Below are 128870 nucleotides of genomic sequence, written 5' to 3' on the forward strand. Positions count from 1 at the left end.
ACAGAAAAGCCCGCCCGCTGGCTCTGCCCAAGTGATTTCCCAGGCAGGGATGAAACGGGGTCCCTGAGGCCCCCTCCACCCCCAGAGTGAAAGATGAGAGGAGAGATGGAATGGGGCGCCTTTGGCTTGAGCCCTGGATTCAGCCCAAACCCCTGCTTTTTCATTCCTGCGCCCCCACTTTCCACAGTCAGACAGGGGCGGGAGGGCCTGGAAGCAGCACATTCATCTCACCAAGCGTTCACCAGTGTTTCGGTGCCAGGCCTCCACAGGGCACAGAGCACCCCCTGCTCCCCAAGCTCCAGTCTTCCGGCGTAGGGGATCTATAATGTTATGCGGAGTGGCACTGAGCTGTCAGTCAAGACCCAACACTGCCCCTGGGCCCTGCATCTCCAGGGTGTGGACCCGGATGATGGACAGCAGTCCCCCCTTATTCTCGGGAGATCCGTTCCAAGACCCCTACTGGGTGCTGGAAACCGAAGATAGCACCCAACCCTGTATGTAAATATGTTTAATCCTAAACATACACACCTATGATAAAGTTTAACCTGAAAATTACTCACAGTAACAGATTAACAACAAGAACTAACGATAAAATAGAACAATTATGACAATACACTGCACTAAAAGTTATGTTCTTGCGGTCTCTCTCTGATAACGGGGATTGCTACTACCAGGAAGTGGCTAAGGATTGCTACTACTAGCCAGTAGCATATACAGCGTGGAGAGGCTGCACGGAGGGCTGGTTCACGTTCCCGGTGGGACAGAGCCGCATGGCTTGAGGTTTCATCACACAACTCACTTTGGTGCACAATTTAAGACTTATGAATTGTTTATTTCTGGAATTTTCCATTTAATATTTTCAGACTGCGTTTGACCACAGGTAACTGAAACCACAGAAAGTGAAACTGTGGGTAAGAGGGACTGATGTACCACTTCTCCAAGTTAGGGGGCTGGCTCAGTCACCCAGGGCACCCCTGCTCCAGACCCTGGACTATTTAAACCCACATGGTATACACACAGTGGGGCCAGAAAGGTGCCCACCTAAGGCTCAGGAAATGCCCTTCCTGGCACACAGGCGCCCATGAGGCAGCAATCAGCATCCCATATCTGGGCTGAAAAAAGACTTCACAGGGAGTCTGATGCCATGGCAACCGAGGTGTTTACGGGGCACCTACTGTGTGCACACTGAGAGAGGGAGAAATACCCTCAGAGAAACCTGAGAGGCTTACACTTTTGCCCCCAGAGGGAGATAAGCCAATCCAACAATACACAAACTCTATGGCACACATGTTCAGGACACAGGATAGCCCCATATGCAGCCTTTTCCCTTAATTCTCTTTTAAACTAGGGTATAATATATATGAGAAAGTGTACAGATTTGAGGTGCACCGTGGGGTGAGCAGTAACACATGCGTTCACCTATGTAACTACCACCCCAGTTAAGATAGTTAACATTCCCATCACCCCAGAAAGTCCCCTGGCGTCCCTTTCCAATCACCTCTTCTGACTCCCACCCCGACGGGCTAGTCTAGCCTGCTCCAGAACCCCACACACATGGGATCACAGGCACGGGCACTGGTGTGTCCACAGTTCCTGCTCAACATAACGCTCTCGAGAGCTTTGCTTTGTTTGCCAGCGAGTGCCGTCGAAGTCACCTGTGCGATGCCCGGTGGGGACACAAGTGGCTGACCCATCTGGGGCCGAGTCCTTAATCCAATCACAGAGCCCAGGGCTGGGAGGGACCCACAGTCCAGCTATCTCTGGGCATGATCGGCCCCCGGGAATCCTCCGGGAGTTTTTTCTCTCCTTCCCTCAGACATTTCCTGAAACAGAAGCTCAGCAATTACACAGCTAAGAGGCGCGCAGGCCCCGCAAGCGAGCGGAGGCTTTCCCTGGGTTTCCAATTTTGCTAGCAACTAGCTGCCTCTTTATTTCACCGACAGCCTGTGCTGCGTCTGACCCGGCACCGGTGGGCCCTGGGCTGCCTCCCACGCCGTTCTGGGGGTGGTGGGCAGGCCTCTGTCCCTCGGCCTCCCTGCACCCCCACACCAGCTGGGTGTCCCTTGGGGGGCGGCCCTGGGCCAGCAGGGAATGGACTCAGGGCTGCGACCTTCCTGGGACTAGGCCGAGCGGCAGGCGGCAGCCCTGGGCAGCAGAGGGTGGGCACCCGGGCTCCTAGGGGCTTGTTCGGACCACTTTCCAGCGATGGGCCCGGGTCGGTGAGGCTGGGATTGGATGGCCATGCGGGAGGGATTGACGGAGCTGGGCTGGTCCCTCCCACGGGCTGATTTCCCCCTCATCTTAGATGGTTTTGGGCACCTCCCAGCCTGGCCCGGATGTAGCCCGAGAACTGGTTTGGTGCCTGCAACCACATCACTCCTCCTTGGCCTGCTGTCCCTCTGAAAACCGCCTCTTGAGCCAGGTCCGTCCTTCAAACAGGCCTTCGAGGAATCGATAGCTGCCAGAAAGGCATTTGCTACCCTCCCGATGCCAGGAAGAGTCTTTCGACTGCTCAAAAATCCATTCCCAGAAAGCATGGGGACTGCCTGGGCAAAACCTGGGTGGGGCCAGGCAGACAGGGCCCTGAGCTTAGGGCCACCTGCATCCTTGTGTGACCTTGAGCCTGTGGGGTGGCCAGCACTGGTCCTCAGCTCCCCAGGGCTGTAAGAGGGGATCTGGGACAACAGGGGGATCTCGAAGTGGGTGAGGGACTTTCCTGGGCCCACACGGATGCCATGAGAGCAGCTCAGTCCTTCCTCTGGGTTAATACTCCTGTGGGAACTCAATTTTCCACTGCCTCCCTGGAGATTTAATCAGGAGAAGAAAACGAAGGCAAGAGAGAGAGAGAGAGAGATCGAGCCTCAAAGCAGAAACATTCACTCCCCACAACAGGAGAGCAAACATGATCTGACCCCTTTCACCTTTCCAATTTAAGTGCATTTTCCATGGCCGGACTCCCATCCCACCTCCTCCAGGCAGCCTCCCCTGGCTGCTCTGGGCCACACCACCGCCCACCAGGGAGGATGAGCTCTTGACTCCAGCCTGGCGTTGTCTCTGTCCTGGGCAGATCTCTCTCTGGTGCGTGGGGAGAACCTGAGAGGCCCCGAGGGTCCTCGGTACCCTTTCCTGCCGACCCAGAGTAGTAAACAGAGCGAGGAACGAACAAGAGAGATGGATGAGTGCCCCATTGGACTCTGGGTTCAACAATCACAACTAAGTTTTCTGTTGGGCTTGGGGCATACCAGGTACCCCTCAAGGAAATGAAGTTGGAGGTGGGGAGGCTGTGGGCACCCAGCTCCCCAGCCCAGGGCTGTGACTCTGCAGGGATGAGGGTGGCCAGGCAGGCAGGGAAGGTGACAAAAGTTTCAAAGAGCCCATGAGTCAGATGGCTCCAGTGCGGTGCCAGCTTCTGTCCCTACCCCTGCGAAGCCTGGTCCTAGACTCCCCCCCCATCTGAGGGTCTCAGGCCCCAGAAATTGACATGGGGTCTCTATAAATAGCACCCATTCCATATTGATCATCTTAAAAAGACACGGTATGTTCTAGGCCCACAGAGAGGAGAGTTGTATCTAAATATAGTCTCATCCCCAGGAATCGCTGCCAGTCTGAGTCGAGTGGTGTGAATAACCAAAGGGGCAGCCTGAAGGGGCAGATGACCGAGAGCTGGGGGTGGAAACGCAGGCCATCCCTACCCCATCTCCTCTGCTCCAGCCACAGCAGCCAACCCTCCCTCAGGAGCTGGTCCCTGCCCCAGGGCCTTTGCACTTGCAGTTCTCTCTTTACAAGACATTCTTTCCCCAAGCCCCGACAGGATCGGTTCTTTCTCGTTCTCTGGGTCTCAGTTCATTGTCCTCCTCCAAGAAGGCCTCCTTTGGCCAGCCAGTTCAGAGTGGCCCTCATCTCTCCATCGCACTGGTCACTATCTAAAATCACCCCTGCATCTGTTTGTTCAGTAGCATCCAGTCTGTCTTTCCCCCAACAGTATGTAGGCTTCATGAGAGCAGTTACGGTATCTACAGTGAAAACCTGCTAGAATCTTCCACGGCACAGAGTCGGCGCTGAATGTTCTATCCAGGCTCTTCCCCACCATCCCAGGCTGAACACTGCCCCCGACCTCGGCGTCAGGCCAGTCTGGGCTGGCAGGAGGCAGTGGGCTTCCAGTCCCGGGCTCCCTCTGCAGCCCCGGCTTGTTTGGACCACTTTCCAGCTATGGCCCGGGTCAGTGAGGCTGGGATTGGATGGCCATGCAGGAGGGATTGATCGAGCTGGGCTGGTCCCTCCCACGGGCTGATTTCCCCCTCATCTTAGATGGTTTAGGGCACCTCCCAGGCTGGCCCGGATGTAGCCTGAGAACTGGTGCCCGGCCTCTGTCCACAGGCTGCCGGCTGGCTTCGCCTTCTCTTCTCTCTGATGCTGTGGATTTAGCCACAGGAGCCCAGCACCTCCACTTCTGGACACCTGCTCTAGACGACCGCATCTGGTCCCCAAACACTGCTTTCCGGGGCACTTTTCTCTCCTCAGAGCAGGATCTCCCTCCCCTTGCTGCCACCACCCCTCGCAGGAAACACCCTCTGCCAGAGATTCACAGCAAGAGCCAGGTCCTGACCAACCGACCGACCGACCGACCGACCCCCTGGGCAAACCAGAGCAACCGGGACCCCACGGCACAACTTCCACCTCCAGCCCTCCAGCTCCTCTCGGTGAGGAAGAGGCATTTTCCCGGTCAGCACCTGCACATGGGTGCGCTGCACGGGCACCCACGCCCTCCGGGGCCACTCCAGGCTCTCCCTACAACTCTCCCTGACCCCACCCCCAGCTCCCCCTATCTCTCTCCTCCCTCTTAAAGCATCTAACTCCTTGAAAGAGCTGTCTGCACATGCTGTCTCCACGTCCTCACCTCCCGCTCACTCCTCCACCCTCTCCAAAACTGCCTTCCGTTCTCACCAATTCATTCATTCATTCAACAATCTGTACCGGGCACCCCATTTTGTGGGTGTGAAGAGGAACATTTCTGTTGTCAAAGTCACCAGTACCCTTACCGTTGCTAATGGACATTTTTTTTTTTTTTTTAATAAATGATGCCTTCCCCTTAAAAAAGAAAATCTATCCATGAGCTTCACAGAACGTACTTGGTTCGCTCTCTTGGCAGGAAGAGACCAAGACTCCTTTCCTCTGGGACGTGCTCCCGCCTTGCTTTCTGGGGCACCTCCACTGCTGGCTCTCTTCCCATCTCTGACGGCTCCTGCCCAGCCTCCTGGCCGGACCTCTCCTGCCTCATTGGCTAGAACGCCCGCCCGAGGGCTCCGGACTCCACCCTCTTCTCTCTCACCCCCTTCCCCATATTAGGATCACCTGGCGCTTTCCAAACTGCTGATGCCAAGCCTCACCTGAGTCGAATGAATTCGAATCCCCGGGGTGGAGCCCAGGTGAAGGTGTGTTTTGGTTTCCTTAAGTCTTTCCACGTGATGCTAATGTCACCGGGGTTGAGAACCCCCGACCAGCACTCTGGCTGGACAGTCTCCTTCGTTGCCATGGCCCCAAGGACCAGTCTCTGTGTATGACTGCAAGTTCCCACCTCGGGCCCAAGTCGGCTGGACCCTTCCCTCCACCTGACACTGGATGTGGGCATCGTCCCTGGAGGCACCACAGATTCGAGTCAGAACCCTGAGGCACCCATCACTTTCCCTTTGCTCTTCATCAGGCTTGCCAACCCAAACCTCACGTGGCCATTGCCCCTGCCCCAGGGTGATAGGGCGGCACTGTGCCTCCCTTAGTGAGCCATCTAAGTTAGGGATGGGAGGGTGGCATATCCCTTAACAGAGGAGGCAGCTGGAACACCGCAGGTTCTATCACTGTGGCAATCTGCCTGTCCCTCTCCTTCAATTTAAGACTCTGGTAGCACCGCTGGCCTGCCCTGGAGAGGGAGAATACCGCAGAGCAGATATATTTACACCTGGGCTCACACTCATGTCCTGCCACTTAGGGATGTGTGACAGTGAACAAGTGACTTAAGCTTTCTGGGCCTTCAATCTCATCACCTGCAAAATAGCCAATACTATGGGTCCCTACCTTCAGGGTTGATGCGAAGATTCAGTGAGATGAGCCTTATAAAGTGCTTAGTGCTCCGCCTGACCAGCAGATAGCACTCAGTGAATGTTGGCTATTTTTAGTACCATTACTGAGGATAAATTCCCAATTCCTGAGCAGAGTTCACAAAGGCCCCTGGGATTGTGACCTTGCGTTAGCTCCTACTCTTCTCTCCCTCATACGATGGGACCTAACAGGTCACTGAACTAACAATCGTGCTGTTTCACATCTCCGTGTACTGCTGGCACATGCCAGTCCTGACGGGTGGACTGTACCTTCTTCACCTGGAAAACTCCTATTCATCCTTCAAAACCCAGTTGAAAGGTTATATTTGTTAGATAGATACCCTTGACTCTCATGGCCAAAGGTAATCACTCCTCTTTTGAATGGGCCATGGAGACACGCTTCTATCACTGCACACTTTTCCAATCGCCTTCCTGAGGGCAGCAGGAATTAGCCTCCTGTGAACAGACCAGAACGTGCCATCGACCACAGGCTGCCCCTAGGACTCCCTTCTCCTTGGATTGCCTGGGCACCAGTCCCCTCTGCGCCCTCGCTCCCAGCTGTCTCTGGTGCTTCCTACCACTCCACTGAGCTCAATCTTCATGCGGAGAGAGTCAATCCTGGAATTTTTCCAGAGGCCCTTCGATCACCACACAGAGGCTGGGCCTAGTGCCCCACAGGCACAGCAGCTGCCCACGCCACCACAGGGCTGCAGGCTGGTTCCTGGCACCTTCGGGCCAGTTCCCCTTCTGCTCAGATCCTCCTTGGTCAGTTCCAGGTCAATTTGGCCCCAGAAAGTTGATCTCAAGGAATCTTCACCTCGAGTGGTGTCCCAAATCCACCGATTCTCTAGGCGACCTTGCATATGTCCTTGACCCCACTCTCAGCCTCAATTTCCCGCTGTACCATGCAAAGGGTGGTGACAGAGTTAGATGAAAAGTTCGTTGAAGCTCATTTCAGTACAGGGCTGGACATTCTAACAACAACAACAACAAAAAATCTGTGTTCCGCACTCTGGCTGTCCCCTGACCCTCCCCTCCTCACACTCCTGTGATTACAGCTTGGCTTGAGCTACTGGCCTGTGCCACCCTCATTCCACCTTCCAGTTTCATTACCAACCCCCACTCCTCCCATGTGCTAACGGGGAGGAATTGAGGGCAAGGAGATAGAGTTGAAGGCAGCAGCAAGGGCCTGGGCCACGGTGGCCCCACCCCGGCCACTCAAGGTCCCTCTAGATCAGCGGTTCTCAACCTGTGGGTCGCGACCCCTTTAGGGGTCGAACAACCCTTTCACAGGGGTCGCCTAAAACCATCGGAAAACACATATATAATTACATATTGTTTTTGTGACTAATCACTATGCTTTAATTATGTTCAATTTGTAACAATGAAATTGGGGGTCACCACAACATGAGGAACTGTATTAAAGGGTTGCGGCATTGGGAAGGTTGAGAACCACTGCTCTAGATGGAGAGCTTGGGGATGGGGAGAATTCGGGAGCGGGCTGTGGTGCCTGGCATGGTGGGATCATACGCTGTGCCTGTCTTCATGTGCTGTCTAGGCTCCCTGAGGCTTGGGCGACTCGGCAGGAGGCGAGGAGACAGCTGGGGGAAGGGAATGCCAGCCCAGGACCCCAAGAGGAGAAGATGGATCCCGCCACTCAGGACTGGTCTCAAGGCATTAAGGAGAGAAGACCGGCTCCTACCACAATGTCAGCCATGGCTTCCTGACTGGGCTCGGCGCTGCCCTCCAACAGGTGTTTCCACGCGGCGGGCCCCGGGCCAGGGCCTTGTCCCCAGCACTCCCCCCACCATGACCACTCTCCAAACCTCCAGCCCCCACAAGGCAAGGCACCTCCGCTTCCGCCCAAGGCGCCACCCAAGATGGTCCAATAACGCAGAGGACAAGGGCCGCCTCCGTGGGGCACGCGGGTCTGCCCGGGTCAGAGCCAGGCGGGCAGAGGACGCGCCCCGGTCCCGACGCGCAGAGATCTCCCCGGTGGGAGCACACGCACACCTCTCCGCCTTCAGAGCCACGGAGACCAGCGGCCGCCCCATCAGGGCGTCAGAGGGCACAGAGATCTCTCGTGGAAGCAGCACGCAGAGACAGAACACACACAGATATCTCTCCCCGCTCCGGGCGCACAGAGAACCGTCCCGGGTCAGGACGGGCAGAGATCTCGCCCCAGAGTGGCCTCCCCGGGCGGACCGCTCTGCGCGGCCCAGAGAACCGGGGTGCTTGGCCCCCTCCCCCAGCCCAGCCCGGCTCCGTCCGTCAGCTCCCCCGCGCCCTGGAGCCACACTCACTGCGCGCCCAGTCGCCGCTCTGACCTTGGGGTCTCCGGCCTCGGGAATCCGGGTCCCAATCCCATACCTTCCCCGAGCCTGCGCCGGGGTCGGCAGGGAAGCCGGGGCCGCGGCTCCTCCTCCCCGGCCCTCGACAGCGCACCGGGAAACCCGGAAGGAAAGGGGAGGGGAAGGGGCGCGCGGCGATCAGAGCCGCCCTCCCCCGGGGATCCCCTCGGCCAGGCTGGTCTGCGCCCCTCCCTCTCCCCCTCCCACCCTCGGGGGCAGCCGGGGGAGGCAGCTGCCGGGCGGACAGGGCCGGGAGGGAGCGCGCAGGGCTGGCGCCTCCGACCCTCGGGGAGGAAAGTTGGGTGGCGGCAGGCGAAGGGTGCCCGGGCCGGGCCGGGGCTGCCGGGCGCGGGGGCGCTCGCTCACCTGCGGGTCCCCGGCCGGGGCCCCGGGATGGGGGCTGCCGCTCGGCACGGACGCGGCTCGGTGCGGGGCTCCAGGCACTGGGCGCAGGCTCAGCGGCGCGGGGGTCGCGATCCCCGCATCCCACGGGCGCCGCCGCCGTCTCGGCTCCGCCGCTCGTCTCGGGCTCCCGGACTCCGCTGGCGGCGCGGGCTCGGGCTGGGGGCGGGGTCGGGGGCGGGCCCCGCCTGGCTCGGCCTGGGGCTCGGGGCCCCGGGCTGGCTCCGCCCCAGAGCGACGCGCCCGGGGATCCGCACGTGGCGCTCCGCCCGCTCGGAGGGAGAACACCTCGGCTGCCGGCGGGGCGCGCACCCCCACTGACCCGGGGGCGCCCTGCCACAGACAGCCGCCCACGCGGACACGGGCAGACACAGCAGACACTGGCACACACCGTGGGGGCACATCCACGCCGACCTGGTGACGCTTTGCCACAGACAGCCACCCACGCGGACACCAACAAACACTGGCCAGAGCGCACACGCACATCCTCACCGACTTGGGGACCCTACACCAGACACCCTCCCCCGCAGACACGGACATACACAGACATCGCACCCAGAAGCACACAGACAACCAGGCTGGGGCAAACACACCCGGCACATGCACACCTGCACGCTGACACTGACACACATCGACACAGACACCCACAGGGACGCACAGGCAGACACATCAGCGACACAGTGTCACGGAGGCAGACGCTCTGACGAACTCAGTGACACCCACACGACTCAGAGACACACATCCACTGACACACTGACACAGACACACACACTCACATAGACAGCACACAAGTCTGCACAATGGTACACACCTCTACGGACACATACACATGCGGGCACGCATGCACTGTGGAAACACACCCTGCCCAGAAAGAAGGACACAACCAACACACACAGACACCCACCCTGAAACACACACGCACACACACACACTCACACTCACCCTTGACACACGGAGAGGCAGACAACTCTCTCACACAGGGACACAGGGATCTCTATGCTGGCAGACACCATTGCTCACACACCCAGGCGGAGGGGCAGGGAAACACCCAGGAACACAAGTCCTTCTTCAACCAAAACAGGCCACCGCCATCTTTTGCTGACAGATCAGTGACACCCTTGGAAGGGATGGCATGCATTACTCTGCACCCTGGTCCCAGGACTGTGTGTGTGTGTGTGCATGCACACACACACACACACACACACACACATCTCTTTCCCAGCAGCATTTTGCTCTCTCCTGACACATCTTCAGGGCTCCTGGAAGTAAGTTATTCTTGGAGGGTAAAACGGCATTGAGGTCTCAGAGGGCACCAAGTGCTGTGTTCGGGAGCTCAGGGGCTCTTCCCTGCCCTCCATTCCTGGGATCTTGGAGAGGTCACCAGGGAGCCATCTGCCCTTTGGGACCTTGTGTGGGGCTCCAGGAGCCGCTGGGTGCCTTCCATATACACTGGAGCTTGAATCAGGAAGAAAATGCGTCGACAGGAAAGTTCAGGACACGGAACCTTCTCTGACCCTGCCTCCGATTGGGTAGCTGGAGGCTGGATAGTTGAATCGTTTTCCGGCTGCCTGCTTCTAGCCCCCTGACGGGCCTCGGGTTGGCCAGCATCGCCCACTAGCGGCCAAAGCAGGGAGTGCAGGCAATGTCGAATTTTAACCCTGGCGGTCTGTCTGCCCTGAGCTCCCACCTCCCCAGGTGGGAGGAGAGGGGAGTAGAACTGGGGTCCTCCCTGAGGACTCCCACCACTGGCTTCTGGGCCCCAGGATGAAGATTCAAACTTGCAAACGGGACATTGGGTCAAGCAGGGGACTGAGGTAGAAGGGAGTCAGCTGGGGGTGGGCGTTAGCCCCTGCTTCATCCTCAGCCAGCGGAGGTGGGCTCCCCACATTCGTCGTCAGCGCTGAGCGCTGGGATCTGGCCAGCAGGAGACTTAGATGAGAAGCCCATGAGAAGGAGGAACCAGAGTTCTGACCCCATGGACAGTCAGCCGCGGGGTCAGAGAGGCCGCAGGGAGGCAATGGCTTGAGATGGGGCACCCCTACAAGGAGCTCTTGCCAAGATCTGGGCGACTCCCTTCTCTTCCCCAGACCCCATTTAATTAAAGCCGGAGCATGCATTCGGCAGTCAGAGAACAATCAAAGGCTTTTCAAACCAGTGTTTCCTCTATTCCACCCTTGCCCTACTTCAGGTTCAAAGCTGGGTTAAACACAGTGTCGTTGTGCATCCAGACAACACGCCTCGCTGGTATCGCTTCATTTCTTCCCCTGCTACCATGACCTCACTGCTGTGTCCCTCCCCACACAGGCACCCTCTCTAACAGGCAAAGCAGGTCCTTGACTTTGCACGCGTCGTTGTAAAGTGTGCACCAATGTTGTTTGTGCCTTTGTGTTTTCTGTGTTTACCGCCCCAGGCTTTTCTATTTGCTTCACTTCTATTGCATGATAACCTACATATGGAACAGTGCACAGGCCCTACATGTTCAGCTCAAGGGTTGCCACTGGTTGACCACGGTCCCAGGCAACAGCACACAGGCCAAGAAGCCGAACATCACCAGCACCCCGGAAATCCCCTTCCTCAGCCCTCTTCCTGTCCCCGCCACTGCCCCCAGAGTTAACTACTAAACTCGCATAGAATTCCCCGTGTTAGTTCGGCCTCTTTTTGATATTTACTTAAATGGAATCATATAGTATGAACTCTTGCATCTGGCTTCTTTGGTTCAGGAGATGCATCCATATTGCTTGTAGTTTTAATTCTTTTGTTTGCGTTGCTGTGGAGAATTCCGCTGGGCGAATAGACCATGGTTTACCCATCCATTCTACTGCTGAGGGGTGTTTGGTAGTTTCTAGTATGCGGTGGCTATGATCAGCACCGCTGTGGACATTCTACTACCTGTATTTTGGCGAACGTACATATGCATTTCTGCCAGGTACACACCTGGGAGTGGAATTGCTGGGTCATGGGAGTGAGTGTGTTTGCTTTTAGTGGACACTGCCCAGCAGTTTTCCGAAGTGGTTCTACCAGCACACACTCCATCAGCACTGACCGTAGGAGAATGCTGGTTCGTCTGCATCCTCCAGCACTTGGTATTTTTATCGTGTTCATGGTAGCTGCTTGAGTAGGTGTGCAGAGGGTTCTCACTGTGGCTTTCACTGGCATCTCCCTGAAATGCACCTCCCAGTTTATTGGCCTTTTGCGTGTAGGTGCCTTTCATTTATGGAGCTGGGTATTGTTCTTACTTTCATTCTTTTTCTTCTCTTTCTCCCTCGACACTCTGCCTTGGAGCTCTCCCCATGTGGTGGGGCAGGCAGCTAGCTCTTGGCTTCTGACAGCTGCAGGGTGGCCTGCGTACGCGCCCACCGAAACTTACTTATCCATTCCCCTAGGTCAGGGTAGGGAGGCCTGAAGGTGGCGAGTGGATGGGCCAGTCATAACTGGCTTATGCTTCTTTTCTTCACTCTGCTAATGGCTAAGAGGGGGGCAGGTGAAGAAGCAAGCTGACTCAGGGTTCAGCACCCATAAACACTCGGGACTAGGCATCTGAGAAGGCAGTGCAGGCTGGGACTGAAGACAGGGGGGCTGGTGGCAAAGCTCACACAAGGGCCCGTAGACCTAGAGATGCTCCCTCTGACCCCCAGGCTCTGGGAGAGGGCCACTAGCTGGAGTGAGGAGCCTGCTGAGAGTGAGGGGGTCCAGCGAGGCCCCTGGTCCCCGTCCTCTGCTAGGTGCCAGAACTCTGGCAAAGGATTGGGGCATTCCACATTGAGAAAATGACCAGCCCACAAGGAAAGCGCTCAGATCCTGGGTACCACCCAACCACCCCCCTGCAAGGCTCGCTGCTCAAGGAGCTCCGCTCACTCCACGCTCATTCCCACCCTCTTGCTCCTTGCCTGTCTCTCCTACGGAGGTTCTACAAGCTAAGCAGTTGCCTCTGCAGTTCTCCCTGTGCTCAGGGCTGGTCATGTGACTCAATAACGGCCACAGTCATAAGCCAAGCCTTGCTGGGGAAGGGCGGCTGCTGGGAAAGCATCGTTTTCCTGGTCAGAGAGGACAGGGGCGGTCGGATGGACTCTCTTCCCTCTCCTTCCTGCTGCAAACCTGCCCAAGGACAGGTGCTTGGAGCTGAGAAGCTATGGCACGTCCGTGAGGGCGAGGCCAGATGTGCAGACGTTGGCCCCATGACAGTGAACCCAGCCCACACTCCATCCTTCTCTTCGACTCTCCTGTAAACCAATGAGCCGCGATTGCCTGTGCTCGCAGCCCGATTGTGTTGGGTGGGGCGGGATCTGCAAGCCCGGGTGCTCTTAGGACCAACCGTTGACCAGCCCTTCTGTTGTAGCCGCACCCTCCTCCCCTCTTTCTCAGGAACCTGGAGCCCGAGTCCTGGAAACGTCCCTGGGGTTTTGAGGAGGCACCTCTGCGGGCGCTTTGAATCAGACTTGCCTGCTCTGCTAAGGCAGCTACCGCTCTAACTTCCAGAACGTTCTCATCACATCTGTTGTTGCTTCCTCTTCTATACTTTCCCGTCCCGGTAGGGTTTATGACTTTCAGAATTATTTTTCTGTCTTCAGCTGAAACGTCAAGAGATGTCTTCAAACTCATTATATTTTGAAGGAAGTCCCGCATTTCAGATTCTACCCCAGATCATTTTGAGAAATAATCAGATGTCACCCTCCCGAGTGGTCAGGGTTCTCCTAAGAAGAGACTTGGCTGTATTTTGAATGCTTGAGCAGTCAAGACCCTCTATCTTATGAGAGGCAGAGAAAAAGAGAGATGTATTCATGGTGAAGGGCAAGGGCATGACCTGCTCCCAATGGGGGTGGGGGGTGACTCCCCCTTTATAACTCGGAGATGGTCAGGCTAATGCTCTAACCTGAGGGACTATCGCCAGATGGGCTCTGCTGTCTCCTACATGTGCTCTCCGCGTTAGTCCTGAATACACACCCCCCTCACCTCTGCCAGCTCCCAGGGAGCCCCAATGATGCGGGCCGCAAAGGAGGAAGAGCCGCTGGGTCCTTAAGACACTTGACTGCCATCTGCTGGAGAACTGAGAGAAAATAGACACAAGTCTGATGACGGACTGTGCCGCCTGCCCCAAGCGAAGCATAACTGTATGCGGCAGCCTGCTCCTGCCTCCACCCCTCCCATCTGCTCCTCACCCATCAGCGCGGCCACTGCAGCGGGCTAGGGAGCAGGGCGTGGAGGGTCGGAAGGTGAGACCAGATTCACCACTATTGTTCATGGAGCCTTGGATGAGACACGGAGCCTTTCCGGACCTTACCTAACTCATATGTAAAATGGAATAACTGTAGAGTCACCTCATTGAGCTGTGGAGAGGGTCACAAGAAATAACAGCTGGACAAGCGCTTGCCATGGAATAAATATTCTACAGAACCGGCAGCAGGACTAACCCAAGCCCATCCACGCTCTGCCCTCGTTTGGGTTCCCTGGAAACAGACGCCGAGCTGGAGATTTGCATGCAGGAGGCTTCCAGGGAGTGCCCGCCCGAACAGCATCCCTACGGATGGGAGGGAAGCAGGGTTGGGCGGAGGGGCAGGGCGGTCTTCCACGCCCTTGCAACCAAGGTCCCAGCCACGCCCACAGGAAGCTCGGGAGCTGGATGGCCCCTTGGAGGTGTGCCAAACTGAGGCCAGAGGAGAGGGAGCAGCTTTCCTGCCTCCACTGCAACCAACCATTGGCAGTGGGCTGCTCTTTGGGGTGGGCGCGACCTTGGGCCGGGTGGCTCCTTTGAGGCGAGGGGAAGGCCCGGACAGGGGCACCCTTGAGCCATCAGAAGCCACACTCCCGGCAGCTGGAGGAACAGCAGTGTGCGGCTCCTCAGAGGGGCTCTGGGCAGCTCGCCGCGGTACCCCCTGTACTCTTGGTTGTGTATGTGGGGGGGGGGGGGCGTGCGTTCTTGTTGGATACAATACGGCAGGTGTAAGAAAAGAGTCAAAGGTGGATTCTGCACACGGAGGGGCTTCCTGGGTTTGGGTTTTGCAGAGTCAGGAGCACCAGGCCGCTGTGGCTGGGGTGGGGTCTCCCTGGCATGATCTCTCCCACGGACCCCTTCCCCTGCACGCAGCATATTCCACAGCAGTCCCCCACTCCACACGGGGCACCCTGGTTTTCCACACTCCGTCGCATTCCAGGGAGGACACGTGGTCACCCTGAGTCCTGCACCTCGATGATGGCGACATGGCTGCCCCCTGTCCTGTCGTATTTTATATCCAAGCAGCGGTGGAGCCAGAGGCTGCCAGTTGGCCTCCGGGCACCTGGATGCAGCCCAGAGATGGGTCTTTATTTGGGGGAGGGGTGGCTGGGGGTAGGAACGGCGTATCTAATAGTTTATAATACTGTGAATGCCTTTAGCTGGGCCTTGCACTCTCCAGTTCTCTTGGGTTTCTACCAGTCCTTGTCTTATGCTTATGAATATCACCTGCACAGCCCTGCAGGCATCTAAGTTTTTCTCGCCTGGATTAGGCCCAAGCAGCCCCCTGAGGCCTCCGGAGCACCCAGGGTGGTCATGTGAGCTGGGATCACAAACCGGTCCTTACAATGGGAGGGCTGGGAACGGGGCTCTGGGCAGGCTGGGGCAGGAATGAGACGAAACTGGTGGGGAGGAGGGTGCTGACTGCAGGGGAGCTGGGAGCTGGGAGCTGTGCTCAGAGCTGGAGACCCTGCCAGATGGGCTCTGTGCTTGGGCACTGAGCACCCGCCACAGCTGCCTTGTTATACCTTTAAGAGGCATTTTTATTGATACACACGAGATGGCGGAATCTCAGATGTGCTATGTTAGGCGAAAGAAGCCAACCTCAAAGGTTACATATCAGGGACGGGCGGAGGGAGGGGCGGGTGAGGAGGAAGGGGCAGCGTGAGGGAAGCGACGTTCTGGGGCGATGGAACTCTTCTCTGCACCACGGTGGTGGTTAATGACTCCGCATTTGTCAAAACTCCTAGAAGTGTACAGCAAAAGGGGTGCATTTCCCTGAATATAAATTAAAATATAAATAAATAAAAATTTTGGAAACAAAAAGGAAAGTGTCTTTACCTTTTTGAGCACAAGTGGCACTTCCTTCAGGGATGTGTGGGTGTGTGGGTGTGTGGGTGTGCGGGTGTGCGGGTGTGCAGGTGCACGGCTGTGTGGGTGTGTGGGTGTGTGGGTGTGCGGGTGTGCGGGTGTGCGGGTGTGCGGGTGTGCAGGTGCACGGCTGTGTGGGTGTGCGGGTGTGCGGGTGTGCGGGTGTGCAGGTGCACGGCTGTGTGGGTGTGCGGGTGTGCGGGTGTGCGGGTGTGCGGGTGTGCGGGTGTGCGGGTGTGCAGGTGCACGGCTGTGTGGGTGTGCAGGTGTGTGGGTGTGCGGGTGTGCGGGTGTGCAGGTGCACGGCTGTGTGGGTGTGCGGGTGTGCGGGTGTGCGGGTGTGCGGGTGTGCGGGTGTGCAGGTGCACGGCTGTGTGGGTGTGCGGGTGTGCGGGTGTGCGGGTGTGCGGGTGTGCGGGTGTGCAGGTGCACGGCTGTGTGGGTGTGCGGGTGTGTGGGTGTGCGGGTGTGCGGGTGTGCGGGTGTGCGGGTGTGCAGGTGCACGGCTGTGTGGGTGTGCGGGTGTGCGGGTGTGCGGGTGTGCGGGTGTGCGGGTGTGCAGGTGCACGGCTGTGTGGGTGTGCGGGTGTGCGGGTGTGCGGGTGTGCGGGTGTGCGGGTGTGCGGGTGTGCGGGTGTGCAGGTGCACGGCTGTGTGGGTGTGCGGGTGTGTGGGTGTGCGGGTGTGTGGGTGTGCGGGTGTGCGGGTGTGCAGGTGCACGGCTGTGTGGGTGTGCGGGTGTGCGGGTGTGCGGGTGTGCGGGTGTGCAGGTGCACGGCTGTGTGGGTGTGCGGGTGTGCGGGTGTGCGGGTGTGTGGGTGCGCGGGTGTGCAGGTGTGCGGGTGTGTGGCTGTGTGGGTGTGCAGGTGTGCGGGTGTGTGGCTGTGTGGCTGTGTGGCTGTGTGGGTGTGTGGCTGTGTGGCTGTGTGGGTGTGGGTGTGTGGCTGTGTGCCTGTGTGGGTGTGTGGCTGTGTGGGTGTGCAGCTGTGTGGCTGTGCAGGTGTGCGGGTGTGTGGGTGTGTGGCTGTGCAGCTGTGTGGGTGTGTGCTGTGTGGGTGTGCGGGTGTGTGGTTGTGTGGGTGTGTGGCTGTGCGGCTGTGTGGGTGTGTGGCTGTGTGGCTGTGTGGCTGTGTGGGTGTGCAGGTGTGTGGCTGTGTGGCTGTGTGGCTGTGTGGGTGTGTGGCTGTGCAGCTGTGTGGGTGTGTGGCTGTGTGGGTGTGTGGGTGTGTGGCTGTGCGGCTGTGTGGGTGTGTGGGTGTGTGGCTGTGTGGCTGTGTGGCTGTGCAGGTGTGTGGCTGTGTGGCTGTGTGGCTGTGTGGCTGTGTGGCTGTGTGGCTGTGTGGGTGTGCGGGTGTGCGGGTGCACGGCTATGTGGGTGTGCAGCTGTGTGGCTGTGTGGGTGTGCGGGTGTGTGGGTGTGTGGCTGTGCAGCTGTGTGGGTGTGTGGGTGTGTGGGTGTGTGGGTGTGTGGCTGTGTGGGTGTGTGGCTGTGCGGCTGTGTGGGTGTGGGTGTGTGGCTGTGTGCCTGTGTGGGTGTGTGGCTGTGTGGGTGTGCAGCTGTGTGGCTGTGCAGGTGTGCGGGTGTGTGGGTGTGTGGCTGTGCAGCTGTGTGGGTGTGTGCTGTGTGGGTGTGCGGGTGTGTGGTTGTGTGGGTGTGTGGCTGTGCGGCTGTGTGGGTGTGTGGCTGTGTGGCTGTGTGGCTGTGTGGGTGTGCAGGTGTGTGGCTGTGTGGCTGTGTGGCTGTGTGGGTGTGTGGCTGTGTGGCTGTGTGGGTGTGGGTGTGTGGCTGTGTGGCCGTGTGGCTGTGTGGCTGTGTGGGTGTGTGGGTGTGTGGCTGTGTGGCTGTGTGGCTGTGCAGGTGTGTGGCTGTGTGGCTGTGTGGCTGTGTGGCTGTGTGGCTGTGTGGCTGTGTGGGTGTGCGGGTGTGCGGCTGTGCGGGTGTGTGGGTGTGCGGGTGTGCAGGTGCACGGCTGTGTGGGTGTGCGGGTATGAGGGTGTGCAGGTGTGTGGGTGTGCGGGTGTGCAGGTGTGCGGGTGTGTGGCTGTGCAGCTGTGTGGGTGTGCAGCTGTGCGGCTGTGCGGGTGTGCAGCTGTGCGGCTGTGCGGGTGTGTGGCTGTGCAGCTGTGTGGGTGTGTGGGTGTGTGGCTGTGTGGCTGTGTGGCTGTGTGGGTGTGCGGGTGTGTGGCTGTGCAGCTGTGTGGGTGTGTGGGTGTGCGGGTGTGTGGGTGTGTGGCTGTGCGGGTGTGTGGCTGTGCGGCTGTGCGGGTGTGCGGGTGTGTGGGTGTGTGGCTGTGCGGCTGTGCGGGTGGGCGGCTGTGCGGGTGTGTGGGTGTGTGGCTGTGCGGGTGTGTGGCTGTGCGGGTGTGTGGCTGTGCGGCTGTGCGGGTGGGCGGCTGTGCGGGTGTGTGGGTGTGTGGCTGTGCGGCTGTGTGGGTGTGTGGCTGTGCGGCTGTGCGGGTGTGTGGCTGTGCGGGTATGCGGGTGTGCGGGTGTGTGGGTGTGTGGCTGTGTGGGTGTGCAGCTGCGTGGGTGTGTGGGTAGGAGAGAAACAAGAGGTAGGGGTGGTTCTCAAAGAGCCGGTGGCCAGCCGCTGTCCTGAGCCCCCGAAAGCTGGCGCAGTCCCCGGGCCACAGGCCTCGCCTCTCCTCTGCTCTGTGCGGGAGCTTGAACGAGAGGCTCTGGTTGCCCAGAAACAGGGGTCATGGACCTTGAGACGAAAGACTGTGTGCTCATTGGTTCTGCTCTGTTTTGTTTTTCTGGTGAGACAGCTCTTCCCTCCAGCTGCTGTGGGAGAAAAAAGGGGAGCGGGCCAGGGACTGAACCCCAGGCTCACACATATGAACGCCCTGAGCCTCCCCAGCCCCTGCCCCGCCCTGGCACCCACAGCTTCCTAAAAACGAAAACCTCAGAGGTACAGAAGGGGGACTGGATGTGGGCTCGGCAGCTCCAATAGACTCAAACCCTAGTGTGAACAGACTCCTCGGGCCTCAGTTTCCCCACCTCTAGGAGAAAAGCCTTGGGATTAGGGAATCCTCATCTGACATTCGGAGAATGTGCAGGGATGAAGGAAGGAAGCCCGCAGCTCCGCAGGCCCCCAAGGAGGGCCTCTGCCCAGAGCTGCCTCCCTCCTCCCTGCATCCAAATGTGGACACGGGTCCTGTGGGGCCCAGGTGTGCAATTCGCCTAGCCCACATCACCTGCACGCTCCCGAGAGGAGTGGACGAGCCAAGGTGCCAGCCCTGACAGGAGAATTTAGAAGACTTTGTAGGGAAATTGGTTTCTTTGCCGCGAGCAATGCTTCGGGCCAGAAAATGTTCAGAACTGGCAGCGACTGACAAAAGCTGCCTCTCGTCTGCAAGTGTATCAGCTTCTAAGAGATAAGAGGCAGGGGCTGGAGTGCAGGCTTCTCAAGTGAACAGTGACAGGGGAACAGAAGAGCTGCCTCCCACTCTCCCCGCCTGAGAGCAGCCGGGCTGTGAGGCAGAGCGGCTCCCACTCCGGCCCCTCACGGCTCCCACGTGGGAGACAGGCCCAGGACAAAGAGTGAGCTGCCCAGGGCCTGGAAGTGACAGTGGCTATTGCTGGGGTCCCAGGAGGAGGGGCCTGGGGAGCTGGCCTCCCAAATGTGCTGAATGGTGGAACAACCGGTCATTATCATGTGCACTGATCATGGGGGTGGTGGGGGGGGGGAGAGGGGGGCAGACGCTCAATGCAGGAGCTTCCCCCTGGTGGTCAGTGCCCTCCCACAGGGGGACTGCTGCTCAGCCAGAAGCCCTGAGCTTGGCTTATAGCTGGCGAGCACAGCAGCGGCGCTAAGGAGCTTGGGGAGCGGGCCTAAGCCATCAGTTGGACATCCCCCAAGGGCTCCCAGACTGCAAGAGGGCATAGGCCAGGCTGAGGGACTCTCCCCCCACCCCACCCCCAAGTGCACGAATTTCATGCACCAGGCCTCTAGTTTGTTTCTGATATATTTTAAAATTAGAATACAAATTGGAAGTAAAGAAATTCCATTCAAATCAACCAACCAACCAAACAAACAAACAAGAGTAAATGAATGGAGAGAGTGAGTCTAGATAAATCTTGAGCCAAGTTTTGCTGTAAAAACACACAGGGAGATGGGGCGGGAGACGTGGGGAGGAGGGAGAAGGGAGTGTGTGTGTTTAAGATGGGGACTGTAGAACCTGTTGGAAGGCTGATGGAATGAGGGCGTTGATGATGAAGGAGAAAGGATGAGGATGATGTGATCTGGGGCATAGACTAAGTTTGGATTGGAGCAGAAGGTCCTTTTTCATTTCAAGAGGAGGAAACACAGAAGATACATTCATAGAAGCAAATAGATCCATTTCTTTGCTGGTGGGAGAATGTCTGATAACTTTATTCTTTCAGTGGAGGGTAACAGGATGTTAAATTGTCAGTGTTGATTGAGACACCATAGTATAATAGATCTGACATGCTACAGTGAGGTGCTAGACCAAGAAGCAAATTTTTGAAGGAATAGTTATATGACTCTGAAACTCCACGCACACTGAGGGAGGACAGAGGAAGGCTGTCAGAAAGAAGGTGGAAGGATTTTTGAGACTCACGGCTTGATGGGCGGTGCTAGAGTGTTCTGAGAGAGACCTGTCTCCACTTCCTCTGGGGAAGTGTTGTGGGTGGGTGCCTGTCTTTCATCTGAACCTTGTGAGGAGGATTTGAAGAGGCTAACTTTAGGACTCTGTGGATGAGGGATGTAGTGGCTGGTCTTTGACTCCTGCCTGGGACATTCAACAGCTGAAAATGGGCAGAGGAACTGATACGCATGGTCTCCCAGAATTTGTCAAGGATAAAGATCTGTGAGTGTCATGTATCAGATATAGGTTCTGAGACACAGAGATATGGGGTGTGGTGGAGGGGGGGTTGGGGATGGAGAAGCAGCTATCAGGGCCCCTCAACAGACAGAATCTGGAGGTGGACCACCTCAGGGTTCTCAGGGCTGTGGAAGGAAGTGAGTGGGCAGCTGAGCTGGAGGAGAGCATATGACTCCAAATAAAAGAACTGCGGTGAGAGATCTCCAGGAGTGAGAGCTTTCAGATAAACTCATAATAGCTTTAAATGCTGGTCAGGCTCAGAGAGCAGAATTTTCCAGTTCCCTTTGCTCTTCAACCCCCATAGCCTGCATGAGTAAGAGACAGGCATCTAGGAGAGAAGGAGAAGGCAAGTGAGTGAGAAAGCAATCGCTGCCCCCTTCCCAGGAGCTCGGCTTGAGGGAGGGGAGTACTCGGACCTCTGAATGGAGTTGGAAGCTTTGGCTGCTACTACGTCGGACTGATGTTCTAAGGATCAAATCAACTGTGTCTTGAGACTTAAAGTGACCAAAGGACTTCTTACTACATACGGGTTTGGAAAATCCAAGATTTCATTCAGAAGTGTGACAAGTTCTATCCTGATAAAATTGGAGGAACAGTGAATGACAAAAATGAGGTTGCATCATTGAATAGAAAAGAAAGTAAGAGTTGGGAACATGTATTGGGAACGCAGGAAGGGAAGAAAGCAGGATTGGGAGGCTTAGAAATTTGAGAAGAGAGAAAGAGGCACAAAAATATTATTTTGGTGGGTAAGAAAATGAACTTTCTAGAGAAATGCAATTGTATCATTGAACAGTATTTAGAGCTCACCTAAGGTTTGTGATCATGATTATAAACAAATGTCACCCCAATAAATTTAATAATAAAGAATAGGGTTTGTGAAATTGGAATGAGGCCAGTGACTGTCTGGAGCAGGAGCAGAGGAGATAGAAATTTGGGGCTAACTGGGATAGTTCAAGGTTTTACCAGACATGTGGGATGCAGGGAGCAGGTGGCAAAAGATCTGAAAGTATTTGAAAGCATGTGATTATAAAGATAGACCATGACATCAACGTGGGTGAGGGAAGAATGGGAGTGATGGAAAGTCGAAGGATGGAGGAGGATCTACAGCATTTGGAGAATTATTTAGGTGGAGGTCATACGTTAAGTGTACTGGGTAGTTGGCAAAATTATGAGATTGGTGTTGTTAACAGTATCGACAAGGTTTAGGATATGACCACCTGAGTGGGCAGTGAATGTAGGGTAGAGGGTATGATCATTGGATTGCAGAAACCTGTGTCCTGGATGAATCACGCTGTGACTGAAGACAGGAATAGGGGTGGGGACAGAGCCAGAGGCCATGGCACTAATGCATAGTGGAGAATAACCTCATACTGTTAGTGCTGATGATACCCCAGAGTTCAGTGGGTGGATTAAAAGCAGTAGTTCTCAAGGCCAGAGCTAAGATGAGTCAAGAAATACGCCAGGGTGCAAAGTTTAAGGAGGCACTCACTCTCAGTGTTAGGCAAGTGTAAGATCAGCACCGGAGAATGAATTCTTCCCTGAATTTTGTGCCCAGCTCATGTGCCTCACTCCTGTCTGTGCCCGGAAGACAGAACGAGGGAGAAACACACAATCCCTGTTAGAAGGGAGGAGGTATGCCTTCTCCTCAAGGACTGATTTGAAAAAGGGCTAAATTATTGTGTGGGAGCTTCTTGAACGGGGAGTCTGCTTCAGAAGCACGGCTCCACAGTGTTGAGGGCAGTCCATGATGACTGTGGGCACTCAGGGGGCGGTGTTGCTAAATTCAACTAGAAAACAACGTCTTTGAATAAGAATTCTCAGCCAATATGCTGCTGAGTATCTTCTCTGGTGAGCTCCAGCTGTGGCACCTTGAGGCTCTATGGTTATGTTCATGGTCTTCCTGTGCTGCTCCCACCAGTGACTAGAGATGATGGGGGGAGGGAGGACTAGAGCTGAGCCATTCTTGGCCAATGAAGAGTCCTCCACTGGGCAGTTTTTATTCTGAGACTTTTTTTTACAGCTGCAATGCAGCCTGAGGCTCTTCCTGCCGACTCCTGCTCCCTCCCTTTTATTCCTCATAAATGTTTCCACCAGTATATTTCTTGCACGTCTACGTATGACTTGACATCTGCTCTTAGAAGACCAGGATGAACCCAGCAGTCCTCTCCCCACCGTGGCAGGGCATTGTGGAAGTTTGTATTGGTCTGTAGAGTCCCTGTGGGCAGATCTACAGAGGGATTTGGAGAACTGGTTGCTATAGGGAGTATATGAGATTGGTGTTGTTAACAGTATCGACAAGGTTTAGGATATGACCACCTGAGTGGGTAGTGAATGTAGGGTAGAGGGTATGATCATTGGATTGCAGAAACCTGTGTCCTGGATGAATCACGCTGTGACTGAAGACAGGAATAGGGGTGGGGACAGTGAGCCAGAGGCCATGGCACTAATGCATAGTGGAGAATAACCTCATACTGTTAGTGCTGATGATACCCCAGAGCTCAGTGGGTGGAGACCCCTGTCCAGAGAGATTTAGAACTTTGTAAAATATGGTGCAGGCTCTGTCCAAAGAATACATAGTGGGTGGGTTAGGTGGAAGTCATGGTCCACACGCATGATGCCACTGGAATGAAACCAGTGGTTTGACCCCTTATTTATTGGTGTGCAGGAGAGAGCCTTGGATGCTCATTGACTTCTTTTATGTGGTGGACAACAAGGGGGAGGCCAAGGGGTTTCTCTCATAGTCCTCCACTGCTCAGAGTGGCACAAGCCAAGCTGCTTGTTGGCTGGTGGCCACTTAGCATAATCCTGTGCGCCAGCAAAAGGAACCATGACGGCTTCTGGGTAAAGTCTCAGGTTGGAGCACCTAGTTGCAAACTGTGAAATTCCAAAGTAGCCCAATACCATACACTGTTGAAAAAGGAGGCCAGAGGTGGCTGTAGACTTGTCAGGAATCTTGTCAGTTTACAAGATACAGCGAGAAGCTTGTAATTAACCTTCTACTCATCACAGAATCGTTTTGAAAGGGAGGCAAGGATCCACTCGGTCCCAAGGCAATTGCTAACAAAATCAAATCTTCTATGATCATTTGAGAGGGTGACAGAGGAGCCTTGCCTGCCTCATCAGCCAGCAGCAGGTGGGTGATGGGTAGGGAGCTAGGACGGGGAGATGACAATCACTTCTGGGTGGGACCCTCCACACACCTCACATCAGGGGAAGTGATTCCCTTCTTGCAGACCTTTATATAGCAAGCTTCCGACTGGGATGATGGGCATGTGGACAGCATAAGAAAACAGCTTCTTCATTCTGAGCAGAAAGAGATCTGGGAGTTGATCTTAATTTGTGTTCTAAATCAGAAGCTGAGACGAGGCTTGGGGGGCAGGTAGTCTATTTGAAATGTGATACCAGGAGACAAAAGTGAAGGAAAAAGAAGGGAGAGTTAGCTAAGGAAGGAAGAAACTATCCCCTACCCCGCAAAAAAGCTGCTTAGTGCTGTGGGCAACTGGGCGTAGGGTGAGCTGAGAGAGTCTCCTACGTACAAAAGTTAAGGGGCACTTACTCTCAGGTTTGTGAAAAATTGGCCCTACAACTAGGGCTCAGCCTTTGTAGGGATGCTCTGAGACCTTAACTCAGAATTGTTCCTCCAAGGCATGGGAGCCCGGGGCATTCATTTCTCTCCCAACTCTTGTGCCCATTGGTTGAGAGTTGTCCTCAAGGGTGTCGCCATCTCTCTTTCCCCATGCCCTTCTGGGCTGCCATGCCAGTGTGGAGAAGAGCCCAGTGGCTTTGGAGAAAACCATAAGAGAGAAAGGCTGCGTCCTTGTATTCCAAGTCAGAAGAGACACCAGCAGTGTCTGCCACAGCGGCCCTCTATCCTGACCACCAGTCAAAGTGCCACCATGTCCAGGGTGGTTAGATGTCCCTTTGTACGTGAAGCACAGTGTGAATCACCAGACACGTCTGTGCTCAAGGGGGGGAGGGGCAGCAGCATAGCCCTTTGTGAAGACCACCCTGGGACACAGTGTGGCAGGAGGGGTTCTCGAGTTGTCTCTACTTTTATCTTTCTCCTTCTTTAAGGGGCAGAGAAAGCATTTTTAGCTCCATCAAACCTCCTGATGAGTTCAGCAGGGCTGGAATCTTTATTCTCATTGTATAGTCAAGGAAAGTTGTTCAGAGAAGTGGTGACAGTTGAGTGACAGAAGGCCTGGAATCGAACGGAACCTTCTACCCTCTCATCCAGAGCTCGGTCCAGAGCAGCATATTGTTTAGGCTCTGAATTGAGTGTTTCCATGGGGATCATTTACAGACATTTTCGGCTTCCAAGTGGTTCTGGGCTCCCTGTTCTAACTGCAAGAAGCATCATTCTTCAGCAGGCACATGCACATGTGCCTTTATATTGCTTTATAACACAATTACATCTGGAAGCAGAAGCAGCCACATTTTTAATAATCAGTTAACTCCGTTCTGGTCAGGGGAAAAAACAAAACAAAACAAAAAAAGAGCCCTCTTCATCATGCTCCTTTAGAATTTGTTATCTTTGTGCAACCAATCGTATCGACCCAGTTTTGTTGTTGTTGGTTTTTGTTAGAACCCGTGTTTTAAAGGGTCAACAGTTGACATAAACTTTCTTGCTACAGATTTGATGCCCACGGGCAAATCCTGCCTTTCTCCCCCTGAACTCACTTGGCTGATGAGTCATCTGGGGCTTCTCAGGAGAGCACATTTCAAACGGATTTCCACTTCAGGGAACGTAGGAGTAATTTTCTGGAGACACAGTACATTGCAGGTATTTGAGTCCTAGGGAACTTTTTTCCCTTTTTCTTTTTAAATTTTCCAGAACATTTTATTGATTGATTGAGAGAGAAACATCTATCTGTAGTTCCACCTATCCATGCATTCATTGGTTGATTCTTCTATGTGTCCTGACCCAGGATCAAACCTACCACCCTTCAGTGTGTGGGCCAATGCTCTAACCAGTGAGCCATGCCGGCCAGGGCCCTAAACGATATATTTAATTTTGTCTATCTTTGAACTTCATAAAATCATATAGTATGTATAGTCTCGTGTCTGTATTCTTTCACTTCATGTTATGTTTCTAAGATTTCTGTATAGACTTCCATAGGCTATACTATCCATTCTCATTGCCACATAAAATTACATTAAAAAATGTACCACAAGTTAATTTATCCTACTGCTGTTGGATATTAGGTTCTAATTTGGGTTCAGTAGGAACAATGTTGATTAAGAAACGTTGTACATGTCTCCTAGAGTATGCATGCATGGATTTCTCTAGGTTTCATACCTAAAAGTAGAAAGCCTGAGTCATGGGTAGATGTGTCTTCAACAATCCTAGTAAGGTTGAACTGTTTTCCAAAATGGTTGTGCCAGTTTACTCAGTCCAGCATTGTATCAGAGTTCTTGCTGCTCTACATCCTTGCCAACACTTGATAATTTTTAGACTTTCAGAGTTTTTCAGAGGTAAGGTGGACCATGTTAGGTGGACCAGCCTCTCGTCTTGTAATTGTATAAATGGAAAATCTTACAAAGTGATAAAATATAATATATATCGACAGATTGATTTGATCCTTGTCATTGTTGCAGGGAATGTCCCAAGAATCAATAAAAGATCATGGCTGACATTAAGACCCTTTATGTTCTATGTTGTCATATGAACTCCTTGCTGTCTTCCATCTTAACACCTGCCACATGCCTGTGGCCTGAATATTGTCTCTGATGACCCTTACTCCATTCCAATTAATCTTTTGGGACTTAACTACCATTATCTCTTGTGCTTAGAGCAGTGCCTGTCACATAATAGGTACTTAATAACATTTGTAGGATGAGTTAAAGAAAATATTGACCGTACCGTTTATCTCCCAGATCATCTTTCTCAAAATCTCTCTTTTCTTTTGATTATACTAATTATGAAGTCCTGGCCCAAGGGGAATATGAAAACCTTCCTCCTTAAAGTCTGACTGTGAGATGTGGAACAGGCTCTGGAATATATCCAAAAGCTGCCTCTTTAGCTATATAGCAGAGAGGTCTGGCCATTGTGGCTTCAGAAGAGAGAGCGCTTTCCTCATCTACATTGACAGGACACCACTGCCTTCTACAACATAAAATGCAAGGGCTATAGAGTGTCCAGTGTGTACCTCTCCCACCAGTTTCACAAGTGGGGAAGTTGAAGCTCATGGTGAAAGAGGTTGGCCAGGTCAGCCGGGCAATCAATCAATGGAGGAGTCAGGATTAGAACAAGTTCCCAGGTCAGTGCTCCTTCTCCCCGCTCCCACCTGAGCCTCAAGCTCAAACTGCAGAATATTAGGAACTCTGGAAGTGAAGAAGTGATTTATGACACATCAATATCACATAATTTTTAAAAATGATGCTTTAAGATACAACATTGGTCTTGACCTACCTTTAAAAATATTAATTTTAATGGCTATTTCGAAGGCCTTTCATGACATAGACCACAGGTGTTACCTGGGGCTGGAGCAGCTGTCTGCAGCTCTCAACATGCAGTCATGCAAAATCCTAAGTAACATTGTCAGTCTCTACATGGTGTTTCACAGAGGACTACCTTGGACCTTCAGCAACATCCTTGCCATAGATCTTTGGAAGTTCTGGTCCTGAGAAGTTTGTCTTGATAAATGGAAGCTCTGATCACATTAAAAATAGAAGAATCAGGGACAGTTTCTGGAAAGTAAGGGAACCCATCACCTGATACTGAAATTCATAAGGGAAGTCACAGTGGAGATGCTCCTGGCTTCTGACTCTTATTGGGGGCTTCTCCAAAGATGGGTAGCAACTGCATTCCCTTGCCCAGTTCTGACATTGTGACCAGTGGCATGCATGGTGAGGTGGTAGCTGGGTGCCACCTGTAGTGGGGAAGAGTTATCACAGAGCAGAAGGACACATCAGAACTGGACATGCCCATGCTGGAGTGGCCTCACTTGGGTGCAGGGCTAGTGGCTTCCTTACTGGTGGATTCACCTACATTTTGTATTAAGCTAGATGTGCTCATGTTGACTTGATCACTAAGGCCTCTAGTGACACTGTCATAGGAGGGTGGGAAAGACGTGGCAGATGCAGTTTCAGATTTGTCTGGAAGCACACTATTCTCATTTCCTACGAATGCAACGAAGTCTTCATCTGGGAGTGACACGGCCTCCTCTTCAGCGCTGGCCACACATGGGGGACTGACGATTGTCCTGGAGCGGTGGAACACATAGCTCCGATAGGCCTTTTGAATGACAGTGGCTGAAATGTCTTCTTGCTTCCACCGGAGGGTGGTGGCTATTGGTTCATAAGATGCTTTTGAAAGATTTGTTGCCATAAACTTCTCCTCCATATTTGCCTTCAGAGAATCCAACTCCCCAGACTCTCCCAGAACATTCTTGGTGAAGGCAAAAAGGATGTCCAAACAATGGATCTTATCTCCAGGGACCAAGGGAAGGTCCATTCGGATTAATATATTCCGATTGGGTTTTGGGATTTGCAAGGGGCCAGAGAGGGTGTCTGCAAAGTCTGAGAGGGCAGAAAAAGTTATAAATTGGGTGGCTTCTGGGTCAAACTTTTCCCAGGTCTCATAGAACATGTCAAAGTCGTCCTCGCTCAGGGGCTCGGTGCTCTCCTCTGTGGCCACATTGAAGTTCTCCAGAATCACTGCGATGTACATGTTGACCACGATGAGGAAGGAGATGATGATGTAGGTGGTGAAGAAGATGATGCCCACAGCTGGGCTCCCACAGTTCCCCCGGGAGCCATTGCTGTTGGGCAGGTTGGGGTCGCAGTAGGGGGGCCCCGTGTTGAGGATGGGGTTGAGGAGACCATCCCAGCCAGCCGACGTGGTGATCTGGAAGAGGCACAGCATGCTGTTGGCGAAGGTCTGGAAGTTGAACATGTCGTCGATGCCAGCCTCCCACTTGACATGGGGGAAGGTGGCCATGCCGAAGATGGAGTAGATGAACATGACGAGGAAGAGCAGCAGCCCGATGTTGAAGAGGGCAGGCAGGGACATCATGAGGGCAAAGAGCAGCGTGCGGATCCCCTTGGCTGCTCGGATCAGCCTGAGGATGCGGCCGATTCGGGCCAGGCGGATGACTCGGAGGATGGTTGGGGAGAAGTAATTTTCAAGTGATGAAATAATTGCAAAAACCACCAGGCCTTAAACAGAGAGAGGAAATGATCTAAATTAGTACTCCCAATTGTGATCCCTGACACAGTTAGCTGTGATCGCACTCCTTCATCTTGGCTCCAGATGAACTTACACGTGTGCATCTGTATTCAAAGACTGTGAGCCCTTCTAGCCTGGCACAGCGGTTGGCATTGAGTAGGGGCGTAGTAAATGCTAACTGCAGAAATCCTCTCTCTCTCAAGTAGTCTCACCCTTCCTACCATGTTCTTACCTTTCTATCCATCCAGAATATCTTTTAGTCAACCTCCACGGTCAAAACCCTATCTTCTGCTGCGTAATTCAGCTGGAAGTGACTGCACCCTATTCCATAAGCTCACAGTCTATTGTCTGCTTCTGTCCATGACCCCGAGCCTGCTCTTCCCTGAGAATTCAGCCTTTGGGTCATGCCTTTTCCTCCACCCTGGTCCTGTGCTCTATGAAGGCCACGACCCCCTGTGATTCATCTCCCTATTTCCTACTGTGAAGATTGACTAAGTTCCTGGCACAGGGTCCGGGGGATAATTGTACAGAGACTGGTGTTAATTACAAGGGGACCTGAGGAGTTTGGCAACTTGCTGACAGCTAAAGCAGAATGGCTTTGAATGACCAGCTGTCTGCATAATGGCTTTTATTTGTTTCTTTCACTTTCCAGCTGTGTTTAAACTATTTGTTAGGGTCTGGAGATGGGCATGTTTAAGGTCAGTTACAGCCCCGACCCCACCATGAACAAGGTTGGAAAGATGAAGAATGCATATGTCCCTCCATCTGGTATCTTACTTGAAGAATTGTAAAGCTTGGTCTTGGGGAACTGTGGGACTTATCGGGACTACCAAAGATTAGGCAAGGCGTTTAGGTAAGACATGATTCAAAACTTCTTAGGACAAACGGTGAGGGGTATGGTAGCAAGCTCTCTCCTTGCCAGGATTCCCTTGACCCTCTTCTCCTAGTTGCCTTTTATCATAGGAACATGAGTAGTGACAGTATTGTGTTGGAAGGTGGAAGGAAGTGGGAGGAGACTTGGGAAATAATTATAATTTTTGATTATAAAGTCTTAATGAAAGCCTCTCTCCTAAAGTCCACTTTAACTAGGACATTATATGGACACATAATGGGTACATAATGTGTCCATATAATCTCCTTAGATTCTGCCAGCCAGCTGGTCTATGTCTACTTCAAGGAGAATAAGTGTTCATAGTTGTAACATTTAGATACTCAATGCATGTCTTGCTGGTGGGAAGGAAGAAAGGGAGAGAAGGATGGACAGGTGGAATCTATCTGTCACTTGTTTTCCAGCTGTCTCTCAGAGTGAGTTCTACCCAGGGACACGTTGCTGTGTAGGTCACAGGAACTGGTAGTTAAGGTGTCCACATTATAGAATTGAGTACTTTAGGTATATTTTATTTCTACAAATAAGTTCCCTTCTCTGAAATCATATCAAAATGGACTTTAGAGTCTGTCACTTTGGAAGGCAAACGAACAAAAGAAACTTCCCATAAAAACCAGCAGCAACAAGAAAATAAAACAAAACAACAAAACAAAAGTACATTACCCCACCCCCCCCACCCCTACCCCCCTCCCACCCACCACTGCCACCACCACCAAACGACTAAACACAACCCAAGGCTGTATTTCAGCACCAGGTAGGGAGATTGATGAAGTGTTGGCAAGGCGAGCTTAGATGCTATTAGCTTTTGATTGGAAACCAATGGAAAGTTAAATCTACAGTTCTGCCCTGATATGAAAAGGTAGCAGGTCAGGATGTATTTATAATGCAAAGTAAAGCTGGTGTGCTGGGATTTGGCTTTTATAAGGCCAAACTTTGGCTAAACCACAAGGAGGCCAGGGACAGTTTCTCAGTTGTTGGAGGGAGACTGCTAGTTCATTAGAACATTAGCCTGTCTAATTTCAGCTCCACCCTTTACAAATTGTATAACTTTGCATAACTTTCCTAATCTCTGGGGCTCAATTTTAAATATATAAAATAAGAATAATGACACTGCTTTCACATGGCGGCTGTAAAGTTTCACAGCGACTAGCCTAGGGCTCAGAACTCAGCAAACACTCAATTATGGTGGCTCCCTTCTCCACTTTAGCCTCTGACTCTGCTCATTTTCTCTGAACAACTTTGTCCCCCAAATACTGGGCCCATCATTCAACAACACCCAGACTAGACCATAATAGCATTGATCTCTTGGCATTGATCCCTTGACTTTTCTATCACTCATATTCCTTAAGAGGAGAGTTATACAGAGATTTAATTCCAGACTCTTGACTTAAGAATCTCCTTTTCAACAATCTCCTCCCAGACTTTCTTCATTCAGTTGGCAATCCACCTCCTTTTTCAGAAGGTGTATTTTATGACTCACTTCACATCACACCACCCACTCTCTGATTTGAAGATCATAAAAATAAGGCCCACTGGAAACTCCATCATCTGAGGTTCTCTGGAGGAGCTATTGTTCCCCATCAGCCTCCAAAATTCTGGTGATGGTTGTGTACACAGCAGGTGCCTGAAGACACCAGGACAGCATGGAGAAGGTCAATGCAATCTCTGCATTTGACTGAGAGGCCCAGGGGCATTTTAAATCTGCTGTGCTCGGAAGGAAGCAAACACTGGGCTCCTCCAATGTATAACGTGTTTCAAAAGTCTGTTTGTTGTCCCCCTGGTTTTGAAAGAACAGCCAAGCCAACCCCAAGCAGAGGCTGGGCTTCCCCACCATGTGTGATGCCCACTTACTCCCGATGGAAAGGACCACGACGATGAAGTCAAACACATTCCAGCCGTTCATGAAGAAGTATTGCCTCAGAGCGAACATCTTCAGGACACACTCTCCGGTGAAGACAGCCACAAAGAACTGGTTGATTTTGTTAAGGATTTTCGTCTTTTCCTCGCTCTGATCATCTGTCTCCACCATCATGGTGAGCATGTTGAGGCAGATGAGGACCATGATGCTGATGTCAAAAGTCTGTCTGGTCACGATGTCAAAGACAAAGCCCTGGTACTTGTTCTGCAGAAACAAGACATGGCACGTCAGGGCCTTTTGGCCAACATCAATCAGGCATCTGGAGGCCTGTGTTCTCCATAGACAGGCTGTCAAAGTCTGTCTCTTTTGTCTCCCTCACACTCCACATCCAATCAGAAGCCAAGTTCTGTCCAATACACCACTCTTAGTTGATCCTACTTCATTGCCTCAATTCAAGTCCTCATCACCTCTGCTGGCCCCATGAAGTCACCAGGTACTTTGTCCTTGTCCATGCTCTTCCCTCCATTTGCAATGCCCTTCCACCCTGTCTCTTGGTATCTAAATCCCAATCGTCTTGAGTGATCTATGTCTCTTAAGCCTCACTTCTTCCAGGGAGTTTTCCTTAATCAAATCACACTACATTGCCCCTTCTTTAGGTTCCCACTGATCCTTTACGGTCAGTCTTGAGTTCTAGCATTTCATGTATGCTGCTCGTCTCTACTAGACAATGAGCTTTTAAATACAGGAGCCATGTCTTATTTAACTTCGTGCTCCTGTAGTGCCCTGCATATAGCGAGACTTCAAGAACTGCTTGCAAAATTATTGATTCAAGGGTGAAGTTATTGTGATGGTGCAACTTCTTCCTGCAAATGCTCTCTATTCCTGGGGCTGTGCTGATGTCTAAACCAATGCATGGACAAAGCATGGGGTTAAGTCTTGATTGTTTGCACTCTTGGAAAGAGGTAGAATGTCCTGGATAGCAAAGAGATCATTTCTATTTGGCTGTTTTTATGGCGTTTTAAGAAAGTTCCTAGCATGGCACTCTAGTCTTTCCTGTGCTGTTAACTTCGTAGTTTTCTGGGACTCCTTGATCTGAACTCCATTCTCCACTCCTGACCTTCTCCTGAGTTCACCTGCCTTGATCTGCAAACACCTCCTCTTACTTAGGGCTGATACTTGCTCCCCACCCCATGAACTCCAGGGCTAGGAGGCAGGCCCAAGATCCTTCTTGTTCCCCTCTGTCAATTCCAGACCTTTATTCTTGTGTCTTATAAAGTCCTTCCTTCTTGAAACTTGTGTCACTGATGACTGAGGCTCTTAGCCACACTTGGCCACTCTTGGCTATTATGTCTTAGTTCCGTAGCTAACTATCTAATGACCTAGTTTTTCATAATTTATAGAAAAATCTTCCCGAACCTCACATCTTCCCCAACTCCCACCCTATTTTCTCTCCACTTTCACAGCAAAATTTCTTGAAAGAGTTATGCGCAAGCACTGTTTCTTTCCCATTCATTCCTCAATCCATTCCAACATAGCTTTTGTCCCCATCCTGCCACTGAAATGGTTTTTGCTAAGATCACCAATGACCTCCATAATGCTAACTCCACGGACACTTGTTTGGCATTGATTACCAACCCCATCCATCTTGAAACTCTCCTTTTTTGGTTTTCATCATGCCTTACTTTACTGGTTCTTTTCTTAACTTCCTGGCTATTCCTTTTTGAGTCTTCTTTACATAGCCTTTAGATGTGAGAGTTCCTCAAGGCTCAGTCCTAGGCACCCTTTGCTTTTCAACCCATTCTTTCTCCCTTGGCAATCTCTCAAACCTGTGAATTAACATAAATGTGGTTTTTGCTAATTATTTTCTTGAGTCACTGGGCAGTAATCTCTGTGAGGGCAGGAACTTTGTCTATCTTGCTTACTGCTCTACCCCAGGATCTGTATAGTACCTGGCACACAATAGGTGCTCAATAAACAGGTGAATGAATGGATGACAGAATAGACAGCTTTGTTACCCATACCTTAAAAAAAAAAAGCCAATCCACTAGGGTTTGATTAAATTTACTTCTGCACAACAGGCACTTAATAAATGTGTACTATGTGCAAGGCTCTGCATGAGTGAGGGAGGAAGAGAGGAAGCTGTTAGGAGTCTCACCAGGAACTCCCAGGAGCTGCAAAGCAATCAGAGGGGAGAAGGGTTGTGACAGAGGCTGGTTCCTACTTTCTCCTTCATAGTGGGGATGAGTTGCTGCTGCCTTATGTGGTTAGAGCAAAGAATCAGACTCAAGTGGGCATGGTTCCGGCATAATTGCCCACTCACGTCTTTTCTGGAGTGGGAGGGGTATGGCTGAGCCAATAATAGTTTTCATTTCATCACTGAAAATGGTGAAAAAACAGAGCCCATTCATAGCCACATGACTTCAAATGAAACAGAACAGGTGACAACATTGCTAAGTTCCAGGCATTGAGTTTGCCCTGTATATTCAGACGCTGGGGAAGCAGCAGCTTGCTGGCTGCTCTCGGCTTAGCTTGTGGGCAGTGATCACACCCTTGCAGCCCTCAGTGCTGTCAGAGATGATGAAGTGGGTGACTGATAATGTGATATTATAGAGCCTATTATTTCCCCATAAAGTGGAGTATATAAAACCTGCTTTTAGTGACTTCTATAGTAAAGAACGTTATAGAATAAAATTTCTCAGTCTCATGGAAATCTTAGTTTTTGTTATGGATGTAGCATAAGGTTTAGAACCTGGGCTTCACCAGAGGTGATAAGCGGTATGTATGTGCATGTGTTGGAGGTCCCTACGTCATCCAGGTTGGCTGTGTTATGACATGGCATCCATGCAACTGTGGGTCAGAACTCCTGTGCCAATGCCCTGCTTATCTGACCAGCTTGACCTGTTGGGACTCCTAAGGGAAGAAGGTGAGCATTCTAGTGCCAATGGTCATGTGAAAAGAAAACTGGACCTGAGAAGGTGGATCTTATATGGCAGAGGAAATTTCTCTTTTTCTTTGGGTTTCTTTCTTAGCTCTGGACTTTGAGGAGGACAGGTAATCAGACTTGTGCCACCGGGTGGTGGATGCCAAGACGTTGTCTGCCATATGGATGCCAGCCAGGAGCTGGGATGGGCCTTGGCTGCAGTTGCTACTTGGGCCCTGCAGCATCCCTAAGACTTCAAAGTCTTGTTTGGATGTCCCAGCCTTGCCTCAGTTATGCTGAGGGGAACAAAGGGAAAAGTGTTTGCCATTCTTGGACCAGAATATGAAGGAGAGAGCCATGCTCCCCCACTAAAGCTAATATAGTATTGATAGTGATTATTGCCTGCTCCCTTCCCCATCCTAAGGGGTGATGAATCTCAGGAACACAGTTGGTCTATGGTCTCGCTTCCATTATCTATGTGAAGAACCTCCTCCCAGTGCCAGTCTTGGTTGTGGCTTAGTTAGGAAAAATGGTGATTTTGTTGCAGGTCTTCCTGCCCAACCATCAACCTCCACCTCTATTGTAGTGCCTGGCATTACAACATTAGTTCCTAGTGTCCTCTCCGCAGTTCCTTTATGAAATGCAGCCCACCCTGTCCCAGGGAGATTGTCTTCCTTCAGAGGAGGAAGCTATGGTGGCCCGTGGGATTGGTTGATGTGAGGGGAGAAGCTGAGATATTATAGAGAAATTGAGTAGTTTGTAGGGGGAGGTTCCAGAAGCCATTTTGATTTTTTTTTTTTTTTTTTACCAAGGGTTGTCCTTAGCTTAGAACTCCTTGGTGTCTGGTTCAAACATGGAGTCAACATCAGTCCAGCCATCAGTAAAGGCCAGAATGGACTCAGTTGCTTATTTCTCAGGAAGTCTGAGCATCCTCCAACTGTAGCCCCCGACTTGACTCTGATTGGCTGGGCTCAGCCTTTCACCTATATATTCCAACTTTGAGCCTGTTCCTGCCCATTGGACTGGTTGACAGAGGAGAATTCACTGAACTTGAAGGACTTTCCCTCAGGTTCACCCATGCTCACTCACGCCCAGTTATCTTATCTTATGGGGATTTGGGAGGAAACCTCTGCCTCTGAAATCCTATCACTCCCCATTCCCGATTGTAACATTTCTTACCAGAGCTGAGAATAGTAAGAAATTTATGACCACTGGTTCCAAGTAAAGTGTGCCAAAGTTCATAACACTTTTTTTCCTCCTGTAAATGTTTTTAAGACTCTGTATTCATGGATATTTTAGTAATTTATGCAAATCCCACGCCTTGATTTAGAAATTCTAATGTGGGTCTTTCTAATTCATTTAGGGAAAGTCCTGTCTCTTTGTTGAAAGTCCTTAAGCTCTGCCCTTGTTTGGGGAAGGGCTAAGGGGATTTTGCCATGGACAGTGCTTGTAGTTTTCTTCATAAATGTTGCATCTTAACCACAGAAAGGTTATATAAAGGGACAGGATGCCGATTCTATTCACTGGAATAGATGGCTCAGAAATTCTTTGAAGAGGTTCAGCTGTATATTTCCAGCATACCAACATCCCCACTCCTCCACTTCCATCAGAAGCCAGCCACAGGCCCCGGATGCTTTCCACCTTCTGGCAGAGGCCTGAGAAAAACTTAGATGGTAGGTATCATGTACGGTTTGGGTGCTGCATTTAACAGGAGAATAAAAGGGCATGCCTCTTAGGATCTTTGTGAATAAAGGAATCAAAGTGGAGGATGGCCCTAAGTTTTGGTCAATCTTTAAATACTAGAGTGGGATGATTTTTTTATTTCTATTGTGCCACCTGACCATGATCTTGATCAATCCAGGATCCAGAGAGGGTTGGTTTTGGCCATTTCCCCTCTTTCTAGCTGTAGGAATGGGGGGGAATATAGGGTAAGGCTAGAAATCCACTGCAACCTAGATCATAATGCATATTCACACAATGTCTCATCTCAGGGCTCTAACCATCCTTCTTATCACTTAGCCTAATCAGCTCTCAATCCTGTACTTGAACCCTAAAACTGCTGTGGAACTCAGTACTTCCCTAAACAGTTCTATCTGGAGTAACTGTAGAAGATATGTTCACTCTTTAAGACCAGAGTTGCTTCTTTTAGACATCTCTTTCCTTGGACCCGAGAATGCTCATTACCCTCATCCCTGAACTCAACCCATATCTCCTCCTCCACAGAGGGCACTGCCCAGCCCCTACCCAGCACAGGCATAGGCTGACAGGTTGGATTCATAGACACACTCGGGTAGAGGGAAGCTCTGGGACTCACCAGGGGCCGGGGGATAGGTTTCTGGGGCTTCTTGGAGCCCAGCTTCTTCATGGCGTTGTAGTACTTCTTCTGTTCCTCTGTCATGAAGATGTCCTGGCCCCCTAAGTGCAGGAGAGGATAACATACACCACTGTTATTAAAGCAGTTGGAGTCCCCCGGGTTATCAAAATCATGCTGTAGGGGAAAGACATCTCAACTTTCTCCCCTTTCTGCAGAAAGACATGCCAAAGCCAGGATCAAGGAGTGTCCTGCTTCTCGCCTACAGGAACCCAGAGATGCCACATGGACTTAGGTGGGGAGGGGTTGGGATTAGGACCCAAGGGGAAGGGATGGGTTGGTTCAAATCTGAGCCTAGAATCCAGCCTACTCATTCCAATAAGATCCATTGGTTTCTAGAAACTTATCTTGGCCAGGGGCAAGAGCTTACCTCAGGGACTTCTGGAACAAAGACCCTGGGACCCAGCCCCTCAACCCCTTCCTGGAGAGTTATTGCTTTATCCAAGGGTCTTTGGAGAACCCCTGACTGGTTCTCTGAAGGCCCTGCCGGTAACACTGCTCCCTGCTGTTACAGTGCTAGAAATTCCCCCACTGACGATGCCTTCCTCCCTTAGGATTGGATGTTGGTTTTTTTAGGGACCCTTTGAACTTCCTACATTCAACCCCTCACCTCCACTTTCATGACATAATTTTAAAGCCTCCCATTTCAATAGCATGTTTGTATAAATTAGTGACTGCACATGCTGGAAAGGGACTGAGATCTGTGGCATTTGAAAGGAGATTTCAGAAAAATCTGTGGCCCTGGCTGGTGTTGCTAAGTGGTTAGAATGGAGACACTGAAGGGTGATGGGTTCAACTCCTGGCCCAGTCAGGGCACGTGTGGTAGGCAACCAATTGATATGTCTCTCTCACATCAATGTTTCTCTCTTTCTCTCTCCCTTCCACCTTCCTTCCTTTCTACTCTCTCTAAAAAAATTCAAAGGAAAAATATCCTTGGGTGAGGATAAATAAATATATAACAGGTTGTCTGAGATTGGGTTCCTGTTTACTGAAGTCAGCACCCATGGAGGCAAGGGTCTTCTTCCCTAGCCTGAGGAGGGTTGGGATTCTGCCAACACTGGACGCTGGCCCTTCCTGACTCAGAGCTCTGGATGCCAGGGCTCCAGACAGAGGCAAGTGCTGGAGCCCCTTTTTTCCCTGTTGATACTCCCCAAGGGGTCACCTGGGACACACCCAACCCACTTGGTTGAAGTAGGAGGACCATGGCACTCTGGGAGAGAAGATGGGGACCCCAGGCAAGGTTGGGAGGCAATGCTGATACAGAGAAATACAACTCTTTCAGCAGCAGCCCAGACACCAAACAGAGGTGAGGGCAGCAACCAGGGGACAAAGGTCAGTGTTGGTATTAAAGGTCAAAACTGGGTTCCCCGTCAGGCATGAAGGGCTATGAGTAGTGTTGGCGTTAGTCATGAGGCCAGGGGACAAGAAGTATAAGATTGGCCATTACCGCAGAAACACCGGAACCCCACTTATCTTTTTTTTCTGTTGATTGAAGTTGTCAATTATGACCCCAACGAAAAGATTGAGTGTGAAGAAGCCGCCGAAAATGATGAAGATGACGAAGTACAAGTACATGTACACATTGTTCTCCCACTTGGGCTGCAAGTTCACCTGTGAGCAGACAAAGTAGGGCATGGAGATGAGGGGGTGTCTTAGTTTGTGTTCACCCCAAAAGCCAACCCTGAGACATGGACCTGGGTGCAGGTGGTTTATTTGGGAGGCGATCCCGGAAGCAGGAGTGAGGGAGGGGGAGGGTAAGCAGGAACAGGAGAAAAGCAAAGAAGGGGATGCTGGGAAGAAAGCCATTGCCATGGGCAACTGGCACTCTATCCTCTGGGGCCCTCTATGGAACCCTGTAGAACAGGCCTCAGGACTTGACCTCCAAGGGACAGGGAAGCTGGAGCATTTATCTACAGACTCCCCAAACTATCTGTGAGAGTTGCCCCCAGGGATGTTAAATCCCTCACCCTTGGGGGAGAGGCTGCTGAGCAAGGTCTGAAGCCCTGAAGAAAGTCAAGTCTCAGAGAATCAGAAACGCAGAATGCCAGTGAACTCAGAGCTGGGCCGAGAGGATGGGGCAGGGCACCTGCAACGTCTGCCGCCGTGGGAATGGTCTTTCCTCAACAGCATCCTTCTCTCCGTCTGGCTGCCATGGTAGACGCTGAAATTCTATCTCATCCCTTTGTTCTAGCCACTGCCTCTGCTCCTGCTCCTGCCAGGGAATGCCCTCACACTCAGTTCTTTATCTGCATTTTCCTCATGTAAGGGAAGTGTTTTCACGGAAGGAGAACAGGCTAGGTTGGCTTAAATAGCCAACAGTGAGCCAGCTGGACACTGCTCCAGAGAGGAATAGTGCCAGGGTGCTGAGTGGTCACCTCTTCTGGTACCAAGGCCACCGTCTTCACTCCAGTTCAAATAGACTGATGGTGGTGCAGGGGGCGGGGCGGGGCGGGGCGCGTAGGGCAAATGGACAGGAAGGCAGTGGGCAAGACTTACCCCTCGGGCATCGACAGCCGCATACATGATGTCCATCCAGCCTTTAAAGGTTGCCTGGGAACAAAGAGCAGTGGCTACTCAGTCTCTGCCCATGCATCTACACTGGGCTTTGTTTTGATTCGCTTACTTGTTTTTCTCATGGAGCATTATTGGTCCCCCTGGAGCCAGTTCTGGAATGTCTCTGTCTCCCAGGGTAGAGCACAATGCCTGGCACACCATAGCTATTCGGGGATTTTTGTCAAATGAATGCATGAACATATGGTGCATACAAGAACTTGTGGGTAACTGCATGACAAATGTATAAGCAATTACATTAACACTTGAATGGATGGAGTACTGAATGAACAAGTAGATGGATGAAGGCAAGTGATGAAGAATGAATGAATGAATGAATTGAAGTATGAATGTGGTTGACTATCATCATCACCAGCATTATCTATCACTACAATAGACCTAGAACATAATCTATTAGCCTCTAGAGCAGTGGTTCTCAACCTTCTGGCTCTTTAAATACAGTTCCTCATGTTGTGACCCAACCATAAAATTATTTTCGTTGCTACTTCATAACTGTAATGTTGCTACTGTAATGAATCGTAATGTAAATATCTGATATGCAGGATGGTCTTAGGCGACCCCTGTGAAAGGGTCGTTCGACCGCCAAGGGGTCGCGACCCACAGGTTGAGAACCACTGCTCTAGGGGCTAATTTGCAGAAGACTGAACATGTGGCTATACTATGTTTATTTTGTACAAGTTGTAAATTCTAACTCATTACCTGATACAATGCCATGACAAGCTTATCCTTTATTCTAGCCTATTAGCTCACACTGGCCTAATTGTACCTCTGGGAGATCATACTCATTGGTAAGGCCCTCTAGCCTCATGGTGTAGCCTGTAGGAATGACCTCAGCTCAAACTGAGTGCTCTCCCCTATATAGCATCTTCTGAAAGATCCCCATCCCTCCACGTTAAAGAGAGGCCAAAGGAAAATACATGATTGATTTCAGACTCACCACCTGCAGAAGCGCGAGGTAACCCATTGCAACGTTATCAAAGTTGACCTTCACGTTGACCCAAAAGAGGTTGCCAGTGTAGTTGTGAAGTCTACAATCAGATTCGTTATTCACAACGGTAGAAGACACAAGAGAAAAGTCTTTATTGGTCATGTTGATGCACCTCCCAAACATCCCTGAAAAGAAGTTCATGCCCATGATGCTGAAGATGAGCCAGAAGATGAGGCAGACGAAGAGGACATTCATGATGGACGGGATGGCTCCCACCAGGGCATCTACCACCACCTGGGGGGAAATGCAAAAGGACCTGGAACCCCACCAATGCCTCACCCCTTTTTGCTGGATCCAACTTCTTTCTATACTCACTCGGGCTGCTTCAAGAGCCAGTGGCCTTCGGAAGCAAGAGAAATGGGCTAATTAGTGCAGTAATTCAGACTCAGAAGACTGAGCAGGTGAAGTGGGTTTAAACCTTCTCTAAACTTCATCCAGGGCAGCTTTCAGTGTCTTCACTCAAGATTGAGGAGGTGGATGAGTTTACAAGTACACACATGCTCATTCAGGAGTGTGAGTATATGTGTTGTGCTAGCACATACAGACTTCTAGAAACTTGCTTTATTTTCCTTAAATACAACACATGAAATGGTATATGGTATTTGGTTAAGAATGAATGACAACCCAAATCCATATTCACAAACTTGCCTATTTGTACACTAACAACCTGGAGATAAAATAAAATAAATATCAAACTATTGCAGTCATAAGCGCATAGTGTTTATAAAGGTACAAGTTAATTTTAAAAATCTGCTTTTGTGTTTGAAGATCTGATGTCTGCTTTGAGTCATGGATGGAGGAAGAAGGCAAAACCTCACTTTCTATGCCAGGAGACCTTTGTAACTATGAGGAAGAGGAGGGGGGAAATGAACAGTCCCTCGATCTCCCCTAAAGCAAGGGCCAGGCATGTGAGCACTCCACCCTGAGGAAGACAGTGAGGGAAGGTGGGTGCTGATAGAGATATGTAAGGACGGGGATGGATAAAAGGAAAAACCCATAAGACCCATGACTGCGGTGGGTTGGAGAGAAGGTATATTGTAGTGGGCGTGGTGGAGGTGCTGAGCTGATGATGTCACTGCATCTAAATGAGTGTCAGAGGAGAGGCTCATTTGTCCTGAAAAGATGAAGAGCTGGGGATGTAGCGAAGATTCTGGCAATGAGGACGTCTTGGCAGGGTGGAGGGTGAGGTAAGGGATGCCTGTGGAGCCATGAAGCAGGATCAGTAAGAGTAGAAGTGAGGTCTGAGCCCAGGCAGGTGTGAGGTTTCAAGTGAGAAGGGAAGAGGGGCTCACAGAGGGACCCGAAGGGGAGCTAGGAGGAGAGTCGGGACACTGCAGCAGCACCAGTGTCCATGCAGAAGGGGGGACCCGGAGCTGACCTGTGGGGTGGGGCCTGGAGCTCAGGGTCAGAGGTCTGGAGGGCATAAGGGGGGAAGCGGTACCGAATGTTGCAGACCAGAGCCATTTGGAGATGGGTCTTACCCGCATGCCTTCAAATCGAGACAGAGCCCGCAGTGGGCGCAGGGCGCGGAGGGTCCGAAGGGCTTTGATGGGTGCCATGTCAGAATACTTCAGGATCTTCGCTATGAGGCTGATCAGTGATATCTGAGTGCGGGCAGAGAGCACAAACATCACTCTAGGGTCCCAGAGGAGCAGTTCTGGTGGAAGGAGACAGGAAACCCCTCCCAGCCCCACTCTGTCTAAGCCATGGTCCTCGCTCCCACCTTATTCTGGATTCCAACGAGAGTTCCAGAGACAATTCAGTCCCTTTCCTTGTATTAAAGACTCGCTCATCACTGATCTGAAGCTCTGGGAAAGGAAAAGCCAGTCTCCCTCATGGCCAGACCCTGCTAGGCAGGTGGCCAAGTTCCCAGTGCATTAAACCCACCTTCCCGTTCCCTTTAGGGGCACCAACCAGGTCCCCAACATCCTTGAAACGTTGATTGACTTTCAGAGACTTGGAGAGATGATGGTCCTTCATGAGGTTATGTGAACGTTTATTTTGAGGAATATAAAGTTAGTCTCAATTGTATTTGCTCAGTAAAACAAGGTGGAAAGTGTCCTGGTCTGGGTAGGGTCTAGTTCCCTCTCCACCCCTAATTTCTTTGCTGTTGTTGTTAATCCTCACCCGAAGATATTTTTCCATTGATTTTTTAGAGAGAGTGGAAGGGATGAAGGGAGGGAGGAGGAAGAGAGAAATAGAGGGAGAGAGAAAGAGAGAGAGAGGTGAGTCATATCGATTGATTGCCTATCACACATGCCCCAACAGAGTCAGGGATTGAACCTGCAACCCAAGTACATGCCCTTGACCAGGAATTGAACCCACACCCTTTAGTGCTCAGGTTGATGCTCCAACCACTGATCTACACCCGCCAGGGCTTGACCCTTGATTTTTTAAAAATTTTTTTTTTTTACTTTGGGTCAGTGTCATGTTAGCCTAGGTTGCACTTTCACCCTTTGTGAAATGACAGTCAGATTAAGAGAACTCCACGGCCCTACAGGTCAGAGTGACTAGCATGGGTCCATGAAAGCCAGCTTTGATAGACAGCTGAAACATAACGACTGAGTCCCTATTGGTCTGTTAGTTTCTCCAAGGATTGCAAAGGACACAAACTGACATGGAAAAATGGTCACACCTTCCAGGAACGCTGAAGGTGCCGGGGAGATACCATATGCAGGATCTTGCTAGAGACTGTGCACCAATCCTCGGAGATCCTACTGTACTATGACTGGCCGGCCGAATTCAGGCTTAGCTCATCCTGGCAGTTAGGTGGGGATGTACGCCGGAACTTCAGAAGGGGAGGGATTTATATTTGGGTGCTAGAGCCTCAAAAGATGCCTATTCTTGGAACGGGTGGCATATCCCACCAGGATAAAGAACTGGAATGAAAGGACCCACCCCTCCTTTCACCCGTGCAAGGCTCCAGACACCAGCAGGTGGCACCCAACTGCATGGCTGGCAGAGCAGGGAGGTTTGAGGCCAGCTCTATTCGGGACCCTATTCAGTCTTTTGCTCAGCACCCTAGAAAGCCTGGCTCTTGTGCGAATCTGCAGCTGGGACAACCAGGGGCTGGGGCCTCGCCATCAAAGCCTTTTCACCCAAACCCAGCTCAGCTCCCCCCACTCAGGGCACTTAGCCTCCCAGCTGGCCTCTAGGCTCCTGGAGTGCACCCATCCCATCCTTTCTCCACTGCAAATCTGACTATGAACATGTTTCTCCTTTACTCCCAACCTTCACCGGTACTTAGGATAAGCACCCTGAGGGTGAGCTCCACACTCTTTAGCCCAATGACACAGCCACAGCCTACTTTTCCACTCATATTTCACCCATATATTCCACCCAAATCAAATTGTTCCCTAAGTATACCTGTGTCTGCTCCTCTGCTCAGGGTCATCTTTTAACTAAGATTGCCGCCCTCCACCCTACCCGCCCCCCCGCCCCCAGTCCTCTTTGCACCTCCATGCTCCTGCTCATTTTTGTTGTTAATCCTCACCTCAGGATATTTTTTTCCATTGATTTTTAGAGAGAGCGGAAGGGAGGGGGAGAGGCAGAGAGAAAGAAACATCGATGTGAGAGAGACACATTGATCCGTTGCCTCCCGCACCAGGGCTGGGGGTTGATCCTGCAACCGAGATACATGCCCTTGACTGGAATCAAACCTATGACCATAGACTGATGCTCTAACCACTGAGAAAACCAGCTAGGGCTCCTGCTCATTTTAACCCCTATACCTAATGCCATTTCTTTATGAAGGCTTCCTAACCACAAACCCCACTGGGTGGAAGCAGGCTTCTGTCCCTGTGTACCTAATATGCTAATTACTTCCAACGGTGCTCACCACATACCCCCTTCTACTATGTTTATTTCTCCCTGTGTGTCTAATCCACTGGAATACTGAAGTGTAAACTCCTGGAGATACGGAGTTTTAATTTATTGGCTTTATCTCTCTCAGGGCTCTTCATAAGTCAATCCTATAATCAGTAGTTATAAATAAACATTTGATGAATTGAAGAAAAGACAGAGGCATGTTGGGATGGAAGGAAGGAAGGAAAGAAAGAAGCAAAAACAGCTGGATGGAAAGTTGATGGATGGATATTATAGATAGTTGAAAGGAAGAATCGAAGAAAGAAAGGAAAAAATACGGGGTAGTGGATGGATGAATGGATGGGTGAAAAAGGGATAAATGAACAAATGGATAGAAGAAAAAAAGGATAGATGGGTTGGTTAAAGGAAGAATAGAAAGATGGAAGAATGGGTGGGTAGTAGGGTGCTGGATCGGACGGTGCATGAGTGAGTGAAAAGAAGGTTAGGTGATTGAATAGTTAGACAGAGGGATGGATCAAAAGATAAGAAGACAAAGGGATTAAGAACCAGTGGACAGATGGCTGGAAGGAAGGTTAGGATGAATGGATGGGCAGAAGGGAAGAAGAAAGGAATTTTGAGAATGAACGAGTAGAGGGAGAAAACTGATGGAGACGATAAATAGAAGAAGATGAATGGACATTTGGAAGGAAGAAAACGGAAGGGTGAATGGTTGGATAGATGGAAGGAGGGCTGTATGGAAGAAAGGATGGATGGTCAGATGATCACATTTAAAGCCTTCAAGTCTGAAGCTGGTGCCCCTGACATGAGTGGGTAGCCAGAAGAAAACATTTTTCATTCATCTATGAATAGTGTGACTCCGATCTCAGGCCCCACAGCTAGCTAATCGCTGTGGTACAGTGGCCTGATGCTGCTGGCACATTGGTATCAGGAAAGAAGAGACTCGAGTGCTCAGACCTGCTGAGGAGGACCTGCCAACACAGGAGGCGGACAGAATGTTCTGTGCTGGACCCCATCCAGCTTCAGGAGGCAAATATCAAATACAGACACATTTCCCGACACCTCTGATGTGCAGACCGTGGTGCTGGAGGCTGCTGAAGTGGGGGAGGCAGAGACAAACACAACACGTGTCTCCCCCGGCCCACAGGGACCCTCAGCTGTGCACCCTGAACAAATGACACAGGCAGCCACCTGGCAAAGCCAAGAGGGCAAAGGCCTGGACAGAGATAGAAGATTGTAATGGTTAAGATAAGGGAGAGATCGCTCCTAGCTTTTAGGGTCAGTGGCCACAGGTTAGTGTGAGTCTGACATACGAGCTCCAGCTCATCACCTCTCCACAGGGACCCTCTCCTCCCGTCAGTGCCCCCAGGAGAAGCCAGCGGTGTTAGCTCAGGGGTTCTCAATCCTGGCTGCACATTGGATATGTCCAGCAGTTTTACAAAAGACTGATGCCTGGACCCCTCCTAACCCTGTACCCCAGAACCAGAGAGATATGCGTCTTTGGGAATAGCAGTGTTTGTTCACTGTATTTTTTAAAAAATATTTTGATTGATTTTTAGAGAGAGAGGAAGGGGGGGGGAGAGAGAGATAGAAACATCAATGATGAGAGAGAAACATTGGTGGGCTGCCTCCTGAACACCCCCTACTGGGGATCAAGCCCACAACCTGGGCATATGCCCTTGACGGGGATTGAACACGGGACCTTTCAGACCATAAGCCGATGCTCTATCCACTGAGCCAAACCAGCCAAGCAATGCTCATTGTAGTGTTAAGAGCCACCCAGGTGATTCTAGAGTGCAGCCAGGGCTGAGGACCAAGCCGGCAGGAGGGCAGATTGTCTGTGCTGAGCAGGCCTCAGCTCCCTAAGGCCAGAGCCCTGTCCATGGGTGCAAGGTCATAGGGCCTTGGGGGGCCTCGTGTGCCATCTTGTTTTAAATGTAGACACAGAGGAGAGTAAGGGGTCTTGCTGGGTGGAGGCCAGGAACTGAGGACTCTCCTGAGGCTCATCGTGGTGAGAAAATCACGCACTGCCCGGATCTTACCACTGGCAGGTGACAGGGCTATGCTCGGACCCCTCGCTATGTGCTCAAGACTTTGCTTTGGCGCCGCCCTTGAGGGCCAGGCCTCCGAGCTTTCTTGGGCAACAGCAGCCATCAATCAGAGGTGCGGCCCCTACGCCCCGCGTGTGCCCCCTGAGCTACTCACGTTCACGATGAGGAAGTCAAGCCAGCACCAGGCGTTGGTGAAGTACTTTTTGAAGCCGTAGGCCACCCACTTGAGCAGCATCTCGAACACAAAGATAAACGTGAACACCCGATCGGTGTAGTCCAGCAAGGCCTTCACCGTGGGCTTCTGGTCAAGGTAGTAGTCTTCAAAGGCCTGGCAGGAAGGGCACAGAATGGCAGGCTGCCTGGGCTGGACTCCCAGCGCTGGGGCCCGGTGATGGGGCAGGACCCCACCAGGCCCTGCTCCCCCCCACCCCGCCAGGGTTCTGGTAACCAGCTGGCCTGTACTGTTTTGTTTTCTCTGTGCCATACAAACCAGGCCTTCCTCAGCCAACGGGCCCATGTGGTCGCGCTCAGACTTTGCAGGGGAGCTGAATGCAAGCGAGAAGGAGACCTTCTCAAACTGGAGTTTAGAAGTGAACCAAAGGGATGCTTACTGTGACCTGGTTTAAGAATAAGAGCATTAAAGGATGTTCCGCATGCTCACAGAAATGAAAGTAAGAATCGCCCGTGAACCTCTGGAACGATGCCCGAGCTCCCCGGGAACCAAGGAAATGTAAACGAAGACACGGGTTTTCTTTTTCTAGATCGGTAAGGCTAGAAAGGAAGGGGGCGGGGAGCCCCGGGTTCGTGTGGCTGTGGGGCTGGGGCCAGCCACTCTCCTGCATGGCCAGAGGGGAGGGAAAGCCAGTTCCCTCTTTTGGAAGGTCAGTTTGGTGACCTGTCTCAAAGGCTGCAGAAACCTAGCAAGTCTGCCTTCAGGAACTTACCCTGAGGACACGAAATGTCCTGGTGCCCCGCCCAGATCCTGTGGAAGGGGACAGAGCGCCCATGCCCCACCGGCTGTGAATGTTGGCAGCTGCCAGCTCCTGAATGCCCCTCGCGGAGGATGGCCCTGGGCTGAAGGAAGCGGGCGTCCACCTTTGGAGGTCACCTGCCGCCTCGGGAGGCAGCCCAAAGCCAGCGACTGACTGTGGGTTTAAAAGGCTTCCAGGTGGGACAGCTCTGTGGCGCCCTCTATGCTTCAGAGCTCCCGTGGGGCCGGGCTGAGACTGGACTTCCTGGAAACCTGTGTCTTTTCCTAGCTCCTTTCCCTGTTCTCTGGGCTCCTCTCCCAGGCGGCCCCTCCGAGCCACCATTGCATGAGCCAGGAGGGGCCTGTGGGCTGGGACACTGCCTGAGAGGTGACAGAGTGAATAACTGCGGTTTCAGTTTGGAATGTGTATGTGGTACATGCACAAGGACGAAGGGACGTGAGATTCTCTCTGAGTGGCAGGAGAATGGGTGATTTCTTTTCTTTGCATTTTCCCATCATTTCCAAGTGGTGGGATTTTTTTTTGTTGTTTTGTTTTTGCACTTTGTCAGATGAAAACTCATGCTGGTTTTTTTTTTTTTTTTTCCCAAAAGTACTCAAAGTAAAAGCATAAGGAAGACTAAATTTGGTGCCAGCCTATGGAGTCCCTTGGGGAAGGAGACGGAGGTGAGTGGAGAGCTGTTGAGGCAGGATCCCAGCTCCCTGCTGTGATGGGGGATGGGGGACGAGGGAAGTGGGGCAGCTGGAACGTGGGGAGAAGAGAGAGGGAGGGAGCAAGGGAGAGTGGAGGAGAGAAGGCCCATGAGGAAGGCATGAGCCAACGAGGTAATGAGGAAAGCCCCCAGTCAGCAGCAAATGTGGTTATTATTTCCAGCAGGGAGGGCAGGACGGAGGGCAGGGTCAGTGTGGGGAGAGCACCTCCAGCCTCCTCTTACCCTGCAATGCGGCCTCTGCACCCAGCCCTGGACGGAGACTGCTGTTCCAGGTGGACAGTCTCCGCCCTGCTGGTGCTGCTATGCCCGCTCTACCTTCCACCCTGGGGGCCAGCCCTGCTCCGGGGAGCCCTCTGCTACCTCCGTCCTGTGCCACCCCCACCTCTCAGATGAGGCCTTCTCAGCTGCCTTTGCTCCTCCCCGAGGCTGACCTGTACCCTGAGCAGTGTGGGAACCTGGCATTTAAGTGGGTGCCCAGTCAGTAGATTGTTTCCAGGTTGGAGCCAGGAGAGTGGGTTCTAGGCCTCCCTTTGATCCCTCCAGGTCCTTGAGCCGTGACTCCTCGCCCATACAATGCAGACAACTGGGGACGAAGCGTGCCCGCCTGTGCTGGCCTCTGCTTTGGTCCACTGGGAAGATGAGTGGAGACTGTGAAGCGACACGGAGCCACCAGACAGAGACGCATCCTTCCTTGTCCCACAAAGCCTGGAATTCGGCAAGGGGCTTAGGAAGTGACCCCTAACTGAGACTCTCCTTCATCTTGGCTCCAGACGAACTTACACGTGTGCATCTGTATTCAAAGACTGTGAGCCCTTCTAGCCTGGCACAGCGGTTGGCATTGAGTAGGGGCTTAGGAAGTGTCCCCTAACTGAGACTCTCTTTTCCTGCAAGGCACAGCTATTCGGCCTCTCCGGGCAGCTTGCTGGGAATGCAGGGTCCCAGGCTCCAGCCCGGATCTCTGGAATCAGGAGCTGCTTTCAGACAAGCTCCCCAGGTGACCACATTCTGAGAAGTGCTGTTGTAATGAGTGGCCGTGAGCTTTGAACACGTAACGGCAATATTTACAAGCGGCTTGATAAGACGAGGAAAGACCACCCTCTTTGTCCTGGGCCTTCAGAGAAGGCCGGTATGTTTGGGGGTCAGAAGGTGGCTGGCGCGTCAGGGGCCTCGGGATCATATGAGGGCTGTTGGGCTTTGTAACTGACAAGCTGGGTAACCTTGGACGAGTCCCTTAAGCCCTTCGAAGGTCAGTTTCCCCACCTGTACAGTGGGATGCACACACTCGCTGCTTGAAATGCCCGCAGCCGGGTTTAGCAGGCCAGGTGGGCGCCTCTAGCACCCACCATGCCCTGCTGCTGGGAGGAGCCCACGTGCTGGGCTGCAGCTCTCCCTCCAGCCACAGGTTGGGGACCTGCATCCCGGGAGTCAAGGGAACCCACCCATGCAGCTCCAGGCCTCTCCCCTTACCAGAGACCCGCTGCTGAGCAGGATCATGAAGACGATGAAGCTCTCAAACCAGCTGTGCTCCACGATGCGGAAGCAGGTCTTGCGCACCTGCCAGCCCACGGCCCATGGGAACTTGGCCGTGTTCACTTTGCACCAGGGGCAGCGGCGGAGGCAGCCTGTGGGGAGAGGTGCCTGAAGGTGAGTGACCGCCCACTGGGAAAGGGGGAGCATTTTTGCTCCAGCCCTGCAGGGAGACCGCTCTGCTGGGACATCCACCTGCCATCCCTTTGGAAAAGAATTCTTTCCTGGGATATGCGAGAAGCGGGGTCCCTCCCAGGCAGTCTCTCTATCCTGCCCTCAGGGGCTCCTCTCCACCATCGGTCTGGCCCACTCTCATCTCCTCCCAACCGTCTTCCTTCTTTTTATCTTTTTAAAAATATCTTTTTATGGATTTCAGATAGGGAGAAGGAGAGAGATAGAAACCTCAATGGTGAGAGAGAATCATCGATTGGCTGCATCCTGCGTGCCTCCTAATGGGGATTCAGCCCGAAACCCAGGCATGTGCCCTGACCAGGAATTGAACTGTGTCCTCCTGGTTCTTAGGTCAACGCTCAACCACTGAGCCACACTGGCTGGGATGACCCTCTTCCTTCTTGTAGATGCTCCCTGTGCTCATGCTTGCCTGTCCCCAGAGGCCTGACAAATCATGCGGCCTGGGCCTGGTGGTGTCTGAGGGGCCGTGCCCTGAGCCTGTGCTGAACTGGGGGCCACCACGTGGCTGGGATGGGGCTTGGGTCCAGCCCAGCCCAGGGTCACGTGGAACTGGAAACTAGAAGTGTTTTCTTTATGAAAAATTTTAATTTTATTCTTGAGGCCACAATTTCATGGTATGCTTTATTCATTTATTGCACAAGTATCTACTGAGAACATAATGTGCCTCGTTGCTCTAGACACTGAGGGAACTGAAGATGTCTAGAGCAATGAATGCCACAGTGTCTGCCCTTAGTGGCTAGGGGTCAAGTTAAATTCCCGATTTTTAATACAGTGTATGAAGAGTAAGGTGCAGTTTCTGTCTTCAGAGGTGACACGGAAGACTGAAGGCAACAGCACGTCCCGCCCCTCCTCTGTCCTTTATGTCCCGAATCAAGAGCGGTTGTGGTAGTGACTCCTTTTCCCCTGGCAACCTCAAGAGGGTAAGTTTATAACTGAGGGGTTTTCAGGGGTGCCGGGGAGGCCACAGCACCCATGGGCTATGTCCAACGTGGCATGAGACGCACATCGCGCCCCCAGGACTTGTGTCTGAGGCTGGTCCCTCGAGCCTGGGAGTGAGGCAGCCAGGGGGCCCTGTCTCCTGTGGACCCCAGGCCAGGGCCTTGGACACACAGGTGCCGGATGAGTGTTGAACTGGATTCGGGCCCTAATTCACGTCAGTTACCTTCCGTGAAGCAGTCGTCCGGTTCTTCCAGGTCATCGGCCAGCTCGGGGATCTTCCGAAGGATCTCCTCGGGATCCGGACAGTCCACCGTGCTGCCCTCGGAGGAGCTCCTGTCGCTCGCTCCCTGCAGGACACAGGCCCAGGGCAGTGAGTCCAGCTCTCTGAGGTTGCCGGGGAACCTGCACTGCAGGCCCGACCTGCTGCGAGCTCGGAGTTGCAGGGCTGGACCCGTTGGGGTGGGAGGGGGGTCCCTCCCATGCCTGCTGCCTGGCCAGCTGAGGCCCAGACCAGTGATGCTCTCTGAGTGATGCGAGGCTTTCCCCCTCCAGACCCTGATGGAGTGCTGGCGATGGCCCGAGACACCATAATTACACCCATAAAGACTGTGCATTCACTGGGCTTGAATATTTAACCACGGAGCAATGCCGCAGGGGCCCTGCAGCCCTCCCGGCAGCTCCGGCCCTGTAATGTCTCCAGATGAATTCAATTAGGAGCTGACGCTGCTGGCCTATTAGTAAACCTGATAGCTTGGCTAATGGACCCAAATGGTGGGGTGTGTTCCCATCTGTCACTGTCAGGCCCCTCCCTGCCTGGCCAGGGTCACGGGCAAAACAAAAACAAAACTAACACCCAGCAGTTGTGCACCGAAAACATGGACAGAGAAAAGCAGCCAGGGAGTCCTTAGCAGGCTCGGGAGGAAATCTGATTTCCGTGTAGAAGGTGCAACCCTCGCCCAGCTGGACCCAAGAGGCTGTGTTCATCCGGGGCTCCCAGGTCCCGTGTCAGCCCACCCTCTTATCTTCCGCTGCTGTGGTCAGCCTTGCCCAGGGGCCCACAGCCAGTAGCTGGCATTCCTCGGGCTGAAGGGCTTGATAACTTTGGGGATGAATGATATATCTTCCTTATCTTTGCCTAGTTCAGTGCCTGTCACAGCGTCTGCCCTTAGCAGCTAGGGGTCAAGTTAAATTCCTGATTTTTAATCCAATGTATGAAAGACGCTAACCCTCTACAGACACCTCTTTCCCTATAGCTCGTCTTCTTCAGAGATTTGTAGTGAAACCACCAAGTTCATTGTTACCTCCTCTAAGACATTCCTAACCCCCGAGTCCTCCTCCTGCTCAGTGTGCATATGGCTGTCAGTCGAGTGTTCAGCACTGACAGCCACTCCAGAGCGCCAGGATGTTTTTGGTGAGAGAAAAAGGTGTGGACAAAGGAACGCGGGGGTGGGAAGCCACGGGGGGGGGGGGCAGGGGGCGGCTGTCTCCCCCGGGCAACCCTGACTTTCATTGGCCGGCTTCACCCAACTCTCTCTGTGCACTGTCTTCGGTTTCCTTTCTTTTTGGTTGTCATTTTCTGGGCACTTTTTCCACTTCAGGGAAGAGCCAAACACTTGACAAGCAGCATCTCATTTAAGTTTCTAAAGATTCCTGCCAAGGTTACCATCCAGCATCACAGTGGAGACCGGGAGGCTCCCAGCCCCCCAGCCTCACTCTCCCTCCTAATGTCATGCCGAGTGGCCGAGGGGCTGGGAGGGACTTTAACAATTGCCAGATGTGGCCTGAGGTTGGGAGGTTGAGTGCAGCCTGGAAGACCCCACCTCTCCAGGAAGCTCTCTACCTACCTCGGCAGGGGCCTGAACGGCCGCCTGGTCTTTCCACTTCCTGCCCAGGTATGGAGCCAGGTCCTCAGAGGACGTTCCAGAGCCTGGGCTCCTGGGTGCCGGATGGTCCTCATAGCTCCCGACTTGCTGCAGCTGCTCCTGCTCGTGAGAGGGGATCCCAGCTCGGTACTCGGGCCCACCCTCCGCTGACCACTTCTAAATCAGGAGAGAGCTTGTGTCTATGGAACTACACCCTACTCATCCACGCACCCGTCCACTCGTGTGATGTGAGCGGGGAGACTCGATAGCCTGATAGATCTGTGTAACTCGTGGCTTCATTACTTACAAGCCTTGTGACCTTAGGCAAGGTACTTAACCTCTCTGATCGTCATTTTTCCCATCTGCAAAATTGAGAAGGCAAGGTCTACTTCATTCAGTTATGTTGATGACTTCAATATGTTCATGCTTGTAAAACACTTCGAACAAAGTGCTTGGCTCAGTCGATGTTAGCCATGACCATTGCCAATTGTCCAAAGGTCCGAGTGGTAGTGAATGTGGCTAGCGGGAGCCACCCAAGGACCCCAAAGTAACTAAAAATGCCTTTGAGTGGAGATAGACGCCCCAGAGTTCATGTCCTTTACTGTGGGGGTGGTGACGCCCTGCCCTTGGCTGTTACCCAGACAAAGGCATGTAAAATATGGCAGCTGATATCAGCTGCTGGAACACAGAGAAGTGACAGCTGCGGGGCAGAAGGCAATGGAAGAGCCACAGACTCAAAGCGCAGCTGTGTCAGGCCATTTAGTGGGATGGCCAGCAGCCCTGCGTGTCCTGGGCCCCACAGGGATCCCTGCCTTCCCATATTGTGCAGAAGTGCATGCCCCCAGTCATGGGGAAGAGGTTAATGAGGGTGGGTACACAGTAGGGAACTGTGCCAAGTATTTAAAAATATATTACCCAAAGGCTGAAATTCCTTGGTGCCAAAAGGAACAAGTGACATTTCCCTGTAACATCCCTTGTTGGGTAAATGAGTCCCATAATGACCAGGACTCCGTAGGCTTCTGCTGAAGGTTAGAGGAGCCTGCTCGTGGACAGCAGTTCTTAGAGGAATCTCATTAGCCTCTCACGCACAGAGCCTGGGTTTGGCGGAGCAAACAGGGCCGTGTGTGAAAGACAGCCCCAAGCACCTCCAAGTGGCCTGGGGCTCAAGGGGGCCCCTGCTCCCTGCTTGCCCTGGGAATCCTGACCCTTTCTTCCAGGTGCTCAAATGCCACCTCCTTCAGGAAGCATGGCATGGCTTGCACTTCCTATGTCAAGGGCGCCTCTGCCTGGCTAGCCTGGAGCTCTACCAGGCGGTGCCAGCCCTGATGTTGGTAAATCTCTGTATCATCATTTCCCTTCTGCCCCTGTCGCTCCCTCCCTGAGACTTCTCCTTGCTTCCCATGGCCGTCTAGTGGGAGAACTCTCACCTGCACATGTGGGATCACTTCCTGCTGGGAGCTCCCAGCATCCTCCTCCTCCTCCTCTTCCTCCAAGTCATCCAGGTCAGATTCACCCTCGGCAATGGGCACAGAGACCCATACGTTAGGATTGGTGATGAAGTCACCGTGGCTGTCCCCGGGGTCTCTGGGAGCCGGGAGCCCTCCAGGGCTCCCCAGGGCCGCATCGGCAGCGATGTGGTTCTTGACTTTGGAGCTGGAGAGCGGGATCTTCACCACCAGCTGGGGCTCTGCCTTGGTCCGCGAGAACAGGCAGGGCCTGTGGAAGAAGCTGCGAACAGTCTTCATGGTGCGATGGCCAAACGCCTGGACCCGGGCCAGGGCCACCTGCAGGTTGTTCATCTCCCCATCCTCCTCTGGGGCCGTGAGGTTGTCGGCGCTGAAGGAGTTCAGCAGCAGGGCGATAAACAGGTTGAGCACCTGAAGGGAAGGAGTGGAAGGAAAGACTGCTCAGCCAACGACCTGAGCCCCTCCATGGCCCACCTGGCCGCAGCGACATGGCAGGATAGCCGCACCCGGGCCTCTCCCTGCATCCCGGGATGCTTTCCCTCTTGGGGGAACGGACCGTCTGAGAGCAACCGAGGAGAGCCTTGGGGATGTCATAAGTGACCCGCCCCGTGTACATAAGCCTTGGAAGCCTGTTCTCCACCACAGAGGAGGGTCGCCCCTGCTGAGCGAAGGGACGTCCAGGGACAGCAGGGAGGAGCAGGTGTGGGCCTCCCTGGGACCACCTGCCAAAGCCTTGGGTCCTAGTCCTCACTCTGGAATCCTGGACACATCTCATTGCTTCCAACCTCACGCCTCACCTGTAAGCAGGGAGTGGGGATTCTGAACCTCTCAGACTGGCTGTGAAGAGGAAAAGACGGAGGGATGGGTGTAAAAGTGCTCAGAGAGGCAAACCTCCTGCCTGAGGGCTAGGGCCTGGGGCTCTGCAGGGACGGTGAGCTCAGCCTACGAGAAAGGGGTTTCAGCCAGCCCCGCACTGGGAATGTGGCCGGCAGGCATCTCTGCCTCAGGAACCTGGGTGGGAAAGACTCGGAAGAGCCTGGATTTGCTCTTTCATCCCTCTTCTTGGTTTAGCGTTCTCTGTCTGTAAAACTCTTACGGGCAAAGAACCTCAGCTGGTTGACTTCCAGGGCAACAAGTAAGGGGCCTCTGGAAGTTCACCTCCCCGCTCCAGCCAGTTGGTGCTGGGAGACCAAGGGGGCCCAGAACCAGCGTGGCTGGAGACAAGCTGAGGGCGAGGAGCCAGGCTGGGGCAGAGAAGGGGTGCTGGGGCCGATTGTCAGGACGTCTCCAGAGAGGCTCCCCTCAAGCCTGGGAGTGGGCTGTGTCATTGCCACGGTGGGCGGGACGCTGCCCATGGTGCAGCTTTCCTGATTCATCTTGTCCCATTGCGCTTGCTCCCTGCTCTTAGCCAGGCCCTTCGTAGCTTGGAGAAACCAGCCGGCGTTACTCCCCTGGAGAAAAATATTTTCTGAAACTCCCAGGAGCGGGGAAGGAAATTTTTCCTTTAACGACTAACAGCTATCCCTTATTGAGTTCCTGCCATAGCCCAGACACTGCAGCGGCAATTTGCATATGTCATCTCCTGTAATTTAATTCTCCCAGTAAGCCCACGAGCAAGCACTGTATTCTTGATTTTAAGGAAATGAGAGCTCGGGGATACTGTCTCTGGCGCTGGGTCGGCCATCACTACCAGCAGTGGAGCTGGGATTCTAAGCCAGGTCCTTCCTTTGCTGCCACGTGTGCTCATTCCCACAAGTCAGGCTGCCCCCCAAGGGACAGCTCTTACAATGTGACTTATAAATGACTCTGCAAAGTCTGAAGGCCTTCAATCCGGGAGGGACTCTGTGGGCATAAAAAATGTGCAACGTCCAAGCTTTTCAGGACAACCCGGAAGTTTCCACTGTTGCCCAGAGACAGTGCCCCCGGGGGGCTCCGCACTCACCACCAGGTTCCCCAGCACCATCACCGTCAAGAACAGGATGAGGCAGATGGACTTCTGGCCGACCTCCATGCAGGCCCACATGTTCTCAATCCACTCCCCGCAGAGTATCCGGAAGATGATGAGGAAGGAGTGGAAGAAGTCGTACATGTGCCAGCGAGGCCAGTCCTCGTCGGGCGCAGAGATCTTGTGCCGGTAGTCCCGGTAGCAATCCCCGAGGAGCTGCTTGCCCACCAGAGCGAAGATAAAGACAATGATGGCCAGGATCATGGTGAGGTTCCCCAAAGCCCCCACTGAGTTCCCGATGATCTTGATGAGGGTGTTTAAGGTGGGCCAGGACTTGGCCAGCTTGAGGACCCGCAGCTGCAGAGAAACAGAGACGGTGTCAGGTCCTGGAGGCTGTTCTCATCACCTTTCATCTCAAGTCTTGGCCAGGCACCAAAGGCCTAGGAAAATCACAAGGCAGCTCATTCCATAAAGACGGGGCGCTCCCAGGAAGGTGCCCTTGCAGAACTTGCTTCCTATGTCATGAGCTACTCAACAATATTATCAGTCCTCTGTGGTCCCTGCATATTCAAGGTGCTTCACTGACTGTGGCAAAGTCAGGGGGCTTATACTGGGGTGGTGGTCTTGCCGTACGTACTCTATTCTGTAGCCACTGGCCTCCTGGTGTGGGCCTATTCAATGGGGGTGGAGTATAGGCTGATGGAACTCACAAATAAGTGAGAACGGTCCAGTTTTGACCTGAAGGGAGGCTGGCCTCCCGCACAAAGGGCATGGCCCATTGCATTTGAGAAGTATTGGCTATTTCTTAGGGCATTTCTTATCTTGAGGCCATGGATGTGTGTATCTGTGATATCATAGATACTGAAATAGCAAGTATCTATGATATCCCAGACCCAGCAATAAATGACCCATGTGTTCATTGAATAGATCAACCAAACTGCCCACCTTATTGAATGCCAACCACTTGTATACATGGCACTGTGCCAGCCTGAGAGGTGTGTAGAGATAGGCTCCTGCCCTCATGGAACGAATGGTTTAGTTAACAAAGACAAGTCAAAGAGCTTGGCTGGCATGGCTCAGTGGTTGAACGTCGACCTATGAACCAGGAGGTCATGGCTCGATTCCCAATTAAGGCACATGCCCAGGTTCAGGCTCTATTTCCATTGGTGGGCATGCAGGAGTCAGCTGATCAATGATTCTCTCTCGTCATTGATGTTTCTATTTCTCTTTCCCTCTCCCTTCCTCTTGGAAATCAATAAAAAGATATTTTTTAAAAAGACAAGGCAGCTGAAACCGGTTTGGCTCAGTGGATGGAGCGTCAGCCTGCGGACTGGGAGGTCCCGGGTTCGATTCCGGTCAAGGGCATGTGCCTGGGTTGCAGGCACATCCCCGGTGGGGGATGTGCAAGAGGCAGCTGATCGATGTTTCTCTCTCATTGATGTTTCTAACTCTCTCTATCTCTCTCCCTTCCTCTCTGTGAAAAATCAATAAAATATATTTAAAAAAAAAAAAAGACAAGGCAAAGACCGCCCCCCCCCCCGCAAAGTCTTCATTGTACACCCAAATGTGCTAAATTCCACAAGAGAGCAAAAGCACCATGCATAAAGATGTATACACACTTAAAAAATACATTTGTGTGGTTCTCTAGTTTGTTAGAAAGAAATATCTGGGCTCAGCTGTCATGGGGTGTTTATGGAGCACCTACCAAGAGCCAGGCTCTGGATCGGGTGCTAGGATGACAGAGCAGGACAGCAAGTTTTATCACCCACACAGCAGTGAGTGCATCCCAGGGGAGGAGGGTTAACCCTCTTACACAGGAAGCGCTGTACCTTAGACCTAATCAGGATATCATTCTCCTCATACTGGAAGCAGAGCTTGAAACAACAATTCTGTGGACTGGGCATAGAGGCGGCTGACAAACCCTGATCAAAACTGAGTGTTTGTCACTAGACGGAGCCCTTTAGTGGAGGGTATTGGGAAAATGCAAACTTTCCTTAGCAACACGATTGATAAGTTTCCATTCTCACAGTAAACTCTGGACAAGAGCAAAATCAGAGGTTGGAGTAGGGCCCTGCCACAGGGTGACAGCCACCCACCACACCACAGAGTCTGAGGGGCCTGACTTGGGACAATGAGGGACACAGGGGCAAGTTCACTGGCACCTGGGCAAAAAGGCCAGGCATTGGCTCTTGTCTTAATCCCACCTGGTTCCTTAATTAGCTGGGGTGGGGTTGGGATGGAGAGTTTAGATATTAATATAGTTGGATTCTAATACAGTTGACCCTCAAACAACATGGGGGTTGGGATGCAGGTCTCCCATGCAGTCAAAAATCCATGTATAGCTTTTGACTCCTCCAAAACTAAATTATTAATAGCCTACTGTTGACCAGAAGCCTTACCCACAACATAAACAGTCAATGAACACATATTTTATGTTGTATGTATTATATACTGTGTTCTTACAATACAGTCAGCTACAGAAAAGAAAATGACATTAAGAAAATCTTAAGATTAAATACATTTACAGTATTTATTGGCGGGGGCGGGGGGAGGAAACCTCGTGTAAGTGGACCCACACAGTTCAAACCCATGTTGTCCAAGGGTCAACTGTATTAGGATCCCCTAAGATAGCAGTTTGTTGTCCATAATTAAGCTTATATTAAACTGCGAGCACGTTGTGTATAATTCTCATTATAGGGTATAAATGGAGTCATCCTCTATTAATCCTTTCGTTGTCTTTGTAAAGGACAGGAAAACAGGGTCCCTCCATTTGCTGTTCTAGAGATGTCTGGGCTTGGGGACCACTACTGTTAGCCAGTCAGTCAACACTCACTTACAGAGCGTCTGATGCTGGGCTGTAATGCATGCGCCCCCACTTCCCCAAACCACCTGGCTGGCTCCTGCTGACACTAGAATGAGTGGTGCAGGAAAGCAGCCCCACCTGTGTCCATGTTCCCCTTGACCTTCACCTCCACCTCCACCTCCACCCCCATCCAGTTGCTCTCTGTAGCCTTTGCCCAGCTTAGCATTACCACAAAAGAATTGCTTCATATTATCATGGAAAATTTATAAACTATTGCTTTTAATAGTTGCTGAGTATTCTTTCATATCCAATTAACCTCTCTAGTTAATCCCATAACTAATCTAAAATTTTCTGTTTAGGGGGAAAAGTACACTGCTTCATATTCCAATCGATAAGCCATGGGGTTAAGTCTTTCAGTGTTGAAGACCAGTTAGGTTTTTTTTAACGAAACGAAGCCACTCTTAGCAAAGATTTTACTAATGGTGTGGCCACCACTGAGTTGAGAGAGAAAGGCATGGGGACCAGAAAGCAAAGAAATAAAGCCGCGCTGAGAACTCTGTCAAAGAAAGCACGCGGGCATGTTGCACGCAGAGCGGCCTGAGGCTGGCCGTCTAAGTTTTAAAGGAAGTGAATTGCAAAGGAAACCATGGCCCCTGACTGCAAAGCCTTTGTCTGTTTAAAAGGTAAAATGAGCCTCGGCCTCCCATTTCCCGCAAGCTGTAGGCAAGCTCTGAAGGCTGTACAGGCCTGGCTTGCATCATACTATGACAGGAGAGAGAAATACCCCTTATTGGGTGGAGACACTGAGTTCGGGGACTGTTTGTACAACACGAGAATTATTTACTGTTGATTCAGTCATAGATTTTAAAAAAAAATTTTATTAAAAATATATTTTTATTGATTTCAGAGAGGAAGGGAGAGGGAGAGAGAGAGAGAAACATCAATGATGAGAGAGAATCATTGATCGGCTCCTTCCTGCCCACCCCACACTGGGGATGGAGCCAGCAACCCCTTGCATGTGCCCTGACGGGGAATTGAACTGCGACCTCCAGGTTCATAGGTCGATGCTCAACCACTGAGCCATGCCAGCTGGGCGAAGTCACAGATTTAAAGAAACAAAATAAAACTAAACTACTTAACAGAATTGTAAGTTGGGAAGGGGTAACAAATGAAAATTTGTCTTGGAGGAAAGTAAAGATTTTAGCTAACTTTCACTTTGTTTAAGCTAACTGCTCATGCTGGAATTACTAAGGTAAACCACTCAAAGAATAAAAACAGAGTCTTCTGTTTCAAAACCAATAAAAGGGAAAAAGGAATAAAGAAAAACAAACAACCTAAAAGAAATCGAGAAGGGTGGGGGCAGAGAGAGAGAGAGAGAACACAAGTGTACTTGAGCACCAAAGCAAATGGAAAACCCCAAATGTAAGGACAGACACATATCCAGATCTAGGGGTGCTCACAGAATGAGTGGACTACTTGCTTTGGTTCAAAGACAAAGATTGGATTGTCAGAACTGGATAAGAATTTAAAATCTGACTATGCTATCTACAAGAGACATATAAAAAACCTTCATGATACACAAGGATTAGAAGAGAAAGAATGCATAAAGATATATGAGGCAAATTCTAAACCAAAAAAAGAAAAACCCACACACAAAAAAAACCAAAACAAAAAATAAACCCATTCTTGAATTAACATCAAGGAAGGAGATTTTTAAGGCAAAAAGCATTTTAGGGACAAAGAAGGTCAATTCTGAGTGGTAAATTTCACTTTACTGGGAAGATATAACAGCTTCAAATTTGTATACATTTAATGACACAACCTCAGGATAACACCAGAAGGAGAAAGAGACCTCACCATAATCATGGTGGGAAATATTTTTATACACCATTCTCTCATAATTACTAGACCAAGCAGGGATATAGGATATTTGGACCATGCCATGAACTTCCTGTACTGAGTGGATTATGCAGTATATTGCTCCCTGCAACAGCAGGAGGCACATTCTTTTCAAGAACATAAGGAACATTTTCAATATATTGAGCCAAAAGGAAATTATCAATATATTTCAAAGCACTAACATCATACAATACATGTTCTCGGACTATAACACAATGAAGCCAGAACGCAATGGCATACAGATAACTGGAAATACCACATATGTCTTGAAATTGAGAACCATGCATCTAATTAACCCGAGTCAAAGAATAAATCAAATTAAAAATGAGAAAATATTTAGAACCAAATAATAAGGGAATTCTACACATCAAGGTGGTTCTTAGAAGGAAATTGAAGTCTTAAATGAATATAGTGGGGAAAAATTGGTTGACAATTCCATCTTAAGAAGTTAGGAAAGGATGAATTATGCAGAACGGAGAATGTAATTAAGATAAGATGCTGGGTTAATTGACACATAAAACATCAATGAAGTACAGAGGATCCACAAGCTAACAGTTTGTTCTTTGAAAGGATTGATTAAATTGACGATTTTTTTTGGTAAGACTAAAAAAGTAAAATAAAGAAAAAAGATGAGAGAAAGCACAAATCATTATTTTTAAAAGAAAAAGGTAACATAAGTACAGATGTTGTAGGCCCTTAAGAGATAACAGCATAGCAGCTGACTGGGTGGCTCAGCGGGTTAGAGTGTCGTGCCATACACCAAGAAGGCTGTGGGTTAAATTCGCGGTCACGGCACATACCTACTAGTAAATTGTGGTTAAAAAAAAAAAAAAGAAAAGAAAAGAAAAAAAGATAACAGCACAGCACGCACAACTTTATGTCAATACACTTAAAATTTAAATAAGAAGGAAAATTTTAGAAAAATACAACTTACCAAAACTACTTTGAGAAATAGAAAACCTGACTAGTTCCACAGCCATTAAGAAAAGTAAATCATTAATGAAAAATCTTGACCTCCAAATGCCTTCATTAGAGAATTTTACGAAACCCACCAGGAGCAAATAATTCCAATCTTACCCAAAGTTTGGGTGTCGAAGAAGAGGAATATTTTTCATGAAGATGAGCATAACCTGGCAGTTAGCATACTAAAGCCTGGCCAAGGACAATGCAAGCCAAGGAAAGTAGAGGACAAATATTACTCATTAATACGGATGCAAACATTGTGAGCAAACTCTTAGCAGGCTGAACCTTCCAATGTATCAAGATTATATCATGATCAGGTTGGGTTTATCCCAGGAATGCAAAGTTGATTTCACGTTAGAAAATCAATTAATATAACTTACTTCTCGAATAGATTAAAGGAGAAAGTCTTGTGATTATTTTAGTGCATGCAGAACAACTGTTTGATAAAATTAAACATCTATTCATAATAAAAATATATGTAGTATGTATACTTTTTATTCCTCAACTGAGGATATGTCTTTATTGACTTTTTTTAGAGAGAGAGGGAAGGGGGAGAGAAGAAAGAGAGAAAGGAAAAGAGAAAGAGAGAGAGAGAGAGAGAGAGAGAGAGAGAGAGAGAGAGAGAGAGAGAGAGAGACATCAATGTGAGAGAAACATTGATTGGTTGCCTCCCACATGCACCCTGACTGGGGATGGAACCCACAGCCTTTTGGTGCACAGGACGATGCTCCAGCCAACTGAGCCACCCGACCAGGTCCACAACAAATATTTCTAACAAAAAAACTTTCCTAAAATGATTTTTTTAATCTTTAAAAATTGTCCCAAATATCAGGCTTGGTGAAATATTGAAAGCATTCTCTCTGAGAGCAGGAGAACAGCAAGGATGTCTGCTGTGAACACTCCGTTCCAACAGTGTGCCGGATGTCCTAATCAGCACGATAATGTAGAATCTAATGAACAAAATGAACTGACGAACAAAATGGAGCCAGAAGCATGGATACACGGGACAGACCGGCTTATGCCCGAGGGGGAGGGGGCTGGGGGTGGCTGGATAAAGAAGGAGAAGGGACTCCACAAGAACAGAGATGCAAAGTCCATGGACACGGACAATAGTTTGGTGAAGGAAGGGGCTGGTGGGGTGGGCGGGCAAAGGGCCGGGGAAAGGGGGACACGTGCAATTGTGTCAACATTAAAAATGTTTCATAAAAACCCCAATGGTATAAGGCTTAGAAAAGAAGAGACAAAACTCATTATTTGCATGATATGATTGTGTTAATACATTTAAAAGATTATATAGATAAATTGTTAGGATTCATGAGAGATTTCTGGATACAAGGATATTAAATAGCAAAATGCTAGTAAAAAACATAAAAACCAGAAAAGGAAATTTAAAGAGATATTTCATTTAGAGCTTAGGCGCCTGCCTCTTATCATCATTTTCTAGATACTTAGAAAAATCTGCCTTTTGGTGAAAACTGTGATTTAATTCGGATCCCCTCACATTCCCAGGTGATGGCTAAAGGGCCCTGAGGCCCGCTCTGCCTTTCTCCTCCGCAGGCTGCCGAAGGCACCATCGTCTCAGGCAGATGGCATCCCCTGTGGTCCAGGGCACACGTGTGTCCAGGACATGCTTCATTTGGCCTGTGGAGTGTTTGGGTGGAAGGGGGCAGAGGAGGGGAAGAGGAGAGGAGGGCATCTGTAACACTGTCAACAAGTTTTTAAAAATTTTGAATTACTAGCCAATATGAAACATTTTCACATAAAATCTGGATTTCTGTTTTCTCATAAAAAATTAGAAACTCTGACAACAATGGGCGAGTCCCCCGATTTCCGTGTCCTCCCTGGAGCCGGGCTCTGTGCTGGTCGGCCTAGATCGGACTGAGTGGCCCCTGCCTGTTTTATGGGACAAGTGCCCGCTGCCAAAAGCTCTTCGTTGGCCAATTTATTTCACTGCCTGCCTGGTTCCTATGGGCATTTGCATTTGCCACCCCAATGCAGGGACCCCAAGTCCAGGAGCTCAGTGCTGTTTGGCTGGGTTCCCTGATGGGGCCCTAAGCAGACTTTCTGGCCTGGAAATGGACTTAGTGACACTTCTGAGCTCTGTCCCCTTCCTTCTGTCATCTCTCCGGAGCTGGACACTAGGCGGCCAGTGGGCACTGCGAGAATACTGAGAACGGGGGTCAGTGAGGCACCGCGCTTCCTCCAGATGGCCTTGGAAACTGGGACATCCCAGTGACCCCTGACTTTCCTGGCAATCTGACAAACCTGACAGATGTGGCTCTTACAAGAGTGGGTGGCTGTGGGCAACGGGGCACCAGCTACTTGAATGGAAGAACTGCTCCTGTAGAGGGTGCACTGGAGCTGAGTTTGGAGAAGAGTCAGGCCATGAGGCTAGTAGGTGGCAGTTTTCGAGGTGACACGTGGGGGCTGTGATTGGGGCACTAGGGAGTCAGAGGATGACCTCCGTGAGGCGGGAAGAGCGGGGACTCTGGGGTCAAGCAACCTGGCTTTGAAATGCAGGTCTGCTGCTCACCCCCTCGCCCCCTCACCCCTCGGCAGCTGGGAGACTTTGGGTGGTTGTTTAACTGCTCTGCATCTCAGTTACCCTCAGCTATCCATGAGGATATCAGAAGCAACTCTCGTCTTAGCAGGTTTGGCTCAGCCCATAGAGCATGGGCCTGTGTATTGAAGGGTCCCGGGTTTGATTCCGGTCAAGGGCACATGCCCGGGTTGCAGGAGGCAGCCAATCAATGATTCTCATCATTGATGTTTCTCTCTCTCCCTCTTCCTTCCTTTCTGAAATCAATAAAAAATTAAAAATAAATAAAATAAAAAAGCAACTCTCTGTAAATCTGAAATGAGGAATGTTATGGGAAAGGATTAGCGCTGCGCCCATATCATCAGTGCCCAAGAAGCAATAGCTGCTGTGAGTATCCTCGTTACTGTTACTTGACAAGAGAACAGGAGGGTGCTGGGAAGTACCCGCCTGCTGCAGATGAGGGGACCCAGGTCCGGACAGGAGAAGGCACGCCCCCACTGTGAATAAGTGAAAAGCACCAAGTCTCCTCTCCAGCTTCCAGGAGTCATGTCCTGCCTGCTTCCCCCAGGGACAGGAAGGGAAGAGGGAGCAAGGGACAGGGTCTGTTCCCGGGGGTGAGCCTCCCCGGATGTGGGGAAGTTTCCCGAGTCCCCAAGAGGGGCCCTTACCAGGCGGAAGGACCGCAGCACCGCCATGCCTCCCTTCTTGGACGTGACCACCTCTATCAGGCTCACGGTGACAATGATGCAGTCGAAAATGTTCCACCTCTTCTGGAAGTAATAGTAGGGGTCAAAGGCAATGATTTTGAAGAGCATCTCAACCGTAAAAAACACGGTGAAGACCTGCGGAGGGAAATGAGGAGCCATCTCAGCCAGGGTCCCTGGGGGCAGCGGGCAAAGATGAATAGGGCAGCAGCGAGGTGTCTTTGTTTTTTTGTTGTGTTTTTTTTTTTTTTTTTTTGTAAACTAGCAAACCCCTTTCCCTTGTTTGTGTTCAGCGACTATATTATCTGCAGGCTCCTGGAGGATTGGGGCTGGATGTGGCAGCAGAGAGAACTCTCTGGACCAGAGCTCAGGGCATACGCATTGGAACCCACACTTGAGTGTATCCATCTGCAGGGTGAAGAGGGGGAATAAGTGGGTAATCATGAGGATAATCGTTATGACATAATTATGTAAACGAGCAGTCAATCTGGTTCAGTAGTTTAAGGCGTGGATGATGGGGCGACGCAGACCCAGATAAAAATCCCAGCTCGGCCATTTCCGAGCTTGTGTAAGCTGGGGCAAGTCACGCGTCCTCTCCGTACCCCAAGCTCCTCGTGTGTACAGTGAACATCAACGTGAGATAATGCCAGTGCAGGCCTCAACAAAGGTCCTGGCAGACAGTCATTCGCTAATAAATAATAGCTATTGGCAAGAGGAAAAATAATATACTGTTTCAAGTTCTTTCCCACTCTGAGTGTCTTAGGACAGAATTCTGACCTCGAAAGAGGCCAGACCCAGGCCCAGGCCACACAACAACCAGCAGGGAAGGGAGACAGGGAAGAAGAAAGCAGAGACCAGGGGCAGGGGTTTGCTGTCAGTGGATCTCATCGATGCCTGTCACCAGCCTGGGCAACAGAGGGTTGCACTGCTTTTATGAGAAGGAATGGGTTGAGAGTGTCAGGGACTTGGCTAATGGCACAGACTGCAACTGTGTTGTTCAAAGGGCATCTGTGGGGTGCGCTCTGTAGGCAAGTCAGTGTGGGGTGCGGGGGGATGGGTTAAGGTCCTGTGCCCTAGAGAAACCTGGACAAGCCTCACTCCCCTTTCCCAGCTGTGTCACCTGGGGCGGGATTCATAACCTCTCTGAGTCTCAGTGCTCCCTTCTGGGCCGTGAGGGTGATGATAATCTCAGAAGGTCGTGACTCTGAGCTAATACTTATAAAGCACCTGTAGGCGCCCCGAATGCCTGCCTTTCTTTCATTTCAAAAAAACAGGCGCTCTGCTCTGTCACAGTGGTGGAGGCCTCTCTCTCTCTCTCTCTCTCTCTCTCTCTCTCTCTCTCTCTCTCTCTCTCACCTCAACCTCTCCAACTGTAAAAATGGGGGTGTGGACTCAGAAGTCTCTTCCATAAAGCCCTCTATGGTCTACGCGGACTTCTTAAAAATAAGCTCTCTCTTCTCTTCCCATTTCTCCTTTTCTGGAAGGAAACGGGAATGTCCATATCTTTACACCGGAAAGTGGCCTTTACACTTATTTCAAGGTAGAGGCATCTGAAACCGGGAGAATTCAAGTGGTCAGGGCTTTCCTGGTCCACTTCCCTGTGCTCTTCATCCCCAAGCAATTCCCACCAGCTCAGCCTGGTCCTCTGGACTTGACTTCCTGAACTCAGCGTCCACACATCTCCTGCACTGCTCCTCTGCCTTCAGCTAGCTAGCTAGACCAACGCTCCAATCAATGAGGGCATGCGGCCACCCCACCCAGACCTCCCCGGCCACGGTGGCATGGTGGTGGCTGCCAGGCACTCACAATGTTGCCTATCTGGAACATGGTTTCGAAGGTGTGGCTCATGTTGTGGTGCTCCATGGACATGAAGACTGTGTTCACCACGATGCACAAGGTGATGGTGAGCTCCGCAAAGGGGTCCGTCACAATCCTAAACAGAAGTGTCTTGAACTTCAGCCACGTGGGGCAGCACTCCCAGATCAGATACTTTCGAGCCAAGCTGGTCAGGCAGGGTGGGCACCTCCGTTCAGATTCCTCCAGTTCTGCATCACAGGTGTAGTCAATGACAACTGTCAGCCAGGAGTCACTTCAGACCCCCATCCCCTAGACCCGTGGTCAGTAAACTGCGGCTCGCGAGCCACATGCAGCTCTTTGGCCCCTTGAGTTTGGCTCTTCCACAAAATACCACATGCAGGCGTGCACATTCAGTGTGATTGAAACTTCATGGCCCATGCGCAGAAGTTGGTATTTTGTGGAAGAGCCACACTCAAGGGGCCAAAGAGCCTCCCTCATGTGGCTCGCGAGCCGCAGTTTGCTGACCACTGCTCTAGACCTTGTCATTACGAATAACCACTACCTTCAATCTCCACTTCAGCCTCCCTTTCTCCGATTAGTGTTTCCTAGTTTTTGAAGTTCCTTCAGTCCAGCAACCCCAGTCCATCCTCTCCCCATCTAGTCCTCCAAACCATGCAGCCTACACTTTTTAACTGCTCATCACCTATGTCATGTCTTTACTTCTCAACTTACCTAAATTAGAGTTCATGTCCTTCCCTCTACTGAGTCCTTTGCAGACACCTGCAGTTCCCTTGCCCCTCTCCCCCTTCATTGTACTTATCTGGCAGAACCCCAACTCTGAATAAACCCAATGCAAAGGCTATTCCGCACCTGACCAGCTGAACCTGGATGCAAAAAGTACATGACTGCCCTAACCGGTTTGGCTCAGTAGATAGAGCGTCGGCCTGTGGACTGAAGGGTCCCAGGTTCGATTCCAGTCAAGGGCATGTACCTTGGTTGCAGGCACATCCCCAGTAGGGGGTGTGCAGGAGGCAGCTGATCAAGTTTCTCTCTCATCAATGTTTCTAACTCTCTATCTCTCTCCCTTCCTCTGTGTAAAAAAATCAATAAAATATATATTTTTAAAAAGTACATGACTATGTTGGCTGGTCCCACTAGTGATTCATGAGTCCCAGTTGGTCACTGTCCAAAAATTCTGCCACATTTCTCTATTTCAGACTACTATTTCAGCCAGCCTTCTAGTCTACTATTTCTCACTTCCTCCTCTCTCTCCTCCAACCTCCATCTCCCCCACTCCACTCCTCTTTCTGGCACTAAAAAGAAGCACAGGAAGCAGTGCTGAGTGAGGAATCTTGCAGAGACACCATTGTGGCAGGAAGCAGCCTGTCTGTGAGGCAGGACAGGAAGAGACTCAGCCTTGTAAACAGCCTCAACTTTGCTGCTCTTGACCGTCTGGGGAGATACAGAAGCTAAAAGAATTATGCACTTGCTAGCTTGTAAATGATCAGGGTTTTCCCCCCAAAGAGTCTTCTGCAAAAAAACTATTCCAGAAAGAACTTTCCTCCTGTTATTATTAAAGAGATGTCCCCCCCTCTTATTAACAGCCAATGTCTCCACCTGTGCGTTCTCTCCTGCTAGCCACTTCAAGAATTTATGGAACATTCCCTCTCTTTCCTTTATGTTCAATCTCTCCCATTCTCACAGATCATCTCTATTATCGTGTAAATGTCCTTTTTAAAAAAAAGCCACATAAGAAAACCAAAATAAAATCTTCTTTCAACTCTACTTACACTATAGTGTCATTTTTACTATCTACTTCTCTTCACAGAAAAACTTCTTGAAAAAGTTGTTTATATATAATATCTCCAAATCCTTATCTCTCATTTATTCTTCATCCCTCTCTCCAATGTGGCTTCTGCCTGCTCCCCACCCACACCCCACCAATCCTCTCTTGCTCAATCACCAAACACATCACATGACTGAAAGCCCTGGACTTTTTTGAAGCTTGATCTTACATGTTTCTATAGCATTGCCTCTTCTGACCTTTCTGTTTTTCTTGAAGGAATTTAGACCTTTGGCTCTGTGTTGAATATATTCCCTGGGTCTTCTCTTATGCCTAGGCATTCCTGCCTAGCCTCCTCTACTGACTGCGTTTCTTCTGTTCAATCATTAAAGGTTGTTGCTTCTTAGAACTTTGTCCCAGACCTTCTCATCTTGCGTGATTCCCTCAACATCATCCATCCACTTGCACCATTTCAAAATTACCGTCTGTATTCAATTGCTTTCAATGGCGTATCACTAGGTCACTCTCAGCGTCTAAGCTCTAGACCTACTTATCATAAAACCGACTTCCTCCTGGGCATCTCCACCTGGATGTCTCAGGGGCTCCTGAAACCCAATATGTCACAGACTCAACTCATGATCCTCCTTGCTCATCTTTCCCCAGTGCATCTCCCTGTCCCCCTAAAGTGTTCCCTTTATGTCATTGCACCAGCATCCCTTTAGGTGCTTATGCCAGAACCACGTGAACCACCAAATCTTGAATCTTATGCTCCTTAGATAGCTCTCAGATCCTTCCATTTCCATCATCGCCCCTGTCATCACCCGAGTCCAGGCACTGCCATATTTCCCTGATTTCCTCCTAACTGGTCCCCTGCCAATGCCATTCCCCTCTTAATTCCCTTCTCTACATGCATCCAGAGTAACCTTTATAAAATGCAAATGTAGCGCCTCTGCTGCCAATCTTTTAGTGGCACCTCACTGCTCTTAGGATGAAGTCCAAAATCCTTAATATGGTCTAAGAAGTCCTGTGGGTCTGGCCCCAGTCCATCTCTCTAGCCTTATTTTAAGGCCCTCTCTTCCTGGCTCTCTATGCTCCAGCTCCAGCAAGCTTTTTCAATTCTTCAAGTATAATGCTGTCTTTTGCTTCAGGGATTTTGCTGTTGTTTCTATCTGGAATACATCCCCAACCCCTGGCTAAACTTACCACATCTCACTTCGCACCCTGCACTTCTCCTTTAGACACTCAGCACCCCAGAAGTAACTTGTTCCATGTCCTTCTCCCCGACTTAGCATGAGGGTAGAGACTAGGTTGTGCTCCCTGCTGTACTCCTGCTTCTGGTCTTCTGGTTTGGACAACTGTCAAATCTTAGCTTGTATGCCAAGCGTAGGTGGTTCACCTGCCCCAGCTTCAGGGAACTGCCAAGTTCTTATTGGCTTGGGCCAAACTTTCTCAGGCACAATCACTCCCAAAGTGGTGGACCTTGTAAATCCAACCATAATTCTGACAGCATCAAGCTTCCTTCACGGACTCCATGGGTATAGAGGACATAATGTTCAACCAGAGAAGATCACAGCTCATCTGCCCTATGCTCAAACACCTCTGACCTAACCTGAGGTCACCTTTACCCAGAAAAATGTCATTATTTCTCCTGCCTTTCCACACCTCCTTTACTTCTTATCACTACCTCTCATAGTATCTTCCTTGAGGGTAAGTCTGTCCCACCTCAGAATATATGACAATCCCTGTTCATCAGTCTAGATCTGTGGTCGGCAAACCACGGCTCGCGAGCCACATGCAGCTCTCTGGCCCCTTGAGTGTGGCTCTTCCACAAAATACCACGTGCAGGCGCACACGTACAGTGCGATTGAAACTTCGTGGCCCATGCGCAGAAGTCGGTATTTTGTGGAAGAGCCGGTATTTTGTGGAAGAGCCACACTCAAGGGGCCAAAGAGCCGCATGTGGCTCGCGAGCCGTGGTTTGCCGACCACTGGTCTAGGTCATTACAAATTAGTATTACCGCCCCCCCCCCATATCACTTTTTGCGCATCACACTCATTTACTATTCATTCAACAACTATTTGTTGAGCACCTACCATGTGCCAGCACTTCTATTCTAGGTACTGGTGATCCAGCTGTGAGCCGAACAGATATATCTCTGACCTGTGGAATTTATAACCTACTGTATACTTTCACTATTTTACAGATGAGAAAACTGAGGCACAGAACAGTTAATGGAGCCCCAAGACTGCACAGCTTACCGCAAGTGGCAGAGCCAGGATGCAAACTCAGACAGTTGGGATCTAGGGTCTCTGTTCTCTACTACCCTCTATTGCTTCTCATCCAACCAAAACTGCTTTTGTTCTTAGGACACACATTTTGTTCTTTCCTGCACAATGCATTGCCTTTGCTGTTCATCTGTCTGGAACCTTCTCCCCCAGGTTCTCACAAGGCTGATTCCCTTACTTTATTCAGATTTCTGGTCTATTTAGGGAGAATAGTCTTCCACAACCACCCCGTCTAAGATAGCCCCTTCTGCCCTAGCCCGTTTGGCTCAGTGGATAGAGCGTTGGCCTGCAGACTGAAAAGTCCTGGGTTCGATTCTGCTCAGGGGCACATGCCTGGGTTATGGGCTCGATCCCCAGTAGGGGATGTGCAGGAGGCAGCCTATTAATGATTCTCTCTCATCATTGATGTTTCTATCGCTCCCTCTCTCTTCCTCTCTGAAATCAATAAAAAATATATATAAAAAAACTATCCCCTTCTTTAACTCCTTATTCTCCACCTCCTTCCTTCCTTAATTTTTCTTTTACTTCTTATCACTACCTGAATACCTATTTGTGCTTATCATCTGTATACCCTAGCCCCAGGATGTAGATTCCATGAGGGTGGGCTTCCAGCTTGCTGACCACTGAATCCTCAGCACCTGGAACAATGCCATCCACAGAGCAGGTGCTCAACAAACTGTTGCTGATGAGTGAATACACGAGAAAAGAGGGAAGGAGGAAGCCTGAGAGTTCTGGGGAATAAATGAAAAAGCAAGCTGTTTGTATTTCACAGTTGCTATTTGAAAAATTATCCACATTCCAAAAACCCCACATTGATTAAGGGTAATGGGCCAAAGGCAGAAAAAAGAGGCGTGTTTAGGATCCCAGGACACAGAGACGGGTGCCCTTTGACACAGGGTTGGGCATCCCCCCTACTGCTCACGTGGGGACTCATGACAGTGACCTTCCAATGAGTAGCACTTACCCTCGAGGACGGAGGTCATGATACTGACCACACTCATCGCCCTTTGGATTCGGAAGGGTTCATTCAAGTATTCTGCTGTTAAGAAAGTCTTCTTTTGTCCTGCTTCAGATGCCTGCTGGGACACAAGCAGAGTCAAGGCACTCCCCAGACTTGACTTAATGGTTTTTCAGTGGCAAAGAAAGCTCACTCAGCCTCTATTGGCCAGTCTCTTGTAGCTGTGAGCTGCCCAGTGAAGCTGGGTCCCTCAGCAGTCTCGCTCGGAGAAACTGGGCTGCTGCTTGAACTTGGGATAAGAACTCAAGCATGACGAGCAGGACACAGAGCTGGGGTGCAGCCCGAGCCCAGGTCTGCAGCTAACAGAGTGGCCTGGGCTCACCTGAGGCTCTGCAAACTCCTGCCCTGGGACAGGGACCTGGCACCAGGGTGGGGGAGGGCTTCTACCAAAGGGAGAGGAGCAGCAGGCCAGGCAGTCATATGAGATGTCCTCTGGGCTGTGCATATGACATTCACACAGAATATGCATGGTATGTATACTACTCCACGATAGACTTTCTGGACCTCCCTTCTCATTGGCCCATTTCCCTCTCCACATATAACCCAGGTTCTAATTCCACACAGTCTCTTTCTTTCTGAGGAACATTTGCGAGTGTCCACTGTCCAGTTTTCAGTTATCTGACACAATTCTTTTGACACTTCCCTCTTTGGGCCTTCGATCAGAAGTTCTGTCTGGGTCCTATGCCATGCCCCAACCTCTATCACCCACATCCCCTGGATGTGGGGAGTCCAAAGCCCACAGCACCTGATTGAGCACCGCACAAACCATTCAGAACCCAAATTCAGCAACCATTTATTGAGCGCTGACCATGGCTGAAGCTGGTAGGTATACAGTAAGTGCTTAATACATATAACGAAAGTTTCCAATCATGAGGGCTCAACCAAAGATGCTAGCAGATACTGGAGTTATTTGTTAGAATCCTGTATATAAATATAGGCACTTTCTGATTCCATTGAACCCTTTAGCTATTTAGAACCTTTTTACAAGGGGAGACATGGAGGTGTGAAGAATTTAAGGGACTTGCTAAAGGTGAGTCAGTCAGTAAATGACACAGCTGTGATCGAAACCCAGGTTTGTGTGACACAGAAGGGCTTAAAGACTTAATCCTGCACAAGCCAAATAATTTACCAAAAATGTATCCAAGTTGGAATATCTAGGAAAGTAGTAATCTAGGGATCAGTAATAAGGTTTCTTAAATGAAGCATTTTCTAGAAGGTTAAGCACCCTTGAGGGGGCCCTGCAGACTGGCTTTGACTTCAGGACTCTGTGCTGAGGATTCCTGTCGGTCCTTAAAGACCTACTCTCTCTTCTCTGCCCAGTCCTGTGTACGCATCACCCTCACCCTCTGGCTCTGGTTGGGTTTGATCAATGGGAGGCACAGATAGGAGATCAGAGGCTGGAAGGAGACAGGAGCCCTGGATCTACCATCTGGCTTCCCCCTGCTGGGCTGTGGCTGGACCCTGGCTGTAATTTTCTACCTGAGATGGCAAGTTCTGTGAAGCCGCCTCTACACAAAGCAGTAGCTCTTGCCGGGTCCTGATTCTGGTCCTTCCTCTTGTCCCTCCAGCCTCGGCACATACAGCTTCCCACGGGGCTGGTCTCTAGGGACCTCATTGTCCCTTCTTAGCTCCCAGAGCCCTGCCCACCCCATGAAAGTTTTCCTCTAAACTCTTGCCCGTTGGAGCGGTTCCTTCATCTGCTTCTTGCTGGCATCCCATCAGAGATGCAGCCGAGGTAACTCTGTAAGACTTATCCAAGTCAGAAGAGCCATCCAGTGGTCTGCTCACAAGTCCATTTGCAAACTGCTGTGTGTCAGAGGCCAGCCAGGGCAACCAAGAAACACTAGCAGCATCATTACTGCACCTGGATGGAGAGCTGACATCTGTCATGGCCCCCCATCCATTGAGGAGTCCCTGGCTTGGCATTACATTCCGTGATTATTCTATTGAGAGTGCTGACCATTCAGTCACTGTTGCCTACTTTGCTTCTGTCCAGGGCACCTGCTAGGATTTCTCTGGCTCCCATTAGCCAAGCCCAGAGTAATTTGCACAGAGCCCCAGGGAGGCGGAGCATCTTCCATTTTCTCTTACTTATCCAGAGAGCAAGCAGGCCTGTCTCTAAAGCAGTGGAAGCAAGTGGGGACAGAGAAACACTGAAGGAAATATGGGATCAACTGGAAAATAATTTGTATCCCTTTACAGAGTAAACCAGAAAACCTGTTTGAATGCAGGTAAACCCAACCTCTCTTTCTGGGTCTCACTTGTCCAGTCAGTAAAATGGGGATGAATAGGAGGTATTGGGCAGAATGAAGTCTAAAGGACCCTTTCATGGGTGACACTCAGAACGCCGTGGCCCAAGGCCTCTAACTGGAGAGCAGCCCCAAAGAACACTCCCAAACTCACCGAGCCTTCTGTGACTCCAGGTCCATGCTCACCAGTGGGCAATGGGGGGTGTCCATCCTCTTCATGCCCTGATCCAGGGTTGGTGGCTTGAGGCAGCGGGCTCTTGGGGAGAGGGCCTGGTTGGTTGGTACTCCCACCCAACAGCAGGGAGCCCCGATAGCTGTCGCGGTCTCCAAGAAAGACTCCATCATCTGCGACCCCATCAGGGAATGAGCCGTCTCGGACAGGGGCCCGGAAATGGAACACACTGCCATGGCTAGCCCGGCGTCTCCCAGAGGTGAGGCCTAGGAAAGACTGGGCATTGCCCCAGAGGAGCAGGAAAGGAGGAGGCTGGAAGCTCGCCCTGCAGGACAGTCTGGAGCCCAGCACCTGGCTCTCCTCATTCCCATTTCCCTACCCTTATTCTCATGACCATCTAGCAGCAAATGAAGGACACAGATCTAAGGGGTAGTCTAGGTAAACATGAGGGGAGAACAGGGGAAAATATTCTTGACACAACCTGGGAAAAAGCCAACAGAGATGACAGATTATAGGGTGCTTAAGATCAGCAAATAGGTCCTCATGGCCAAAGACATGTTAGAGGACAACCTTGTGGTTCAATCAGATGTGTCATCTGTTTACCAGCCTTTGGCCATCGGGCTACCCCACATGCAAGTTGTGACCTGAGGAGACTCTGTTACATGAACTAGCTCTGGAACATGCTTGGTAAATGGTTGTTGAATGACCCAGTGCACTTTATGACCGGAAAATTAGGTTCTACAATTCATTAGACTCAGCCTACATGTGCGGCAAAGGAGAAGACAAGAGCTTTGCCATGCAATAAGCTTCCAGGATCCCTTGAGGCAAACTTTGAATAGTCGACAATGGGGAGATTGAGGGGAGAGCTACAGCCTAATTTCCTGGAAGAATAATGACATTCCTCCAAATCAATAAACATTTCCCATCAAAATCTGCCTCTGAGGGAATTGGGTGACCTACAGTTGCCAGAGAAAAGGAACTAATTCATAGGCCCAGAGCTCAGGGAGGGTCAGGTTGCTGGGTGAGCTAGTTCCCATGGCCATCGTGGGAACCTGACCATAACAAGTTATCAATTATTATGTCCATAGGTCATATAGGTATTTCTAAAATCTAAACACTGACTTCCTACCAAACTCTGATCATACTGCTGAAAATTTCCCCCTTTCTTACTTCTGTGGACAAAAAAGGGGAAACATACTACACCTGACAAGCTCAGGGGTGGCCTGCAAGAGATCTAATGTAATGAAATAGGATGGTCTGAATTAAAACTTCCTAACAAAAGGTGATTCGTGGCAGGCAGTCATGTCCTAGGCCAGTATCTTCATTGGCAAAGGTCAATTTTACCTTAACTGAGCCTACTATCATCTTTTTGCATCTATGATAACTTACCTTTGGAATGTCAGGGTAATTCCCCTTTTCCAGACTCCTCAGGACACAATCTCCCACCAGTATATGAGACTACAGAACCCCTGATTGATATCTTGTTCTCCCACATACCATCTCTATGTGCTATAAATGTTAACTACCCTTTATCCACCAATGTAAAAGAACTATGTGTCTCTTCATTTTACTCTCTATCCAATCTCTGAGATTTTCCTGTTTTTGCTTTCTCCCCCTTGCCTAATCTCCCACCCATGGAACCCCCTTACATCCTCCCCTTTGATGCTGATGCATAAAATAAGTGTGAAAACTGCCATTTTCAGGAGCATTTCCTCAATCCGTTGGGATTCTTGCTTTCCAGCAAGTGTCATTAATTTGACTCAAACAAACTCATAAAAATTCTCTACAGTCCTTCCTGGCCTACCTGGCTCAGCTGGTTGGGTATTATCCCAGGTACTGAGGGGTTGCTGGTTCAGTTCCCTGTCAGGGGATATGCCTGGATTGCAGGCTCAATTCCTGGTGGGGGTCATGCAGGAGGCAGCTGGTTGATGTGTTACTCTCACATCATTGTTTCTCTCTCCCCCCCCCTCCTCTCTCTCTAAATATCAATTTTTAAAAATCTTTAAAAAATTATTTACAGCTTTGGACATTTTTTACATCAAGAATTTCTTTTATTTACTAAACTACCAAAATTGAGACATCTTGTCCGTTAGCATTCTCCTTACTTATCCGCTTAACTCACAGAAGTTTCCCAGCCATCATTGAAATCCTGAGATTGTAAACAGAGCACTATTTGCCTAGGATATATGTCCAAGGAACATGGGACTCATAAAAATCCACAAACCCTTCTCACTTTTGAAGCAGAGTCAGTAAATCCTTATTAAAGATTAGACAACCAAATTATTTGCACTTGGGCACTAAGCAAACCTATAAAGAAAGGAGGAAGAGCCGAAACCGGTTTGGCTCAGTGGATAGAGTGTTGGCCTGTGGACTGAAAGGTCCCAGGTTCGATTCCGGTCAAGGGCATGTACCTGGGTTGCGGGCACATCCCCAGCAGGAGATGTGCAGGAGGCAGCTGATCAGTGTTTCTCTCTCATTGATGTTTCTAACTATCTCTCTCCCTTCCTCTCTGTAAAAAATCAATAAAATATGTTTAAAAAAAAAAAGAAAGGAGGAAGAAAATTTTTTGTCCCATATTTGACAGGCAGTGCCTCCTTAGCCAACAATTAATATTTCAAAATTAACCTATTGTGGGCAATGACTTCTCTTTTTTTTGTTAATCCTTACCTGAGTATATTTTTTTCATTGACTATTTTAGAGAGAGTGGAGGGGAGGAAGGGGTGGAGAGAGAGAAATATCAATGTGAGAGAGACACATCGATTGGTTGCCTCCTGCACACACCCCAACTGGAGCCAGGAATTGAGCCTGCAACTGACTTATGTGCCCTTGACCGGGAATCAATCTCCAGATCCTTTGGTTCCTGGGCCGACACTCTAATCACTGACCAAAACAGGCCAGGGCAGCAATGACTCCTGATTTGAAGTATTAGACTTGCCATAACATGCATCATCCAAGCAGACAAACCAGTTTCCTGTGAGTTCCCTGAGACCCTGACTGTGCCTTTCCTAGCTACCTCCGACCATTCTTTCACTTCTGATGGTAAGAAAATGGCTTTATATAAAATCTGCCTACGGTCTATTTACCACACGAATATACCGGGGAAAAGAGGAAGGGGATGCCTTCTTGAATGGCTTCCAATTAACCAGGTAGCATTAAAGAATTACCCAAATGGCATCTTCCTGTCTTTGCTTGTACATGTTATTCTTTGTGCCTGGAAAATATACCTCCCAAACCCTCCCAGGCCTCAGTTACTGGAGGACCCCCAACTCACTATTTACTTTTCATTTTAATGATTCTCTCCTCCAGTGGAGCCTTTCCTGATACAGCCCAATCCTGTAAGAGTTGTGTTTCCTCTTCTATTTCCCAAACACCATTTACTTGCCCCTGATACAGCATTTAACATGTATCTGTTTTTATGCCTGCCACCTCCATCCAAATGGCAGTCCTTGGGAAACAGACCATGTTTTATTACTCTCTTCATACCAAGCACCTAGTATTGTTGGATGAACAAGACATAGTTCCTCTTTTTTCCCTTTGAAGGTGAGCATAGCTGGAAAGACAACCACATACACCCAACAATTATTGGAAATCCAGGTGCTGAGTTATGGGGAAATTTAAAGCCCAATTCAGAGTATCATTGACATCTCCTTGAAGCTGCAATGCATCCTGATTGTCCAATCCCTGGTCAAATCCCCTTTGAAACTTCTTCTGAACTGTGCCCTGTGCATGCCAGGTGTTCCTCAAGAGGCAGAGCAAGGAAGGGAAGGACACAAACTCTGATAAATGCTAAAGTGTGGGTGTCTCTGAGGCCAGTGTGCAGGTGATTGTGTCTGTGTTCTTGTTGCACACACAAGTTTGAGGGTTGTACAGATGGTATTCCAAAAAGTAAAATGTCCTTCAGATGAGCACAGGAAAAGAGATTGAGAAGGAAGTGAGAGTCAGAAGGCCCCAAAATAGCCATTTTATCCCCTTTCCCATACTAATAGAGTGGTTACTATTGTACCACAAAGGGGTCATTATCTCTCAGGCCTGTGGAAAGGCCATATGTGGGGTACACAGGACTTTGAAGGGAGAAGAAGGTGGTGGGAGGAAACTTGGTGAGTACCGTGAATCTTAAAGTGGGAGGCAGAGGCTTGCTGTGGGGCAGAATTGCTACAGGATCTGCAGTGAGGTACTCAAGTTATTCCCAGACTGGACACTATCACAGAGATGGGCGCTGGGATCTTCTGTGCCAACAATAGGTAGGCACTTGAGCTATAGGGGCTGAGGCATGAGGTCAGAAAAAAGCTTGCAAATGATTTCAGCACCACGGACAAGAACCTCCCTCCAGGTTACAGAATTGCAGACAGTGAGTGTGTCAGAGGGAAGCTGACTCAGGATGACCACAGGTCCACAGACACCTCGAACTTATCATGTCCAATATGGGTTCACCACTTTCCAACACCCTTAGCTTCTTCCTCCAGTGCTCCTGACTTAGAATCACCACCCATATAATTGCCCAAGCTTGAAACCTGGGAGCCATTTCGAACTCCTCTACTTTTTCCACATTCCACAGTCCCAGTCTTGTTGATTCCATCCCTACCCATCAAAGTCTTTATAATCCACCATCTTTTCCCATCCATAATGGCCCTGCCCTGGTATAGGCCGCAATTTTGGGGTCTGGCTCACTAAAACAGCCTCCCCAGGTCTGTGCCTCCAGCTAGCTCCCTGTTGCAAACCGACATATACAACAGCTGCAATGGTGGGTAATCTTTAGAGCACAAACCTGAGCCCCTTACCATCCTGCGTTGGTTGTAAGGCTCAGATTGTGGTGATTTGTTGTCATCGGTGGAGCCATCTGACACCTTTGGCTTCATTCTGTGCCTTTTTTCATTGGCTCTTTTGGAGGGTAAAGGTGATCCACTGTGGGAGTGGAGAGAGGCGGTGTCAATCCCCATTGCTGCCAGCACCTGAGGAGAGAGAACAGCAGCTGCAGCCAACAGTATCTGGTTGAGCTTAGCGTACATGTGTCCCCCAGACATGGGGTGTCACAGAGCTGAAGGCATCTGAAACAGAGGACGTCAGGATGAGGACTTGGGTGGTGGTGGGATTGAGACACGGCAGGAAGACCTACTCTGGGTCACCTCTCTTATTCAAAGGAGACCCTGTTGATGACCTGTCCATATCCCTTTTACCTGGTCAGGACACTCATCTCCAGCTGCTGGAGTGCTTGCTGCTAATGACTCACAGCTGCAGCGTCCTGCAGAAAGTTTCCTTTGACTGTACATCTGGCTGGGGCAGGTATGCGGGTACAAAAGACGGGCCCTCTTGCGTCAAGTTAGCATGATACAAGCATGCCCCAGGGTTCCCATGGGATCAGGCCAAATGTAGTCTTGAGCTGAGGCTACTTTCTCATTTAATTCTTACCCTACCCTATTCTGCTTCCTTCACTCTCCATCTTCTAAGGGCACCCCTCAAGAAATCACTTATCTAACTTCTTCACTCAGGTTCTTCTTCTTAAGGAAACATGATGTAAGCTAGTCCCTGAGGTAAGATGAATCTTCCTAAAGTTCCTGAGAATAAGAGCCTTAACCTAAGGGACTGGTCCAAACCTCTGCCTAAGACTGTACAGCCTGCAGACTTCACAAAGCTTCTGCCCCTCACAGACCTCATGCTCCTTCCGGAGCATCTCGAGGGCCTCCTGGAACTTCCTCTCCTTGGCTTCAATTTCATCCATGGTCGCCTGGTTCTGCTCCTCATAGGCCATGGTGACGACAGCCAAAATCAAGTTGACCAGGTAGAAAGATCCCAGGAAGATGACAAGCACGAAAAAGACCATATAGATTTTCCCAGAAGCCCTCAGGGTCTGCAGATTCGAGAGAAAGAAGAGAGACATGTGCCCAGAGTAGATGGGCCCCTGACATTGTCAGGTTCCTCCATGAAAAAATGTAGCCATGTTGAAGCTGACCCCTTCGCCTTCAACCGAGTCTCTGTGGGGACATGCAGATCGATACCTGCTGGTAGAGGCGTTCCCAGGAATCCTGTGTCATGAGGCGGAACAGTGAGAGGAAAGCCCAAGCGAAGGAATCAAAGCTGGTGTAGTTAAAATCTGGGTTGTCAGATGTTTTCATGCAGAAATAACCTTTAGGGCAGTGGCTGCAGCAAGAGCAGAGAAGGTCATCAATTGCACAACACCCTGTTTATTGGGGGCAAGGCAGCCTGGCGCTGTGGGGAGATTGGAATTCAAGGCCTGAACCTCCTCTTATGAGCCAGATAACCTTGGACACTTAGTCTCTTTAGGTCTCAGTTTGTCTTGCCCATTAAATGGGGGATGCCAATATTCTCACTTCAGAGTTTCATGCAGAAGGAAGTGGCCCAGAGAAGTGGCCTGGCAGACTGCTCAGACATGACTCTATAAGGTGATGAGCTCTTTGCAAGTCCACACCAGGGGTGGGAGAGCTGGTATGAATAACACAGACTTAACACCTGAACCTGTTCGCATTACCTGCAGAATTGTCCATTAAAGGAGGACTCACATTAGCCAAGTTTACCAACCAATTATATATAACAATGAAAACATTTTCCACATACTGAGCACTTCTCTCTCTCTCTCTCTCTCTCTCTCTCTCTCTCTCTCTCTCTCTCTCTAATGTTTTAAAATGCTATAATTTAATTGTATTTATTTAAAAGGAGAACTATAACTGTCAAGTAGCTTATGGAGACTGACCTATAAAGGAATGTCAAATTGAAGATGATTTCTTGGTGAGCATTGGGGTGGGAGTGCTGGACTCCTCTCTGTCTTAATAAGAGGATAAGTTGATGTTGAGAAATATCTCTAAGCTCAGGGCATGTGAGGTTCTGTCATCCACTCTCGTAGGTTGGCCTGGTCAAGGAAACAGTAATGCTACATCTGCATTCTGGGTTCTACTACTCTAGGATTCCCTCACCAACACCAGCCTCTGGGGCTCTCTTTATTTCAGACGCCCATGTGAACACTCAAGCCCAAGATCCATACAACTGATTAGAGCCCCAACAACTTGATTATAATCAATCCCAATTCTATCTCCAACCTTGGTTCCCAGATATTGTAGACCCACATTTATAGTCAGCCTCTTGGTTTTCTCCCCCAAGGAGCTAGTGAACCCCCTCACCTGTAGGTGTGCTAGTGAACTCTGAGGGCAATCTTATTTCTATGCCTTCTGTAGAACCCCACTGTAGCTGCTACGCATCAACAGCTAACTGCTCTGAAAATGACACGAGATCATGGTACAAAGCCTCTTGCCTGATGCCTTCAGCATAGTAATGATGATATATAAAATGTAAATTAAAATTCCTGCTGCTTTTAACCTGATGCTACCAGAAGGATGTATATGAAAGAATGCGGAAAATCATTTCAAGTATTCCCTAGTATGTGTTTTCCACCTTAACACCCCAGGCTTTTCTGCCACAGGGCCACTGGTCAGTGTGGGCCTCTGCTCAGGTCTCTGCTTATCTGAAGGCCAGCATAGGTCCCAGGTTTGCTGGTCACAACATGCCCTTCAGGGCTTACTCTGCCCATTGTTCTGAGCTGGCCTCTACTTGCCATCCCAGCTCTATCCACTCCTCCACTACCTGTCCAGGACCTGCCCAACAGGAGGTCTGGCTTCTATTGGAGCTTAAGGGGGTACCCATGGATGGACCCCAGTGAATGGGCTACTCTGGAGCCATTGCCATGAGAAATGCCATTATCAGACTGGAAAGAGACATTGATGGGGCCCTATTTTAAGTTTAAGTCAAAGGCAAATGAAAGCTGACATCAGAACAATTCTCTCCCTGAGCCAAAGAACCAAATGCCAAGTGCTTTGTGAAGAAAGAGGCCAGCCCTAGCTGGTTTGGCTCAGTGGATAGAGTGTCCGCCTGAGGACTGAAGGGTCCTAGGTTCAATTCCGGTCAAGGGCATGTACCTTGGTTGCAGGCACATCCCCAGTAGCGGGTGTGCAGGAGGCAGCTGATCGATGTTTCTCTCTCATCTATGTTTCTAACTCTCTAGCCCTCTCCCTTCCTCTCTGTAAAAAATCAATAAAATATATTTTTAAAAAAGAAAGAGGCCAAGAAGCCTATGTTGATCAAATTCTCCTGTTTGCACCCACCCCTCAGCTCTATCTGAGATTGTTTTCCTAGTGAGCTGATTAAGGCAGAGCTCCATATAGGTACCACTAGCTCCACTTGGGCAACAGGGAGTAGGGTCATGTGGGCTTTGATCTTCCAGGCCCCCAGCCATGGAGGTGGGAGAGGCGAGCCCTTCTGATCTGTTTCCTGCACTCTTTCTGCTCACATCTGCTCTAGCGGTCAAAGAAGGAGTCAAACCTGGGAGTGGGGTTCCCTCTTTTCTTTGTCTCACATTCTGTTCTGCCACCTGGAATGGCCTCCATTCAAACTCTTACTCACCCAGCCTGCTCTTCAACTCTCAACTCAACTCCCACCTCCAGGAAACCTTCCCTGACCTCCTCCCCTGCCTCACACCATCACCTCTCTGTGCTGCCACAGTCCCCGGGGCCTCTAGCACAGCACTGGGTCTCCACAGTGTAGCATCCAGAGCTCACAAACTGGCAGCCTGCACGCTGAATTTGGCTTGCAGAAATATTTGGGTCCATAATATATAGGCATTTTATGGATTCGGTAGCCAATGTTAACAGTTGGCAGATTTCACATAAAAATCGTAATTTCCTATTTCTCTTTTAACAGTTGGAAGAGTTGGAAGTAGTGGACCCTCATGGCAACCAAAGGCTGCACTGAGCAGTGGCTGCCCCCTTTACATGGGCGTGAACTCTCATTGCCATGGGTCCCACCAACCCGCTCCTCTCATTGGTTGTCATGTGTCTGGTCTCCATAAGATTTGAAATGACAAATTCTGATGCATGTGCTTCTCCTCTGTTATGTGAGGATAACGAAACCCATGGGATAATTAAATGTGGAGCATTTGGCACAAAACATATTTGATAATATATGAGTCCCCTCCTGGGATAGATTGCTTATAAAAATGGCCACGATTATTCTCCTCCCTGTAGCCACACTCCTTTGCAATATGATCTTGCAGCTTCTCCTATCAAAAGGTGGAGTCTATTTCTCTACCTCTTAGATCTGGACTGACCTTTGACTTGCTTTGGTCAATAGAGTGCAGTAGAAGTTACATTGTGCCAGTTCTAAGCCTCCAGAGACACGTTCAGTCTTTCTCTCAGAACCCTGACTCTGCCATGAGAATAAGCCCAGGCTAGCCTTGGGGGATGAGAGACCATTCTCTCTCTCATGGAGCAGAGACCAACCACTCCAGCTGAGGCCATCCTAGATCAGCTGGTCTCTAGCTAATCTGCCCCGGAATATGCATGAATGAGCCCAGTCAATGCCAGAAGAACACCACATTGATCTCAGCACAACATGCTGATGTGTAGAATCCTGAGCTAAATAAATGGCTGGTATTTTAAGTCACAAAATCTTGGGGTTGTTTGTTACACAGCAGAAGCTAACTTATACATGCTCTCCCATAGCCCTGGGGTGGCAGAAGCCATGACTTACTCATATCCTCATTTTCTTTAGGACCTGTAGCCCAATCTCTGCCCAGAAAATGCTCATGATGCCCGACTGGCATGGCTCAATGGCTGAGCGTAGACCTATGAGCCAGGAAGTCATGGTTCGATTCCTGGTCAGTGCATGTGCCTGGGTTGCAGGCTCAATCCCCCATAGGGGGCATGCAGGAGGCAGCCAACCAGTGATTCTCTCTCATCGCTGATGTTTCTCTCTCTCTCTCCCTCTCCCTTCCTCTCTGAAATCAATAAAAAAAATATATTTGGAAAAAACGAGAAAAAGAAAATGCTGATGACAAGAAGGAGAGAGGATTGTTGGGCGCTGGAGCTATGTCATGGGTTGGACACTCACCCTGAATCAGATCCATTGCCACACAATAAGCGATCAGAAGTGCCTGGCTTATTGATGTAGAAGTCTGCAAAAGAAAGGAAAAAAAGTGGGAGCTTTACATATGGTTCTGAACCCTACAACTCAAGCCTTGGGGTGAGGGCAGCACCTGTACGTCTCCCGCCCCAGTGAGGTAAGTTTCCTTGGCTATGAGCTCTCAGTGGACATGCAGGACTCTTGGAAGGAAAAAGCCCCATCTGGGAAGAGAAAGGCTGAGCAGTGACTTCAGCTTCAAGACTCTCCCAGCAGAGGCAGAATGACCTGCCCCTGGATGTATACCTCATTTCCTTGTAAAAGGGACATTTGGTAACAGAAATAGGAAGTCAAAAAGTAAAATGTAACTCTGGAAAAGCATTTGAGCAGAAAAGAGGAATCAAAATATATGTCTATATAGGTACGCAGGGGTTTCACACCCCTTGCCAACCAGACCTTCATCCTTACTGCAGAAATTCCACTCAAGTTTTTCATAAGAGGAGTAATTGGCTGTATCGTTGAGAGCGGTGCAATTCTTGACACATTTGTTCTTGAGGTTGCCCTTGAAGAGCTGCAGGCCCACCAGGGCAAAGACACCCAGACAGAAGACGGTGAGGATGGTCACATCCGCCAGCTTCTTCACTGAGTGGATCAGGGCTCCCACGATGACCTTCAGCCCTAGGGGAAGATGACAGCAATACTCCCACATGGATAAGGTACCACACACAGCACACACATGTGCCTGGCACACCTGCATCTTAGCCATCCTACCCTCTCACTACGTACAGGTATGAGGCGTTTTACAAACTCTATGGCAGTTCCAACCCTAGCTCCTCATATGAACCTAGTAAAGATTATTGCCCCATTGTAAAGATGAGGCAACTGATACCAGGCAATGCATTTTTTATCATCTTAAGGCGAATACATTCCTGACAATAGCAATTCAATTTAAAAAAGAATTGTTGAGCCCTAGCTGGTTTGGCTCAGTGGATAGAGCATTGGTCTGTGGACTGAAGGGTCCCAGGTTCAATTCCAGTCATGGGCTTGTACCTTGGTTATAGACTCCTCCCTAGCCCAGGCCCTGGTTGGGGCTCATGCAGGAGGCAACCAATCAATGTGCTTCTCTCACATCAATATTTCTCTCTGTTTTTCCCTCTCTCTTCCACTCTCCCTAAAAATCAATGGAAAAATATCCTCGGGTGAGGATTAAAACATAAATAAATAAATAAATTAATTAATTAAAGTATTTTTAAAAGATATTTATTTTTTTAAAAAAAAGAATTGTTGAGTGCTTGCTATATTCCAGGCATTGTGCTAATCATGATAATCATGAGGCACCTAACTTCATTCCGGTCACTCGGCATCTGTATTTCTTTTCTTACCTCAATATCCTGGGAGAAACTTGAGGCTAAGGACACATGAACCCAGTGTGTGTGTGTGTGTGTGTGTGTGTGTGTGTGTGTGTGTGTGTGAGAGAGAGAGAGAGAGAGAGAGAGAGAGAGAGAGAGAGAGAGAGAGAGAGAGAAGGTTCAAGGACACAGAGTGAGACAGAAAAGAGAGACACAGACACAAAAACACAGAGGCAGTAGACCAAGACCATGAGAGACACTGGAAACAGAGAGAATCTGAGAGGGGCTATGTCAGAGCCAAGCCCAGTTGGCAGCAAAAATGAGGCCCCTGCTCGTTTAAGGACGGATGGTTTGCTGCTCTGCTCTCTTTGGGAGAGCAGTTCCAAGGGTAGCAGAAGGACCTCTGACCAGGAAAGCAGTCTGGGCTCAGTCCTTGCCTTGTTATTTTGGTCAACAAATAACCCACTGAGCACTACACTGCCTGTGTCTGGCCCTGGGCTGGGAGCTGGCATGGGGCGGCGTTGTGTGACAATTGAGGGGAGCTCCATGGCGTTAGCCAGCAGGTGGGCACCCATAGTAGTAGCCCCTAACTGAAGCCTTGGGATGGGGACGGGGTGAGGTGGGATGTGAGGATGTTGGGAAAGACCAGGAAGTCTCCTCTGGGCTCCTGGTGACCACAGAGATCTTGGGGGCCCAATAAGATGAGCTCTGGTGAAATACTTTCATTTCTGAATTCTCTGTAATCAGGGGTTACCTAGTTCTTTTCTCAGTGTGTCTAAAGACAGGGCTGAGGCTCAAGCTTTCAGATCTATGGAAATGGCTAAGACACTCACCAGAGCCCTGCGCTGCCTCCCCCTTCCTTCTTATTTATCTCCAAGTTTACACCTTTGGTTTAAGGGATAAATGTGAATCTGACTAGACGGAGGCTTGCCTGACCTCCACAACAAGAATATAAAACAAGGACTTGACCTTCTTCTTGTCACTTATTCATGGTGAGACCATGCGATGCTGTGGACAATGCATTGGGCGAGAAATCGAGACACTAGGTTTCCAGGTCACACTTTGCCTCTTGCCAGTAATGAGGACTTACGATTGCGTTTTCTACTCTCTGGGCCTCAGTTTCTTTTTATAGTAAGTGGAGCCAAGAGTCCATGCCCTGGAACTTTAAGAGAGAGGGAGAAAGAGAAAGAGGTGCAAGGAGATATTTTATTGATTTCAGAGAGGAAGGGAGAAGGAGAGAGGGATAGAAACATTAATGATAAAAGAGAATCATTGATTGGCTGCTTTCTGCATTCCCCCTACTGGGGATGGAGCCACCAACCTGGACATGTGCCCTGACTGGGAATCGAACCATGACCTCCTGGTTCATAGGTCGATGCTCAACCACTGAGCCACGCGGGCTGGACCATGCTCCGGAACATTATAGGGCTCTGGTGAAGGTCAAAGGAGGACACTAGGCTGTGGACACCAGCACGTGCTCCATGAGTAAATGTGCTGGTTAAAGCCGCTCACCTGGAATCACAGAGACTGTTTTTAAAGCTCTAAGAACTCTGAACGTCCGCAGGCCTGAGATCCCCTGGAGATCTGTCATTGTGCTAATGTACCTATAGGACCAGAAGTCAGTCAGCATCTCTGCAAGGAGGGGGCGCTGGGAAGGCATGCAGCACAGATAAGGACGACTGGGGGTGATGTGAGCCTAGGAAGGACCCGGAAGAGACAGAGAGTCCAATAGCACTTCCACCTACAGACCAACATGAACATTGATTGACTTGTCATAATACCTTTCCGAATGGGCCCTCTGAGAAGATGTGCTGTGGGCTGTGGGGGCGGGGGTCCCTTGTGCTACACGTATGGATGGGTATTCAAGCACGTGGGCTTGGCCAACCAGCCTTTGCAGACACTGGTTGCTCAGGAAAAGACCTTCTTGTCAGGTGGGTATAAGGCTGAGCCCTGTCGATCTACTTTGACAGGCCAGTTACCAGCTCAGATTTGAGGTCCCTGAGGACATGGGACTAACCCTGGAAAGTGACCCCAAAAGCCACAGTCTGTGGCAACAAACCCCCAGGCCATGCAGTTCCAAATGAGGAAGCTAGATAGCAATGAGGAAAGGCCCCCGAGTGTGAACCTGGGCACATCCACAGCCCTCCCCTCTTCCCACCACACACACACACACACACACACACACACACACACACGCCACATCAGGGTGGAGAAATACTCACGCCAGGGTGATGACGCTAAAATCCAGCCAGTTCCAAGGATCTCGCAGGTAGGTGAACTCATTTAGACAAAATCCTCCTGCCACGATCTTTATCAAGGCTTCAAAGGTATAAATGACAGTGAAGAAATACCTGGGAGAGAGGGTAGAGAGAGCTCAGAGGGAGAGCTGCTGAGGGGGTCCCAAAGGAAACTGTGCGAAGATCCTCCCCAAGGTGGGGAAGGGGAAGAAGAAAAGACACAGACAGAGGAACTCAGAGGAATGGGCCGATTGTGTGTGGTTAAGACGATTGGCAGTATTTGCTGCTCAGATGGTAGGCCGGGGGCAATGGACGCCCCAAGTTTCCAGGTTCCTAGAGGCTCCCTACCCTGAGGGAAGCTGGAGGCTCCTCTTCTAACCTGTTGATGGCTGAAGAGGTGGAAGAGGGCCGAACCCTGCGATATTTGTCCTCCCCCAACTTTTCTACTATGACTGTCTTTTCTTCTCACGCCATGCCCAGTCCCAGGGACCCCAGTCTAAGCCATATAAGGCAGGAAACAGCTGGGTGTCATGGAGCAAAAAGCATCTATGTCCACAAACATTTTCTCAAACCTGCTCTTTTGTTATGTTGGTTGGATTTGAAGGGAGGGGGGTGGTGTTTCTCAAATGTTCAGAATCCCTCCATCACCTACAGTAGTGGTTCTCAAACTCTAGCAAGCATTGGAACCACCTGGAGGGCTCATTCAAACATGGATTTCTGGGGTTGTACCCAACCTCCCCCCGCAGCATTCTTAACTAAGTCAGTCTGGGGTAGGGCCCCCCAAATTGTTTTTTTTAACAAGTTCCTAGCTGATGTGAATATTGCCAACCCAGGGAACTACCCTTTGTAACCACTGACCAAAGGGATCCAGATGCACACCTAAATCTTATAATCTTGGATACATTAAATGTTTTACATTATAAAACACTGGTATTAAAAATGGGAAGACTTTTTTGAACGTCCTTTTCTAAAATTCTTCTTAAAGGACAGTAAAGGAATTTTTTTAAAAGCATAAACCCACTAGGACAAAGATAGTAGAAGAACGCAACATCATTCTGGAGATGAGAGTGAAGATGGATGTGTGGTAACTGACAGAGCAAACCCAAGAAAGCCGACACCTTAGTTGGAAGTGGGGAGCTCCCAGAAGCAAAGCAATCCACACTGCAGAACTGCTGAGGACTTGGAGATGCTAAGTCCCTGGGGCTTGGAGGCGGGGAGGAGGGGGGCAAGCAGGGGCTGGAACAGTTTGAAAGTCTTTCCAAGAAGCAGCGGAGCTTCTGCGATCCCACTCCACGCCACCCATGCACTGGAAATGGATTAAATGTCCATCCTCTCAAGAGGTGAACACGAGGGAGAGGGTTGCACACCAAGACAGGATGATGAAGGAAAAATGTACACACTGAAAGGCAGACAACCCTCCCAGCCACCTGCTTCCTCCCTGCAGTATGTTCCTAGAAGCCCGGGAGTCAGGTTAATAGCCCAAGAGGCTGCACTTTTCGTATGGACAGCCAGCCAACAGCATCGGGAATTTTAAGGATGCTTCTAATACCAAAGGTTAAAGAAACCAAACAGGAAAGAGGAAAGGAAGAGAGAAAGAAAGAAAGAAAGAAAGAAAGAAAGAAAGAAAGAAAGAAAGAAAGAAAGAAAGAAAGAAAGAAAGAAAGAAGGAAGGAAGGAAGCAAAGAAGAAAAGAGAAGAAGAAAGAAAGAAAGGCAATGCAGGGAGCAGGAAAAATAGTTAGGAAAAAACAACCCTGTCATTAATATTTTAGAGTTAAGAAATGAGAAGAAACTGGATACATAAAACAAGGACAGAAGGATATAAACAAGAATATTCAAAGAAGAAACAGAACTTTTAAAATAAAACATGTCATAGGGAAAATAAAATATTAATGGGAGGGCTGAAGATAAAATTGAGGAAATCCCTCAGAAAGTGGAACAAAATGAAATGGACAAGAGGTGATAAAAAGGATCAAAAGTAGAGAATCAGACCAATAGTTACAATCTACACTAATAAAACAGAAAAATGGTAATTGGCGTACGACGATACCCTTTTCATTGGCTAATCAGGGCTATATGCAAATTAACTGCCAACAAGATGACAGTTAATTTGCATATGTAGGCACAATGCAGGGAGGCGAAAGGGAAAGCAGGAAGACGCCCCCTGCCACTGACAGTGATCAGAAACCCAGGGGGGAGCTAAGAGCTGGGGGGCAGGGCAAAGGTGGCCCTGGGGCCGCCTTTGCCCTGCCCCCCAGCCATGATCGGAGAATCAGGTGCCTTTTCCGCCCTGGCCAGTGATAGCAGGAAGTAGGGGTGGAGCCAGCGATGGGAGCTGGGCACGGTCGAAGCTGGCAGTCCCGGGAGCTAGGGGTCCCTTGCCTGGGCCTAAAGCGGAGCCCACGATTGCGGGGCCGCTGCAGCTGCGTGTCCCCGCTGCCCGAGCCGGACGCCTCAGCCAGAGGCATTAGGCCTGGGCAGGGGCGGAGCCTGCAACCACGGGGAGCTGGGGGTCCCCTGCCCAGGCCTGACACCTCTGCTGGAGGCCTCAAGCCTGGTCAAGGGGCCGATCCGGTGATTGGTGATCGGAGGGTGATGAGGGTCAACTCCTCTGGCCGAGGCATCAGGCCTGAGCGGGGGGCTGAGCCGGGGATTGGGGGGATATGATGGTCCCCTTGCCCAGGCCTGAAGCCTGGGTCAGAGGCGTCAGGCTTGGGCGGGGCGTGGAGCAAGCGATCAGGGAGATGGGGGTCCCCTGCCCAGGCATGATTCCTGGGCCAGAGGCCTCAGGCCTGGGCGGGGGCCAGAGCCAGTGATCGGGGGGAGATGGGGGTCCCCTGTCCAAGCCTGACACCTCTGGCGGAGGCGTCAGGCCTGGGCAAGGGGCCGATCAGGCGATCGGAGGGTGATGGGGGGCTACGCCTCTGGCTGAGGCATCATGCTGGGCTGGGGGCAGAACCAGTGATGGGGGGAAATGAGGGTCCCCTGCCCAGGCCTGACACCTCTGTCAGAGGCATCAGGCCTGGGCAAGGGGCCGATCCTGCGATTGGAGGGTGATGGGGGTCAACGCCTGAGGGCTCCCAGTATGTGAGAGGGGGCAGGCTGGGCTGAGGGACACTCCCCCCACACACACACCCAGTGCACGAATTTCATGCACCAGGCCCCTAGTGTCTAAATAATAGGAGGTTTAGAAAGAAATAGACAGGAAAAATCACCAAAGAAATAATTTAAGAAAATTTCCCCAAACTGAAGGATCTAAGCATTCAGTTACAAATTATTGTAACTGTACAACTGTCTGGCTGTGCATTGTGCAGTTACATTGTCTGGCTGCACAATATTTTCAAAAATATTGAAAAAAATGAATGAAAGGCTCATATCAAGGCATAACATCAAAAGATTCAGAGCACTGTCCATGAAGAGAAGCCTCTCTTTTTGAAGGAGTGACAATCACAGGTCTCACACCAAGGACTGAGAATCAAAATATCATCCAGTTTTTCAAGCACAGTCTTGGAGGTTACAAGACAATGAAACAAAGCCTTCAATATTGACCTGGGAATGAAATAGACGTGGTTAACATTTGATAAAGTGGACTCTTGTGAATACTAACTGCGAACACTCATTCACTGTTGCACTGTATGAAGTCTTTGAAGTGTAATTAAAAGTTTGTATTGAGCCCTGAAAAAAATAATAATAATTTCTAATGCAGAATTTCTTCTCCACCTAAACTGTTAAGGGTAGGATGAAGACAATTACAGATATGCAAAGTCTCAGGAAATTTACTTCCTATCTACCCTTCTAAGAAGGTTACTAGAGGGTGTGCTCCACCCAAACAAGGAAGCAATCAATAAAGAGGAAGATGTGGGATGTAGGGGAGAGATAAATGGAATCCAAAAGAGGATGGAGAAAGAAAAAAGAAAAAATCTCTGGAAAAAGGTGTGCATCGGGCCTAGAGAACATTGAGACTAGATTGAGGCAGGAGATGGAGCATTCCAGGAGTGGTTTCCCCAAGAAAATTTGAAGCTGGTGGAAAACCTGCTGTGTTTGAATAAATTGAAACAATAATGAAACCTCTGGGAACAAATTAGTGATAAATAATTAAACCTCTAAAGAGTTTGGCAACAAATTAGTGATAAATTAGTGAACAAATGAAGAAATAAAATCCTTATTAACTCCAGAGAGAGCAAAAACATGCAAAAAGAAAATATAATCAAAACATACTGCACAACTCAGCTGTGAATAGGATTTGCTTAGCAGCACTATTATATAATCACTAGAGGCCCGGCGCACGAAATTCGTATGCGGGTACAGTCCCTAGGCCTGGCCTGCGATCAGGGCCATCTTCCCCAACTGCCCACAGCTGGCCCTGCCCCCACCGCCACCCACCCCCGGTTCCCCATTCACCATCGGGTGATCGTTGCTCGACGGCTGGGGGAAGGGACTGAGAGGTGGTCAGTGTGCCTCACAGTGACTGGTCCAGTGGTCGTTCTAGTCATTCTGCCATTAGGGTCAATTTGCATATTATCCTTTTATTATATAGGCCTGGTGCATGGGTGGGTGGGGCTGGCTGGCCTGTCCTGAAGGGGGTCCTGGATCGGGGTGGGGGGAGCCCATTGAGGGGTGGGGCCACTGGGGCAGGGGTCACGGGGTTTTCAGGCCACCCCGCCCCGATCAGGGTGGGGGTCCCCGCTGAGACAGGGCTGGCCTGGGCAAGGGCCTGCCTGTGGTTTGCAGGCTAGCCACACCCCCGATGGTGTGGGGGTCCCCGCTGGGGGCAGGGGCAACCTGGGCAAGGGGCCTGGGCTGTTTGTAGGCTGCCCACGCCCCCAATTGGGATGGGGGTCCCTGCTGGGGGCGGGGTCAGCCTGAGCTAGGGGCCTGGGGTGGTTTTCAGGCCAGCCAAATTCCTGGCTTTGTCAGGAAGAATGTCTGAAAGATGTCTGGTCTAATTAGCATATTACCCTTTTATTAGTATAGATATGTGCAGCCAGACAACGTACATATTGTCTGATTATCTCACTAAACTTTATGGTGCAACTAATGGGAAGATGAGTGCGAGAGGGACTGAGTCTGTATATGTGGACCTAATTCTTTTTTTTCCTCATAACAGAAAGCGAATAGATAACATCTAAAATGGAAAAAAAAATAGGAGTATGAGGGTATTAGTAGAGATAGGGAGATAGGAGAAGTAAAAATGTTGAGAGGTTTGCCTTCAGAAATATGGAATTAGAGGTGAGAAGATGAGAAAAAAGAAATTGCTGTTTTTGTTAGACTCTTTATAGAGGCGCGACCTTTTAAACCACAAGCCTGTATATCTTTAATAAAAGTAAAAATCAAATTAAAACGTGAATAGCAGTACTGGTTTTTCATAGCTGTGAGGGGAGAAATAGTGTTTGAAATCACTCACGAAGAAATCTCTGGTTGGACAGCTGCGTCAGCTTCCATATTTTGTTGGTTTTCCCCCGAACTCCACTCTTTTGTGTTTTCTGCATTAGAAAATCTTAACTTAGAATTATAGGTTGTTGGGAAGCTTTGACGGATAGTTCTGGCTTTTCAGATCAAATGCAGACCCAGAAATTATGGAGAGAATTCCCACTAAATACAACATTCAGTGTTTCATCAGCAGATCAGCGCCCCAGCTCAGCACCCCTGAGAGCTGAGGTGTCAGAGGTCCCAATCTGGAGACATCAGCTGATTTTAAAATCACAGTCACACCCTCTCTCTCTGCTGGCCCTTGGCTTGTAAGATATTTCTCCGTGTTCAGTTGCAGCATTTGGATGTGACTTGTAATATGCAAAAGACATAGCCTAAGTGCTTTTTTTCTGCTGAATGAAGAAAATCATCGGATTCTGGGGAAAGAGTCAAGATCTCAGCCATGGAGCCGTTTGCTGACTCTCAACCACTGTTCAGTTTTAAGAAATTCTGAGGTCTGATCATTTAAAAATCCTGATATTTTGGTCTTGAAGTCAAAGATCCATACTATTCAAAATCCTAAAAGCATTGCCGAGACACAGCACGCATGTTCACAGAAATGATCATTGTAAAAAGATTTCATTCCTTATTTTAAAACACTGTAAACCCTTTCATTTCTGGAGGCAGGCAATGGAGCCCCGTGAATGAGGTGTGTTCCATGAACAAGGCGTGGTCTGCATTTGGCAGCAATAACGTTCAATGGCATAGCGATGCCTCTGCATGCAGCCCTTGTGGCCGGAGCTTCTCCAATACCAAGTCAATGTATCTTTTTTTTTCAATTGTAGTAAAATGTACATAATACAAAATTGACCACTTTGACCTTTTTAAAGTACAGTATACAATTCAGTGACATTAAGTACATTCACAACATGGTGCAATCATCACCGCTATCCATCTCTAGCACTTTTTCATCTTCCTAAATTGAAACTCTCTGCTCATGAAACATCAGCTCCCCATTCTTCCCTCCCCCACTGCCTGGCAACCTCTGTTCTACTTTCTGTCTCCATAAATTTGCCTATTCTAGGGACCTCATATAAGTGGAATCCTACCATTTTTGTTTTGGGGGTCTGGCTTATTTTACTTAATGTTTTTTAAAGGTTCACCCATGTTGTCGCATGCATCAGAATGGCATTCATTTCTAAGGCTAAGAATCCATTGTGTATGGAGATAGCACATTTTGTTCATTCATCCATCTGTTGATGGACATTTGGCTTGTTTTGACCTTTTGGCTATTGTAAATAATGCCATGGGAGCATTCATGTCCAACATAACTTTCAAAGTCTACCTCATAGTTTACAAACTAATCGTTAATTAAACCAGAATTCTCTTTTAAAATCACTCATGTATATGGCAAATATATGCTGACATTGATTTATTCATAGTTTTATTAAACTGTAAAGTGAATTGTCTGGTTGTGTACATACATAATAGTTATTGATTTTAAATGCCAGTCACATTAGGAGAAATCCAATAGTTCTGATAAAGAAACTCTACCAATTGTTTCCTGCTTTCTTTCCACCCACAATACTTGTTATTGATTTGAAGCTGGTTTCATATTTCACCAGCAAGAATATAATTGCATTTGTTTTTGCTACAAGGGTGAATGATGACTATAGTTTTCATGTCTTTTCAACCTTTAACATTAAATTTTGACAACTTTGTACTGGAAAGCCTTACTTTTTGTTTGCACTAGAGAAAGTCAAATGGTTTAAAAGTAAGGTTGATAAGCTTTATTGGGAAATATTGTGAAAGTTTGGGTAACTTTATATTATTATTTGATAAAAGTGTTAAGGGCTGATGAGCTGCGTACTAGGACAAAAGGCTCATTAATTCAATACAATTTGATTATCATTTTCCATTGTCATGCTTCCTGTTTTCTTTTTTTCTCTGCCTTTGTGAGATTATCCGCATCCATTGTCCACTTGTCACGTCACATACAGATTCAAGCTTTACCTTTATGACAGAGCCCACTTACTACTTATATTTGTGACCTTATTTCATTCCTAGGATTTATTTTTCTACTTTCGTTATTTTTCTACTTTTGCAAACCACTGTGGAAATGCTGATTCATGTTGTGAATTGTAGATATTATGCAATGCTACAGCAACAGTGACAAATGTGGGTTTAACCAGTGTAAATAATAACAGTCAGAAGACAATAAAATAAATTCTTTAAGATAAATACATTCTTTAAGATAAATGACACCAGTATGAACTAAGTCAGTCCTTGAATACACTGCTTTTCAGAACATAAAAAGTGAGAAATTCTATAGAAATTATGATTAATCTTACATTTCAGATTTTTAAAATTATATGTGCATAAATGATTGCATAGCCTTTTCTTCTGAATCTGTGAAATGATTTAGAAGCTATTGAAAGACTTCTGGTGGTCAAGAGAGATCCGTAGAACACTTATTGAGAAACTTGTAGGGGACGGAGAGAGCTGAACTGCTCTGTGAAACAGAATGAGAAGAATTTGAGCTCCCAGGGATGATACAGAAGGAAACAGTGAGACAGGGAGATGGGAAAGCAACCCAAAGGGACAATTTATGAGAGAAGATTATGGCAGCCTCATTTACCAAGATAGATCAGTTGAAATATTGGCAAGCTGAATCTACCAATGATTATGTTAGAATCATTAAAAATAGATTAGTAAATTTATTAAGGTAACTTGCTATATTAACAGATGAAAGGCTATATGGTAAGCTTAATAAATACAGAAATGTTGATAAAAACCAACACCCATTCATTATGAAACTCTTAACACACCAGAAGTGATAATGTAAGATAAGATGCGTAAAAGCTGTATATAAGACATGATGAAATGCTATGGAAGAATATAAAGAAGGCTTGGATACATTGGCATATACACCATGCTGATGTGGAGGAAGGCATGATACTATAAATGCGGCAATTTTTCCTGTGGTAATAAAGAAGTTCAATGCATTTATAATCAAAGTTTCAATAAAATTATAAGAGCTTGAAAATCCGACCCTTACATTGATATGGAGAAGTAAAGAACGAGGAAGAACCAAGTAATTTTCAAGAAGACAACAGGAAGGGTTGCCATCATCAATCAGGTCGGATCATATCATAAAGCGTTTAGATCTGCACGGTGTTATCTCGGGAAGTGACAAATTCCTGAGAGAAACAGATTGAGCATGCATGGAAATCTGGTGCATGACTGAGCAGTAGAAGGAATGACTTGGGAAATGATGACCTATTAAAAGTGATGTCGTAAGGATAATACACATGGGAAAATATTAGAAGCCTGTTTCATGCAACACACACACACACACACACACACACACACACACACACACACACACACACACACGTCGAGGAGGATGCACTATCTACCTAAGCAGAGAAGAAAGTACAGGGTGGGGCAAAAGGAGGTTTATAGTTGTGAGTACTATAAACACAGTTTATCCTTGTATTATTATTCATTCATGATTATATTCTTTTCCATAGGAACAACTGTAGACCTACTTTTGCCCCACCCTGTATTATGGCTTTTAGAAGAAAATACAGGAGAATATCTTTATAGAATATTACATAGCAGTAAAACAAACAAAAACCCTACAAATGAAATAAGTCTACATGTAGCCATTTAGACAAACACACAAACACCATATTGATTTTTGAAAAGCATCCGCTAAAGCGTGCATACAGTGCGGTATCCCTCATAGAAATCTGCAAAGACACAAAACACTGCTTTATGCCGCGCAGGGCCAGGCCCCCCCCCCTGTCCCCGCGCCCCCGCGCGCTCCCCCCGCCCCGTTTGCTACTGCTTTAGCTTCACTTCACCTGCTCTTTTCCAGGTGAGAAAACGTTCTTTCCAATGTGCTTTTCCCTGCAACCAAATTGCTATATTTTGTCAGCCTAGGGACCATACCCGCTCACAAATTTCGTGTACCAGGCCTCTAGTATAGTATAAATATGTAAATATTCCCACAAGCAGACAGATAGGCAGGCAGGTGGTGGTAGTGGTTGGGGGGGGGGGGGGGTGGGCGCGGGTGGAGGGAGGCAGGGCACCAGAGCTGACTTTATCAGCCAGCAACAGAGCAAAGCTAACATTTCAGGGAGGTACAGTGTCAGGGAGGAGAGATAAGGAATGGGAACCACTTGTGTCCAAAAGACTGTATCAACCACACGGCGATAGGATCAGCTTCTGATTCCTCACTGGCTACGGTTTAATTTCTACTAAGAAATACACAACATGCTCTTGTAGCCCGTCTAACCCAAGGACATTGACTCCTTTCCTTTGGGCTCCCGGCAACACAGGGCACCGCCAAGCGCTGTTATCAGTTTGTATTAAAAAAAAATCTGGAGTCCGATCATTTTTGTGAAGCTGAGGATACTGAACACCATTCAAAACCTGTCACACCCATTTCTAGAACTAGGACCAGCTAGGTAGATTTTTATCATTTATATTTTTTCAAAGTGTGTTTATAAAGGAAACTGTGTCAACAATTTAGTTAATACAAAAATCTGATAAAGAATAGATTTAAGCCTGGCTGGCGTGGCTCAGTGGTTGAGCACAGACCTATGAACCAGGAGGTCATGGTTCAATTCCTGGGCAGGGCACATGCCTGGGCTCTGGGTTTGATCTCCAGTGTGGAGCGTGCAGGAGGCAGCCAACCAATGATTCTCTCTCATCATTGATGTTTCTGTCTCTCTCTCCCTCTCCCTTCCTCTTTGAAATCAATTAAAAAAAATTTTTTTTAAAGAATGGGTTTAATAATTAGTGGAAATGGAAATAGGTGGAGCTTTGGAAAACAGTCTGGAAATATTTCAAAAATTAAAATTGTGCGTCCCTACAACCCAGCATTTCCACTTCTAGGAATTCATTGCTCCCATTTACCCATATTATGGGTACAAAGATATGTGTGTAAGGATATTCCCCGAAGAACTGTGATGGCAGAATATGAGAATTATGTTGACTAGAATCAACATAAATGCCTGCCGATAGGACAATAGGTCAACAAATTTTGCTTCATCCATGCAAGTAAAATCTATTCAGGCAATTTCTACAAAATGTCTGCTGCTGGGATTTTTATGGAGATTTCATGGAATCTGTAAATTAATTTGGGCAGCACTAACATGAGATATCCTTAAATTTATTTAGGTACTTAGAAATTTCTCTCAATAATGTTTTGCCATTTTTTCAGTATAAAGGTTTGGGCCTATTTTTTACCATAGCTTTTGAATTTATTTTTCTATTATCTAACAAATTAATTTTTCTCTTACGTTATTAACTTCTGTTTTCCTTTCATTAGTTTCTTGTTCTTTTGTCTAGCTTTATGTTAAACATCTAAATAATTCTTTTCATTTTTGACTGATACATATTCTATGCTTCATTGCCATGGATATTTCCTGAGCACATCTTTACTTGCACCCGATAGGTTCTGATTAAAGTGTGACTTGTTTTTTCTTCCCTAGAAATTCTATAATTTTAGTTTGTAGTCTTTCTTTCATCTAAGAGTTCTTTAAGAGAGGTGTTTTTTAAAAAACAAAATAAAACACAAAAACACAAATGAAAGACCTCTCCTTTTTTTCTGATTTTGTTATTATTTTCTAACTTTATTGCAGTGTGGTCAAAGAATGTTTTCTTTATTGTTTCTTCTTTTTGGAATTTATTGAGGTTATGTTGTGGTTTAATATTTGGTCAATTTTTATGGTCATTTGAAAAGGCAGTATATTCTCTACTTTTTAGGGAATAGTTTAATATGTGTTCATCAGATCTAGCTTCTAATTACATTACTCATGTCATGTATATTTTTTATACATTTGACCTATCATAGGCTGAAGAAAATTAATTAAACTTTCCTATCCTTACAATGTTTTTGTCTATTTACCATTATATGCTCATAATTTTTGATTGATGGACATTGTTGCCATATTAGTTATTGCAAAGATGTAGTGAATTATAAGGGTAAATAGACAAAAACATTATGTCCTGTTTAATGATTTTTGGCCTAAATTCCACCTTCTCTTACATTAAGATCATGCCTCCTGCTCTCTTTTGTTTACCTTTGCTTATATCTTTGCCCTTTGTTTAATTTTGACCTTTCTGCATCGCCTTGAGCAATATATATTTTATTAAACATGAAATTGTATAAAGCTTTGTTATATAAAAATACATATGAATTTTAAAAAACAGGTGCATCAAATCCATTTATATTTATTAACCTGACAGATTTGTTTGATTTTAGTTAACTATTTATATTGCTTTATTTTATGTATTTAATACTTTTTTCTAATATTTCATTATCAGGTATATTTTACTTGCTTTATTTTTGGTGCATGATTCTGAATTTAGTACTGTTTATATTTTAGTTCTAGTGGTTGCCTTTATAAATATGAATTTATAATTATAATTAAAACTATGTAATGCACTGTCCTTGTCATGCTAGCTCTTTAAACAATATCTTATTTCTCTTCCGCTCCCCTCTGCTTTATCCATCATCTGATTGTATTTAATAATATATTTTTCATACCCATGTATTGTTAAATATAATTATTTTCCAGTCCTTGATTTACCAACTTTAAAGAATACTCTTTAAATTCTTGCTATTTTAGAAGCAGTTCCCGCATTCTTTCCTCTTTCTACTCCGAATTTTTGCTATGGATACCATGTCAATGTTTTCAGAGCCTCTGGGGTTTGGGGGTGAAACGCCTCCATCCTCATTTTCATCCCTCCCTGCAGGCACTGTAGTTTAACAAGCTCTGATCTGCTGGGTCCTTTACTTGCAGTCTTCCGAGATTGTTTTGACATCTTGTGTCCTCTGCACTTGCCTTGGTTCTCGTATATTTATACCGTTCTTGTTCCCATGCTGTCATTTTATCAGCATTTTGAGATAGTTGGGGTAAAACATATGCATGTTGTCTTCCGTGTTTAACAAGAATCCCCAAATAACTTTTAGTTTTGAGAGAAAATGCTTTGCATTAAAAGTTCAGAAGAAAAACAGAAATTTTACATGCCTGAGCTCAGCCATTTTAGAACTCTCTCTCCATCCCTCTCTATCTCTACTGCTATCTCTACCTCTATCTTCATATCTATATATATCTACATTATATATCTCTATCTCTTTATCTATCTATATATCATCTACTATCTCTATCTCTATCTATGAGGGAGAGAGGGAGAGAGAGAGGATAAGCTAAAATACTAACAGTCATTTCTCTACCTCTCTACCTAGTTACTATCTTCTGATTTATAGCTTTCAGTATTCTGCATTTTACGCATTGGTCATTTATTTTTTTAAATTACTTTGTATTTAGACTTCTTACTTTGATATGTAACACGCACGATAAAAATGCACATGAAACATAAATTAGTTGTAAAATGAGTGTTTGTGTATTAGTCAGCTCCATAACAAAATACCATAGGTTGAGTGGTAAAACGATACAAATTTATCTTCTCACAGTTCATGAGGCTGGCAGTTAAAGATCAGGGTGCCAGCAGGGTCAGGCTTTGGGGAAGGCCCTTTCCTGGCTGGCTAAGGTCCCATTTCTTGCTGTGTCCTCACATGGCAGATAGAAGGCTCTGGTGTCCATTCCTCTTCTTAGAAGGGTACCAGTTCTACTGGGTCACGGCTGTGCCCTATGACCTCATTTAACCTTAATCACCTCCTTAAGGCCCTTTCTCCAATACAGTCACTTGCTGGGGTGGCGGGGGGCGGGGGGAGTTAGGGCTTTAACATATACATTTTGGGGGGGACATAATTCAGTCCATAACAGCATATGACAAACTACGCATGTCACAAAATGGAACATCATGAGCATCCCACAAGCCCCTTGCCGATTACATCCTCCCACCTCTGCCCAAGAGGTTGCTACTAACCTTACTTTTGTGGGGTTTTGTGCCTTTTTATTTATATTTTTACCTCCTACGTATTCATTTCTAAACATCATAGTAGTCTTGCTTTTCTGTTTTTAAATTTTGTAAAACTGGAATCATACTTACATCGTCTATTGTGTCCGGCTTTTTTGTTCAATATTCTATTCCTGAGACTCATCCTTGTGTGGCGCTAGCGTGTATTCATTTTCATTGCTGTACGTTATCCCACTTTCAGAGCACAATGAAGATGTTTAATGTATTCAAAACTTTATGAACTTTGGGCTGTTTCCAATGTTTTCCTTTTATAGGCCATGTTCATAAACCTTCTATAGCTGGATCCCCGTGCCCGTAAGTACTTATTTCCGTGGAGTGAATGTCCCAATAGTGTAATTAGGAGATCACAGTGATATGTGTTTTCACCTTTACTTGATAATATCCACTGCTTTCCAAAAGGGTTGTACACATGTGCCTTCCCACCGGCAGTATACGAGCTTCTATTACTTCATGTATTTCTCAATACTTGGCACTGTCAACAATTAAAAAATTTTCTATCCAACAAACTTATAGAAATCTTTCAGTGTGATTTTAGTCCACATGTCCTTAATTAAGAGAAGGTTAAGAATATTTTATCTGTTTATTGATCATTTGGATTTCTACTTTTATGAAATATCTATTTAAATCTTGGCTCATTTTAAAATTGGTTGCTCTGACATATTTCTGGTGAATTCATACGGCTCATTATTCTGGATAAACACCTTGTAGGTATATGTGTTGCAAATATTTTCTGCTCAGTAGGCTTACTTTTTGACTCCCAAAAAGTAGTCTTCTGATGAACAGAACTCTAAATTTTAATGTATTAAAATGTATCGGTTTTTCTTCTATGGTTCTTCTATTTTCTATGTAATAAATCTTTCCCTAAACTGAGGTCACGGATATAGTCTCCTTTGCTTTTTTATTTTTCCCCCTTTACAAAGTTGAATAGAACTGATAAAACAGACATCTTTGCTTCTTACATTTTTCTTCTGATCTCAAAGAGAAAGCTTGCCACTTTTCACAATTGAGTATGATGTTTGTTGCTTTCTTTAAAGTGGTTACCCTTTATCAGAGTACAATTCCCTTATAGTCCTACTTTTCCAAGAGTTTTAAATCATAAGCAGATATCAAACTTTATCAAATAATTTTTCAGCATCAATTAGGATGATCACATGATTTCCCACTTTAACTTATTAATAGAAAGAGAACATGTTTCCTATTGTGTGTATATTAATGTTATCGTCAGCAAGAAAAATTTGAAAGTTGGAAAAAGAAAGCTTTATAGAAAGCTTTGGTGTAGGATGCTTTTGGAAAGTTCCCACATTCTGAAACGACAGTTTCCATTTGCTAACTCAGCATAATCTCAGAAATACTAAGGTCACTTTGAAATATATGAGCTATGATAACTTACCCAGCTTCATTCATGGGTTATTTTCTGAACAAATTCCAAATATATATTTGTTCTTCATTCTGTCTCAATTTTGTTCCTGACTCTCTTTCCAAGAGTAGGCCTTCCCTAAAGTTCATTCATGTGTGCACCTAGCCGGTGAATGGGTGTATATCTGGCAGGAATCCCATCTGTCCAGTTCACAGAAATTGGACCCTCTGAGACTGAGATACCAACATCGATATTTTATAAATCTCCCCAGGAGATTCCAACGCACAGCCAAGGTTGAGAACCACTAATGTATAGCTCTTTAAAGCTGAGAATCATATGAACCAAAGTCTACAGAGAAGATATATGACCATTACAAAGTCAGATAAACAATAGGATCCCACATTACCCAAATGAAACCCCACAGAATAAATAACAGGGGGGAAAGCTGCCACGTGGAGGAAGAGAAGAAGGGGGGAAAAGGAAAGGCAGCGAAGGACAGCAAATCTACTCACTCCATCTTCTCTGGAAGGTCGGTGCGGGTCATGCACACACAGTTGACCACGATCGTGACTGTGATGAATGTGCTGAACCACCTGAGAGGCTGGGTTAAGGAAAAGCTGAGTCACCGTGCTTCCCCGATGGCATCTGTGACCACGGTGATGCTGAATGATGAAATTCATACCTGTTAGCTAGGACTGGCTTCATGGTCTTGTCGCTTAATAACCAGGAACATTTCCTGAGTGCCTACTATGGGCTGAGTACTTCGTCCACATTTTTTCCAACACAATTACCCTATAGGTGGATATTATTATCTACATTTTGGAGCTAAGAAAACAGGCTGATAAAGCTTAGGTAATTTTTCCCCGCTCACACAGCTCGTCAACCCTGATGCCAAGATGTGAACTCAGGGCGTTTGCTAAGAGAACCCCGAGCAAGCTGAAAGGAAACAGAACCTTTCTTCCAAAATGTCCTTCTGCCCTGACGGCTTCACTTCACTTTACAACATACCCTGAAGTTTCATCCATCAATGTCTCTCTTCCCCTAAAAGACAAAGAGAATGCTCCTGGGAACTTAGAAATAATGAGAGAGCTACAAGCTTCCATGGAAATTAGATTAGTCAGGTTGTTTTCCTAACTTGGCTGAAGAAGTGGACTTCTGGCCAGAAACCGCGGAGGCAGGCACAGGAAGTGAAATGCTGGTTCGAGGTGGAAATTCCAAGTAGGATTAGGCTGTGGTGAGAACTCTGAAGAGGCAGAGAGGAGACTCTTAGAGGAGAGGTTGGGCAAGGGGGTTATCAGAAATGGAAGGGGACACTGAACAGGAAGGCAAGTGGGAGGGCTAAATAGGTGAGGAAAATGTTGGTGGGGAAAATCCAACAATCAGTGTCTCCCTTTGGACGTTTTTCTCAGAACTAGCTGGGTTCGTGACAATTCCTTCCTGAAGAAAAATAAAGCCTGATGATGAACTTGACCTACAGAGAGAGAGTGAACCGCTCATCTTTCATAATTTCAGCTTGAGCAGAACTATTTAAATCTATTTTAGGGGTGTGTGTGTGTGTGTGTGTGTGTGTGTGTTTGTAAATGTCTTTAATGTGCCCTGTCTCATAGTTACTTAGGAACACTTCTATTTTAAAAAGGAAAATTCTACTAATTAAGCCACATTTACCTGTTGACTTGCAATTAAAGTAAGAAATGTATTCACATGGAGGGGGGGATGTTAACCCAAGGATTAATGTAAAATTATATCTTCAATTCCAAAAACTTTTAAAAGTAATATGATATATTATGTATAATATTACTTATAAAAACATTCATAGTGAATTTGATTAGAATTATAATTTTGATGAAATAGTAATAATAGGACAGTGGGAATCCCATACCTTAAAGATTATCTTTTAGGGGTAGAGCTACCCAAGTTCCTGAGATTTACATCCATAAATGCAGATTTTGATAAGTCTGTGATGAGTAGACCCTCTACATAGTTATTTATTCATAAAATATCAAGATAAAAAGGATATGCATAATCCACGGACACAGACAATAGTGTGGGGAAGGTCTGGGGTGGGGTGGTGGCTGGGTGGCGGGGAGCAAAGAGGTAGAAATGGGGGACATCTGTAATACTGTCAACAATAATGAAAAAGAATATTTCCTGGCACTTGGTTCTTTAAAGTGATTTTATTTCTAAGTCACTGTTTCTTACTTATTTAGACGTAATTCAACCAGGATACATGGAGAAAATTTTGTGTATTTGCTGTTTTTCTTTATTTGTAATTTTATGTAATTGTACAAATTAGGAAAACGCTAGTAGAGATGACATACTGAGAGAATAAATTACCCTAATTCATTTTCATTAGCTGCCTACTTCCTTATTGTTGATACTGCTCCAAGCAGGATGTAGGATGGACATTGTTAACAAGCGGAGTGACCTTGGACAATTTACTTAATGCCTCTGAGTGTCAGTTTTATTATCTGCAAAATGGGGAGGTTAATCCCTTCTCAAGGGCTTCCGTGCCTATGAGAGTGTCGACACTTAGGGGGTATATAGCAAATGGGAGCCTACTATTATCATGAAAATTTTCTGTGGAATCAAGAAATCCAAGATTCAATTAAGAAAATATACTTCCCACTGGTTAACCATAAAGCAAGGAAAAGGAAATTGTAATGCAACTTCCTGCGGCAGCAGTTTCATGTTGAGATCCCTGTGCCAGGGGTACCAGCTCAGTGGGAGCTGCCCGGCGATCCTGCGAGCTGCCCCGGGGTGCAGGGAGAGAGCCCCTTTTCCTGGAGCCTTCTAGGGAGAGGCTGGTGCCACCTGCCAGGCAGCTGAAGCGAGGCTGTTCTTGCAAGTCAACCTCCTGGAAGCCAGAGCTGAAATCAACTCTGGAACATCCAACTTGGACAGCCACCAGGGAAGATCCCTGGAAACAAGCTACAGTCTCTTATTTGTACTAGTGTGACTGGTCTTGGGGAAAATATACAAACAAAAAAAAACCCCATCTCCTACCCCCACAACAGAAACCTGAAGCCAGCTTCTGAAGCTACCTAAATATATACAGACATTTGATCAATGTATCTCTAATCATTACATTCTCCAATGGCAGGAACCTTGGGCTATTGACAATTTCAACCTGCTGGTAGTTTGGTGGTAACTTACGCCATTGGCAGTGCCCATGACCAGTGGGGGCCCATTGAGCCAACCTACCCTCTGCCCATGGCTGTCTGTTCTCGTGGCCCTCTGGGAAGTGCTGCTCCTTTGCCCAATAAGCAGCCACTCCCCAGGATGGCTGGGGCTCAGACATACCATGCCTCTCTCACTGGCCCAAAGAAGGCTTAGGGCCTTTCCCTGGTCTTTATGTTGTGGGAAGAGCCGACCACATACAGTGAGACTGTGCCTGGCATATCAGCAAAGCTCCCCTCATAGAAAGAACATTTTCCAAGATGTGCATCCAGAGGTGTGTCCATACTAGTCTAGGTGAACCCAACCCCATCTCTGGGTGGCGTGAAGACCTCCTCGGCCTTGGGACTGTTTTCAGGTGTTGGATACATTAAAGCCACAAACGGTTCTTTTAATATAACGACTGAAAAAGGGATTTGATGGGAGGAAGGCTCTATTGCTAACCTCTGAAGCGGGTACTAGACGCAGTGGGCAAGGCCTGATTCTAACATGTGGCAGAATCAACCGTGCAAAGGATATGAGTGGACAGACACTTTGATGGCTGTTCTTCTGACTGGGTTGAAAGGACTGAATAACCACAGGGCCCGAGTGGCACTAAACCGGGAAATGGTCCTCCCTTTGTTCAGCACCATAAACGTCTACAAAAAAACATAACAGAAGGGCACCGCCAGTGAGAAACACATGTCCTCACACAACCATGTTCTTCAGCATGAGTGGCATCATCTCAGGCTCATGAGCAAGAGGGTCTGGGAACCATGGATCAGTGAGAGCCCAATGGAGAAGCAGAGAGTTAGGGAGGATCAGGGGCTCACAACTATACCCCCACCCTCCCAGCAAGACCCCAGGCCTCGTGGCTGACAGTACATCATAATGAATGCATTCCAAGTGCCCAGTAGACAGGCGGCTGACTAGGGAGCAGCTAAGATGCATCGTGCCCAGGGCTGGAGTTCTGGTGGCATTTAATTTCTCTTCTAATTAGTGGATCTCTCTAGTCCCGTGATGTCCCTTCTGTCCTCTACCTTCTAGGTCTTCCCTTTTAAACGCCCCTCTGAGCAGCTTGGAAGGTGAGGCTCTGGCAGATTAGAGGAGGAAGGAAGACAGTCCAGTGCCTTTATTTTCTCCACAAACCATACTGGAGATGGCTGATTCCTGACCCTCCCAACTCCCAAACATTCATACACCATTTTTTTCCAGCTGCAGAGAACACTTAAGATACCATACAAACAGGGTAATAGTCATGGAACAGCTCTTGCTCAAATGATTGGTTCTCAGACTTTTGAATGCAAAAATTATCGAGGACTCCAAAGAGCTTTTGGTAGTGTATATACCTTTTTGCTTATACCGTGTGTGTGTGTGTGTGTGTGTGTGTGTGTACATACATGTTTGTTTACATATACTATTAGAAATTGAAAATGTAGGACATTTTAAAACATGGAAATAGATAAGCCCATGTTCTAGTAGCTGTTAGACTCATGATGTCATTCCCCCATCAATACCTCTGTTTACTATTATATGTTCACAAAAGAGCATGAGTAAAAAAGACAAATGACATCTAAGTATTCTTATGTAATAGTGCTGACCTGCAGAACTCATTATAAGAATTCTGAGAATCCCAGGATTTCCGAGCTCATACTTTGAGGACCACTGGTTTAAATCATCCTCATTTCTGATCCCCTTGCCTACTCTCCCCTCCCCACAAGATCTCTGCTCCCCGCTTGCAAAGAGAGGCATCATCTCTAGAGATCCTTGGCCAGAACTCATCCAAGGGAACAGTCACTTCCTCTGAAACCTCCATAATAGTTCTCACTGCTTTTGAGGATTCGGGTTTCATTAGCCTCTACCGTAAGTACCATACAGATTCAAAGAGAATGTCAAAGAGGTGAGTTACATTTCTTTCCCATTGACTGAGCCTACCTGACAACCACATCACCCAAGATGCAGAAGGACTCCCTGGGCTGAGTGGGGACAGAGGCTTCCTCTCCCAGAGCAGAGAACAGCCGTTCCGGCCAGTAGCCCTTACCCTGTGTGCACTGTAGAAGGGATCCAGATCCTCCAGGGGCTCCCCGACCAGCTCTGCGGGGAGTTCACCATAGAACTTGGGCAGCTGGTTGCAGGCTTTCAAGTCAAGCTGGGGCCGAGGCTTCTCCTCTTGGTCCTTCTGCTTCTGCTTCTGCTTCCACTTGTGCTCACTCTGCTTACCTTTGGCTTTTTTTGCTGCCTGCTCGGCCGCAATTCTCTTTTCAATCTCCACCAGGGACTCTGGAGTGAATCGACGGAAGTTGGTAGTTTCCAGGGACCCAAGGGGGAATTCCATCTTCTCATTCTTCTTTGGGAAGAATTTATACTCTTATGAGAGTGGATATCACCATAGAGAGGTAACAGTCTGCCCACTGGCCCTCTTCCTCCCATCCCTCCCACCTTTCTTGCTAAACAGCTCCCCACCCACCTCTCCTATTCCTTAACCCTCACTAAGCTCCCCCTAGGACCCTACAGCCCCTGCACTGCTCTTAGGGAGGCTGTTTGTTCCATCCTACTCCAGGTACTGCAGGGGCGAGTCTGTGTTCTCCATGAGCTTCTAAGTCATTGCTCCTTCCTTATTTTGTAACACACCACCACCAACAATAACCACCACCACCTACCACTACCACCAACCACAGCCATCACCAACCACCAACAACAACTACAACCACCACCAACCACCACCACCTACCACTACCACCAACCACAGCCATCACCAACCACCACCACCAACCACAACCACCACCAACCACCACCAACCACAACCACCACCACTACCACCAACCACTACCAACCACCACCACCACCTACCACTACCACCAACCACAGCCATCACCAACCACCACCACAATCCACTACTACCAACCACAACCACCACCAACCACCACCAACCACCACCACCATCCACTACCACCAACCACGGCCATCATCAACCACCACCACCATCCACTACCACCATCCACGACCACCAACCACAACCACCACCACCCCCACCACCACCACCTACCACTACCACCAACCACTACCACCACCACAACCATCACCAACCACCAACAACCACCACCAACTACCACCACCACCAGATTTAGCCATACTGCCTTCTGTCTTCATTTCTATGACTACTGAGCAATAGGCACTCTCCCACATTCATCAAAGACTTCACTTCATGATCTACTTTACCTTTAGTCTCATCCTACTTTCTGACCACAACCTTATTTTTGTAATTGTTGACACTATTACAGATGATCCCCATTGTCCCCCTCTTTGTCCACCTCCACCCAGCCCCAGCCCTGGCCTTCACCTCGCTGTTGTCTGTGCCCATGGACTATGCATATATGTTCTTTGGCTAATCTTTTAAACTGATAAACAAAATAGGCATGGACACATGGAACAGACTGACAGATTTCAGAGGAGAGGTGGGTGGGGGAGACTGGATAAAAGGAGGTGAAGGGACTGACCACAACCTTCTATTTATTGACATTTCCCATGTTTCCCCCCTCCATGAACTCCAGGCTACTTTTTCTTTGTCCATGGCCGAAGACTTCTTTCCAGATTCAGATCAGACCTTATGGTCCCCCATTTGTCCCTTGTCCTTATCCTAAATACCAAGCCTGCATCAACCTACATGAGTCTAATCGAGGTTTCTCTGAATCTGGACTGCTGAGGGGTGAGGGTGAACATCATGCTGCTTGGAAATCATATCATTTCCTTAGGCAGCAGTTTCTTCTAGTCAGATATTTCAAATACTGCTCATCTTTTCTGAGTATTCCCTATTCCTCTTTGTAGAAAGACGATGACCATGTTCCCTGCTTCATGAAGAAAACAGAACTCCCTTAACGTCATGCCCCCAAACCTCCTACTTACCTGACCCCACACCGTCCTTTCCTCCTTCTCTCTTCTCACAACCTGAAAGGTATCTGGGAAGGTGCAGACAGTGCCTGCTACCTTCCTGGGCTTTGCTCAGCTAATTGGGAATCCTTATTTCTGAGTCCATTTCAATGCAGTGGGAAGGCATGCTCCTTGTGAAGCAGCCATATTGCACCTGTGTATTGTAGAATTAGTCTGGGCTTGGGGTTCACCTCATGGATTGATAGCTGGGGAAGAGCCAATCCAAGCTCAGCCTTGGCTTTGAAACAGTCCACCCACCTGAGTATTTGCAGGTGTATTCTCTCCAGCCCAGGAGCTGTTACTAACAAACCAGCCTCTCCATTTGGTGGACATTCAGCCCTCTCAAGATGAGCCAACAGGGCTATTTGCTTCCCTTTGCCCTCTTAATGTCAGGCAAGAGAGGGTCTTTCCCCATTGCTCCTCTGAAGAGCCTATATCATCCAGAGCCTGCAGGGCTCCCTGGAGGAAGATGAAGTAACCCTCATACTAAACTCTGCGGTGGGCAGAGGAGATTAGCTACAGGGTCAGTGCTTTCTTCTCTGCAGTGGGGTCCCTCTCTGGTTCCAGCTCCCTGGAGCCAGACACAGGCCTACAGATATTCCTCCCGCAGCGGCTCCCAGCACTCACAGTGCCTGATCAGTCACAGGGGTTTCCACTCAGAGCCTTCGGAGAGGATTTATCTAATCCTGCATTTCCCCCAATGCCTTCTGCAGAATTTTAGTGCACTGCAAATAGGTGGTCTGCGGGATAAACAATGCTGGCCAAATCCCCCCCCCCCCCCCCCCCCGCTTGAAATGCATTTGTCAGAAAGGCTGGAAGACACTAACATGTTTTTCTGTTCTTTTTATTCTATCATGGAGTGCTTTTAAGAAGTGACAGTTATTTCTGGACATGGCAGGCGGCTAAGGAGAAGGCCTTGCTCACTGCAAACACGGCTACACTTAACCATTGAGAGTGTGCTGGCAGCTTGGTGCTCTGGTTTGCAGCATATTTGTAAATTTTTGTTCTAAATAAAATAAATTCTTTAACTTTTCTAGTTGGTTGCTTTTTCTTCTAATAAAAAGATTTTTCTTTAAAAAAATAATATAAATAAGATGTTGGTTGTTTCTTCAGGTGATTGATTCCTGAGCCCATTTTTGCTATTTTATTTTAATCTAAATGTACTAACATTTGAGAGCCTGCTGATGACTTAACAGGCCATGATGATTTTAAAATTGTTCTCTGGGCTCAGTTGGTTGGAGTGTCTTCTTATACACCAAAAAGATGAGGGTTCAGTCCCTGGTCAGGGCATGTATGGAGGCAACAGACCAATGTTTCTCTCACATTGATGTTTCTCTCTCTCCGCCCGCCCCTTCCTCTCTCTCTAAAATAAACAAACATATCCTCAGGTGAGGAGTTTAAAAAATTGTACTCTGGTCCTGTAAGTTTGCAAAATCCTGACCTAACACATGGTCCCTAATGCAGCCAGGCAGGGTCTCTGGGACTCGGGTCCACCATGGTCCACAAGGCCTGGAAGGCACTCCAATGACTCCGGAGCACAATGTTCTCGGAAATCCTGCCCCTCCTAGGACTAGTCTGGAAGCAAACAGGATGGCTTGCCATCACAGATGGGTAGAACGGTCTCCCTGGGGCATTTTCTCTACTTGCTCTAGAGAAGCTAGATCTGAAGCTCTTACAACAAGCATCTATTCTCTTAGTTCTCTGCAGTAGCCACTGGCTCTGAGGCAAATGTAGTTTTCTCACCTCTTCTAGTAGCATGATCTCCAAATGCCAATCACCGTCAGTCACAGAGGGAGCAAGTTAAGATGCAGATTCCCGGGCCCCGCCTGCAAAAACGCTCATTTACTGGCCCTGAGGTGAGGGCCAGGAAGGTGCATTTGAAAAGAATATATTTGTATTGATTTCAGAGGGAGGAAAGAGAGGGAGTTAGAAACATCGAAGATGAGAGAGATTCATGGATCGGCTGCCTCATGCACGCCCCTTATTGGGGGCTGAGCCCACAAGCCAGGCATGTGCCCTGACCGGGAATTGAACCATGGCCTCCTGGCTCACAGGTCGATATTCAACCACTGAGCCACGCTGGCTGGGCAGGAAGTTGATTTTTTATGAGCTCATTGCAGGAGCTGCTGAAGGTGTTCTACTTTTGAGAGGCACCGGAAGCCTCTGCAACTGTGAATGTGAGGAAGAGTACAGGTCAGGGTTAGAGGATCAGGGCAGGAGGGGATGACCTACTCCCGCAGCTCCAGAGCTCTGGGGAAAGCCCTCCTGGATTCTGGAGACAGGTCACAAGTTAATGTTGGCTGTGTTAGGGAAGAAGAGACCCAGCACTAAATGGTGGGTTCTTGTTGAGTGATCATTCCAAGGATGATCACACACACACACACACACACACACACACACACACACACACACACACACACGTCTGAGTGACTCTTCAGACGTGTGTGTGTGTGTGTGTGTGTGTGTGTAAATATATTGTTATTGATTTCAGAGAGAGGAAGGGATAGGGAAAGAGAGATATAGAAACATCAGTGATGAGAGAGAATCATTGATTGGCTGCCTTCTTTAGGCCCCACACTGGGGACCAAGCCCACAACCTGGGCATGTGCCCTGACTGGGAATCAAACTGGTGACCTCTTGGTTCATGGAACAACACTCAAGCCAACTGGTCCACAGTGGCTGGACTAGAAGGTATTTTCTTACATATGAGAGAAATAAGAACTATTAGGGTCTGTGCTTACTTTAGGTTATAAAGATATTAATTGGACTAAACAAGCTTGTCTCTGAGTCTTTTGATTCCATTCCCAATGTTCTCCCATTTCTGGGATGGGTCTGGCTGGCTGGCGCAGCTCTGGAACCTACTGACTGGGGGCATCCTTGGAGAACTCTGGGAAGTGAGTGAGGCAGGGAATGAACTGAATACATTCAGATTTGGTGAGGCTTCAAGAGACCTCAGAGAACAGCCTCCTTTTCTTATATAGCTCACTGGGACTTAGAATCCAAGAGAAGACTTGATCCACTATTGTAGCTTTTGGTTCAGACATGATGTGGGCAAACAGGAAATTATTGTGTTTCCAGAGCCTGAGTAGTAGGTGCAAGTGATGGCTCCCCCATCCATTGTAGGATGACATCTTCTCATGCTCTCATCAACTTGTATACAACCAAAGCTATCATTTTCATGCAGGTGATCCTAAATCTGGGCCTTTCTTCTGAACTCCAGGCCCACTAGTCCAATGCCTTTGTACAGATGAAGTACATTCAATGCCTACTGAATGCTTCATGAATACCTCAAAATCATTTCTCCCATGATCACTCTATCTTCTCCCATCCCAACTTCTCCTCCTCCTATGCTACTTATGTCAATAAATTGAATAACCATTTTTCTAAGGTGGAAACTTAGGGGTCCACCTTTATGCCTCTGTCTCTGTCATTTCCTCCCCTATGCCAGACATGTCTTCGTGTCCGTGGGTATAGCAGTAAGTAGGCTATAGACTCATAACCTTTGGGTTATGTAGCTCTGAGTCTAAGTAAACTTTTCTGGCCAGCTTTCCAGGCAGACACTTTCCAGAGGAGAGAAAGATTTAAGTTATGATGATGACATGAGTAGTCTGGAATCACATTTGAAACACAAATTTAAATTTGTATCTCCAGTCTAGGCCTTTCAACTACATTCCAAATTCTTATAGTCAACTGTCTGCTCACTATCCCTCACCAGGATGTCTATAGAGCCTATTAATTTCTTTACCCCAACTGTGCTCTTCCCTTGGTCATCTTTATTTCAATAAATCAAGAACTTCCAGCAGTTCAAGCCCCAGTTCTTGAAACTTTGGAACTAGACATTACCTCCCTCTCTCTCTCTCTCTCTCTCTCTCTCTCTCTCTCTCTCTCTCTCTCTCTCATCTCACATTTGGTCCTTCAGAAAATTCTCATGACCCTGCTTCTGAAATCTAGCTGTCTACTTCTCATCACAGCCAATGCTACCATAGTTCGACTCACCCTCATATCCTGCCTGGGCTATTAGTGTATGTTCTGAACATATCTCATGGCTAGCATTCTCTCAAATCCTTGCAGCCTATACACTTTGAAGTAGTAAGAATGGTCTTTTAAAAACAAGGCCTGGGGTGGGACAGGGACTGGGAGGAGGTGGGCAAAGGGGAAGAATTGGGGGACATCTGTAATACTGTCAGCAATACAAAATGCCTTGAAGTATGTTCCCATAAAGTTAATCTTTGAGCTCATCTCATATCATTCTCTTTCTTGCTCACTGGAACCTGGTCCCCGCAGGAGCCCCCTTGCTGTTTTTTGGACACACCAAGCACACTCTTGCCTCAGGCGTTTTGGACTTGCTATTCTCTCTGCCTGGTATTCTCTGCCCATCAGTAACCACATGGTTCATTCAAATATCAGCTTGTTAGAGAAGCCTCCCCTGACCACCCCTTCCCAAACAACAGCTTCTGGCCACTCCCTTTCCTTTTTTCATTTTTTTTCTCTTAACTCCTTTAACCAACTAACATTAGCATTTTATTAGTTTACTATCGATCTCCTTCAACTATAATTTTTGCTTCCTAAAATTATGGATTTTTGTCTCTGGTTAACTGTTCAACTCTTAACATGAGAACAGTGCTTGGCACATACTAGGTCAGTGGTCGGCAAACTGCGGCTCAGCAAACCGCGGCTCACAAGCCACATGCGGCTCTTTGGCCCCTTGAGCGCGGCCCTTCCACAAAATACCGGCTCTTCCACAAAATACAGATTTCTGCACATGGGCCACGAGGTTTCAATCGCACTGTACGTGCGTGCCCGCACATGGTATTTTGTGGAAGAGCCATACTCAAGGGGCCAAAGAGCCGCATGTGGTTCACGAGTCACGGTTTGCCGACCATGGTACTAGGTGATCCACAAATATTTGTGTAATAAATGAATGAATAAACTCAAGGGATGCTGAATGTGTATGTATCAGATATTTATGGAACATTGCTAGAGCTTTTCATCTGCTACCAGGATAGGGTTTGGAGAAAACAGGACAGAGAAACTACAAGTACCTGAACTATGAGACCAGGATGGGTAGAAACTGACCATTTCCCATGTTACTAAAGAAAATAGCATTTTCTGTTTAATAACAACTTAAGTCTTAGAGTTCCCCAAATCCACCCTGATTGGTAAAATGTTCTCCAAGGTGAAAGGAGAGTGTGCTTAGGCTCTCTAGTTCATGGAATGAGTTAGCTTCAGCACTAGGATTACTGATAATAGAATCAAATGTCCCTGTTTTGGAGGATGTGACCAGACAAGACGTAGAAAAGTCTTTGAGATGTCAGCATTATAGTCAGGGACGTCTCGCTGAGCTGTCTGTTGTCCTAAAATTTTAATTGTTAGGCTTCTGATAGGAGCATCAGGGCACTGGACATGTAAGCAAGCTGCCCAGAGAAGAGAGAGGATTTGAAGTAGCTATGCCACTGGGAAAGTGCAATGAGCTGTTTGTGGTGATGAAAGTGAGACCACACTATCCATAATCCTGCCCAGCCATCAGATATTGAGCCTTAGCTATCTGTAGCACCAGAAAAATATCACTGAGCCACCTTTAAAGTTGAATAGTCCTGACTTGCCTCTGGTGCTAAAGGCAGGAAGCTAGGGGAATCCTGGCTGAACATAATTTACCTTCGAATGATCCAGAGATAATAGCCAGCTAGTCTGTTGTCCAGGGATGGGATGTAACCAAGGTGCTTACAGTGTGGAGGAAAGTGCACGGTCTGTCTGTGGTTCTGAAAGAGCCAGGTAGTGTCCCGGATGGCTATCAGCTGTCCGAGGTGCTGAACAAGAGCTGCTGGGGACGGATGGGAGCTGAGTGGGGATGGTTTTTTCTGTGAGGCTTGGTGGGGAGCTGATCTGTTTGTCGTGCTGAGTGAGTGTGCAGGCTGAAGTGCTGAGAATAACAGCTGCTGTAGGGGTTAAAGTTGAAGAAATAAGTAATTCAAGGAAGAAAGGGATTTGACAGTTTGGGAAAGAGCCTAAAAGGCATTTAATCTAAGCATCTCTGCCCACCAGAATGGAGAGCCAAAGTCAAAGAGGAGGAAGGCATTTCTTTCTCCGGGGTCTCTGCCTCCCTCCCCTCTCTCTGAACCCATTGAAAATGAGACCATAAGGAGGGAACATATTCCCTACGGAAGAAAGCAAGTTCCTCACCACATGATCTGGGAATGTTATGGACCCAGAAACTCAGGATGGTTGATTGAGTCAGATCTAGAGACTTTGAGTTATAATTATTCAGAAAACCCAGAGAAGTCGTGTGATTTTATCAAAATAGTACTGGGCTTGGTGACAGGGAACTTGAATTCTGACTTTAACTAGGTTTTTTAATTCAATTCTCTGAGTCTCACATCTTTGATTTATAAACTGAAGATGATAACATCAGCCCTGCTAATTTGACACTGTTGTTGGGAGAATCAAATAATGTATGTGAAAGCATTTTGTAAGCTAAGTGCTGTACAAATGCACAATATAGACTTTAATATTTCCCATTATGCATGCGATTTAATAGCCAGTAGCCACTTAGCCTATTTCAATTCCACATCACTAACTCTCAGCATATAAACTAAATAAACATGTGAGATCATTTACAATTAAAGACAATATGAAAAACTCATAATGTTTCCACTTTCTCCATCCCCCATTTTGGGTGTGATACTTTTGAATATGGTGCAGCTGCTCAAAATAAAAGTGTTTATTTAATGAGGTGATACAAATTATAATAGATTCAAGAATTTGAATGGGATCCATGCTGTGGATAAGAGTTATTTAAAACATACAGAATCTACTTCCATTCTCCTATTCTCAATACCCCCCCCCCCCACAACAGAATTCCTGTTCTATTCAACAGGATCCCATTAAAATATATCACTAACAGGCCTCCAGAATTTGTGGGGGAGAGGGCCTGACAAGCACTGTGGGCATGTTAAAACGGTGGCTTAACATGCCCGGGTATATTTAAGAAAGCCGAAGATTTTGTAAGGATAAAGTGCAAGCTTCAACAAGAATATCGAAATCACCATATAGACAATTCTTTGCCATTGGTAAAGTCCTGATGGACAGTAGAATTTAGGTAATTTCATCATTGCTTAAGGTTTTTAGGGATATTAGGGTCCCCTAGCATCAGATTTAACTAGATGACATAATATCACAAAGAACACACATGACAAATGCATCTTTTAATACGTGTTATTACCCCACAACACACTCTAATATTTCTCCCCCAGCCCCTTTCACCAAAGCTTTTGTAAAGTTGTAAATGACCTCTAGGGTGCCAAATACAGACAGACTTTAAAATCTTAACTTACTTGACTTAACAGCAGGATTTGACACAGTTGGCCACTATATTTTTATTAACATCCTCTCTCTTTGTTCCATCTGAAACTTAATTGAAGGCTTTTTTTGGGGGGGGGGGTGAGGGGTCTGGCCATTAAATATTGGAGCTTCTTGGAGTTCTGTGCTAACCTTCTTCTACATCCCCTCTCATGGAAATCTAATCTTCTCCCATGGTTTCAACTTCCACTCAAACCTCTCTTCTGTGCCAGACCTGCCTACCTCCCTGTTCTCTTGGATATTCCTCCATCTAATTTAACTTCCCCCCTGTCCCCTATTTTGTTAAGTTGCACCATCAAGCATCATAAACCCATAGACTCTCTCTCTCCCTCAATCTCTCATGTGCTCCAACCACCACACCACAGCCATCTCTTATCTGGCTGGCCTCTATGCTTGCTCATTGACTGGTCTCTCTGCATCCTCTGTTTTGCCTACATACACAGCAACAAATATCTCACTCCTCAGATGAAACCTTTCAAAGACTTCCCAAGCTCTTCAGACAATGTCTAAATTCATTCGCATGGCACATGAGGCCTAGCATGATCTGGTCGCCACCCATCACCTCCTCCTCCATCACTCTTGCCCTGTTTACCTCCCAGTAGCTACCCTCATCTTCTTTCAGTTACTCAAATTCACCAAGTTTTTTACTGCTTTGGTAGATTCACACATGCATTTTTCTTTTGATAAAACCTTTTCCATCCCTTTCCCCTGACTGGCTTATATTTTTCCTTCAGTTTAGTTTAAATATCACTTCTTCAGAGGAGCATTTCCTGGGCTGGACCGATTTTTTCTTGGCAACTCATGGGCACAGCAGCCTGTACTGTCATGGTGGCCCTTTATGTCAACAATGATCTCTCCAGTGGATGCTCCTATGCTAGAAATAAGCTCCCTGAAGCCACATCCATTCCCCTGTAGTATCCTTAGCACCTTGACATGTGACATGTGTGTTTGATAAATACTTGTTGTGAGTGAATGACGGTGGCTCTCTAAGAGACAGGCTATTTAGAGGAGCATCATGAATGTAATTATTCAGTCCAGAGTTTCTGTTGCCAGTGAAAAAGATGGTCCCTACTTCCCAAAGATGCTGAGTATGACGGCATTTCTCTGCAGTAGAAAGAGAAGCCTGGAACTGTACATGGAGGAGAGAAGACTGAAATGGGGGAGAAGATGACTGAAGGATAATTCGGCAACCATTACTAAGAGAGAGTCTTTGCAATGCAATGAAAATAACTACAATTTGGGGGGGGGGGGAGCCTAGTTCAGCCCTGAACCTTCTTCTTACTTGTTTCCAGATGTTGAGTGTTTATTTTTTCTCTGATAAGCAGTTAGCATACAGGAAGTTGAGAAAGTGCTCTGGGGCGACATGTAAGTTCTGGTTCCTTGTGAATCTGGAAGTAATGCTATGGCTTTAACTCCCTTCTGAGTCTGCTTTTCTGAGGCAACTAAGGTTTTTTTTAGGAGCGAAGTAGGTTTCCTGAAGACAGGTTGACTTTGCAATAGCAAACATCAGGGCTGGGTTGGATCATGCACCTGACAGAAGGATGTCTCTCTAACATAATTGGACAGTTGCCTTTTAGATGCCATAAAAGGGCTGGGGACTAAGAGGATTGCCCTTCACACTTATTCTGGTTCTTGACTCCCCAGGGAATGAGAAGCAACAGATCTGTGTTCTCTTAGCTACCATCAAATGCGAACATAGCCTGTGTCTTTCAGGTTCAAGGGCTTCTCTTTTGAAACTGCCAGAGCCTGGAAGTGCCCCACTGAGCTGCTGGAGGTTGTGGGTTAGCTCTTCCTCATCCCATCAAATGCCCCCAAATGCTTTTATTCTCAGTAATTGCTGAAGGCCTACTGTGCATTTACATGGTTGGCCACTGTGGAAGATGGTGTGGTAGAGAGAACAGGGTATAGAGCTAGACATCAGAAGACTGGGGTTCCAGCCACAGGTCTGTGATAAACCACCTTCAGTCTTTGGCTATCTTCTCTCTCTAGATTTTAGCTTTCTCATCTGTACAATGAAGGGGCTGGTTTGCGCTAGACTGAGGCCCTTCCATCTTGACAAGAAGCCATATTTCCTGATTTGGAGGCCTTTGAATGTAGGGAGTGGCTATAGGATTAAGCCTTGGACTGACCTGTGGCAGGGCCACAAACAAGTCTCAGCCTGGAGGGCAGAGCTCTCCTAGCATAATTAAACCTGACCTTGTAGCCCTCCCTAATTCCTTCAGAAGTAGCTAATGGGCTGTGGGAGGTGCAGCAAGTGTTGCCAAAACAAGAACCTTTGTATACATGTTAATCTACCCTTGTTTTAATCAGACTGTATAAAATAAACGCCCTGTATGGGCTCTGGATCACTGTCTCCATCAGAGGACAGCTGTCCCACCTGGGCCCAGCTTTTTTCTCTGTCTCTGTGTCTGTCTCTTTCATTTTTCTCAATCCCCAGCCACCCCTACTCAGGAACTGGACTGCTCTCTAGCCGCACTGGACGTGGAAAAGAGAGAAATGTTTATATTTGAGTCTTCTTGGGGAGAAAAGAAACCCTTACTTTGAGGAAAAGAAAAACTCACTTGTGTGATTCTGACCATGGAGAGTTGAGCAATAAAGACAAATGCCTCAGGCACTGAAAAAGGCAAGGGCCAACATGGCTGAGAGAAGCTGGGAGGGCTCGCTGGAGGAAGCTGGGTGTGGAGTGCATGAGTCATGGTCTGGATGTCACACACTTGGGCTTTGAGAGGCACAGCGCACTCTGGGCTCGGGACCCTACAGGATGTGCAGTCCATGCCCACACCAAAGGCACCCACCGGGGCACCTTCTCTCTGTGTCTGACCTTCGTTGAATACCTCCTAAAGGCAGGGGCACCTATATGAGGCCTGTTTCTATGAGGCAATTCTATGGTTGTTCATCTTTTTCTTAAACATTAATTATTCTGGAGCCAAATATGTTTCTCATGAACAATAAACCTTCTTTTTCTTTTTTAAGTTCCCAAAGGAAAATATGCAAATTCTGACGGATAGAAAGGCGTTTTGGACAAGGTCCTCAGGCAATAGCACTGTGAGTATTATGTAAATGCCAAGCAATATAATGCCACCCATCAGTTTATTCCAGGGAAGCAGAAGGGACTCAGACAATCGGGGCTGCCGCGCAGATCCTGGCGTTGAAAGACTCTGTCTCTTGTCCACAATTCACGTTCTGATTCAGACCTCAAATTCTGCTTTCAAATGGCAAATTTTTGACAAAAATAGTATCTCCTTTTAGGCCACTGCTTACATGTCACGCCCTCAGAGAAGGCTTTCTTGATCTTGACTTTCTAAATTAGGCGCCTTCAAGATGATCTCCCAACGAATCCTGTTCTTTCCTGACATGTATCACAGCTGATAATTACATGTATTTGTCTTTTGCATAATATCTGCTTGCCCCACTGGACTATAATTCCTGTGAGGGCAGAAACAAATTTATTCTGTCCCCAGGTCTGTGCCCCCTGACCCTGTACCTGGCACAGTGCCTAGCGTGGAACATTGTCATTAGGTCAAAATGGAGTCTTGGTGAAATAATCCCATTTTAGAAATAATGTAGCATATTCTTAGCATTTCAGATCTTTCAAAATGCATTGGGAGAGTGAGTCTAGCGTGGGAGCCCTCTAAATCTTTTCAACGCACTCTTACACTTATCACCTCTCTCCTGCAATAACCGGGTTAAAGCCAATGTGTAGACAGGCAGCATGGTGTCATGGTTAAATTCTTGGATTCTGGAGCCAGACCACCTGGATTTCCACCCCCATTCTACAAATTATTAGCTGTGGGACATTGGAAAGTTCACTTAACGTCTCTGATTTTAGTTTTCTCATCTATAAAACAGGCATAATAATAGGACTCTGAGGCAGCCATGGGCATGAAATGAGTGCTTAGAATAATGCTCATGCATAGTGCTTAGGACAATGACTTAGAGCATAAGAAGCCTTATATTAACTTTGCTGTTAATGTCATTCCTAAGGGAACATAACAATTAAGTGTTGGGCCCAGAAGTGCTCTACAATCTGTCCGATGTCACATCAAACCATACCGTCTTCCCTGAAGGACAGCTACCTCCAGTTGGCAGGTAAAGAATCTGAAACCCTGGTGGATAATGGGTCTTGCCCAAGAACTCCAGCTGGAAGAGGCAGCGAGCTGGGACTTGGTACTCTCCCTACTCCAGCACCAATGCCATGTTTCCCCAGGATTCCCTTTCTCCTGCTCTCATACTGATTTCCCATGAAGCTAAGATTGGAATAGACTAGGGTAGGAGATCCAGAGTAGTGTTGGGACCAGCACCGAACCAGGGGGCTAACCAGGACATTCTGAGCTGTCCCTGCAATGAACCCATTTCTACAGGTAAGGAACTAACCCTTGAGGCTGGCTTAGCCCAGGTCGTAGTCTATTGGAAACCTAAGTCCTTACTCTTATCTCTTTTGTCCAGAAGGTGAAGAATAAAAGTATTAGCACTGATTAACTTGTGAGTGGTGTTATTGGTGATGTCTTTAAAATAGAGGGACAATATATATACACAAAATGCATAAAGTGCACTAATATTTAAGTTTATACTTTGGTTTTTTTTTAACATATGCAAACACCTGTATAACTACCACCAAGACCAAGATATTAAACATTTCCTGCACCTCAGAAGAAACCCCGCCCCCTTGCCCCTTCCCAGAGGCCAACTTGCCTCCTCCATGGAGATAACCATTAGTCTGATTTCTGTCATCAGAGTCAGCACTTTCTCGGCGTCTCTAATTCTGTGCCTATGTCACTGTGCCCGGTGCACAGTAACCTTCCCTCTCTTCTCCATGTATCTAACCCACCCAGTGCTCAAGGCCTTCCTCAACTCTCCTCTCCCTAAAGCATCCCTGACTTGGCCTGCTGGTCAACTCTGTGAGCACCTCAAAACCACCACCATCATCACCATCATCATCATCATCATCATCATCATCATCATCATTATCACAATACTATGATTCACTCCACCTCTTTTGCCCTAGGACTGTGTTTAATGCAAGGTCAAGTTCACACCTGGTGATGCACTTGTTTTGGGCCCCTCCCTACAGAGTGTCAACAAAACATCTCCAACAGGGACTGGGGGAACACTTCCGATTATGGGCAGGGGACCTTGTGCCAGTAGCCAGCTCTTCAGGGCCTTGAATGAGTCACTGAAACTAAAACTCCAGGTCTGTTTCTTTATCTATACAATTAAATAAATAATAATAGGAGCAGTAGCTAATAGGTTGGGCTAAGCCCTTGCATCCCCCTGTTTAAACCTCACAATCATCTTGCGAAACAGGTATTATCATGGCCATTTTGCTGTTGAGGAGATAACAGAATGGGGAGAGCTGCTTAACACGCGAATGAATAGCACAGCTGGACACTAACCAAGATCCAGGCCAATCCACAGGCGTGTGCTCCTAGCCACTGTCCTCTGTACCTGGCTGTGGCCACTGTGACCTCTTCCTGCCCTTCTGGAAGAGAGGATCCAGGACACCAAGCCGTAATGCTTGCTCAGGAAGCACGTATAGCTACTATGTACAAAGTTTTGACGGGAGCATAAAAATCAAGGGGACTCATCAAGTCACATGCCAGTGGGGAAGAGAGACGAATAGAAGCCCCCTCTAACAGGAGGCGTTCACCATGCAAATGAACATGGATGTAGAGGTGAGGCAGAAGCAGGGGAAGGGAGAGAGGGCAGTAGGCCTTGCGGGAGAAGGCGATCCACCCAGGACTTTGGAGGACGGGTACCATCGGAGCAGGTAGGGAGTATGCAGAACAGGCAATCGCAGTGGAGGAAGGATGCCTGAGAAAGGACACAGCCATCCCCGAGGGGAAAGGAGTGGTGTTTCTTTCATGGGCTCAGAAAGAAGGCAGGCAAAGGATCCAGGCACATGGTATTGGTGTGTATGTGGGACCCTAGGATCTGTCTGCATCTGAGAGCGGGGGAGCTGGTGAGAAACATGGAGCTGCTGCTCAGGAGTCTTCTGGACTTGACTGAGCTCTGACACAGGGAATGCCCGACTGTGCACCAGCCCAGGGCCCTGACCACTGATTTCTTATCCAACTCGAATAGCATTTCCTGGGCAATACTTATTTGTGAAAGACTCTTTAGCTGCCATTTACCATTACAGACCATTCTCAGCTCCCTGCTCCATTCCCTTCCGACGATGATTTTCTCAAAGCCATCCTTGCAGATCTGAGTTCTTTCATGTGCCTATGAAAAAAGGCTAATGCCACTTTAAATGTTTATCATGTTCATTCCTACCACTATTACTTGACTGCTAAGTGAATGGACAGGGAACCTGTAAATGCCTTCTGAAGACCACTCCACAATCTTCCTCACATTTCGAGCCAACTTTATACCATTTCAAAACAAATTTTTCCATCAGACTAAAAGCAAGTCCTTTTTCCCCCATGTCATTTCCACTTTCCTCACACACCATGGGGTAGAAAGCCCAACCTTTTGGCTTCTTACTCAAAACGCATACATGTGGTTGATCCTACCCGCTTCATTTTGCACGTCCAATAAAGCTGACTCAAAGGGCATTTTTAAATTATACAGGAATTTCTCTCTATTTTTATGGCATCCATCAAATCAGGTAATCTTTACAAAAGGAAATAATGATCAAGAATCAAACCTACACTAAGTGCACTTGAGGTAAGGGGGAGGGAGACCCAACAGAGCCAGAAGCACAGACATTCCCCAGTCACTCTAAACGCACATGAACGCCGCACTGCAGCCTGGAACACACCCTTGCTCACCGGGTTTGTCTTTTCTCACCACAATCTTAAAATAGGGGTTCCTCAAGCCTGGCCAGTGTGGCTCAGTGGTTGAGTGCCGACCTATGAACCAGGAGATCACAGTTCAATTCCCGGTCAGGGCACATGCCCGGGCTGTGGGCTCAATTCCCAGTGTGGGGTGTACAGGAGGCAGCCGATCAATGCTTCTCTCATCACTGATGTTTCTATCTCTCTCCCTCTCCCTCTCTAAAATCAATAAAAACATTAAAAACAAACAGGGTTCCTCAACCCTGTTGCTATCAGAATTTTCTGGAGGGCCCTGAAAAAATACAGATTCCTGCCCTAGCTGGTTTGGTTCAGTGGATAGCGCATCAGCCTGCAGACCGAAGGGTCCCAGGTTTGATTCCGGCCAAGGGCCCATGCCCGGGTTGTGGGCTCGATCCCTAGGAGGGGGCGTGCAGGAGGCAGCCAGTCAATGATTTTCTCTCATCATTGATGTTTCTATCTCTCTCTCCCTTCCTCTCTAAAATCAATAGAAATATATTTTCAAAAAAATACAGATTCCTAGCTGTCACCCCTAGACATTCAGATTCCGTAGGCCTGCTGTGAAACCCAGGGCTCTGTGCTCCTAAAATAGCTTCCAGTTTTTTCTGATGTGTGAGCAGGAGCAGAAAGGACCGCCTTCACCCTCACCACCTTCTCTTACAGGAGGACTTGTTGCCTTGAGTTGGGAGCAATGCCCCTCTCTGAAGGCGTGTATCACCTCCAACCCAAAGGCCCTGGATTCTTTGCTTTCTGTGTCCATGTTGATCTAGTTTGAACATTTTCATCCACATCCCTAGGATGTTTGACCTCTGTTACCACACCTTCGGTAAAATTTCTGAAATCACACCTGTTAACGAAACATCTCTTCCTATCACTGAGACTCTTCGAAGAGAGCAAACTTGACATTGGTGTGGCATATAGAAAGTGAGAGTATTTGGACTTAGCTATCACTTTCCCCCCTTTATCCTTCAGACAAAGGGAAGCAGTGGAGCCTTCTCTATGGAGAGATCAAGAGTAATTATTTTTTCTAAGAACTATGGGTGTTTGGGGACGATCAATGTACTCCAACAGTCTACAAAACATGCTTCCTTTTCAGCTCATAGATAAAACCAGTAATTCTTCCCATATAACCCCAGGCATAGATCTTTCCACCATTAGCCATAGACTGGCCCCCGAGTCCCACAGCCAAACCTTTGCCGCTCAGTCTTGCTTGTCTTCTAGGTGAGAAAGGCTCTCTTCTGTCCCTGCTCGCCTCCAGGGGTGACCATGAGCTCCTGGAACATACGGTCAGCTTACTACTCAAGCAGGGCCCGAAGCAGCAGCTCCATCTGACGTCTGTTCTGCTGGGAGCTAGTGAGTGGCCGCGGCAGGGGAAGCCAGTCTGGGACCCCAGTCGTGCAAAGACTTACACTCGCTTGTCCTCCTCAGCGAAGGTGGTGCGGCCTGTCTGATGGGAGCCTTGCCGCCGTTCACAGAACTGCAAGGGTCCGCGCTTCGTTGGGTGCCATTCCCATTTCCCGTCACGAGTCCCACCCTGGCTGCGGGAGCTCCAGAAAGTGCATTCCTTGGATGGAAGCAGGGCGGGGGCTGTGGGGAGAAGCTTATGTGTGATTAGATGGTAAAGTAACAAATGTGATTTTAAATGATCTCCTGGGAAATGCTGAAACCCGAGGAAGCAAAGAAGCTGCACTTAGATAACAACGCCTCCCGCATCCACAAGGCCCCCCTCTCCCCCTCCCCCCCCCCCACCCCTGCCACCCCGCCTGGGCAAGGCTGCCTTGGACGGCCCCGACAGGCAGCTTCCTACCCCCGACCCATTCACGGGACGCCTTCCTCGTAGCGAGGTCCTCGTTCCAGAACAAACACGCGAGTTCATGAAAATGCTGCTGTTCCCCTTCCCAACTAAAGTGTAAAACTTTTATGTCATGCCTCTTGGATACAGTGAATTGAAAAACATATCGGAGTAATTTTCATGTTCTTAAGGCGTACTCAGTAACAGCCAGGTCTTAGGAAATGATAGTTTGAAATGAAATTACATAAATGTCCTAAAACCTCAGCTTCGGTTAAGAGCAGGAGAAAATGCCCCGTCCTGGTGGCCACGGGACCCAGAAGGGGGGGGACATGGTGCAGAGGGGCACAGCCCATCTTGCTGCTTCGGTGGCCGCTAGGCTCACTCTGGGCTGGCAGGGGAGTGTATATTGCAGAGAGCTGGCTGGATGCTTTATTGCATTATGACTCATTTATTGAAAACCTCCCAAATCCAACAAAAAAACAGCTTCTTCAGGTCAGGATTCAGTTCTTCGGATGTGTTGGCCTGTCCCTGCAGAGACCACAACTTCTGAAGGGCGGGTCAAGGAGGCCCAGCCCCCATGCTCCAAGGCATAGCTCAGTAGCAAGAGTAGAGGCTGGAGGGTTTGAGCACCAGGAAAGCTCCATGGGGGCGGGAGGGGAGGGGGAGGAGGGGAGGGCGGTGCTTCTTCCAATACACTCTACACACAAGGGCTAGAATGTTCTTTATAACAGACGCCTGATCAGAAAATCCTCTGCTGGAAACCCCTAACCGGCTGCCCATTGCCGTTGCAATGGAGGCCCGGATCCCAGCAGCAGCTGATGAGCTAGCCCTCCCCAACATCTCAACTCAGTGGTGACAACCCCCACCCACCCCCATTTCCAAGACCCAGTGATACTGGGCTACTTTCAGATGCTTGAACATCGCACTCGGTCTTCCAACCCGGCGACCTTGAAGACAGTATTCTGTCTTGTTTTCTTATATTTAATTTCCTCCTCTTCACTTACTCCTTTCTAGTCACCCTTCATTTTCCAGACTAAACATCACTCCCTTGGGAATATATTCCCTGACCCTCCAAACCATGGAAATAAGAACCTACCACGTCTGCCTGCTGAGCGCTGAAGTTATAGAAAGAAAAGATGAAGCCCTGTGCCGATGGAGCTTACCTTCCAGAAGGGGAGGTAGAACATCATGAAAAATGAACGAATGCAAATGTGATGAGATTTATAATAAGAAATGCGTATTTGCTCCTTGTCCTTGTTCCTGGCACAGAGCTCCTAAATGAGGTGACTTTTGGACCACACCTCAGGATGCGGGCTGGTTGCCAGGAGAACCAACCATGTGATTAGAGGGTGGAACTTCCGGTTACCCTCTGGGACAGTGGGGCATGAGCGGGGGCCTGGAATGGATTCAGTCTCCAAAGCCAATGGTTGAATTAACCAGACCTATGTAATAAAGCCTCCAGGGAGCCCCAGAGGACCAGACTTGGGGAGCTTCTAGGTTGGTGAACGTGTGGCGATTTGGGGAGAGTGGCGTGTGCTCGGCCCTCTCCCCATACCCTGCCCTCCACATCTCTTCCATCTGGCTGTTCCTGAGTTACATTCTTTTCTAATAAACTGATCATCTAGAGAATAAGTGGGTTCCCTGAGTTCTGTGAGCCACTGTTGGAAATTAATCAAATCTCTCAGTTATAGCCGGTTGGGCTTGCGACTGGCATCTGAAGCGGAGGGCTGAGCTCTTAGCTTGTGGAATCTGACACTGTCTCCAGGTGGATAGCGTCAGCATTGAGTTGAAGTGTAGGGACACTCAGCTAGAACTGCTTGTTGGATGTGAGGGAACACCCTTCCCCCAAGCTCCACACATGCTGGAATTGGGTACACAGGGCACTCTCAGTATAGTAAGGGGACAATTATTTTCCACAAAGCAACATATTTTACAAAGATTTCTTTGGCTCCAGACAACCAGAGAATTGTATGACACCAATTTTATGAGACCAATTTTCACACCCTTTGACTCAACCTCTTCTTTTCATGCTTCACCCCAGAAACTTCTTGTCACGAGTAAAAACACCCATTAAAGTCCTCTTCCCCAATAAGTTACAACCTTCCTTCTGTGTTTTAGAGACTACGTCTTGTGCTCATCTCCCTAAGTTGTATTCCTGCTCCTTGAGAAAAGTGGGACGTACTAGACAACACAGTAGGTCAACAAAGAGCCCTTTTCCAAGGCTGGACCCAGAGAGGGTCCATGAACTTAGTCCTGAGTCTCCAGCCCCTGGCACCAGGCCAGTCTAGATAGAAAGGTACTGAGCTAAGACTCATTGAAGGAATAAAGCAATTGTTCCTTTGAATCCACCAGTGGTTTCTCATGCATGGGTTCATCTTTCCTTTGAACACAGATTATGTTTTCAGCTTGCTGGAGTAACAAGCCCCTAGAAGTATAAGGGCTTTATAGCTTAACTTTACCTGTGAATCGTGATACCTGGTGCATAACAGGTGCCTGATTTTCTACGCGGGGAAACAGTAGGCTTAGCGCGGTTGAGCGGCTTCACCAGTGACACCCGCTATGACATCTGAGGACAAGGTGAGAACTCAAGACTTACTCCAAGGCTCTTGACATCACGAACTCCCCAAATGTGACGGTGCCTTTGGTTACTGCTTTTTGGGTAAGCTGTCTTCTTCCAGGCAATAGCTGTCCCCAGGAACCTGGCAGATGAGGTGGAAGGGAGAGAATCGTTCCAGTTCCTAGGTCCCTCTGCCTTTTCTGCTCCTCCAACCCTGTCATCCATCTCTGTGCCCATGACATGCCCTGGACTCAGTCTGAGCGGGTGAGGAGGGGCCCAGGGGCGAGGGTGCTCTGTGGAGTCTGGTCTCCCTGTCAGAACTCCAAGCACCAGGGAAGGCTAGGAGCTCGGTTTCCAGGGCAACCTGCCCACCTGGTTGGTCCCTGCAGCCGCAGTCCCTCTTGGGCGCCTGAAGCGGGGCCTGCGGGGGGCCCGAGCCAGCCCTGTGCCCACGTTGGCCCCCGCCAGGTTCAAACCAGAGGCAGGCTGCTCATTCTGGGCTGGAGCTCTGCCTGACACGGTTCCCATGGGGACGGCTGTGGGCACACGCTGTCTGTGGTCAGATCCCCAGATCCAACCTGCCCTGCAATTTAGATAGCACCTCCGGGCTCTGAGGCTTTGGAAGAAAGATTGAGTTTCTGGTATCCTAGTCCCTCTCCCCACCCCAACTCCTCAAAAAAGGTAGGTTTAAGAACTTGGGGCCGTGGGGCTTTCTGTGTCATGTATGGGACATGCTCTCTGTGCCAGGGCCTGGGGAACACCAAAATGACCGAGGCACAGTCCCTGCCCTGAAGAAGAAGAGAGGACAGACCTCGAGCTGATGAGTAAA

The 128870-nt window shown here is 48.5% G+C and overlaps 1 protein-coding gene across 3 annotated transcripts; it reads right to left on the reverse strand.

The window, feature by feature from the left end:
• Positions 1–27215: 27215 nt before the first annotated feature.
• SCN10A (sodium voltage-gated channel alpha subunit 10) lies at positions 27216–107950 on the reverse strand. 3 transcript variants are annotated; one of them, XM_059662929.1, is made up of 27 exons: positions 107657–107950; positions 106147–106274; positions 102975–103055; positions 87724–87852; positions 87014–87105; positions 84639–84830; positions 84144–84210; positions 80246–80387; positions 79900–80097; positions 79031–79201; positions 74235–74528; positions 71778–71889; positions 66755–66993; positions 64913–65086; positions 56038–56397; positions 54057–54506; positions 52612–52749; positions 50991–51114; positions 49577–49731; positions 46563–46736; positions 42017–42139; positions 40485–40769; positions 39473–39526; positions 38450–38587; positions 36920–37024; positions 31679–31949; positions 27216–28931 (listed from the first exon to the last, which is right to left on the reverse strand). In XM_059662929.1, exons 1-27 carry the CDS (start codon positions 107948–107950, stop codon positions 27715–27717), a joined length of 5907 nt encoding a protein of 1968 aa, XP_059518912.1. In that variant the 3' UTR covers positions 27216–27714. The 3 variants fall into 3 exon arrangements, with proteins under 3 accessions (XP_059518912.1, XP_059518911.1, XP_059518913.1); XM_059662928.1 differs by having other exon boundaries at positions 52612–52752; XM_059662930.1 differs by lacking the exon at positions 74235–74528 and having other exon boundaries at positions 52612–52752.
• Positions 107951–128870: the final 20920 nt, after the last annotated feature.

The sequence above is a fragment of the Myotis daubentonii genome, chromosome 14 (assembly GCF_963259705.1).
Source record: "Myotis daubentonii chromosome 14, mMyoDau2.1, whole genome shotgun sequence".
NCBI classification, from domain to species: Eukaryota; Metazoa; Chordata; class Mammalia; order Chiroptera; family Vespertilionidae; genus Myotis; species Myotis daubentonii.

Bases quoted from the DNA above. Each gene is read 5' to 3' on its own strand.
- SCN10A (XM_059662928.1), bottom strand. From the start codon at position 107,950: ATGGAATTCCCCCTTGGGTCCCTGGAAACTACCAACTTCCGTCGATTC. The intron at 56,398-64,912 runs GTAAGGGCCCCT...GTTTCTCTGCAG, and splicing joins TGCTGCGGTCCTTCCGCCTG to CTGCGGGTCCTCAAGCTGGC. The intron at 39,527-40,484 runs GTGAGTCTGAAA...CTTTGTTCCCAG, and splicing joins ACCTCGCGCTTCTGCAGGTG to GCAACCTTTAAAGGCTGGAT.